Raw genomic sequence first — 123,415 nt, 5'->3', positions numbered from 1 at the left:
CCAAAGTGCGACGAACCTCTCTGCGTGTTTAATGTATAATAAGCGTGGCAACAGTGCGCGTAGGACAGAGGTGGGAAAAGTTGGAGGCAGGGATCGTTCGATTTTTTTTAACGAAGTTGACGAAGGGAGTGGGAGGAGGAGGATCATCCGTCGTAATTAGTTTGTAGTTCTAGCGGAATTTTTGTTTTATCAATTCAACGGGTTGAAGGATTGTTTCGTTCGTCGGAGGAAGAAGGGGTGTTGAAATTGCTTTTTATGGAAATTCGTTTGGTAATTTAATTTTGATTACGGTATGTGCACGCGTGTGTGCGAGAGAGAGTATTAAAATCACGTTTCAACTCTTTCCAAATCCTCGCCGCGATGGAGATCCGGGGGAGGGGGTAGATACAACACCGCTCGAAAGTTTCGGGACAGGCATTACGCTCGAGATCTCGAGGAAATTAGGTAACTGTACGATATTATTATACGTCGCGACTGGGGGAGATGCCAACCGGTATTTCGGCCAAACAGCCCCCGCGAAATTGCTCGAGTGGTGTACTCCGACTATTATATAGCGGGGATAATAATCGATCATCTTGCAAACGCTTGCCACGCACGATTGAACGACACCTTTCGAGCGTTTAATCAATTAGAGTAAAAGCGAGAATAAAATGTGAAAGCGGGGGAAGAGGTAGTTTTCTCGCGCTTGTCTCTCTCTCTCTCTCGCCACTTCTCCTTGACGCGTCTCCCCTCCTCTTCCACGCGACCGCGGCGTCGGTGGAGGCTCGTATCGACGTCTCGTGGTCTTCCTTGCGGAGGGTCGTCGAAGCTCGAGCTTTAATGGGGTGCTTCCCGCCTCTTGAGGGCCGAGCCAACGAGATCTGCCGCGGGCTCAAGTATAATTAGTCGTGGCATCGTACGGTCCATGGCATGGAGCGAGTGTACGGGCCGGATATATACCTATATATTGCCTCTGTAACGCCGGTTGACTTATTTTCTTTTCTTTTTTTTTTTTGGAACATTTATACCGCGTTTGGTCGTTACGTACGTAACGAAGAAGTTTGAAATGGAATTAAAAAATTTCGTTTTTACGTTTCCTATTATTCGAGATAATGCGAGATAAGAAATAACGTGGTTCTAGTTGCAGAAATAGTTCGATGGATTAATATTTCTAATAATGTTTTATCCTTATTAATTGCGAAATTATAGCATTGTTAGTTTTCGTTCAAGCTACCCTCGAATTTAAGCAAATTGAGAATAGTTTCAAATCGTTCCATCGATGTTGTTGGGTTTGAACAAAGTTCAACGGTTAATTAAATTTTTTAATACATATTTTTCAATCTATCTCGAGAAAAATTAAAACGACTAAAAAGATATGCAAGTTGTAGAACAAAATTGTTGCAATATCCAATTTATTTTTTCATTCAATATAATTTCCTAAGTAATTCATTAAAATCTTGTTCTCGAAAAATTTAATTTAAAATCTCCTAAATTAATTCCATCTTTTTTCTCATCTCGGCTAATCCAGTCTATCCGATACGTTACTGTTTGAATAAAAAAAAAAAAAACCACACGAATCCACATCGTTGAACAGCGTGAGATAAATCTCGAATAGGAAGCGCGATTGGGCGACAATCGGGGTGGAAGATGGCCGCGAGGATGATTCGGGGGCGTGACTGGCTCGATATCGATCATCTTTGTCCGTTTCCTCAACGAGTCATTCTCCTCAAGTTTTTGTCTCGAGTTTGTTTGCCAAACAGATATTGAGGGAGGGTGGCGCGAGTGTTTGTAGCGTTTCTTTATTTCCGCAGACGTGACGATTGTTCGGCGGTGCGACCAAAGGGATGGTCGCGTGGGGATGGTTATGAGATCTTGGCAGATGAATTTTAGCGTTTGGGGTTGCAAGTTTAATTGAAATATGGGAGGGGGATGGAGCATTGTGGCCTGGTAAAGTGAATTTCAGGTGAGGATAGATATTTGATAGTTTGGAGACCTGAAACGGATATTCGTGAAAATGTATAAATTGTGTCTATTTTTAAATACAAATCTCAACATATTTTTACGCGAAAGTATCCATAGAATAAATTATATATATTATTTTTCAGAAAGTTGATCAATAGGTTATTCGAGCTTGGATAGAAATGAACGAGTACATTTTCTATTTTTTCTCTTTTCTATTTTTCTTTCTTTCTTTTTTTTTTTTTCGTTTTTCGGCCTGATTTATTTCACGAGATGCACATTTACGAGGGAGGAAATAGATTCTAGGTTTAGAGGAGCTGACTGATGGCCTCATTTTTACTTTAATTAATCGTCGACGTTAAGTAGCGTTGCAAAATAAAAGACGAATAAACGGCTCGTACGTCGACTGTAAAGCGCTATCGATTAGAAGCACGTTTTTCATTATCGATGCACGAATAATTATTATCGACGAAAAAGTAGGAACGAACCGTCTAAAAATATGTAATATCGTGTCTCCATACACGAAGTACAGACGATATTCATCATTCTGCATCGTGAAATCCATTCGATTCGAAAGGAAATACGAATAAACGTTATCGAAATTTATGAAATTAATCAAGAATATAATTATTTAAATAGTCAAATTTTCCTCGTACAAGAAAATTATGCTTAAGATTATGACAGGAATATAAAATCGGGAAGAAACAATTAGTATCTCAAATTACAACTAAAATTTCCCGTAATAAAAATCACTCTGGGAACTCTGGTTAATTAACCGTTTATTATTATTAAACAATCATTTTACACATCATTAGAAATAAAAATCAATCGTGATAAGAACGACAGAGTTGGGGATAAATGGCTGAGACGAGCAAGTAACAATTGTCTGCAACGATCTGCAAGAATAGCTCAGATCCTTGGCAGAATTACGCCATATAAAATTCTTTGCATATCAGAATGATATACTGCATTCGATTGCAACGATGTTATAATGTTATATATCAAATTTCTACTTGTTTAAAATACCTCGATAAAAATCTATCGTCTCTTCTACTCGAAAAGAAGAATTGCTCTTCGAAATGAACGGGATTCGATGCGAAAAGGTTGATATCGTATAGGAAGGGTTTAAAAAGAGTTTCGATATATCTATAAGAATTAAAAAGTCCTTGGAAGAAGGCGATAGAGGCAGAGAGCAGCCCGTCTTTTGAAACGAGCGCACCAAGCGCACCGAGCTCGAAGCGTTTGGCGATCGTTCACGAGCAACATACTGGGCGTGTGGTGATAACGCCGTTGCTATGGATATATCACCTCTTTTTACGATAGCGTGAAAGCCATTTTTGAAATAAAATCCTCGCCGCTTTACTGCCGCTGAAGAGTGCATTGTGATTCTTACGTACGAAAACTTCGTTTCGCAGTTCTTTGAAACGGGATTTTTTTTTTTCTTCGTTTATACGATGATAAATAGAAACGAGTACACGGTGAAGTCGTGAAAAGCCGCGAGCCTTCAAATCTCCGCTCCTTGAAATGCTGGTGCACGTTTGTAAAATTAATTAATCATAATTAAACTGTATACGCATACGTGGTGTAACAATTTTTTAAAAAACGCCTGTTCGCTAGTATTCGTAGTGATCAGTGAGATGCATCGAATGGTTATTTCGAAGAGTCGAGTATGTATTTTTTTTTTCAATTTTTTCCTTTTTTCTTTTTTTTGCAAAGTGTACGATAAGACGAAAAACTGGAAAGCGGTAACATTCCAACATCGGGATCGCATAACTTCTCTTTATGATGATATAAAAAAAAAAAAAAAATAAAAAAAAGAAACACTTTTGACACGAATCTTTTACATGTCAAAAAACATAAGGTTTAATTCGAGGATAAATCGTAAAATCATTTTGCTTGTGAATGGATGGAAACTCGCGTCTCGATGTGTAAACGTTTTGCCCAAGTCTCGAAGGAAAGTTTGAAGGAAAGTTGAATGTCGATATTTGAATTGCGCGTGCAATTTGGCCAAACATGGCGGAACAAAATAAGAAAAAGAAAAAAGATCGCAGGAATGTACGTATATATACATCTATTCAATGTAACTCAAAACATAGGAATTTGTATTGTGCGCGTTTAATTCGTAAATTGTGGTACACCATCGGTCGATTTTGCGATTCGAGAGAGTTATGTTCGATTGTGCCGCTATCCATTAGTATTACAATTAGGGAATAATTGGTTAATACGCGTATACATATTACACCATATCAACGGATTCACGTTTTGCGGACAAAAGCCTCGTATCATTTGATTGATGCAATTTCTTTTCAGCCACCTTCTCAACCACGTTATCGTATAACACAATATTCATTCATTTAAAATTCACAAACGATCGTTATTCGAAGTTTGCTATTTGCTCACGCGAATCGATATTTCAAACCGTGGAATAACCGTGAAATTATTTGTTAACAAGGAAGAGAAGAAAATCTTCGTAAACATATTTCTCATCTTGTATCTCTTCGAAATAAATTCGTTTCGTTTTCGTTTCGACGAATTTCGCGAACGAATTCCTCTTGGCGGAGACGCGGATAATTAGATAATCGGCGTTCGCCGTTCATTGCCGGTGCTTGGCCGATTCGATAAAAGCCGAGGGTATAAACCACGCCCGTCGTTACACCTAACAAAGTAGATTAACGCGGTCCCGGTGGCGCTCTCGGCGCTCCATCTCGGAGCTCTCGCTTCATCCCCTATGAAGGAAGAGCTTCCTCGCCTCTCCTTCCTCCTTTCACGGGATAACCGAGCAAACTTGGCGAGAAAATTGTTTTCAGGCCAACCTTGTGCCTTGGAGAGGCTAATTGTTAAGTTAATACGCACAGCGAGAGAGATGCTTCTGGGTTGTTAGGGTTTTTTCTTTTTTGGCAAGTGGTTCCATCGAAATGACCGAGAAATTTGGAACGATTTGTTGGAAATCGTATGATTTCTTAGTGAGTTAATAATAAGGAAGTTGCTCGCAGTTCAAAATAATAATCGCAAATAATTGTATTGTGGTATCAATTACAAAAGTTACGAACAAACGTTGTTCAAAGATTTTAATAAGAAATTATACTTGAAGTAACTTATTCTAGAGATTTTTAGTTATTATTTTTGCAACAGGTTAATATCTAACTCCGATTATAGCTCGAGAGGGAATGTTTTTTTAAGGCAATTTTCTTCTCCTTTCCTTTTCGACCGAGAGCTTTGTATTGGAATCAAGGAAGAGTTAAAGAGTCAATGTATTTTGGGGAAGTTCGTTGCTTGTCAGAATACTTTTTTTCGAACAAATATAAATTCCTTTTTTCTTTTTTTCGACCGAGAACAGTTAACTCGGAAACATTTATCGCATAATTTTCGGATTCGATTCGAGGAGGAGTGAAAACGTAATACGTACACACCCAATCTCTCTTAAGAGGTTAAATGGTAATTGGAAAGCGATGAAGCGAGCCGTTTGATCGAATTTGTCACTCCCTTTCTTTTCTCCTTTTTTTCCCCTCCATCGATAACCGGCGAAACGATTGGCGGGAAGGGGAAACGGAGCGGGAAAGGAGGGAAAAAAGGAGAAATCGGGAAAGGGGAAAAAAAGAAACGATCGACGGATGGAATGACAGAAGCTCGATGAGGGTTGAAACGACATCGGTATTTTCCCTCGATTTATATCACGGAAAAATGAAAATTCTCTTTCGGTTATATTCTTTCACGGGCCGGCGAGCTGGATTCAACAAGGGCCATTTAAATCGTTCGACGAACCGTCGATTTTCACTCGATTCGGCCGTGTGTTTCGCGCGCGCGCACACGTACGAGAGAAGAAAATGAGTGATTACTGGGAATATATCAGGTGGGAACGCGTGTCCCCGGAATGGAACGTTTCATTCGTCAAACGGGGACAATATTGTTCCGAATCCGAAGGACTGGGTTGCTCCCTTTTCTTTCTTTTCTTTTCTTTTCTCTCTCCTTGCTTCTCCCACCTTGAACAATGGAATCTGAAATACGGGAACGGCGGGAAACTCTGTTGGCCTTCCCCCTTTTGTCATCGTTATTCTTTAGAAACGTCGATAAAATCGCGGTAGTTTGTTATTTCAACCAACTACTGTTGCTTAATTAATAGGGGAATGGAGAGGGATTGGTATTAATCGCTGGTTTGAATCGTTCTTTGGCTGGGAATTTGGAAGCAGAATTTAATGAACTAGAGTTTAATGAACGGTGTTCGAATTTTTCTTTCACTCTCGTTTCAGGTTTTATTTTTTAGAAACGGTGCGTCTTCTTAAATATTTGTTTGAATACATATCTTTTAAAATTCCTTTTTTTAAAAAAAATTGCAATATTGTCGATTAATTTTTGTTAATAACTTAGTTCTCGATCTATCTTTTTAACGTTATATTTTTCCATTTAATTCGGTGAACCTAGCGTTCATGAATTATTGAGTTATTTTCTTTTTGTGTAAAAGTTTATTTTTGCAAGAAGAGGCTTCATGAAAAGGTATAAAAAGAGTAGATACTATTGAAACTTTAGACATTACGGAATACTGTTAAACTAGAAAAAAAAATGTAGTCCATTCAATTTGATTCACAATAGAATTCTGCGAATCCTTTATTTTAACGTTCGATAGAAGCGAAGATAAAACGGAGCTTTCAGGTTAATGCAATTCTTGCATACGCGTATTTTCAACAATTGGAAAACTCTGTTCCTTTCTTTTCGTCCTATTTTTTTTTTTTTTTTTATAGACTTTAAAAATATCGATGTTTGTAATTTTAACGTGTCTCTGTTCATTTGATTAAAAAACGACTCGATCAGATTTAAAATGCGAAATGTGAAATGGACGATGGACGATATCTTTTGGGTAAAATTTTCAAAATTTATAAATCTTTTCTTCGGATAAAATTCGGATAAAATTCAAAAAGAAAGGAAAAAAAGTAAAAGTGACAAATTAAAAAAAAATTATAACATAGTTCTCTGCTCTTTTTCGATCATGATCATCTTGTTGAACTTAATTGTATCCTCAACCTAAGAACTAATCTCCTCTTTAAAAGAGAGTTTATTCTTCTTCTAGAACATTACTTTCTTAGAAGATGTTACAAGAAGATAGTTGGTTCTCCCAATCGATTTTGATTTACCGAAGAATTCACGAGTCATTCATCAGTGTCGATAAAACTGCTGACAACTTATTTCTTTTACGTGGAATAACCATGACCCTTTCTTCCTAATTTTTCTTCCATTTTTATAACTTACTTTTGATTATAATTCAGGCTTTATTTATCTACAAATAAAATTATAATTGTTTCAATTAATAATATTTCAGAATCATTTTGGTTAAAAACAATTTAAATCGCATCAAAGATTTTGATATAATGAATGCATTATTAAATGATGATATCATTAACAAAATTCTCCAATTATCCTACATAATGTATGGAGAGATTCAATTTATATTTGTATATACGATTAATTATAAATTCACTGAAAATTTGATACAGAATTCTTTTAAAATTTATCTCAATCAAGAGATGCCATAATGAAATTTTTAAATTTTGCATTATTTCATATAAACACAATATGGATACATCAATATAAATAAAAACGTTCGATCAGGGAAACAGATGCAACAATACGTACAAATTTAATCAGATTTTCTTATATAATCCCATATTAAATGTTGCTCTTCTTCCAATATTAATTATAATTAAATTTCAATCTATCCTTTTAGATATTATTAAATCTTCGTTATGAAATTCTTGCTATTATTATTCATATTATATCTATATAATTATTATTATTATTATTATTATTATTATTACATTATTTCATCTTCTCTTATTAAATCTTCTCTTTTTCATCCATATAAAATCATAATCTTCACAGAGTATTCCATAACGTAATTAAACAATCATTCATCATCGATCTTTATCTTAAATAAATAAATTCCATAAATTCCAATCGTAACAAGAAAAAAAAGAAAATGATCAACTCTCCTCCCTTTTTTTCCCGACCGAAATTCATCACTTCGTCTCTTCTCTTTCTTTTCTTTTCAACGATCGAATATCAGAGTTGTGCATCTTGTATTGAAATGACGGCACCTTGGAGGTATATCACGCGATGGAATTCCACGAGGAGTGCCGCGAATCTTATCGCCTCCTTCACCCTTGATGGCAGTGATGGTGGCGGTGGTGGTGGTGGTGCGATTTCCGGAAATTCGCGTAGAATGGCCCGCATCTTCACCGCGTTCCTGCACCTGTTGAATTGGGACATCGATCGGAGAGGTCTCCCCTCTCCCCTCTCCCTTTCTCTCTTTCTCTCTCTCTCTCTCTCTCAGCAGATGAATGCGCGAGCTAAGAAGGGAAGGATCGACTCGGAGCCCACTGAATACAGCCATAAATTCTACGGTATACGAAGTTCCCGACAGTTTTATCTGCTTCTTTCGTTGTTCCCCTGTGACATCGGAGTTAATAGCATAGAATCGTCGAAACCGCGCGAGTCGGTATTTGTTGGGGGTTTACAGAGTCAATTTCTGACTCTCTATATTTTTGAATATGATATTTTTCAATTTTAAGGAATTGGGCATTCTTTAATCCTCCATAAGAATCGATATATTTTAATTAACCGTGTAAATTTGTAAAAATTTCATAATTTTATAATTAAAAATTCGTAAAACGATATTTTCACATGTTTTCACGTGAGAATATTTTATAATTTAACGTTTTTCTTACACGTATTTAAGTGGTATCAATGATACGTATATTAGTACGTAAGTATATATTTTTATATTTCGCGCCATATTTTTCATGAAAACTAAACGTTCGAAACTTACCACGTGACCAGTTAAAAAAAAAGCACGAGAAACGTTCGATGTTGACAAAGGAAATTCCATAAGCAAACACATGTTTCGTATCGACTATTCGTATTCATGTCGAATATCGTTAGCGCGAAGAAATATTTCATTAGACAAAGGAATCGATAGACGCCATAGCTAAGGACGCGACACGGTGTAAACTCGGCGTGGCGGGGCGTCAGTGTAAATCGAGGCAGCATGTCGGTCGCGCGCGTTCCATCGTTCGTTGCTTCGATCACCGGTATTTCGCTTAATTTCTCGATTCGTACACGATCGAAATAATGCGTCACGTTTCCTGTGTTCGGATTTCGACCGTGCTTCTCAGTGAATTCATCGAAATCGTTGGAAATCGAGATATCTTGGACCCACTGTACGCATCTCGAAAAATCACACAGAAGAAAGGTTATGGTCTTCGTTTGGACGACCGAAGAGTGAGTACATGATATTATTTACATTCACTTCGTTCTTACGTTCGATGGTCAAAAGAAACTATGAAAATACGAAACATTTATTAGATTGGTTTAGAAATTGCATGTTCATTTCAATGGAACAACATGGCAGTTAATATGCTTAACTTTGTGTTCTTCCTATATTGTTACATATATATTATTACATTTTGTAAAATTTTTTAATAGTTTCTATTGTCCTCCATTAGAAAGGAAATTGCGGTCAAATATGCTTTTTTTAATTAGTGTTCAAATAGTTATAAATTTTCAAAATTGAAATTTCATTAATGATTACGTGGAATAGTTCAAATTTATCGTTGTCAGAGCTTTATCGTTGTCAGAGAAATTTATTTTTGTACGTGTAATGCAATAATCGACTGAGATAATTAATAGATTGTTAATAAAGAAACGTTTATTGTGTATCATTCGTTTTATATTTCGCGAGATAAATTTCAAATTCCAGTTGACTGCTGACATTGAAACTGCAAATAGATAGCGCGTCGATCGCAACGTAAAATTTTAACCGTTCTTTTCGAATGAAAAGACAGATGGCTGTTCAGGAATTCTTTAGCAATATTTATTACGTACTTTAAGTATTGACATACATAATAAGTTATGATTTTCCTTCCACTTACATATATACATGGTTTTCACATTCTTTAAATTATTTTTAATGATAAAACGAAAAGTAAAGACGAATGAATCGGAAAAGAGATATTTGACAAATTTTTCGATAGTAACGCGAGTTCGCGATAGATAGTCACGTATTTCGAAAAGAATCCTCCAAACCTGACGTGTATTTGTGACATGGTATATGTAGCAAATACTCAATCGTGTCACGTTTCGAGTTCTAGAAGTGATACTCCAAGTTTGTATTATATCGACTAGCATTTCGCTTCCAATAAATTTCCACTTGCTTTGAACCTTCTTGCCCTTCGATGTAATATGATATCTGTATATGGGGACGTATCATCATACAATTTATATTAATTTGTGCAATTTATTTTTTTTTTTTAATTCGAAGATCGAGAAATTCTTATTATTTTCGTTTATAAATTTATTAAAAAGGTTTATTTATTTTAAATATTTTATTTTTACTATTATTTACTAAATCTACGGATTTAAATACGTAGTAAATTTAATTTAGATAGACGAGAATACGTATATGTTTAGAAATATCGATCGGTTAAGAATTAAAAAAAAATATACAAGTACTGCACATGTTTATTCCCATCTGGTGCACATATCTACGCATCAGTTAGTGCGATTCTAGTTGTCTAATATCATTGCACACACGATAGAATATTAGAATCATAATACAATATCAAGAATAACAACAAAATATAGTAAATCTCAATATTAATTTAACACGAATTACAAGAGACATATATATCAATATATGATATATATTTCTTTTCATAAATTTAGTCCATTTCCAATCCAAACAGTCCAATCCAAGTTCCAAGAAACTTTTCCACATGATTTGTTACATCTTTGAAATCACTCTCACACAAAAAGTGTAATCAGGATATATAAGATACACGTGGAGTTCCATTCGAAGGATTATACGTCCATTTCTGTATCTTCCACGTCAAATCTCACCTACAATCTCTTGGTAGCGAATTCCTCGCTTCAGTGACCGCCACTTGACTTCCTATAATTTTGTTTACCCTTCACTCCCCATATCCCTGTATCGTCTCTATCTGCGATTGTAGACATGGTTTAGGTCATGGATTCTCAACCCGTGGGTTGGAAAACGATTTTCTTTTTTTCTCTTTTTGCGAAAAAATATTAAAGATTCGATACGATGATACGTGTATTAAATATTTTCGTTTATCGATCAATTTATTCTCTGGAAATCAAATTATTTTATCAAACCTATCGAAAATGAATAAAAAAAAAAAAGATTGAGAAACGATGTATTTTAGATCAAAACTGCGATTCTTTATTCACTCTTGGGAGAACGCGTATAAAGGAAAGAGAAAGAAGTGGATAAAGTGGACGATTCACGCGATATCGAGGCCACCATGGGATATTGCGGCTTGCGAAGGAGAAATCCGACGTTTAGAATCAGTTATTCGATCGAATAAATACCACGAACGACGTTGCGCGATTATATAGGCGTTCGATTTTTTCACGTTTAATTTTTAAATTAATTCCTCGAAAATTTTCGCTAGGATCCGTGCGGTCATGAACGATTCGTCGAATCCGGATACACTGATACCGATAATCGCCATCCATGGAATCGAATATTAAGCATTATTTACCGGTTGTGGATGGAGGACGATTTGAAACCGCGGGAATTGCGCGTGGTTTTGTTTGGTGACCGCGTTTGGAAAAAAATGGAACTGGATGAAATCGATGGCGAGAATGGGGACATTGTGGCGTGCAGTTGAATTGGAATCGGCTGAGTTTTTGGAGGATTGGCTTTGCTCGTGTACAGACAGAACGAAACTGTTTTAGATTTTTCAAAGTTGAATCGTTTGTGACACCGTGATCAACTATTTTTTTTTTTTTTTAGTTATGGAAATATTTTAGCTTTTTTTTTTGTTTAATGGATTATACAACGTCCATTATTATACGTTGCTCGTGTAGAATGTTTTGAAAAATTGCATCTTCTGATAAAAATATTTTAAAAGCTGGAAGTTGCATAGATGCGAAATTTTATTATGAAATGCTGTCGTCCAAAAATTTTCTTGCTACACACGTTTTGTTGAATAATAAATTTGTATTAAAATTGTATGGTTTTTTTTTTTTTTTACTTTTGGGTATGTAAAAATTATATTCCACAAGCCAGAGTGTGTTTGAAAAATAATTCGGTTCAAGTCGAAGTTAAAAGCTTTCCAAATAAAACTGTATTTTTACAATAATTCTCGAAAGTATATTTCGTAAGGCGTTAAATCATTATTAATTTTATCCCGAAAGTTTCCGATTAATTTCATTTCCTTACATCTTATTTTGAAGTTAGTTACAATTCATAAAGTTACGGTCGACGTTACTTTTTAAAGTTTTAAACTAGCGTGTCAAACACGAAGTTGGGAGGACAGCTTTCAAACAATTGCCTCCTCAACTTTACACAACTCCTCCTTGATAAGAGCAAGTTGTTGAAAGCATGTAGAATTCTGTAAATAAATTAGCGTCAGACCTAGCTAGCTTCATAAAATCAATATCGTGTCGGATATCAACGATCGTTGAAGGAAATTGCCCAAAAATTGTCATTTTCCAAAAGTTAGCATCGATTTCGAAATCAAATTTTCTTCTCCTTCTCGTTTCTCAAACCAATTAAATAACTACAAAAGATTCGTCAATTTCCAATATCTCGAAATTTACTTTTATTTCTTCGATAACAAAATTTCGAAACGATTTATATAATAGCTATTGAAAAGATTCGTTTCAATTTCAATTTTTCGTTACGAAAAATTTTCCACTATCCGTTACACTTCAGTAAGAAAATTGGGGAAAAAGCGATGGAAAGCTCTCGAAATAAAAAGTTCAATAATAATATTTAACATGGAATGATAAGAACGAGAGTAAAATGAAGGAGGATATGGTGAAATTAGATAGACGTTGGATTATTAGACGCTTGCCGCATGAATTATTCGAGGAAAACGTCCTCGCCTCTGTTTCGCGGAATCAAACGATGATACGACGTTAATCAACGCGGCGCGGTTAATAACGTATAATTCATAGACGGAAACGGCAACGTTTCGGCACAGTTGGTTCGCCAAAAGCTTCGCCCACGCTTCATTATTTCTGTTTTATGCCCGCGGATGTTCGACGATCACAATTTTCGCGCGGAACGAATTTCAACCCTCTAATTTGATCGAATATCCGCCAACGAGGATTTCATTAGCAACGATTAACGTTTACACAATGGGAAATGGAAACAGTTTTTCCCGATATGCATATATACGTATACATATGTGTATGCGTGATGGAATCTCTATATTCGTCGAGTTCGATATTCGTCGTGTCTTTTTTTTTTTTTCTTCTTCGATATTCGTTCAAAAGTCCATTATTCGTCACCAAAAAAATTTCACCCCTCACTTTTCGCCAGCACAGCTTTTCAATAAGTTCGATCCTCGATTAAAATTTTATTTATCCGACACCCGATTCCGGAACCAATTATTCCTTTCTTCGTTGATATTTTTCGTCGATTCTTCGTTGAAGAAAAATTGATATTCGATTATTGTATATATTTGTTCTTCCGTAATAACGAATATACGTGGAGGTTTCACTATATTTATTTCACAATTGATTCGAGGCTGAGAATCGATCATTTCTTTTAACGAAAAATTGATTTCACACAATTCGTTTAATTAACGATATTAACGACGAGTGTGAAGTAAAAAAAAAATGAAAATTCTTTCATGTTTCGATAATTTTTTCTCGGGTACGCGTTGTTATGGAAACGAGAGATATAATGTATTCAGAAGGGACAATGGCCACGCGTTAAATATTAAAATCGTAGTCGTAGATTTAAAAGGACGCGAATAATTCAGTTGCGATTCGACTCACTGACCTGTTAAAATCGATAATTGTTTGGCAGTTATGTAAACCGGAACGTTTTAGAATTCGATTTCATGGAATTTACGTGTTATCGGATTTCCTGTGTAAATCGAGCGGATGAAAGGGGAAGGGTTGAAAGGAGGAATCTTTATTTCAGTTCGACGAGTTTGTTCCAAAGAATTTAGAAATAGTTAAACGATTTAAATTTTAACCTTTAATTACAGTCATTACGATAAAAAAATATACTCCGAACACGATAAAGAAGCTCGTCTGATAATAAACTGTAGCATTTCTATACGAAAACTACGTTCTCGTGAGAATCATAAGAAGAAGTTCCATTAACAACTTTACAACACACAGAGTCAGATATTTCGTCTCGCGTCTCACAAAGTTGCAATATACAATTCCTATTTTATTAGTTAACCTTATTTTATCACCCAACAGCAAGTACCTTAACCTCGAGCAAATCCCATAATATTAACCGAAACATTTGACAACTCTGTTTAAATAAATTTCAGCGTTAATTCCATTTTCTTATCGCCGTAAACTTGTCGCGTAACTCGCGTTAAAAATAGTATATAATACGATGTTATTGGAAATGCGAAAGGCCGGAAGGAAATAGGCGAAAATTCGGACACGTATCGCCGGTTAAGCGATACAAGGGTTGTCGATATTGGCGGCGAGCAGGGGCGATGCAAATGGCTGGCGGTGGCGAATGTTGGCAGCCAGGAGGGTAGGTTGCCGTTTGTCAGCGTAATACCGGAGTGACGGTGCGCGAGCACTGGGACAGGCCGCGTGAAGGCCGAGTCTCGTTTCACTTGGGCACATCCGGGTTCTCGATATATAGGTCTATGGGTATTTGTGCCGTGCTAAGTTGCCAACCCGCATGCACGTATATTCCCGTCGCTCCGATCGAACCTCTGTCACTGAGTGGAGGGAAGGGTGGAAAAATATTCGATACGGGGTCGTGTTCTTCTTTTCATGAAAAATTAAATCTCTGCCGAATTTGCGATATTTTTTTCTAATCGTCCAATAGATGAAATTGCAGGGGTTAAGGAAATTTACATCTGGATTTTATTTTTTTTTAATTCTACAACGGATGAAATGGTGTAAGGAAGTAAAGGAAATTTAGATTTGGAAGATTAATTTCGGATTTTCAAGGATAAAATTGATAAAACAAGGGAATGCATTGCGTCGAAAATTAAAATTTTTGTCAATATTTTTTAATTGTGCAATAGATTAAATTGTATGTTGTGTAGAAGTAAAGGAAATTTGCGTCTCGAGAATTAATTTTGGATTTTGATGATAAAATTGGTATTGGAAACGTATCGTTTGAAAATTAAATGTGATAAGTGTACAAATTGTAACTAGATTCGAGTATTCGAGGCAGCGAGTGTATTTATCTCGTAGAGATATGTAAGTTCCACGCTGAAGGAAGATAAAGAATCGTATAAGGCATGAAAAATGAGTCTCCCCAAAGTATCATAGAGTACGTGGGGAAAAGTGACCACGAGTGTCTCTTTGGAGGGAAGAAATTGAATGCCATAGCGAGATTGGAAATCGTGTCTTTTTTCGTTGATATAATATCGAAGAAATTCAATATTTTTCTTCCACTATCCAACAATAATATATTAAATCCTCCACGTATTTTTCTTTTTTTTTCCACGTGAATGGAAATAATAACATCACGAAATCCTACGTATCTTATTACATATCTTATTTTATTAAAAAAAATTATAATCCTCGACGCAATCTTAATATTCCATACGATTTCTATTATCCTCGCGCGAGCGTACATCTTTCCTTCCCTTCGAAATTAAAATTTTCAACACCTTATCCGAGGATGAGAATAAACGGCATTCTACAAATTCCAAGATCTAGAACAATCTAAATTTCATCTTCGAAAATAATATTATTTTCATTACGTTTTCGTCGATCGACGATAGACGTGAAAAGTTACGATAAATCGGCGGACAAAATTCCGATATCACGGAGAGTTAACCCATCCCTCCTTCGCGCCTCTTAATTCGCCGGAATGGTAAATCGGGCGGCGTGAAAACAAATTGTCGGCAAAACAACGGCGGTGCTAATTGTACCGGCGAACAGTTACAACGGTTATCGTAGCCGTGGGATAATTAAGGGGAGGGAATTGTTGTTGTTCCTCGGCCGACGAATGCCGCGTTTTAAATAGGGATATTTAGCCTTAGACAAGGGTAGGCGAAACGACTCTTGATGAGATAAAAGACTGGCTGCCTCGATTTACGAATACGTTTGCTTTTCATTTTGTTTTTCATCGATCCTTTTTTTCGTCCTCGTCGTTTCTTTTGTTGGAGAAAATAATAGGACGCGTTCGATGCAAAATTTTTGTCTCTCTTTTTTTTTTTTTTTTTTTCTTTCTCGTCCTCATATGGAAGAAACGTTTTATCATGAATAGTTTCCAAAAGTTATTATTCCTTCCAAGACGTTCGAACCTTTTTTGTCGCGATTTTTAATTCGATTGGATGTAAAACAGTCTATTTTCAATCAAAAATGATTTATTTGAAAAAACGAAAGAAATGTCGCATAACTAAATGATAGTTTAAAGAATTAAAACAATTAAACCGTCATTGAGCTATGCTTCTTACTAATTATTCTTCGAAAACAATTCGACAAATTGAATCGTCGATTTTGACCAAACTGCTTGTTTACATTTTCTAAAACCTCCACGAAGGCACTCCTCGAACGACAAATCTTCTGAAAGAAGAAAAGAAGAAGGAATGAAGGGTGATTCTCGAGAATCAATCAACCGATCCTCGTAATCCGCAAGACTAAGACGAATTACTTTCATTAAACGTCAAAAACGAGATACAGATCCTCGGTTTCGGTTTCTCGTATAAGCAGGCCTCGTGGAAGCAGAGCATAAATTTCACTGGAATTTTTCCACCCTTCCTTATCCCAGCTTTGGCTCCCTCATAAACAGATCGTTTTAATTATGCTGGCCGCAGATGTTTCGCGAATTAATTTTCCCGCATTGTCCACGATTTCCGGGATAGAGAAACTTCCTTTCTCGTCTCCTTTCTCCTTTTTTTTCCTCCTCCTCTTTTTAAGGCGGATAGACGGAGTCTCTCGCGTATATCGTTAGGGAAATTCTGGAGGGATCGAGTCTCTGAAACAGTTCTTTCTCAGCGTTTTTTCCGTGGAGGGTTGGGTCGAAGTTTCCTTTTGTGCTCCCTCGTTTCCTTCGTTGTACACCGCCGTTTTACACGCGTAGAGAATTTCCGCGGAAGGACACGGAAATGCTGGAAATTTGTATTCCTCGAAGTTGGACACGGTTCGAGGGGGTGGGGGTATAATTTGCGGTGTAAGAGGTTCGAGGGTTTAATTAGCGGCGGAGAGAAGAAATTTTGGGAAATTTTTAAAAAAAGGAGAGAGAGAAGGTTGAATCGAGGATATCAAGAGGTGGATTAAAAATTTTAGATGATCGAAGAGGATGATCGAAGGAAGGGATTTTAAGAAACTTTATAAAAATTATTTTTTTTTAAAAGTTGAAAATTGGATATTTAAGATGAATTAAGATTCTAAATTCTAGATAGTGGATGGTTGGAAGGTTTTTAATGAAATTCAATCAAGCTGCGTATAAAAATTGAATTGGCCGAATGAAAGATTGGGGACAAATAAATTTGATCTCAAATGAATCTCACACATAAATTCGAGCCAATTTAAGCCGTTCGAATCTCCGCTCATCAATTTTGATTACCTTCTTGCTCTTACCTGACCACCACATTCTTAATTAATTAAATTCGTCAAAAATTTTCGAACTCGTCACACGCGTATCCACCATTTATACTTTTTTTTTTCTTGATTTATAAATTTTCGGCGTGGATGGAACATAGAGTAGTTCAAAAGTCTATTATTCGCAAAATCGTTGTTGAAATTTCATTATCAAATTTGCACACGTCGAAACGTGGATCGAAGACACGGGATTCACTCTAGGCAATTATAAAACTTGGAGGATCTTGCGGTGTAGGAAAAGTCGAATCTGTTCCGATCCCGATTGTATTAAATTCGCGATACCCGGCTTTGCGTGAAGCAAGCGCACGTATGATCGAAATGTTGTTTCACGGAATGGCTTGTATTTCTGGTATAACCGCATTTTGCTCGTGACAGGGTTGAAGGGGAAGGGTCATGGCGGTGTAACGGATAAAACGGGGAAATTGCTGTCTGGTTGAATAAACTGGAAGGGATTTCGAGCCCCCGTATATCCCAGGATATATATGTTTTATATTCCGAAAGGTATCGCGAAAAATATTTAAATGAGAATCTCTATTCCTCCGGCAAATCCTGTTCCACGACCTTTTCCCTTCGGCTTCTTTCCTTAAGCAAATATCTCGTTTAAATCGATGTATATATTTTTACTCGTGTTTAGCTATATCTTGATATTTAAATTCTAAGGAATCTTTTTAAATTGTTGGAGATAAACGAAACTTGATTGGGAAAAGAAAATTTACGATTAGTTTTGGAGTTTTATCAAGCGAGCAAAAAATATTAGAATTGAAATTTAAAATTGTATAAAATTCGTTCTTTACTTTTTAGAAAATGGAAATTAAATACATATCAACGCGAAGAAATTGCACGACTCGAGAATTAAATTTTAAACGAAATAAAATTAATTCCACATTTTTTCGCTTTTACCTTCACATTTAGAATGATCTTCTACAGATAAATTCGTTCCTATTCAACTTTGCTCGTAATCGGAAAATTGTAAAACTCGATTTTCTCAAAAATAAAACGAAGCTTTCAACAACACTATTTTATTCCATTTTTTCCTTTATTTTTTTCCTCCAAAAAAACGCTTCTACTATATCATTATATCGGTGTTTCGTCTGTATTTAGCAAATTTTCGAACTCGATTTCCTCGAAAAAGAAGAAAAAAAAAAAAAAGAACACGAAGCCTTGGACGAAAAAATTATTTCTTCTCTTCTTACTTTTTCACAAAGAATCGTACATGCGTGCGTGCAGATTATTCTAATACTCCGATAAAGAGAGATTCAAATTTATATTTGCAAGAGTAAAGAATTTTTCTTCCTCGACGCGCAATAATAATTAACTCCGCCATAACTGGTGGATTTAATTTAATTTCGTTCATTATCTCGTCCATTTATCTCGAGTTGAAGAAAAAAACCGGTGGAAACAGGATAAAAATCAGAAAAAAAGAGAGAGAAGAGGAAGAAAGAAAGAGGGGAAAGGAAGAGCAAATAGAGAATTCGGTTGAAATTAGGCCACACGAAGTGGTAAGCATAATCCGAAATTTAAATTACGAATGGAATAACAATCGGCGAGGGGCGAGTTTCGGAAGAAAGGATGATATACGCGCGAGCATTGGAATAATTACGCGGAGCTTGTTACGCGGGGAGAAGCGTGTTTTACAGTCGATTAAACGTGGTGTCTATGCGTGATGCGATTTTCATCACCTGTCGCCCACAATGAAATTTGTGGCAAATTTGCCGATAATTTGCTAGTTGATTCGATTTAAAATACCCAAGGAATTATTGTATATCGGAATATGTATTACTTTTGAATTTTGGTAATCAAGGAAGAGGACGTTACATGGCATTTTTTATGAACTTGGAAAGAGAGGGAGGATTCGATCGAACAATGGTAACCATTGGGGGGATGAACGAGAAAATAAATTTAGTAAAAATTTGTGGATCGTTTCAATTATGCTCAACCGTTCCAGATTTTCATCTCTCTTCGCGAGAGAGAAGTTGTTGGAAACTGTTTCTCGCATTCGGCGTTTAACGTAATAAATTTCAATTGAACCATGAATTTTGAAAAAGAAATTCTATCGCAAGCATCCTGTTTACAAATTTTACAAGATTAATCTTGAAAATGAGAAATTTTTTCAAACGTATACTTTTTGAATTTCAAAACGCGAATTTCGGTAAGAACTACACGAGAATTGCTATTCGAAAATATAATTAAATCTCTCATCGTTCTCCCGAATGGCTATAAATCTACCATTAAGAAGATAAAAATTACTCGCTATCCATCGTCATTCAATTTCCATTCAATTTTCCCCGGTTATACGTATCCCCGGTTGATTGTCGATCGAAACCTCGTCGCGGTTCAACGATCGATCACGCGAAATCGTGATTTTTTTCTTTTTTTTCGGCGCGAATTATTGATAGCGTATGTGAACGGTGCAGCTGCGGGTTCGAAAACATTTTATCAGGCATTGGGGAAAATCCAATACCGCAATCGTGGATTAAAACGCGGCCATATCGGTGCCTTGCTGTTTAACTCGTTCACGAATTCTCGCTTACAACAAAGTAATCGAAGCCCAATTTTTCCTTCTCTTTCGCGAATGTATTCGAAGCTCGCGGCGAAGAAGATGGTCGTTGAAGGGAAATAGGCTTCGTTCCTAGAGACTATCCTCGATTCGACCGGATTCTTTTTCAAACAAAATTTGTAATTAATCGAGAATTTTTCAGTATTCGTGAACAATTCCAAAATTTTTTTAAATCTATTATTCTATTATCGGCGTTTTTAATTAAATTCAGCAACGATCTGACTTTCGACAGATATACGTAACGCGAAGAAAAAGAGAGAGCAAGAGAAATATTATATTTATATTTCGTTCAGACTCACGATTCCACGATCGTGTGTATTTATGTATCGATCATTCGAAATTCCAAACACTAGGTCGCCTATAAAATTAGAGTTAAATTGAAACGGTCTTCAATCTTAGTTAGTTGGCCGATTAATCGCAAATTATGTGGAACACGGACGAAGTTTGGGCAAAGTGGTGTGCAGAGCTTTAACCCGGGGCAATTAGTGGTATTTCGATTTCAATTGACGATCATTGGATGCAATTATCGAGCCTCGATTTTAATAATTAACTACGATGAAAACAAACTACGTCGATTTCGCGAATTCATCTCGCAATTCAGACGAGTTGCGGAACGATGGAAACTTTGCCCCGCGTAGTTTCCGTTGTTCGTTGCATTCCAAAAAATACTAATAAATAATAAATGAATAATAAATAAAAAAAAAAATAATTGGAGGGTATGAAAAATCGGTGGTGTAACGAGCGGAAAATTCAATTTCGAGATGCATACCGATACATACTTTGAAGTGGTGTTGAGAGAAGTGGAAGGGAAAGTGCATGATGTTGAAACGTGATGTTAAAGCGTGACGTTCCATTTGACGTTTATTTCGGGACACGAATTATATGCATGAATGTAAATTTATAAAGATAGCCGAGGGCGAAATATTTATATCGGACGAAACAATTTTATTGCTCCATGTTCAAAAATAGAAATATTGAATCGATATTAAATTGCCAAATTGGAAGAGCAAAATTTTGGATATTCGTTTTTTTTTTTAATTCCTATTTTACTATCCTGTGTCGATATTATACATAAACAGTTTAACTTTTCGATTATTTAATTTCGATAAAGGATATTGGAATTGCGACGAATGAGAATTCGTCGTCGAAAGTCTCTCACTTTTTATTTGTTCGAGGCTGAAAATCGTTAATTTTTATTAAACGCACACTATTCCCTTCTCTTAATTATTACTTTATTAATTTTCGTGATAAATAGTCATCGATGTTCAAAGATACATTTTTTATTATAATATTTTTAAGAATAACATGGAGCAAATAGTACTTTCACCAACCCGTGCTCTCTGACAATTAACAACGTGGAATATAGCATTTCGTTCCATTGTAATTGCAATGTTGGAACAGCGTAAGCCCGTGTTAACGGTGGCGCGCTTCAAAACGTTAATAACGAACGTAAAAATTGCACCGTGAATGTCGCAATATTACAATATTACAACATTTGCGATTAAAAGCTGGGGGGAGGGAGGCGTTAAAAAATCGTTAGGCGTTTGTTGGTCGCGCGATGATTCGATGGGTGGAAAATATATCGGGCGAATAAATTGGAAGGATAAACGAAGTGGAGCCATTATCGTTGGCAAATACGCGCGTGGGATGGTGCGTCGATGCACATTGCGCGGGCATAGGCCGAATCCAATGATTTATCTCTCATCTATTTGAAGTTTATAATCGTGCCCCTTGTACAAACGTTGCGTGTTGCGTTTAAATTCGAAACGCGTTATCAGGTGCAACATCAGCGACGCGAATTCGATCCTCGATTCGATGTTTTTCCAACGTGTGTGCACCTCTCATGAATATAATATCGGAATCGGGTTCGAAGATGGCACCAGAGAAATATATAACTGTATACTTTTAATGCGATTGGATGCTTCTTTTCTTACGATTGCATTTACGATCCACATATTTTTCGACCTACATTTTCGAAAATTACATGGGTATTTTTTTAAAAAGTGAGGAGAATTGTAATATCACACGTTTGGGGGCGGTGTGCTTCCCTAGAAGAAATTTCGATCGATTGTTAATCGGATAAAGAAAATTCGTTCAAACGTTGTTATGAGAAATATCGATATAAAGGAGTATAATAAATCATCGAAAGGTTAAACATCCCAACTTCGGGAATGAAAATGCAAATGCGGGCCGTTAATTTTAATTTTCGGATAATCTCGCACCCGCCCTATATTGAGATTTACGCCACGACTAAGTTGCAACCGAATAATTACTCCTACGGGAAAAGTTTCCGAAATTTCGGCCAAATTCTTCCACGAAAAATCCCATCGATCTCGCACGCCACTTGTATGTACCATAATTGGATGTACAACGTGCGATTCTCCTTCCTTCCATTTTGTTTTTCGACAAATTGATTTATTTGTTTTTTTTCCCCCCCTCGAATGGAACGGAGAAATACACGGAGAAGAACACGTACACAGAGATTTGGCGCGATTCTCTCGACTCGGCTCGCAAGTAGCCTTCGTCAGTGTCAATTAGCCGTCATTATCAACTAATTCGCAGGAAGAAGAGAACTCGAGACGCAGAGAGGTGGGGGAAGGAAAGGGGGTAACAAACGTAATCGAGATCCTCCTCGCTCGTACCACTTCCCCCCTCTCTGTTTGCCATTGCAAGCAAATGTGTCGTACGTACGAAATGATAATTGCCCTTGGAACTTGCTAACGCGAAACACCATCGTTTTATGTTTTCGTTGGATCACGCTTTCGAGTTAACCAGCCACGTGGATGGATGGAGAAATAGTTAGGAAACGTTAGAAATCGAAGTGAACACGTGTCGCGTTTCTTTCTTTTTTAACGCGTTTAAACGAAGCGAAAAGAGGGAAAACGAGTGAATATTTCGCGTATAATTGGAACGATGCGTAATAAGCGAAGCGTGTGGAAATATTTCAATCAACGAGACGGAGAGGAGGTGATGGTGATACTGGAATCGAGCGAGATATTTCGTGGATGTTTATAATTTGAATTTCATTGAAACGTGGCTCGACGACGTTGCAACGTGCTTCGTGTCGTTCGATAAACACATTGCCCAGATACGACGCAACTGTTTCTTATTATTTTTCCTCGTGAATATTTATATCGATGAATATCTATTCGTATTTCAAACGAAGCGTAACCCAAGGATGAAATTTGACAACGGATTATTTATTTTTTTCGCCTTTATCAGCTCCAATTTTTCTCCAATTTCTCCTCGAGCATTTCTTCTTACAATTTTATATCTTTAACGCGGAAGAGAGGAAAGTAAAGTTCCTGTAAAATGGAAAAACGTAATAGGAAGTATTTATAATGTAATTGCAAAGCACGCTCCTTCGTTTTTGTAACTTGTATGTTCAAAGTAACTATTTCGTGAGCGAAATATGAGAGACGAAAAGAGAGAGAGAGAGAGAGAGAAAAGAAAAAATCGAGCGTTGTGTATTCACGAGTTTCTTGCATAATTTCTCGTTTAAGAGGTTAATAAACGAGTTTAATGAAGAATTCATTAATTGCATAGCTCGCTTTCACACTCTATAGGAGAAGAACGGGAATATATTCGTGAGAAAATTTATTACCAACCTCGCCTCTTTTCTTTATTTCCTTTCTTAAAAAAAAAAAAGAAATATTCCAGCTGTTTCGTTACTTAAGCAAGTCGAGTAATAAAAAGTCTTAACTTTTTAAACTATGTTTAAGTTCAACCTTTTTGTAAATCCACGCCTCTTATACTATTATTAGGGGTTGTTTACGTTTAAATTATCATCCTGTGATAAAACTTTACATTTTCTTTTTTTTATTTCGATATAACGTAAAAGAACGTTTAATTAATTTGTAATTCCATGTTCTTGATTGATTTATTATGTGGGAAACACGTATCCATCGAAATTTCGATGAAACTTTGCCAATGATAGAAAATCGTCGGATGAGAAAGTTAAAAAAAATCGTGATCTTTGATCTTCTCTTCCAAAAATCAATAACAATTTCTTAAAAAAAATTTTTACATTAATCAAACATTAAATTCTTTCTCGAAAAATTTGGTTCAATTAAAAAAATTATACTCCGTTTTAAGGAATACTTTTTCGTGAATACAGTGTCTCGAACGCATATTCTCAAAATTTTTTCGAAATTATAAAATTAGGTTTAAACGATTCTCCATCGATTTTTATCCGATATTTTTATATTTCATCTCTCATTTCCTCTAAGCAAATAAATAAGAATGGACTTTTTTTTTGCCATTCAGACCAGTTTGATTACCTTTCCACTTCAATTCCTGGATAGAAGGTGTACGATATTTTTTAATTGCCGCGGTTAAATTGAACGTTCCACCAATCTCTCTATCAGGGGATGAACGTTTTTGTCATTTTTCTATCGGCCGGCTTTAATCTCGTGGCGAACAATTTCCGAGTTGTTGTGTGTTACGTGTAACGTTTACGAAAGGAAGCAAAGAAGTTGGTAGAAAATATCGCGGAAAACATTAAAATTGCACGTGCACATTTTCGAAAATTCTTTACCCTTCGATATATCTCGTTTCAATGAATCGTGAACGAGAGAGAGAGAGAGAGAAAGAGAAAAAAAAAGAAAGCAGCAAACCGGCTTCCTATTTGAATGCGAGTCTTCTCGAATTGTTTCGCTGATTGAATTTACCGTGTTGATTGAAGTTACTGTCACGTATCTAAATTGGTGGCTCGAGATATTGGCTTGAAATTGTTTCATTCGTATCTTTGCCAATTGAACGATACCAATAATATTTTGGAGACGAATTTTATAATTCTGAATTCCTTTAATTTTTTCGAATAATTCTTTCTCGAGCTTTTTGATTCAATTTTTCTTTTTTTTTACGGAGTACTTTAGGTATAATTAATTTTGGCAAATATTTATTAACCAAAAGGATACATCTTCTCGATAATTTTGCAGCTCGTTGTCCAAGTTAAATAAGCTAAATAGCCTTGTGTTTTATCTGGACCATTTTGAGTGTTTATTAAAAGTTATCGATCTAAATTCAAGGTGGACCACGAATTAAATGAGTTTTAATTAAATGAATTTGAATATCGATTAATTTGTGTTAATTTTAAATTTAATCGTTAAGTCAATTTAAGCGGACCGATCCAATTATCGGCGAGCCTGATTGAAACTAATCTAATTGAACAGTCTCGAAGAAAATTTTTAATTAATAACGAATAATCGTCGGATAAAATTTTCGCAATTTCACTATTTCGGAACGATCACCTTGACGTGTCGAGAAATCATCAAGATCGGAGGAGTAACGAATAAGAGTAATAATTTTTCTCACAGGATAAACTTGGATAACATTGTTTGTTCGAAACATCCCTGACACGCGATTTCCATCCGCGTCACTGTTCTCACTAATTACTTGAAAAACGTTTTCGCTTCGCCTTGTGATCGCTCGTGACTTCGGTCAAAATTAGAAGATCAAATTTGTGCAATTTTCTAACACGATCTAACATATCCTCGTGACTGAAAATACGACTCTTGTGTTCCACTCGAAATCTCGAACAATCGCAAACAGAATCCTCGAAACGATATCTCCATCATGCCGGTTAGCATAATCATTGAATCGTTCCTAATTAACTGGTCAAACCGCGAGAATTTTCTAACTCGATCTCGGAAAGTATCGCGCGCACCACACGACGAGAACCGGTTCTCTCCGGTGATTCCTCGTTTAGAAGCACATTTTTACGTTTACATTTAAACGCGCGAGACCTGTATAATTATTCTGGAACAATGTTTGAACCGCATGTGACAGCTCGTGACTGCTCGTGATTTTATTCGCAAACGCAAATTCGAATCTATTTCGAGGAATCGTTAATCAACAATTTCCAACGTTTATTCCAATTTGCACGATTCTTTCATCGATCTGTGCTAATTCCCTTCGCAAATCTTCCAACTTCTCTCCTTTTCTCCTTTTCCCGCCAGGAATCTTGGGGGGGGAATAATATATTTTTCGCGCTCCTCGTGTTTCCAGCAGCTTTTAAAATTTTAGCGGCGCAGTAATTAATGCCTTTCCGAGTTTTCAGAAAACCGGATGATTTATCATTCGCACGGTTGATCAGTTTCCCCCGTTCATTTATTATTTACCCATCTATTCCAATCATCGGGATGTGTTCCAACTGTTCCACCTGATCGATAATTTCGCCGATTTGAAACTTCGAGATGGAAAACATTTCGAAGCGACAACAATTTTTATTTTACGCAACCTGATTTTTCGTCCCCCTGCGTCTTCCACCCAACTTTGTCGTCTCTTACAACCTCGCTTCGATACGAACTTTCACGCTTCGGGATCTCCTCTCCAACGCGAGGAAAAATTTCCATATCCGTGGAAGGAAATTATGTGGGTTTATCGTCGTGTTCGCGCGTCGAGCCGAAGAAAAGAATAATTGGCAGCAGTGGTTCAGAGGAAGTTTCGCGGCAGGATGGTCGAGCGAGAAGAGGAAGAATAATTCTCTTGGCGTGATTATTGGTGGTACACGCGCGTGTTCGCCATTCGTCTCGTTAAATCGCCGGCGAAAATGTCGAACGAGAGATTAATCGGGGATGATGTCGTCGCTTTATCTCTTTTTTCAACACCTTCTTTTTTGTATCTTCTTTTATTCGGTATTTAGTCGTTGGAGTCATCGATCCAGAGAGAATGAAAAGAGAAATAATTTCTTGGCGCGATCATCGCGTGAAATCGAGCCGAGATTAACCGGGATATCGTCGATTTATCTCTTTTTTTCGACACTTCTTTTTTGTATTTTCTTTTATTTAGTCGTTCGAATCATCGATGCAGAGAGAAAAAGAAAGAGAAATGATTTCTTGGCGATGTCAACATCTTTTTTTCTGTATTTTTTGTCCTTTTATTCTTTATTCTTTTATTCGGTATTTAGTCGTTCGAATCATCGATGCAGGGAGAAAGATAAAGGAAGAGAAATAATTTCTTGAAATCGAGCAAAGATTAACCGGGATTTTTTTTTTTTTATTTTGTGGTCTTTCATTCGAATCATGCAAATCGAAGCAGAGAGAAGGAGAAAGATCCGTGTTCACGATTCGTCGCGAAAATATCGAAAATACGGAGAGATTGACGAAGGATAATTCTTCCACTTTGTCTCTCTCTCTTTTTTATTTCTTTTCGTTCTATTGATTTGGAGGAACGAGAATGAAAGGTAGGGAAAATTTTGATCGAAAAATATTTTGAACGATCGTTGAGCGAGAAGGAAAAAGGAAGAGAGCGAGAGAGAAAATATTATACAACAAGTTTCCTATCATAGAAATAAATTTACGAGCTTCCATTTTCTTGGCGGAAACGGGCGGTTTTTACCCCCTTCCCCGTTTTAAGGAAACAAAAAAACCGAGGCTGCGACCATTCACTCGTAAATTCCTATCTTATTTGTCGTTATTTCGCAATTTCGCTACAATTTACCGTGGCCGATCGCTTCGTTTATCGGCCACGTTTGTTTATAAATAAACAACCCAATTTATAAATTACGCGGTTATTCTCGAGGGAAGAAACGTAGCAACGTGGAAATTTCGCCGCGCTGGATTGGGGTTAAAAGTTATGTAAGCGTTGGAGAAATTTTTGCCTACTCGATTACCTAATAATTTACTCGCGCGGGTAAAGTTATTTTCCAGATATCTTGGTGTCTTTTGATACTTTTGACGGAAGAGGGGAAGGGGAGGGATGGGAATTTTTGGAGAGGTCGTAAAGCAGTGGCGAAAACGATGCCACGGTTTGCTTTCGAGAAATTTCGTCGAAACGGAAACGATGGGAATAAAGAGAGATCGTAACGTTTTCTCCGCGGGGAGAGCGACAAGTTGCGTGCGACGAGATAAAAAAGGAAATAAAACTTGGCCGTTTGGGAAGGAGTCGTCGAAGCTTTGCTTTTGTGGGGGAAAACGGGAGGGAGAAACGCGTCAGATTCTGAATTTCCGAAAAGAAAGATAAGAAATATGTAGAAATGTTTTTGATTTCACTCTCCTCGTCGAACTGAAACTGTTCTTTCAAGACACGTTATTGTTATACAACCGGAAACGAAAGATCAAAGAAACGTGGCTACGAATTTAGAAAAAAGAAAAAAAGATAAATAAGATTCCTCGTCTCGGCATTAAGAAAATTGTTTCAATAAAATTATTGCAATTTCGATACTCGAAGGGAAACTCGAGCCCCATCTTATCTCGATCCGCCATTTCTCTTTCTACCGATCTTTCACCTTATCCTCCCGAATAATTAGAAAGCGCAACAGCTGCGACGGTGAAATATCTAATAGACTCTCCCTCTCCGTTGTAACTCGAGCTTATAATGCCGAAAACGTCGCTCGAAAGAATCAGCTCGAATGGCCGAACATGAATATCGCGAGACTAATTAACGCCAGTGGGCTAACAAATTGCGCAAAATAATTTTTGAACTGGAAAGCCAGTTGTTAACCCCCAGGCTCACAGAATCCTGGAAATAAATGTACCGGGTTCGGTTCGAAGGGAAGGGGAAGAAGGAGCGAAATTTTAAGAGGGAAATTTAATTAACACGACTGCGCGCACAAGATAGGCCGCTTAAAAACGTTCCGAGCCTCTTCTACCTCTTAAATTCCGTGAGAAACCACGAATCTTTTATTCAGAGATTCCTCTCTGACTGGTCCAATAAATTCGATCGTTGGAAAAAAGGTATCCGCGTTTTCTTTTTTCTACGACAATCACAGAGATTTTCCTATCGAAATTTCACGTCTCCCCCGTCATAAATACGAGTCTCTATGCAATTCGCAGTGAAAAGTAATTGCGAGAGAATCGCTTATACAATTGTCTGCAGTCGATAAAAGTGTCCTTCTCTCGAATTGTCAGACGCACGTGGGCAGAGCGCGCGCGGTTCCTTTGGACGTCTCCGCAATATTTCTCCCGCCTTGCGAGCGTAATGAGGATGGCAGCTGCAAGCTTGTCGCCGAAACCGCCATACTTTCCGTCGCCGTCTGCCCTCCCTTTATCTCGCCGTGATATACGAGATCTGGCCGCTGCGCTTTTCCCGCGGGCTTTTAAGCTAATTCGAGCCGCGCCACCTGCAACTGGACACTCGTCACACGGTGTTCCTTGGTTCTTCCCTCCGTGCTGGATCGCGTAATAGTCGGTCGTGAACAGCGAAGATTCTTTCTTGTTTCTTCCTCGATGCGAATCGCCTGATATTCTTTCCGGGGTATAAGCGGTCGATGAGGATGAATGCTTGAGGGATGTGATATCTTGGTATTCTTCATCGATGTGAACTACAAATAGCGTGTTATTTTGGAAGTATTAAGTATTTGGATACCTTTTTAGTTTGCGTTTTTTTATTCGAATATAATTCTTTCGTTCTTACATGTAGATCGAGTAATAGATGATGAATGTTTCGATAGTTTGCTCTTTTTTACTTAACCTGGGAATGTAGAATTGAACGTGGCAGTTTTTCTATTAACAAATAAACATCTTTTGTTCGACCTAGCATTTAGATCGTTAGATATAAATATCGTTCCAACTCGTGTGAATTTTCTCGCGATCGATTGCCTCGAAGCGAGTAAGGTACAGATTTTTGGAATGGGATTGATAAATTCTCTGTAAAATTTCTCCTTAGAAAAGTCATAAAAAATGAAAACCCGTGCAGAAATCTACGTAACAATGTAAATATTTTACTTTGGCTGTGCACGATGTGTTTCTTTTTCCTTCGACTTTTGCGGACTCGCTCCACCTTTCGTGTTTTACGTATCAATATAAATTTCGAATTATTATTATTATCGCTTAGCGAGGATGGATAACGTATTCAGTGTCGTTTTTTTTTTTTTATATTAGAGATTGTAATAATTTACAATTAATATAGAGACACGTTTTCGTGTACGTATTCGTGTTAATTCCATTATGTGTTCAATCTTTTATCGATACAACGATGCATTCATTAAGTAACGTGCGCACGAAAATATTGAAATTTTATTTCAATATGTATACGTTTGACATTAATAGACAAGAAGTAAAAAAAAAATAACATCGTGAGTCAGCGATATTTAAAAGGACGAAAATATACATTATCATACAAAACAAATTTCGACGGGTAGATTTTACAAAAGATATTAACATTTAATTAACAGGAAGTTGGGTTTGTGCAAAACAATTTTTCCAACACTTTTCAACGATCGCGTTGGAAAAATATCGACAAAGAGAAAAGAAGGTGACAAACAGAAAAATCTTCGATTAGCTTCTTCCCCGCCGCAATCTTACGGATGAATCGGCCGAGGTGTTCAGAACTTGTTAGCGACAAATGGGACGTCGAGATGTTGTCACCTCTCAACCAAATTACACACTTTAACGATCGTCCATTGTTCATTTTTATCCCTCTTCCATTTCCTTGGATCACGCTTTGCACGCTTAATACGTTCGTTCGAACGAATTTCAGTAATTTCTTCTTCGTCATTTAACCACGTTGAAATTTTTATCTCAGATTGATTCGTGTTGCGCGCATACAGGATTCGTTTAAAATCTGTCTAACGAGAGTATAAAATTTTCGATACTTGTCAAAATGATCTGCTTCCTGCTAGCAGATTCGAAAACTTCGACAATATCATACGAAATGCTTATTTTCGATCCTTGTTTGCACTCGATTCGCTTCATTTTGTTCGAGGAAAAAAATTCGATCGAAGGTGCGCTTCTCGTACTTCTTTTCGAAACAATCTGATTTCGAACGAATCATTTCCGAACGAATTTTCCTCGAATATCCTTTAAAGAAGAAGTTCGATATTTACCTCCCAACGATTCTATTTCCCATATACAAGCATATAAATAAATGATTGTACAGCTAATAACAGAAACAAAAGAAGCGGCAGCTGATATCGATATTCCAAATTCTTTCCACAATATTTCATTTCACCTCAATTTTATTATTTCTCTCATCGAGCAATTGCACGAATCGATGCCATCCAAATTTAACATTACCACGAAACTTTATTTTTTTAACGAAATTGCTGCGAATGCATCGATATCGCGGCGCGTGTAAGGGTGGAGAGGTCGAGGAAAGGATGGTCGTGGAAAGATGGATGGAACGGAGAGGAACGTGGGTGGAGGGATATTTGCAATTCCAATCCCATCTTCGACCTCGGCCCCCTCCGTCTCTTATTCGTCCGTTTGGTGGCCGCGATTCTCGCGTGACTGCGGAATGCCCGGCCAAGGACGGAAATTCGCGTGTTCCGCGAGCGTAACAAGGAAGATCACGGCCGTGTTCTCTCGGCTGCTGTTCGGGGGTGTCGCGAGAATTGGGAAGTTGGCCGATCACGTTTCCACGCCATGTTCGGGAAGCGTTCGGTTGGCTGGCGTGTTTCGGCGATATCGAGATTCGAAGGGAAGTTGGAGAGAATGCGTTTCCTCGGATTGTTGGAATTCCTTTTTCTCGCAATTCGCAATTTTGTTTGTGTTGGTCCGCTTCTTTCTCTTTATATATTTGACGATTCGTACGATTTGATTTTTGATCGCGAGTCTACGAGAGGAAGAAATTTGGGAAAAAGGAAGGTAGAAGTGGTGAAGGATAATGCTTGTGAGCGAGGAATATGCTTGGTAATTTTCTTGGTCGATGTTTGGAGTTTTATGTTGCGAGAATCCATGAGAATCAGGATGTTAGATTGCGATTCCCTCTGTAATTTGCGTAATTGATGTTCTGAAGGAGCACTCGATTTAATTAAATATGGAGAATCTACGAAAGTCAGGAATTGAATGAAAGTTGGGATAACAGATAACGATAAAATAAACATATAACATATGTAACGAATTTTATAAAGATAACAGGGAATCTAGGAATTAATAATAATATTATCGAACAAATTATAGAGTTGAAAGAATCGATCGAGTTATAAAAATCAATAGTGGATGGATGTGTGTACGTATAATAATCTTTTCCTCGTTTGATGAATAACGAGAATCTGCTTAATTCTCGTTAATATCGAAATCAAATCCGGTCAAGTGCTATTATTAACGTTATCCGCAGAAAAACGAAGCGTTTGAAACGTTCGATCGAGGCATGACACGCGTCGGTGATCGTTACATGCGTGTGTATATACGTGCGCGTGTCTGTTCACGGTTAATGAAGAATGAAAATTCGCGACTTCCGCGAGGCAGAGTCTCGTATGCGAAATCATGATTAGAACGACGATTCACGACGCGTGCGCTCGTTCCATCCGACAGTGATGGAGAAATATGCGTTTGGAAGAGGGACGTCGCTGTTTCCGCAAAATAAGGGCCAGCAGTTTGAAAAACGTTTGGAAAATCGAGAGAATTAGTTTCTGAATCAATTTTGAACGTTTGTTCGCGTTTGCAATTGTATTTCGTTGAATTCGTTGCTGCTGATTAATATTGTTGTTTCGAGAAGAGATTGGAATTAGTTTAAAAAACTAGATTAAAACACTGAGATCGTAAAGAAAATCGAGAGAATTATTTTTTGAATCAATTTTGAACGCTTGTCCGCTCGTGTTTACAATTGCAATTGTTGATTTTCCGTTCGATTCATTGATGCCGAATTAATACCGTTCTTTCGAGTGGAAGAAAAAAGAGAAACGGTTTGAAGAACGATCGGAAAATCGGCGAGAACCGTAAAGAGAACGAAGGGGATCAATTTTTGAATCGATCGTGAGTCAATTTGTTTGCCCCTGTTCACAGTTATGCTCGTGTTCCGTCTAGTCATAATTCTGTTGAATTCATTAATACCGATTATTAGCGCGATTACTACTGTCAACAATCGAAGCGATCAAAAGTGTAATTAAGATTTTCAAGTAGTAAATTCCAAATGTATCTCGAGAAGGTGTTTAAACCTGATAAATAAGTGATTATTGCGAGTCATATGATTCGATTTATCAGATTTCCGTATCGATACGTATCGACTGCAATAAAATTTTTCAAATCGGAATAGTAGAATAATCTCTTGATCCCCGATTGATAATAACACGAACGTTTTGCTAATTCCTCCCTTGTATTTTCTTCTCTACCTGTCGTAACACGTGTTGTAACACGTATAAATCGATACTTTAAGATTAAAAAATTTGTCGCGTATTTATCATTACATTTTTCTTCGTTATTATTATACCATTAATATTTTATATACGGACGTATAAAATATACGAAAGGGATTTATCGCGCAATCGTTAAATTATGAGGTGAAATATTTCACGTGACGTTTGATAGATGTAAATATACGAGCGAGCATGAAATTAATGACGTCTCTCGTTAAAATAATAAATAAGTAAATAAAATAATATACGGATACAAAATATATCCATTATGAAATACTTGCTCTTGCACCTTTCGAAAATATCGATTCCGCCGTTAATTTCGAATTTTACACTTATGAAAATTGATGAGTATCGATGAGCAGTCGCTTCTTTTTTTTCTTTCTTTTCTTAACAAAAAAAAAAAAACAAACATTATTACTTCGTAGCCACGTGATTCCGCATAATTGGCATAAATTAGGAGGAAGAAAAATATTCCAGCGAGTAATACACGTGTCGATCTAGATAAGAGAAGAAGAATATTTCCTATATAATGCAAGAATTTTTCAGCATTGAGAAGACTCGAAGAGAGGCTCATTTTGCAAATCTAGCGTTATCTTATCTTGCCAGGTAAGAGCAGCGCAAATATTTCAAGCAAAAACTATCGAAAATAAATAAAGCGTGAAAAACATGAATCAAGAAGTATTCGTTAATTAACATAAATCTTCATGCATAATTCACATGCGAAAATTTACATAAAAAGAAGAAGAAGAAGAAGAAGAAGAAGAAATAATAGTTTTGAAAAAAGACTCTGAAATTTCTTTGTTTCAGAATCTCGTCAGAAATTTGCATCGCGAGGAAGCAACTCGAATTAGTTTCCTTGAGCGGGAATACCGAGTTATTTCGCGATTACCTCATAGATCGTAAATGGAACACAGATTACCGATCTTTCGCGAAACGATGTTAGCTTCGTTTAAAAGAAGAAGAAGAAGAAAAAAGGAATCGCTACGTAACTGGAATTGAAGTCGCTCTTCCATTAAAACGAATACCGATACGTTACGACGATAAACCGATTCTCGCCGCAATAACAACGCGTATTCGTGCCATTGAAACCGCTTAAACAACGCCTTCTTTACGAAAAATACCAACCCCAATATACATATATATATATGTATACGATGATTGTTCTCGAAACGCAGCGACGCGTTTGACAACACGTTTCGAAAGCCACTTAAACACCGATAACGACGAATCTGCCCCACCTATAGTTTCAACTCTATTCACCGAAACTTTTCTCCGTCGAATCCATTGATTAACCCTTTCGTTACTACGAAATAGTAAGATATCGCATGTCGTACGTATGTATGGGTTACATCTTTCCCTGGAAATGCAGCATCGGTGTTTTTACGGTTATTTCTCACGAGATTCCTCGATAATAAAAATCGCCGTACGAAAGGGTTAAGTGGAATCGTTTCCTCTTCTTTCCACGAGGAGGCTCGTGATGGGGGAGGAAGGAGCGAGACACGATTAGGATTTAGGGAAGGATAGGATCGCTATACGATTATACGCTGTTCGAACGAACCGAGTTAACGTTTACGAAGCCTGGATCCTCGCCCGCCCATTTGAATAATCGCGATGATTTCTGGGTGTCGGGGCTTGGACGGTGAGAATTAATTACGAGGCGATCGAATCGAAGTAGTTTATCGCGGATTATCCGGCTGATGAATTCTGCAGAGTGGATGGATGAAATTAAATTTGCAGGATGAAATAAATGCAGGCAGAACGAACAATTTTCTCTCTCGTTAAATTCGAGACCTTGCGCAACCTTCGTTGCGACGTACGTCGAAGGAGAGGCTCGATTAAATTCGTTTCTTTCTACGCGGCAGGGAAAAAGTGGTGGACGATCAATTACGTCGTTTCGATCGAAATAACCAATTGATGGAATCGAAGCTGAGATGACTCGGTGTAATTCGGCCAGGGAGGAAGTTTCTTATTCCGTTTCCGGAATACTATTTTTCAGATATCGACGTGCATAGTAATTTCTCAATTAATTTTGATTCTAATCTTAATATCGAATTCGGTGATGCGATAATAACGTTTCTTTGCGTTTTCGCGATAGAACGCGGAAGATAGTTCGCTTGAAACGAAAGGAGGGAAGTAAAATTGTAAGAAAATAATTGTTGCAAATTAAATGGCCGTCGCCGAACGGTGTAGAAGAAGAGAAATTTTGTAATAATAAGACGATCGATTCGAGGTTAGTCGGAATCTGAAAAGTGTTATCGTTGTGTTGTACCACGATCTGATAATGATTGTTTACACTCGAAGGAAATATAATTTTTGTCACTGAACTCTATCTCATCCTCCCTGATAATGAGAAGCGCATGACTGTCCGTCAACTCGTGCGATTGGAAACAACTCCGTACTTCGGCCTTATTTCGAACGCGAAAAAATCGGAGATAAAAAAAGGAAAAGTAGTAATAATTCGAGTTGAAACTCGATAACTTGTTACAATCTTCGATACATTTCCATTTCTCAGATGCGAAATATAGTATTCTCTCGCCGCGAGAGAACGAAATCGAAACGAATCGAAAAGTTAAATTCTCGAAAGAATAAAAGAAGAAGAAAAAAGAATTCTTTTTTCTGTCCGTTGTCAAGTAATAAAACGGGACATTTAACGAGGTCTTGTGACTCGAGGCCACTCGAAGAAACAAACTATTCCGTTTATCGCCGTTTATCGCGTAAACGCTCCTTCGATATTTTCGCGATTAGGCTTAGTATCGATTCTAACCGATTCGATAGTTGGGAAGCGCATGACGAGCGGTTGCTTGCTCGAGCATCGCTGACTGATTCACGCGCGATAGCACGCGTAACATTTCGCTGCTTAATAATTATCCCCCGATAATCGACGCAATTAATCTAAACGCGGTGCGAGAGATGCTTCTCTCCAGGGAGACGGAGATAGGTTATCGCCGGTTTATTAACGAAATCGATACCGTCGAAAAACCGCCGTTCAATCGACGCGAAAGCGCTTTTCCACCTCGATCCAGTTCGATGCTTTTGCTTTTTTTTTTTATCGGCCAGGCTCGAGAACAAAGGGTTCGAGGATCGGAGAGAGAGAGAGAGAGAAAGAGCAGAGGATTCGAAAGGGGAACGTCTCTTAAGTGGTGATCCATCGATGGATTGGTTCTTAGGGGGTTTAACTGTGTTTGATTTCGTAAGGCGATAGGTTTTTTCTTTACAATTTCCAGTATATCCAAAAACAGAAATATTTTTAACATTTTGAACGATTTAATTTTTTCTCTAATCTTAATAAGAAAATTTGCACGTTTCAAGAAGATTTGATTTTTAGCGAAAATTTTCCTCGCGTATGCGGAACAAATTGAACGTAATTTATTTTCTCGACGAAGAATCTCGATTCTCGAATTTTTCCTGCTTCGACTGGAAATTATTTTTTTATAAAATAAAATAATCCGTTACGTGGTCTACGTGTGAAATTATTTTCGTGTTTTTGATAACGCAACTTATTATTGCTCGAATTCGCATTTTCGACGAACATCGTATACGGTATCGCGTTTCATTCTCTTAGAAACCTGGACCAATACCTTTCCAACGAGCACACGTTCCTCCCCAACGACTCGATTCGAGCATCGAGTAAAATTATCAATGTCGACCGAGTAAAATTGTCGACGTACGCTCGACAGAAACAATTCGAATACGATACAACCATAATTCACCTTGGTGGATGAATCGGTATGTAAATAAACGCAATAACCTTTCGAACGAAATTCACGACACATTCGAGTCGTCCCTTGCCAGTATCCGGGAAGATACGCCACGGTGAAGATCGAGTGGAACGTTTGGCGTGCCAATTATATCATGAGTGTGAAAAAGTGTTTTTCCTTTCGCCTCGACCGAGAAATTTCTATTATTGTATTCGCGTTGTCTCTTATATCGATCAATCAATTTTTATTTCGAAATTGCGCCTTCTTTCGAAAATTACGATCGTAAATGCGACGAGGGGAATAATTTCAACTCATAATCGAGTATCATAATTTCCCAATTAAAATTTAAAAGCGATGTGATAGGAATGGATGAAAATTTCTCGATATTTTTATTTTCTAACACATTTTGCAAGAAATCTAAGAGAGAGAGGGAAAGAGAGAGAGAGAGGAAAGGTGAAACGGTAGATTTTGAAAGATTCGAGGTGAGATTATTTCGACGTTTCCATCAGGGATTTCGGATCGAAGCATGATTTTAGCGTGCGTTAAACTAGAAGAGGAGGTTTTGTAAGTCGCCGATTTCAAACATCTGTTCTCAAAAACAGGGAAGAGAATTTTGATTTTGATTATTAATTATGAACGTTTATTATACGTAATTAAAAAATCGGATCGAAACGGATCATTTCTAAAAAGAGGAAATTTCTTTTGGTGGAAATATACTCGCGTCGTCGGAAAATATGATAGCTTATCGACACTCGAGAAAGTAGCACATTGTTTGACGATCAGTTATCTAATTACATCGTATTACGTTGTGATTTATATCTAGTTGAGAAGTTGAATTAAAAAAAAGGAGCGAGTTCAAAGAAGCGAAAAGAGATGATAAGAAAAAATAAAGAAGAAAAAAAAAAAAAGAAAGAAAATAGAGACGATCAAATCGAATTATACATTAATGCGTGTTTACATCGGTGCGAAAGATAGAAAAATACGTTCGTCGTTAATTAACTTATTGCACACACGACGAGACGTTCGTATTAAAAATTAGATCGAAAGAACGATATTTGTCACGATACTCGACGCGCAAGGAATAAAGCGTGTATATAACAGAGATTGTAAATATTGATGATACTCTTCCGTATCTTTCTATCATTTTCATGTAATAAAAAAAACTCGTTGCTTCCAAACTTTTTTACCTTCGAATAAAAATATTATTCGCTGTTAGAAAGAATTAAATTTTGACATATTTTACGAAAAAGTAATTATTCCCAAAAATCGAAATATAATCCTCTCAATGATTTTAATCTCTACTTCATTTTCGATTACAATCTCTCTCTCTCTCCCTCTCTCTCTCGACAAATTTAATTCCTATTCGTCCATTTTCGATTGCAATTTTTCCCTCTGAAAATATTTCGGTTCTTAATCGCCCGATATTTCAAATATTTCGACAATACCGTTCCCTTCGAAATGGGGGATCAAAGGGAAAAAGAAAAGGAAAAGAAGAGGGTCGAGATAGCGCAACTCCTCCTGTTCAGACGCTCGTTCTTCAATTTATGATCCGTCCGCTCTGGTATTCTCGCGGATCTTGGTTAAACGATCGCGGTTCGTGGTCACGATCCGCAAGGGGCACAGGTCGGTCGGGTTAGGCCCGAATAGGCCGTGAATGAGGTGTCCAGCTGTGCCCATCCTGTGCAAACGCGGTACAACAATTGTCGTAGACACAGGCGGTACGAATGTGTGCGCGTGTGTCCCTCCTTGGTGCGTTACACCACTTTTTACCAGCCCCACCATTCGCATAAACACACCGCCGTAAAGCGGCGAACACTTTGCAGCGTTTAGTCGCTAGTTAACCGTGCTCGTTTCGCGGTATTCGTTTCCGTGCGCCGTTCCGTGGTCGACGCCGCTCTCATATTCTCGGGTTCACGGCAGAGTTCGGAGGTGAGGATTTTAAGAAAGAGGAGAAGAAGCGTGGGAAAAGTGCGGAAGAAAATGGATGACGGATCTGTGCGGTGCGATTCGACGCCGATGAACGAGAAGGTATAGGAGGGGGGAGAGAGAGAGTAACGAGGATACTTGTTTCGTTTCGTTTTCTTCTTCTTTTTCTTTCTCTCGCGCGCGGGAATAAACCTTAGAGCAAATACAGACAGTTGGCGATTGGTGAGAAAACGTACGATAACGCGCGAACGATGACGTTTACGATGTCGCGGAGGTCGTAGAATTTTTTACTTCTTTTCTTTTCTCTTTTCAAACGAAGGGAAAAAGTCGGTGTTCGGTGACGCGCGATACGTAATAAATATAGTACAAATAAATACGTGATATAAAGGAGCAAATCGGTCGATCCCACTTGGAATTGTATTCCATCGCATCACCAAATTTTCAATGAAAATCGTCTCTCCATTTCTCTGCCGCACCGCGATCGATCGAAAAAGATAGAGTGGAGGAAGAAGTTGGAATCCGAACGAAGGAAGCTCCGGGCGCGTCGGTGGATGATCGACGCGGCTGGTAAAAGCGGGTCAAGGTGGGATCGCGAAGGAGGAAGATCCGGCCGAGGTGTAGGCGCGCTGATCCCCCCCTCCACGCTCCCCACTCCCCACTCACCGGCTGGGAAAACAAATCGTCACGCGACGATCTCGACCATCATCGGGCCGCTATCGGGCCGCGTGATCGACCGATCATCGGCGGGGGATCATCGGAGTTTCCACTTTCTCGGAGTCATCGTCACGGGATCGCTCACGGCGCGCTGTCAACGATCGAAACGGGAGATCGAACCGCGATCGCCAGTCAATCGTGGAAACCTGATCCCGCGCGACTAGCCTCCTCTTCTCGCTCTTTCTTTCTTTCGCGGTTCCCGTCCGTGCGTTCGTCGAGTTGTCTGGTGATCGTTCTTTCTTTCTTTCTTTTTTCCTCGAAAGAGAAGAGACATTTCCAACTCCGACTTGCACGTGGTGCGTGTACATGGATTCGAGCTGGCTCGAGAACACGTCGAATCGCACCACCTGCCTACCGCCACCATCCCTTGGAGCGGCGAAATCCGGGGCTTTTCGCGAAACGTCGTGACCCGTATCGACCGATGCCGCGTGATCGTCGTTTCGAGCATCGATCTTCCGTCTCCATCTTCGGCTAGACGCGACTCGATCCAGTGGTTGGTATCGAGTTTCGATAAAATCGATTCTTCTCTCTCCCTCTGTGGAAACGAAGAGGCGCACGGACGTCGAATCGGCGCGTAAACACGCGATCTTGGCTAGGTCGTATCCAACCTCCGCCCCGGTTATCTGGAGGAAGGAAGGGCGGCGAGATATGGACACGGACATGAGCGGAAGGACGAACAGGTCGAGCGAGGAATTGGCCAAGAGGCGCGTCTCCATTAGCGATCAGATACTCGGCATGGATAATCCGACGTTCGATCATCATCGGCGCATAAGCGCGAGCTCGGAGCATAACTCGGATCAGGGACGTGGCAAATCGATATTGCAGCACGGAGGGAGCAACTACGGCAGCTCGGAGAATATACCGCAGCACAAGTTCGATCTCGAGAACGGGAGGATCAACGGGAGCAGGAAGAAGTCCGCGTACAGCTTGACCAGCTCCATCAGGGACAAGATCGAGTACTCGGAGGAGCTGGAACGGTGAGAATTTTCTCCATTCTATTTCGATTTCAAATGAAATTTCTCTCTCTACGAGATATCCGTGAGAGACAGACCCTCCCTTCTCTCTCTTCTTTCTCGAGAAATCGAGAAAAAGAGTTCGAGTACAATTCACGACGATAGCCTAGGAACGATACGTGCGCGATTATTCTTCTCTCTTCATTTTACATCCCCAAATTCGTGAACATTTCTCTCTCCCTCTCTTTTTTCTTTTTCGTGCGAGAAATTAATTCGAGAATTAATTTACCACGAATTTGCGATCGGGACGATACTCGATTATTTTTCTCTCTCGAGTTTTCATTTCGCTTCGATTTGCGAAATCTTTTCTTTCTTTCTTTTTTTTTTTCGTACGAGGGAATTTTTGAGAATGATTTATGAGACGATGGTAGTTAAAATAATAGAGAGATATTTATGAAATTTTTTCCAGGAGGAGGTTGCAATTCGAAACAATCTCTTTATATCTTTAGATCTTTAGAATAATTTATAAGAATGGTGATTCGAGTGATACGCGGCGATAATTATTTTTACTCTCGACACTTTTTTTAAAGAAATCGGTAGAAATTAAGAAATTGTATCTTATTAAGCGCGATAAAGCTTTTAAAGAATTTTCTACATTTAAAATACTATTTTTCCTGGATAAGAGTAATCTTATTAGAACAAACATATCGATAGTGCAAACACGCGAGAATTTAGTAAATTTGATCGCATTAAGCTTTTACGAGTGTTTGATTAAGCGAAGTTCACGGTGGAATAATGGAATGTTTTAATCGATGTTTTATCTTCGATAAATCTAACCGCGTAGAAACGATTTTTCTCAAAAAAAAAAAAAAAAAGAAGAAAGTTACATTTCCGAACGATCAATTTCCTCCGAAAAGAACGGAAAATTTTTAGTACAAATAGTTACGAATAGTTGGTGAAATATCGACGCGCAACCGCGAGATAAATTAAAACAACGCATAGACGTTTCCCGAATTGATATACGCGGCCCATAAACGTTTAACATTAAACGAGCGAATAATTTTCACGCAACAAATATTCGACTAATCAATTCCGTAACAACATATTTTCGTTAAATCATCCTGCGCGTCCTTCCATTAAAATCGATACTTTGCGAATCTCTGCTATTACGATAATAAAAAAAAAAATAAATAAATAAAAAAAAACAATATCGATATACGCGCAATATCACAATAACATTACAAAAACGCGAAAAATAAAACGATAAATCTCGACACACCGACGAAGGTATTCATCGAGCATAAATTTCTAAAATGAAAAAAGAATAATAAAAAAAAAAATAAATAAAATAAAATAAATATCGATAAAACGCATCGATCAATCACGCGTTGCGTTGCTTGCAATTATACGCATCGTCGCCATTTTTCTGCTAATTCTTTCTTCCTTTTTTTCTTTCCTTTCCTTTTCTCTTTCATTCTTCCCGATATCTGCCCACGATGTACGAACGAACACGAAAAGTATTCGAGGCAGGTAAATCCCTAATCGAGGGAATTGTAACGGATCTAGGAAGCGTAGAATGGTGATGTAACCGGTCGGTTACAAAGCCTGTCATTTCCAATCGCCTTGATAAGATCATAAAGTCTAATGAGATTGAATCAAGCGCTGCTCTAAGTTTCCTATAACGTCTGCTCGCGTGCACTCAAGGTATGCTCTCCGGCTCTCCGTTAAATCCTCTCTGGAATAAGCGACCAGCTTTTTTGCTCGGCTTTTAATTTTAAAAGATTTTAGATCGTCGTAGCCCGATATCTCGATCGGTATCGGTGCGAATCGCGTACACGGGGATAAGGAGTGAAAACGCGGAGCGGAATGGAAAACAAGTTTGTGGGAAAACCGAAGGTCGAGTCGTTGAGTTTCTTGTGGTGAGTGGATGTGTCGTTATTTTGCGAAATGATGACATTTTCTTCTTCTTTTTCTTTTTCCTTCCTTTTCAGCTGTAATGGAAATTGATGGATCGGTAATGGATCGTGCGTCTTCTTTTTGAAAATTAATTTTTCTTTTTTTTTGTGTGTGTGTGTGTGGTACAATGATTCGCTAGTTTGCGTAATTCAGTGAATCGGTAAATCGAACGATTTGAAATGGTGTAGAAGAACTTTGTTTTTGACCGTGATGGAAATTGGATATGATGACTTTTTAAAAATTAATTGATTAAATTTTTTTTTTGTAATAAATTCTTGGGAGACTGAGTGGCAATTTGATGGATTGTAAAAATTTGTTTATCCGAGAGAATGGATTAAAGCACAGGTATACTTTTTTTTTAGAAAACGGGCAGAGGAAGTTTGGTTTTTTTTTTAATTCTCAATGTATGTAATCTCTTAAAGAAACATGGAGTTTCGCGATGCTAAAATTTTTTTCTTTTCTTTTCTTTTCTTTTCTTTTCTTTTTTTTTTTTTGCAAAACATTAACGTTGATGTTAACAGTCTAGATACAAACTTTTCGTCTTATCTCGTGATATATATACCGACTTTTTCACTTTCCACCCTTGTTTCTCTTTCTGTCTGCCCCGCAACCAGTTTTTACTTTGTACAGCATAAATCTGTCTTCATTTCACCTTCTTTTTATCCGACTCTCTCTTTCTCTCTCTCTATGTTCTCTGATGTTTCTACTACGTAATGAGGATGATATAATTAATTACAAAAGTTTTTCTTCTTTTTTTTTTTGTATAAAAAATTATGAGAAAAGTTTAGACCGAATTTTCAATGGATTTCTATCATGTGTATATATATATATACGTTTTATACGCATAGTGAATTTTCCTGTTCGATTTTTGATATCACGGATATTACGGTTTTAGCTTTCCGCCGTATGGAATGGAGGGATTTTTATAAATTGAAATTTTGTGATGAATATGTTATTCTACAGTTATGTGTATATCTTGTAACCAGAACCGAGAAAATTCTTTGTTGTTGCTCGTTCTTTGAGTTGGAAAAAACATTCGTACATACACTCTGTGAAATGAAATATCATTGAAAATATTATTTTACGAAATATCCTGGAAAATCTTGGAAACAAACATTATTCCAGAGAGATAGACTACTTTCTCTATCAATAAATCTTTATCGTACTTGAAGACGCGTATTCCAAATATCAGATACTATACAATATTTCATCAATATTTTATCAAAAAGAGAAAAATACGCGTAGAATTGTGCATACAATTTTTCGTATTTTCGAGCGTAATTTCCATCGTGATCGTTTGTGGAAAACTGTCCAAGAAAATAAAAAAAAAAAAGGAAACACGAAAAAACACACGGTTGTTCCGGCACGAAATATTATACTCCATAAAATATATATTTTAGAAAATTTCATTAATATATTACTCCGTTTCAAAGCGTTTCGAATATTTCAAGAAAGATAAAAAGCGCGCACGATTCTATCCTCTTCTATCGTTAAAATCATCCCACAAAATTTACAAAAACTATTCCTTTCTGCCTCTCAACCAAATAAGATAGAAATAGGATAGAAATAGTCCCTTTAGAAAAATCGTCTCACAAAAACTATTCCTCTCTGCTATATAGTCTCAACCAAATAAGCCAAAATAGAATGGAAATAATCCCTTTCTATCGTTAAAATCATCCCACATAAACTATTCCTCTCTGTCACATAACATTTCAACCAAATAAGCTAAAATAGGATGAAAATAATCCATTTCTATCGTTAAAATCACCCCACAAAAGCTATTCCTCTCTGCCACATAACATTTCAAATAAGTCAAAATGTAATAGTCCCTTTAGAAACATCCCTTTCTATCATTAAAATCATCCCACAAAAACTATTCCTCTCTGCCACATAGCGTCTCAATCATATAAGCCAAAATAAGATGAAAATAATCCCTTTCTATCGTTAAAATCACCCCACAAAAGCTATTCCTCTCTGTCACATAACATTTCAACCAAATAAGTCAAAATGTAATAGTCCCTTTAGAAACATCCCTTTCTATCGTTAAAATCATCCCACAAAAACTATTCCTCTCCGAACCAGATAAGGCAAAATAGGATAGAAAAGGAAATACTTTAGTACTCGAGCCGATTCTAACAACCTTTCTTCTCTGTTCACAGGTCGTGGTTGTACCTGTTTTGCACGCGATGCCACGGTCGCGACGACACTCCATCATGGGAGCCACCCGGTTGGAGGAAAGCCTGTCCCCAACCGTTTTGCCCGAGCTACAGAAAATTCGCCCGGCTGTTGTGCCTGTTCCTGTTAGGCCTGTTGCTGTGGGGCATCGTGTACACGATACTCGGGGAGGACGCCGCCCCGGGCGGCCAGCTTTTCGGCCTCGCCGTCCTCTGCCTCGCGGCTCACTTCGGGGGATGGCTCTTCTCCTTGACCACCCTTCCCGCCCTGATCGGTATGCTCATCACGGGGATCGTGATGCAGAACATCGGCATGGTGAGCATCGACAGAAACTACAACATCGTCATCTCCAATTTGCGGTGAGTCTCTCCTGATTTTTATTTATTTATTCTTTTCCCTCGTGTGATCGATACCACCCGCGTTTTCACGACGTATCGCATCTTATTATTTTTACATGTTTCTTCTTTCGCAATGCCTCGCGTTTCGTTAATCTAACGGAATGGAATTTTTCCCTTACTCGAGTGTTGTCGTTTTGAAATAATAATAGACGCGTCGCGCTCGATTCGCGCATTGTATTTACGCTCTGACTCACGAAATAATACCATTGTAAAACCACGGTTAAGTCGTGTTTCAACGATCAATTGATGTCTATTCCTAGACCGATGCCGAGACATCGTGTCGTATTAAAAGAGAAAAAAAGTTTCACCGACTTTTATTTTTCTTCGTCGTTGGAGAAACGATTTTTCTTTTCGAAAATGGTACGATTGTTAAAATTTATTATCTTTAATTTTTTTGACGGTATACAAGAGGAGGAGAGTCTCTATCCGAGCGTATAAATTATCATTGGAATTGGATTTCTCATATTTTTATACTCTGTTCGATCCGATCGAGACGAGTGGAAATGATTTACACGTCTAATTCAAAAAAAGAAGGAAAGAACGAAGTTACAGTTGCATTTTCTACCCGCAAAAATTAAAAGAAAGAAAAAGATGAAATGTCGGATCGATAATGAAATCGAAATGACAAGGGAATTCGATGGAAACGGAACGAATGGAATTTACAAGTGGCAGAGACGGAATGTTTGTACTTGGTTGAACGATCGTTGACCCAACCGAGCTAAGGGGTTAATTATTACGCTGTTGCGCGTGACTACAGTTAGACTTAACTGGGCACGTGATTAAAATCATGTGCTGTTACGCACACATTACTTCTTGGGCTGAATTTGTAAATGGAACTTCATCATTTCGTAATTGAAATTTATTCCGCCGCCGTCATGTGATAATATTTACGCTCCCTACGCTCGTGTGCGTGTGTTCGTTTCACCGGGGATCGATTATCGACACGATCCACCGTGTTGGAAGTGTCATATCGCGTTGGGCTAATAAAAAAGCATTATCGCTCGTTGTAACGTACGGTTTCTCGCGGAACTTTCGCTCTGAAATTACGCCCAAATTCTCCAATTTTCGAATCTCCCGCGCTTTGACCTTTTCTCTCGTTCGCAACACTGAAAATTCTCCAATTTTACAAATCTCTTGGAAGATTCATCCGCCTCCATTTCCAAGTTCCTCCCAACAACTTGATCTGCCTTCCAATCGAGACTCCCTCCCCATAAAGATAAGGTTTTTCTGTAAGATAAAATTTCCACTCGCGAATCCTTCAAAAATTTATGTCCAAAGCGTTGGAAGCTGCACCCGATGCGATAACGTCCCCGCAATATTGACCGGAACTCGTTACTTCTCTTTCCTCTGATTTTTATTGCTATTTACAGCGGGGAGGGGAGGAGCTCGTCTCGCGATTCAACGAGGTTGCGTTTTACGGGACACGCGATAAGAAATTTCATAGCGTTTCACAGCGATGTATCGCGATGGTCGAACCGATTGATCGACGACCGGGCGAAAAAACAAGCAAGACGATTCCCGGTGAAATTCCGTCCCACGCATTTCGAGATCATAGATATAACAGAGGGAGATTTTTCCTCTCGTCAGCTGTTTCGCGTGCGATTGATAGATCACCCCGGAATCGAAGTTTTAAATCAAATACACTTACTCTCGAGAGAGAAAGGGAGAGAGAGAAATTTGTTATTTTCTTCTTTCTCTCTGTCTCTCTTTTTTACCCTTTCTTTCTCGCTCGACGAAACCGATGAATGGCCAACCGTCGAGAATTTTCGTGCGATTTTTTTTTCTTTTTCTCTTTTCTCTCTCTCTCGTTTGTTGTATAAACGGTGAGGTTGTACAGATTTTGAGGTTGAAACGTTTGGTTTCGAACCGGAGAGAGAAATCCACGATCGAAAATCGAAGCTAACGACACCTCTAGGGGATATGTGTATATATAATAATATACGATACGAAAATATTTGTGGATGTCTCTTTTCTTTACTCTTAAAATACTCTTAAAATTTGGAACAGTTCGAGAGCAAGAAACTTTGTTAACAAATTTTTGCACACTGGATTCACTAGCTATTTCAGCTTCGTTCATCCTCGTTCGTACATCATCCCCTTTTAGGTTCGAGATAAAGGGTTTACGCAAAGTGTTCCCGTGGGGAATATTGAAGCGCACGTAGGCCAGAGCATTAGGCTAAAATGGTTCTAACGTTCTACCATCACGGCCGCCCATTGTTGCTAAAGACCCGTTATCGATCTCATCGAGCGCTGTCGAATTATTAATCTTGGAATTTTCATTCGCCCCAAGATCAGAAGGCATCCTCTCCTCCTCTCCTCTCGTCGAGAAATATATAATAAATACACCCCCTCCTCGAGATCGATCGAGCAACACGGATTATGACATTTCCTTGGCGCGGTTGCGCCAACAATCGTTATGCGTCTCGATTGGGGCGCGTGCACGGCACGCGAAACGAGGAGGTCGAAGTAGAAAGTGGCTCGAACGACGTCCACTCGCTGGCCCCCTTTTTTTAATGTCGAGGAAGGCCAATGCCGATTCGTTCTGATCGCACGCACTCGCGTCGCATACCAAATTCGATCGCTTTTAATTTTCTCCTTTGTCTTGCAATCGGCCGCCGTTTCTTCCTGCCTCGCTCCAACATATGTTCTCGCGAAAATTCTGTGAAGTTCTTGAACAGAAAGAAAGAAGGAAAAGAAACTCGCAGAAATTTCAATGCCTCGTCGATGGAAGATTCTCGTACTCCGGTAACTGAGTTAGAGAATTTTGAAATTGTCGTCGAACGGATGAGAGAACGGTGAATTTCGATATTTATATATCTATTTTGAAGAAGACGAGGTGATATTTCTTCCGTGATGAGACGGGAATCATCTTCAATTCCAAGATATTTTTAAGAAAATATCGAAATTTTCTCTTTTATCGGCCGCCATTTCTTCCTCCAACTGACGAATATTCACACGCGACATATTCTGTGAAATTCTTGAAGAGGAAGAAAAAAGAAAAAGAAACTCGTGGGCTTTGGAAATTTCAATACCTCGTCAAAGATTCTTATTCTGAGTTAGCTGGAGATTGAGAATTTCGAAATTGTTGTCAAGAGAATAGTGAATTTCGATATTTATATATCTATTTTGAAGAAGACGAAGTGATATTTCTTCCGTGACGAGACGGGAATCATCTTCAATTCCAAGATATTTTTAAGAAAATATCGAAATTTTCTCTTTTATCGGCCGCCATTTCTTCCTCCAACTCGCGAATATTCACACGCGACATATTCTCGCGAATTCTGTGAAATTCTTGAAGAGGAAGAAAGAAGAAAAAGAAACTCGTGGACTTTGGAAATTTCAATACCTCGTCAAAGATTCTTATTCTGAGTTAGCTGAAGATTGAGAATTTCGAAATTGTTGTCAAGAGAATAATGAATTTCGATATTTATATATCTATTTTGAAGAAGATGAGAAGATAATATTTTTTCCACGACGAATCATCTTCAATTGCAAGGTATTATATTTTTGAGAAAGACAAGTCAATCCTCTTTCCAACTAGTTGGCGAAACGATATTTCATTTAGACGGACTGTATATACGTGAAATTTTCCAACGTGAGAGATCAAGTTCGTCCGAGGTAGGAAATTTGAAAGGAAAATGAAGCCTTGCTCGGTTGGGAGGGAATTTGCCCCATGACACCGGTTAGAACCATCCTCGGGGAACGGGGGACGGGCCTAAAGGACACCCATACAACGAAAAGCGGAGCAATTATTACATAAACTCGACAGGCTGTTCAAGTACCTCCATTATCCGCTATTGTGAAAAATTTTCCACTGGACGTGAAACGCGACAACAATTCGCGCCAACTCGCCTCTGTTCCAGTTTCCACGCGACACGTCACTGCGACCAAACTGTCGCCCCGGCCCGCCGACAATTCGCTTCAACACTCGCGTGTCAGCCTCGGTATAATAACACGGTGCGGTCGCTGCTCGGTGTCATTAAGCCTCGTCCAATAACGCGGGATACCTGGCCCAACCGTGCGCTCTATTACGCGGGATGAAATTGTTGCGAAATTTATACGAACGACGGACGCTAGATGGCGCCCCGAATCGAAGAAGAAAGGTCCAAACGAATTCGAATCGGATTCCTACTTATTTTTGTATACCATAGAGTTACTTGTAGTTGCAATGGAACGAGTTGAAGAGGGGAACGATGAATAAGTATGTAAAATGCGCGTAATTATAGGAACTGATAGTACAATAGATATACCGTGATAGAATGATATAGTGTAACGCTATGCAATTAATAGTTTTCTGAAATGTTACGATAGAAGAGATAATGGATATAGTTTAATAGAATGATACGGTGTAATGCTTTGCGATTGATAATTTTCTGAAATATCCTGATAGAGCAGATAATGAAGATGCATAATAGAATAGTATGGTGTAATATTATGCAAATAATAATTTTCTAAAAAATTCTGATAGAGTGGATAGTAGTTCAATGGAATGGTACGGTGTGATGCTTTGCAATTAATAGTTTTCTGAAAAATTCTGATAGAGCAGATAGTGGAAATGATATAATAGAATGGTATAGTGTAATGTTATGGAATTAATAGTTTTCTGAAAAATTGTGCGGAACGTGTTATATAATTTGAAAAGAAAATGGTAATCAGAGTTGAGCGTATTAACGGATGGCACAGCTTGCGAAACGTTTCGTCGGACGGATTGATAGGGATTTGAGAAAATAAGGATCGGAAATCTCGGTTAAGGTTGCTAAGATATATGTACATACCTTTGGGCTTGATCTCCATTGAGAAATGCGGTGTTGCATGCGATCCTAGATGTCACGTCATCGATCGATGCCGCTACTCGAGGCTTTAATTTAGAACCTCGCTCTATCGCGAGTGAGCCTCGTGTCGATAGATCCGTTGCAAGAAACTCTCCTTTTTCTATAATCACAAAATTAGCGTATCGTTCCGTTGAATTAGAAAACAACTTTGTCGTCTCAAAATAACTTATTTAAGGATAAATAGTTTGGAATGGATTTCCAGAGTTTCTTTAATTCGATCTCGCCACGCGTAATTTTCTCTTGTTATCGTCCAACTTTGCGAAATACTGCAAATGGTTGCATGGAGAAAGAAGAGGATTCGGAGATGGAGAATGTTGTTTAAATATTCTGGTCAGGATGTTTATGGATTTAGCAAGCTTTATTGGGTATAAAATATAGAAGTATCGTGTGGCTCGTAAAGTTTGGCGCAAAGTTGGAGGGAAATTCATAGGCGATATCTTTACATAGAATTATCCTTCTATCGGATAATGTATGCGTCGTTTGTTTCCACCAATTCTCCCTCCTCCCAACTTTTAATCCTTCCTCGCCCCCCAGTCCTTCGCGATTTATTCAATTTTCTTTCCCTCCGTGACAAAAATTTTTCATCGGAATACGCACAGCAATCGAAGATCTATCGTTTCCATCGATTTTTTTGTCGATATTTCAATTTTTCCCCCCTCGATCGTGATTATTTAGCAAAAAAAAAAAAAAAAAAAAAAGAAGAAAAATAGGAAAATTATTTAGACATTGAAAATTGAATAACGCGGTAATAGTTTGTAAAATACGAACGAGATAAATTCGACATTGTACGCGCAAGGTCTAGTCGCTCGAATGAGGTTGATAATTATCCGTTGCGCAATTTACTACCGACAAATTCTCGAATATAGAATAACATAGGTATTGAACGTGATATAAATTACACGTGCGAATCTTATATATCTTAAAAATCTTATATAAATATTATTAATTAATTCGTGCTATAAAATTATATTGCAACGAGCATATATATAATCTCGTATATTCGTATATTCGAAATTGATATATAGAATAATTGATCAAATTTCGCATAAATTTCTCGATTCGTAACCTTGCTTCTCGGCTTAATTTATATTTTTACTTCGTTATATTGCTCGTGTCGTTAAGATTCATTTGCAAGACGTGAATGCGTAATAAGACGTAGTTGCGCAAAGATTTGTTACGTCTTGTATTTAAATGTCTCTTAAATTTGGTCTATTTCGAAGGTCGTATCGAAATTTCGTGTCTTTTTTTTTTTCTTTTTTTTTTTTACGTAGCATTTTCAAAATGTTACGCAAGAAATGCGTCGATACATTTTTCACTTTTTCGCCGATGTTAACAATTTTTTTTTTTTTTTTTTCAACGCAGGCAGAATTATTGGAATTTTCTAAAATACGATGCGCGACAAAGGAGGATTTATATCTTCCTCCACGTGATTTTCGTTATCATAAATCATCGTTTACGCGCTTTCATATATCGAATTATGCATTGTACGTGTGTATGTACAGCTGCGATCCGTCTGACCGTCATAATCGAGATACAGAATACATAATTGATAAATGCGATAGCGAGTAAAATCGTTCGATGGTTTTATATACATGCGTATACATTTTTATTAAAATTTTGATCCTAGCCAAACCTGTCTTAAATGAGATTTTAAATTAATCTTAAATTTAATCCCTCAACCGAAAACGCAACGTGAGTGGATATACGAGGCGAGATGAAACGATCCCTGTGCCTAAAACAACAAACCTCTAAGCCCCTTGCAGATTAAGTTCCAATTCGAAACTGTACTCGGTGCACCCAACTGCACCATAGCGAACGAAATTAATTTCTAACCAACAACAAATTTTCTTCGCGACGCGGCAAAATTAATACCACTGGAGCAAGCCGCATGATATAATTCTTCCCTCGATATCAATTCTCACGTTTCAACGCTTTCTCGAAATATTCCTTTCCTCCTTCTTTCTTTCTCATTTCTCCGCGTTTTCCCTCTCTGCGTTCGTTAGCGAAAGGAAGAAGGTGGCTCGACAACAGGGCTGGGATCCGCGATTCCGTGAAATATTAGCCGTCGAAAAACTGTGGAAATTTATATCTTTGACGCGTGCTATTTCACTTGGTGCCATTGGTGTATCGCGCCGGAAGTTGAACGAGTGTGGAAACGAGTTGCATTACGCGCTTCCACCACACGTATCGCGACTAACCTATATCCGAGAGATCCCCTCCCCCTCGATGATACTCGCGTCGATACCCAAACTTACGACCGTGTTTCGAAACGCAACAAGAAACCCGGAGGGCTTATAATATCGAGTGGGCGTGGCCCCTATACGGAACGGCGAGGGGGAAAAATTGAAACTCGGGTCCCTCGGTGTTATCGAGGGATATCGCGGGAGTGAAAAATCGCGATTCGAGCGTGGAGATATAGAGAATGGAGGGCTGTTGACGAGGACTCGAGCGTGTGGATAATCGATCGAGTTGAGGGAAATATTCGTGAACGCGATCGAAACGGCAACTAAGACGAATTAATTGGCGGATGGAAAAATAGGCCGTGTTTTCGTACGATGCAAGTTATTGGCGAAGAGAATAGGGAGGATAATCGAGTTAAGGGAATATTGGAACGGTGCGTCGTGTGGATGGAAGAGATTCGCGAAAAGTTTGGGTTAACGCGAGAGGTGAATCATTGTAAGACGAATTAATCGAGGCATGGAAAAATAGAGTCTTGGGATTAATGAGGATACGCTAGGATGGTAGAAGAGATCGATGTAAAAATATTTATAAAGAAGATAGATCTGGAAGGGAATGAAAAAGAGCGGAAACGAATTAAAATTCTCGAGAGATAATTTGAAATCGAAACGAGGACTCGAGGACTGGTAAATTAACAAATTGTCGGAAAGTAGAAAATGGAATGGGAAAATTGGTAGAAATAATCATTGGATAAAACGTTATCGATATCGATCGGCATAGTGAATGTTTTTGACACGCGAGGAGTCGTATTGCAATATTCTCGCGACGCGGAATGGAATAGACAGAAGTAGGAAATTCAACGTTTTCCCCAAAGAAATATATTCCGAAATATATATCCGTAACGCGATATTCCAGATTCGCGACGCATTCCACTTCTTACCGGTTAACGGTTATACAGGAGAGACCTGCCCGTTCTTACCGTTGGATCGGAGAATCCTCCCGCATTTGCATAGAAAACTATCCCTCCCTTCCTTTTAATAATAATGCCGTTCCATCCGTTTCGTTTAATAATAAATTAAAGGGATTTGAAATTGCGCGGGGACGTGGCAGTCGTTTAATCACCTTTTCCACCCCCACCCCCCTCTTTTTCTTTCACCCTCGTCTCCTACCATTCTCCTTAAGATTCGATAAATCGTTCCAAGATTGTAATTCGCGTCTCGCACTTTCGACATCTTCTCCCAATGGTCGAGTTAATAACTCCTCTCTTCTCTCTTCTTTTCCCCCCTCTTAAACCCGTGATTAATACATAAGAGAGGGGGATAAAAATAAAAACACGGTCTTATCGTTACGTTTTACGACAAACAATCGCGATACCGATTAACCTATATCTCCACGTTTAAAGTGACCGTTTAACGTTTGCTTTATTATAACACCTATATTTACCGACACTATTTATTATTTGTCCACACACACACAAGTTTCCCCGCCACATTATCGTCTACTTTTACCTCGAGCAGCGAGAAAAATAAGCTGCTCGTTCGAACAGCAACGCTTCGAGAAGAAAGAAAGAAAAAAAGAACTTTCGTGGATCAAAACCAAAAACCAGAAAAAAAGAAAGAAGAAGAAAAAATCCGTCAAAAAGGGGGCCGAATGGGAAGATATCAAACGGATACAAATGGCGGGAAAAATTAATAACACGCGGCAGGTTGAACGCATTAATCCAAGCCGTAAAGAATGGCGGACAGTCGAAGCGTTTTCATGAGGTGCAATCTCGGTGAACGATACGGCGTCGTGTCCCGTTTGCACAAGTTATGAGGGAATTCCCACAGAGGATACCGCCATTCTCTTCTTCGTAAAACGTGGCCACGCGTTGACAACAATGGGGCTTCCGTTTACCACCGGTTTTTCCAAAACTTTTCTCCTCCTCTTAATTTCCGCGAATATCAAAATTTACGAGCGCGCTCGTTTAAAACGCGCCAATCCGCCGGGCGAAGGAGGGAAATATTCCTCTTTTAAAATGGAGAACTCGTTCCAATTTAATTTGTAATATTTTGTCAAATATATACGTAGGTTTTCGAAACCGCGATACGAACGAGAATAGGTCGTGATTTGATTAAAATAAGGAACATATAGTAAGGAAGAATGTTATGTTTAATAAAGGAAATGGGAACAAATTATGCGATGTGGGTCATTACGAAGTAAACATACATAAATTCGTACGATATTTATACAAAGATAATTCGAAGAATAATGTCGTTTAAGGCTTAGTTTTATAAATTAATTTCGAACGATCCAGCATCCAATTAGAAATCGACCAATTTCATCACTCGCATCACGAGAATTTTTCATTATTCTTCCTAAAAGTTCTATTAATTTTTTAAAATAACCAGATATACCCACTCGCATAAATATAGTCTTACAGATATGTTTACACAAAGATTCAAAAAATTATATAAAGCTTCGAGTAAATAAAATTTCGAACAATGCGATATCTAATCGGAAATCGGCCGATTTCATCGTCATGTGCCAATCTCTCATATTCTGTTTTCCCTGAAAATTCCATTAATTTTCTTTCTTCGATACGCTGCACGATTTCGGATCAATATTAAACGTTTTCCAAAACGAATATCTGAAATGGAAAAAAAAGGAAAAAAGAAGAAGCACGAACCGCCCGATTCGAAAAACGATATTCTTCCAATCCAATTTTTACACCCATAATCCGATTCGAAAACCCCTTTTATTCGATCTTGACCGTAACAAGGTGTATCTCTCGCTGTTCAGTGTGATATTAATTCCTGTTCTCGGGCGGATTCTTCCTGCGGAAGTCGTCCCTATTTTTGCCAGGGAGACGTAGCTCGGCTCGAGAGGAGGGAAGAAGCCGTACCGCGCGCATCCTTCCCTTCCTTCCTCCTGGAAAACTGTCGGGACCCACGGGAATTTCCTTATAGAACATCCCAGAAGGATACGACGTGAATTTAAAATATCGTTCTCAGATTGCTTTGGGATGATACAATGCCTCTCCTCCTCCTCTCCCCCGAGCTATACGTCTTTTCGCACCCGGGGACGGTTCGAATACACCGGCATGTCTTTTAGGCAGATAATGTCGAGTGGAGAGATTTTTTTCTCAATGGGAGATAATAAATTTTGAAAATCGTAATGTAATATCTAAATTAAGAGGATTAAATTTGGTTGAGCACGGTTGGATGAGCGAGGAGAAAAGGAGGAGTGGATAATTTCTCTTTCGAGACAGAGAATAAAATTGTACGAAATTCGAGGGAAGATAAGTCGAAGAAGATGGACAAAGAATTTTGTTAGTAAATTGTATTCACAGCCCCGTGATAACTTCCCTTTCGGTCCACGAGTCCGGGGAAACTGAACGAAGAATAAAATTGTACGAAATTCGAATTGAATGTAGATGAAGAGAAGGAAAAGAAAGATTAAATCGGGGGATAAGTAAATAAAAATAAAAGATTTCTTTTTCTTTCACCGAGTTAACAAGGTATACACGTAGAACGAGGAATGGAATTTTAGAAGAGAATTGAATATCGAATATTCGTAGAGGAGGAGGGCCAAGTCTCTTGGGATAAATGTTATGATCCATCGAGCTCGACAAATTTTATTTTATTAATTGTCGCTTGAGAGTGCAATGTCTCGATGCGGTTTCACCGTGAATCTTGCGTGACTTGTCAGAGAGGTGGGTAACAGAGGGGATAGAATGCGACATCCGGGAGCAGTCTATAAAATTCCTCGAGGAGCACGCCCATCCGTTCCGTTCCATTCTCTTTTTACAGGGACGAGGTAGGTCTGCGACGACAAGACCTGCAAGCGGACGAGGAAGACGTGGGAGCCGTCGACCTACGGCTTCCGATCTGGCTTTTCGCGATTTTATTCCCCTGTACCCTAACCAGCCACGTGTTATTGAAACATTTACACGGTGTCGTAGAGCCGTGCGATCTTATAGTCTCTCTTCATCCTATTTTTTTTTTTTTATTATAGTAAACGAAAACGACACACAGTTTTCTACGGAATAATTCTCTTCTAGAATTAGAATTATAAGCGAGATCTCTTGGATGTTTAACGAATTTAAAAATCTCGCTATCGATTTCGAAATTAATCGAAATATATATGTTAAAAATATATTTAAAAATCAAAGTATACTTTTCTGTAAATAATTGCGATATTATCGTAGAATCTTCTTGTATTTTTAACAAAAAAAGGAATCCGTTAAACGTGAACGATCGTGTTAAAAAAGAAACGTTGAAGGTACGGATTGTGTTGGAAAATTTACGCGTGCGTTCTTCTAAAACGTGGTTCCAGCAAGCCAATCATCGAGAAGCGAGCGTTTATCGATTCGCACACTGGGCGCTAATTGCTGTCAGATACAGGGAGGCTGGTACTGCTACGTGTTTGTAATGATTTTCGCAAGTCCCCGCGGAGAATTTCACTTCGTCGCTCCTTTTTCGAGGAAGAAGAAGAAGAAGAAGAGCGTTCCTACGTGGACAGCCTTTTAGAGAAACCGAGCAGAAGATTTATACGTATATGCGAGATAATCTTTCTCGAAGAGGCGCCTTTGCTAGAAAAAAAACTTCTGGTTGAAAGAAAAACAGCGTACATAATTTACTTGGAAAAAAGGATCGTCGATCTTTGGGAACCGGAAAACTTTGGACATCTCCTTTTCCCTCAATTTTCGTAATCCTATAATCTAGCAAAATCCGTCTAAAACCTGTTACCAATACCTCATCGCGATAGAATCGAAATTTCCAAACGCAAAACCCGTCCATCACCCTCCCCCGATTTCAAGCCCCGCGTCCGTGGTGAAGAGAATCGACAAGACAATCCAGCTGATTAGCTCGCGACACGAAGCGTCCACATTCCCACGTCGAGTCTCCACACGCGCACACGTACACTGTATATACCCAGAGTATCGGTGAAAAGTTGAACGTTCGAGTCAATAAGCGTTCGAGCGATCCGGCGGATCCATCTATGGATGTTTACACGGGACACAGAGCGTACAGGCATCCACGTCGGTCCATCAACATCGACGGTCGAATCGCATCGAATCGGTGTCGATCGTGTTTGGCCGTCTATCCGGCGTAAACATCCGGTTTAAGGGTCGCCATTGCGGTTAAAAGAGGGAGGAAGAAGAGGTTGGGAACGATCTTGGAGGTGGCGGCCTACTTTTCTCTTCACCTCTTCTTCTTCCAGCCCGATTCATGCGGATTGAACAATGGTGGTCCTTGTCCAAGGAGACTCCTTCCTTCTCCTCCTCTTGGACGAGCTCCAACCCGATCGACGAGCCGCTGACACGGCCGCTTGTCCGCTCATCGATGCTGATTGACGTTTAGCTGGCTCGGTGTCGAGGACCGATTAGCTCTCTAAGCCTTCTGCTCGTGGACCTGATCGAGAGTAGTATTGTTTTGGAGACCAAAAAGGAGCGCTTGCTTCGGTAAAATTTTGGTAATTTTGGTCATTCTTCCGTCGTTTTCGTTTCGAGAAAAGTATCTCGTGACGCGGAGGAGAGTTCGAAGGGGCTCGAAGGCCGTTGTTCTTGAAGAAAAGTCAGGATCCTTGGATCTTTGAGGAATCTCTTTCAAAGTCGGTGGAATGCGTCGTTGATGCACAAGAGAAGAACCGAAAGGGTCAACATCTTTATATTTATTTCTGCGAGCGTGCATCGAAACGAGAAGAGAGAGGGAAGAGATGGATGGCAATAAAAGTTGGACTCCAAGTTGGATCAATTAGATCGAGTTCTCGGTTCGAACGCGTGCTATAAATTTTCTTGATCAACTCTCGAACTTCTCGGAAACTCTCGTTAAAAAACTTTCTTTCTTCCCCGCTTTCACCCCGAAGTGAAATCTTTGCCTCGGCAAAGTTCTCCATGGTTGCTCGCCCTTAAAAGGGCTCACCTTTTGCACGCGTACGTGCAGCCAGGTATTCACGGGTGAATTACTCGATCTTCAAAGCAACGAATACGTACTTCCCTTAAAAATCTCCACTTCGCAGAGACGTGGCTCACTTTTGCCTCATTTAAGATGCTCTTCCGCTTTCCGCGTCTGCGAAAAGAACCACTCGAAAGAGAAAGAGAGACTATCGTTAATTTCGTTGGACAATTGCTCTATTCGTTCGGAATAGTCCTTGTTTTCGTTCAAAAAAAATCAATTCTTTATTTAATTTAATCACCGAAGAGACGAAGAACGCGCAGATCGCATTTCCCAAACTTGATTGATAATTATTTATCAAGTCGTTGCGTACATATCTTTTTGAAAGACTTCGCTGCTCGAAAACGATTTTAATCCGAAATTTTCTTGAACGGGACTTGAGCGAAGTGATCGATCCGTCGAGTAAAGTGTATGGAGGGAATGCTCCGTTTTACAAATGGGCGACATTGAAACGATAAAAGAGTTTCGTACAAGAAGAGCTTCGAGCAAGAAGATTTCGAGAAACGTTTGTTTGAGCAATGGGGATACCGGTGGAACAAATGTGTACACTCGGAGGGTGGCCGGTTTCGAGAGGAGCACCATCGATTTCGAGAAGGAACGACGAATTTTACCGCGATCTTCTTCTCCTCGAGTTTTTTCTTTTTCGAAAACGGTGTTTCGAAAATTGTTATTATCAAATGGACGAAACGACGATATCGTTTCCTCGGTCGAATCCATCCATGGAAATTCAATTTATCGAGAGAAGGGAATCAATGACACGAAATTTAAACAAACAAGAAGGTGATGTGTTTTTATTCGTATGGAAATTTGATCGATATTATCGCGGGAGGAGCGAAATGATAATATTGTTCCATCGATCGTATTCGGCCAAGTAAATAACCCCTTATCGACGATAGAACATTGAATGACCGGGCCAAATATTCCCAGGTTAACAACATATTTTGTAGGATAGCAATTTTCCGATCGCTCAATGTTGTCCATACATTTGCCGATTTGTTTTTAAATCCGTGCAATTTATCGGGGATAATGCGCGAAATATACGGCGAACCGAAACGAAACAAAATGCTCGATCGTTTCCACCGGTTTATTATTGATTAATATAATGTCCTTTCTTTCGGGGAAATTTGGATATTTATTCGCACAGAATTCAAAAATTTTCAAATCCGTGCGAACGAAGCGTGTTTTGCAACTTTGTAATCGTCGTAATTGTATATTTTTTTATTCTCTATCGTTCGCAACGTTGTTCTCGCGAAATTTCAAATATTCGTTTTTCAAAAATTTTACGCGTAAAAGAATCGTACGATCCATTCCGTTCCCGCCTGAACCGAGTCCAAAGCTTGTCCAAACCTTCTAAATTCAAATTTTTTTCTATAACACCGAATCTTGGAATATTTTTTTTATTGTCTCGATGAAAAGGGTCGAGAAAAGTGAGGATTGGTGTATTTGAATATCCAATCCATTTTAAAACTGAATCCGTGCGTGGCTCAACGTGTATATACACACACCCTTAGCGCTCGAGAGTCTCTTCTCTTCTCTTCTCTTCTTTTTTTACCAAAAGCTTTTGGGCGTAACACGTTTGTAACGAAAGGGGGCGAATTACAAAGTAGGGGAGTTTAAGGGATCACGAGGGGGGTTAGGCGCGTTAATTGATGACGATGGATTTAACTCGCGACGTGTAATGTAAGTAGTTGGACGTGATGGAATTAAATGGTGGACGTTAATTAAGTTGGATTGTTAGGGGTGAATAAGGGATGCAAGTCGAGGGATTGGTTTAAACACCGTTTAATCTAGCATAATCTTTCTTCCTTTTAATTTGAATGTAATCATTATCTAAATTTAGGTGTATTTGGTGAATTATTTTACAAGTGAAAGACTCTCTCGTCTTTTATATTTTTATTTATCGAATCGAATAAGGGGGGGAAAAAAGAAATATTTGTCACCCTTTATTATACGCGGAAGGGATCTCTCATCGATCCGATTCTTTTCATCTTTATGCGAAAAAATTACCCTGTGAAACTCGCAACCTTTATTATACTTGGTTATATTACATAACACCTCGTTATTCATCCTCTGCAAATTCCCCTTAATTAACAACTTTCCAGTTGCTTCGCTAGACGATATCTTCCAAAGACCTAGTTCGCTTGGATAAATGGACAGGTGAAAAGATTGTATTTATTTTTCGATGATCCTCCATATGATAAAATTGGAAAATCGTTTGTTTAAGTAAATCTCACTCGAACGGAGGAGATAAGTAAAAAGAAAAAGTAAGGAACGTTAAATGGGAGTAATAATTATTCTCAATCTCGGAATAGAAGAGATTATTACGATAACCGTTGCAATATCGGAGGAGAGAGAAGTAGAAGCGAGTAGTAAAAAGTCAAATCTCAGATTGATTCATCGTTGAAACGAAGAGGAAACTTTCGTGGACATCGAAATATCGCGCAATTTTCCATTTTTTGTTGCATCGTTGTTCGTTAATATCGCGTGGTTCGAACGACAAACGAAACCCGTCTTTTTTTCGAGCAGAATTTTACCAAAATAACGCGATACCCGATGGATTGAATAACAGATTTAATTTCTTCGGGATCGGAATGGGTGGAGCGGAGTGAATAATTAAATACGGCCGATATAAAATCGGATTTTAAAATTAATGGAACACTCGATATCGAATTCAACTATACACACACACATATATATATATATATAATAAATCGATCGTAATTTCTATCAATTAGCATAGTGGAAAAAAGGGTTTAAGTAGTTTAAGTATTTAAGTATTGAGTAATACGGTCGAAGAAGAAAAATAAAGAGGATGGAGGAAAAAGAAGGAGAGGAGAGAGGAAGGAGTGACCCAATAAACGGAGGGATGATCGTCGTTGAATAATAATAATAATAATAATAATCGACGACACGAAAACGCGCGAAGAAAAGGATCGTGGATGGGGAACGATCTCTATCGAAGCAATTAGAGAAATGAAGTCGAATGAAACGGGGCCGATATCATATTGTTATTCCCGTTTCCATGCGATTTCGTTAAAAGGCTAAGCTGGAGAGTCCGTCAAAGCTCTCGAAACCAATGAAACGGCGACGGATCAAACTTTTATACCCGTAAGTGTAAAGGATATTGATAAAAAGAAAGGGATACGATATACAGCACCTATTATTTTCCATTCTTTTTTCCTTTTTTTCTTGTTTCGCTGTATTTGCTACATAGGTTTTTTACCTATGTAATTTTTCGAGGTGAAAATAATGTTTTAATAATAAAGTTTTCGGTATTAAATTATAAGTAATGCAATAACGATCACGGTTTTTAAAATTTATAATCAGAATGGAACAACGAATGAATTTATCGCAACGAAGGATGATAAATATTTGTCGACTTATCATTTTTGTTTTGTCGTAAATTTTTCCTAAATCTTTTTCAATCCGCATTAAATTTCGTAACATTAAACTATATACTCACAGTATATTTAATTTAACACTAATTTTCAATATATTGATAATTTTCCTAAAATAAATTCACATTCACGATTCTAAAAATAATTCTCGATAAAGAAAACAATCCAATTATGATTCAATTTTATCAAACATTTTCCTCCATATATATATATATATACATATATTTATATTTTCAGATTCAACTTTGAAACTTTATGATACAATCGCATGCACTCGTACAATACCTATTAATTTTCGAGCGGTGAGGATCGATCCCTGAAATAAGTTCGTTCGAGCCACATCCAGAAAAGTAAGTCTCGATTAACAGCCCAATTATCCACTCGAAACTAGTTACCACCCGACGTATTAATTAACGAACTAAACACCGCCGAATACTCGAAACGGTGGAAGCTCGCTTACCTTTTCCCGCAGACAATTAATTTACTACACCTCTAAGCTGAAAGCAGCCACGTATCGTCGATTATAGTTTCAAATAATCCGCCGTTGAATTAACATTCCCTCCACCTTCTCGGAAACCGAAACCTTGCACGCACCTCTCCCAAGAGAATTCGATCGACCTGTCACTCTTTGCTCCACGCAAATGGCCAATGACCGAAATTGTCACGGCTTAACCGATAAAATTCCCAAAACCCCCGAATTTCGGTTTTTTGGAAAGATATCTTTTTTTTTTTGCAATTAATCTTTGTGATAGAATTTCAATTCGCTTTCCTATTCCTTCTAGTTTCGTTCGATTCGTTGAATTTCGATTTTCTTTGTAACTTTGTATATACATGTGTGTGTGTTTGTGTGTGGTTTGGTCGCAGTCAAGTCGAATAATTTGATCTGAGAATAGAATCGTGGTATTCTAATTTTGGAATACAGATTTTTGGATTTGGATGCGTTTTTGATTCTAAATGGTGGTAATATTCAAATTCAAAAGAGATCTGGAAAATTAACGATTTCGAAACACGAGAAAAAGAAAGAAAGGAAAAGAGAATTTCACTCGTTGGACGAAGTGGGAGTGGATGGTTTTAAAATAGCCCCACGAGGGATATTAATAAAAAGGGTTTAAAAAAAACACATGTTGCGACACTGTCGAAGAGCGGCCTCGGCGCGAAAAGATGGGTGGTGGTGGTGGAAAAACAAATTGAAACGGTCGAATAAAACATCGGTGTGTACCAAGTTTCCGTTGTTGATTCATGAAGAGAAAGAGAGAGCGAGCTTGCTCGCTATCCCGAATCGTTGTTGTTGTTTGCGAAGCTTTTTTCTTCTGTTGTGTCGCATGGATGTTTACGCGCAGTCACAGAGTCACGGATAGTTGACGGCGGTTAGAGTTATCGCCCCGTTTTACTCTTCCCTGTATCGAAAATCTCGCCGATTCGTCGAGGACGTTCAACCGTCACAATTCGCGATTCTCCTCGATCTTTCTCTTCTTCTTCTTCTTTTCCTTTCTTCCTTTTTTTTATAGGCGTAGATCGAACAGTCGATTCTGGATCAGTAGCGGAACAATGGAATAAACGTGTGGATTAGAGTGAAGATTTTTCGCGCGAGAAAACGATAAGACAAAGATTCTTTCTGGAAGAAACGTATTTGAATTGGTTGGAATAATTTTGCAGAAATAATTGACGCAGGAGAGAAGGAAGAGAATCGACATTCAGAATTTTAGAAATATCTCCGAGACGGGAAAACCATTTCCAACGTGGATACGCATCCACGTCGCATTAAACAAGGAACAAGACGTGTATCAGCCTTGATCTCTGCTTCGCAAACGTTCTTTGAAACGATCGCGATATTCAACGCGTTGGAGATGGAAAAATCCTGTTGAAAATTTCCACGGGCACGCGACGTTTGCGGTGTCACACGGCGCGTCTTTGAGTGGCTGTCGTGCCGAGCATCTTTTTCATCTCTGCTCTCGCAAAAACTTTCAATGTTTATGATCGTTTCGCTCAATTTTCTTCTCGTATTTTTTTCCTTTTCTTCTTTTTCATTCTTAGAAATAATTAGTTTTAATTGCTTTCCAGGTTTTTCACTCACTCGAAAAAAAGAAAAGAAAAGGAATATGTATGTATAAGAAACGTTTGCGAACCGCATTAACTCTTCGGCTTTCTCGTTTCGTTATTTTTACCCTTGGTGGAAAGTTTATCACGAACCTGTCTTTCGATGCGCAAGTTCTACAACACGTACAATGTCGTACACTGTTTATTTTATTAACTCGTTTAAAATCTTTTGCAGAGAAGCTTTGAAATTCGTATCGATTATACGATCAATTTTGTTTGATTTTTAGATTAAACACATTCGCGTTCCATTCCTTCCCTTCCGTATCAAAAATATATGCCACTCTTCTTCGCTAAACAGTTCTTCACTCGAATTTAAAAGAAGAAGAAAGAAGAAATGTCCGTAAAATCGAAACATATTTTCATCATATAAATACATCGAAGATGACAGATAGCGAAAAATATTTTCGCTCGGAGCGGAGAAGATGGAAAGATCACGTCACAAAAGTATCAATCTCCCTTAACGTTTATTTTATTCGAAATTTTTATCGTTGTTAGAGAAACTCCCCTTTCTTCCAGGCTTCGGATCTCCCTCGATCCTTCCCTGTCGCACACACACACGCGATGAAACATTCTCGCATCGAGAAGATCGCGTGCATCTTGTGCTGGCATTTAAATGCAAAACCGGAAGGCGCGACGAGAAGAATGGGGTTCTCGAGTGGTGGTCGAGTTTCGAGTAGGATCCTCGCCACGTGAAAAATGGCCACGAATGCACGCTCGACCCATTTGACAAGCCTGCTCTCTTTGACCCTTTGCGCTCCCTTCGACTTTTTCCAAGAGCTGTAGGCCGCTCGAAATAATTTTCCAATGTGAAATGTTTTATTATCATGATAATTATCGTTAATTGGGGATTCAACGAATTCTAGCACATCGGTTCGAAAAAGATTTAGATTTTTAGAAAGCTTTAACGTGTTAGAAGACGTTTCTAACGTGTGATTTATATACGCAGAAATTAATTATTTTTTTTATATTAAACTTGAAAATGAATTTTCTCCAAATGAATTTTGATACGTTGCTCGAACCACCGTGACTCGAGAACTCTCCTCTCGAGCGCAAAGGATTAATATTTGCGTTCGTGCGAAAGAGGAGATGAACTTTCTGTGTATTTTTGCGTGGTTGTTCGCAAGTTGCTTGCACGAAACTTTCTTTTGTTCGCCGTATAAAAAAATATCAGACGTCAAATAAGTTTAAAGCTCCAATTAGCTTGGCTCCTATTTTTCAATTTTACTTTCAGCATCTAATCTCGATGAAGAGTTCAAAAGAAACGTCAGATTCTTTTGTTCCCACTATCGAGAATATTTCTGATTGATATTTTTGAAATATCCTTTAATTTCCCTTCTAAATTTCCTCGAATTTCCAAGAGGCGGAAGAATTTCGCTCGCAAGGGAAAGGAAACGAGAGCGAGTTGGAAGAAGAAGAATTACGCGAAATCCTAGAACACGTCCTTAGGCGAGATTCCTTTGATCCTGGGAGACCTATCGACGCATCGAAAACGCTCGTTAAAACGGGTACCTCTTGCACGATAGCCGATTCCAAAGGGATCGTAAATCAGTGGGTATCGGTGCCGCTTGTCGCCTGGAAGGCGAAGAGGGGCTGAGAGGATCGTGAAAAGGAACTCGTGGATTGAAAATTTCGTTTATCGTAAGATCCGCTCGTGGAGCGTAATTTGAAAGGGGGAAGAGGAAAGTTTAGTTTCGCTCTTGTTGTCGATGGAATGTACGACGAGTGGGGAATTTGAATTTTAAAGTTATTCCACCCGAGGAGGAAGAATGATCGTGTCTCGCGTTCAATAAACTTTCAACTAACTCGACTCCATAATCTGAATTTTTCCTTGATCTACTTTTTATATTTATTATCCTAAATCCTTCGAAGCTAGCATTTCACGTACTTCACGCTCTAAAGAGAAACCATTAAACTGTCTAACTAAGCATGTAAGCAAAGATTATGCGGAAGATGATAGAAATAAGAATTTATAAAGATTCAATAAAGGGATTCAAGTGAGTCCATAATAATAACAGCCATTCGACTTTTCCAATATCTTTTTCGAAGGTAAAAGCGTCGGTAAGGAGAAATTATTTTACATTTGGAACTCCACGTTTTTTTTTTTTCATTTCCAATTAAACAAGATTATTCCCCCAAAAAAATACGATATTAGAATTCGCACGTTTATTCGCGCCAACATTGCCATTTCGAATAACCGAGTCGAGGACTTTTATTCCGTAAATCTGTCCACCGCGTGTCGGTCGAGTAACGCGATCGGAGAATAATCCACAGCGCGTGGATGCGCGGATCGAAATCATGGAGAAACGCGGTGGCACGCCAGCGGTTCTCGTGTTTCTAGGTTAGACGCGTTGAGGCCGGTTCATAGGGATGCACAAGGAGTAGTGCGCGACCCCATCGTTTCGATCGATAACGCCTGCCGCCTTATTCACCAATTTCGCAGTTGATCGTGGCCAAACTCTTCCATTATTCGACCATCGATTACTCGCTCGGATTAACCGAACAGTGTTTTCGGAAACGCTGGGGAGGGAGAGGTGTCGGTCCATGATTCGGATCGACACGGTCGTTTTAATCGGTGAGCTTGATTTATCCTTTGATATGATAGGACAGTTTTTCAAAGTTTCCAGTTTTTTCGGAAAATAAATTGTTTGGAGGGGGCACGTTGACCGGATGTATGTATGCATTTAATTTTGGAAATGATTTGATATACGTGTTTCTTTGCTAATAAGAATTATTTTTGAACTTTCATTGGAAGAATAATTCTTAATTAATTTCTAAATTTTGAATATAGAGGGGAGAAACTCGTTAATTCGGCCGAAATAACTATTTGAATCACAGTTGTTGCTTTTATATATTTTATAATATAATATACCAAATATTCAACAGCTTCCTCTAAAACTTTCCCCTAAACTCTAACCGTTCTCTCGTTCTCCCTATCGTCGACTCCATCAACTCGCTCCTCTTCCACAATCATTTATCTTCGTATCTTCGCGCGATGTTTATTATTAACACGTCTCAATTCCTGGCGCATTAAACTCGAAAGAAAAATTCGTTCCGTTCAAACTTTTCCTTAAATATCCGTTTAATATCCGGCTTCATTAATATCCCGAGCTGATCAAAATTAAATCCACTTTCACGCTTTCTTCGAACTTGCGACTTTCACGATTCGAGATAACAGATCGGAAATAAGAAGAAATCGGCCCAGCTCCTGTTACACGAATCGCTTGTTCCCCAACAGGTTCGAATAAATGGAGTTGTTCCACCCAGCGCGATTCATTCGCGCATCTATCTCTCTGACCCAAATACCCCCCTCTTCCACACCGATTCATTCGTCAAAAAAAAAATACACCTCCTCGAAATGAACCTCTCCCTCGCCTCTTACCGCGTGTTCCGCGTTTCATTGCGAAGTTGAAAAAAGAAGAAGAATAAGAGGAAGAAACGTTAGATTGGCGAAATTTTTCGACCGTGTCCACCGAGAATCACTCGAATTATTCGACTATAACGTATTCGACGAGCAATGGAAAAAAAAGAAAAGAGGGAAAAGGGGAGATTTTCCTGTTATGCGTTGGGTCGGGCTCGATCGAAGGTCGAACGATCGATCGGCGTGCGAAGTTTCGTCGGTTGTTTTCCGTGCGCATTACGGCGAACCATTAATTCGAATTAGAGCACATTTCACCGGCTCGAACAGCGTGTGCATATGTAGGTCAACCGTTCTCCTCCCGCGACACGTTTCGAGGAACAACCGACTGGCCAACCAACGAATCCTCGCCGAATGATAATAATTTTCTCCGCGCGCTGTCCTCCTCCTCCTTCTCCCCGGAGACGGCCAACTCTTTCCCTCTTCCGCTTTGCTTTTGTATCTTTGGCGAGGCGAGAGGGAGAAGGAGGGAGGGATTTTCATTAAGCTACCATTGAACTGGCTTCTTCGGGCTTGTGTTAACCCTCGTAAGTAAGGGTTAAACATACCGTGACCGGGTCAAAAGAGAAGAAGTATTCGTGCTAAATACTCGCGGATCTAAATCTTTATACCTGATTTATACGTGCATTAATTATCGATCGATGTTATATCAGCGACGATTTGAGAGAACGTTTGAATTTCTTTTTCGTGGCGAAGATGGAAGGAAAGATCGGAAGGAAATTGTCTTCTTTTTCGCAACAGAATCGAAGACCGATAAAAATAAATGAAAATGTCTCGCGCTGCGGCATTCCCTCGCATCCTAGGACAAGAAGAGGAATGGAATTGTAAATTCTGCTAATATTTCTTGTTCGCTCTCTCGTGTCCGAGGCCCCGACCCTTGAGAACCTTCTGCTGGGGAGAGAGGGGAAACTTGAAATATTTAAATAATCGCGTGGCTGAAGATTGGAACGGACATTTTCCAGCGGGGCGGTTTTTAAATAACTTATTTTCGACCGTGCATCGCCGATACGCGTTCTGCATTTACACCGTCCGTGGCTCGTCCATCCCGAGGGATGGGTCGATTGGTGGGATAAATCAGCCTAGCATGTTTATGTCGTTGCATCGTGCTTGCGTATTCTCCTTCCCTTTTTTCTTTCTTTCTCTCCCTTTTTTTCCCCTGGATTTTTAACGACGCGATAAAGATCCATAGATACACATACACGAGAGCAAGGAGAGTTCGTTAGAGAGGAAATTACGAATCTCTCTCTCTCGTTGGTTATACGCAACGATACGATAGATTCTCGAAATATTTATTGTCCGTTGTTGAATCGAGTTTGATTTAATGATGATTTTAATGGGGTGTTTATATCGGTGATTTATATCCGCGGAGATTTTTCATCGAGGTGTTCGCCAATCCTGTACACGAATTATGAAATCATTCGTATTTCCGGGAAATATAAATAACTCGGGAAGTTGATTCGTTAATTGTTTATGATGGTATGACGGAGGATGATGAAAGAGGCGGAAGATAAAAAAGTGTGAAATATATTTTGAATGCACGTTAAAACGACTACTACTGCTTGTTATATCGAAACTTTGCGGATGTGATTTATTACGCTCGAAATAAAAAAAGCGAAACATGCTTCTCCTTTTTATCCCCTTTCTTTTCGTTTCGATAAAATGTCCGCGATCTTTTTTCTCCTTTTTTCCTTGTGCGTTTTGAAAAGCGAACTAAGAAAAGGGTGGGTGTGTAAAGGTATTTCAAGTTTTAAATTAGAATTTTAAATTTTTCAAAAAAAATTTCTTTTCTTCCTCTCGGAATTAATTATCGAGGTATCGTGGAAAGGGTTGAAAACCGTTTTGCGATACGCGGAAAAATAAAAGCGGAAAGTTTGGAGAAAATTTGAAAGTTTATTCGAATAAAGAGGACGAATAGGTCGCGAATTCTTGTAATCCATTTCTGTTCCTTGCTCATTTCCGCTCAGATCCGTGCCATTTCATTTTCAACCATGTTTCTCTCCTCCCTACCCATAAATTTCCGCTCCGGATTTCGTTTTCCGAATTATAGTAACTTTGTTTGCGGATAAACTTTAACCTTCCGATGAAACGAATTACTGATATCCCGTGGAAAAATCGTATTTTCTTCCGAGAAATGCTCGATCGTCATCTAACGAGCGTACGAATTTTTCTTTTTTCGTTGAAGATTAAAAAAAAAAAAGAAAAAGAAAGAAAGCGTATCAATTATAAAATTTCATCTCTAACCGATGATAATGGATATTTTCTATTTCTCGTGGCGAAATGAAATATTGATCCAGCTCGTAATTGATTTACATTACATTGTATGTTTTATTAATTTAACATGGCGTTATCTCGACGTTAATAACACGTATGAAATCACGTATGAATATTTCTTTCCGAATCGCGAAAGATTCGCCTATATTCCATTAAATTCCATTAAATTAATTTAATATTTCAACATTTTGACGTGAACAATACGAATAAATCTACGTGTAAATTTTTCTCTCATCTCTCTCTTTCTCCTCTTCGTAACGAAGAGTTTAAGATAAACCAATTTCGCGTCATCCAAGAAAAATCGAAACGAATTCTTCGAGTTCGGACGGATTTCACAGGGATTTATTATTAATCTTCAAAGACTTTTCCTTATTTATAAATACGCGAAATATAGAAAATCGTTATTTTCTCGTCTCTAACGCGTTGTTTGGATTAAATTTGATTCAGCTTATCGGAGATAATTACTTGGCTAATATCGGTTAAATCTAACGGATAAATCTTATCTATCGTTGCATCATGTGATCGGCTACTCGATCATTCCTTTCAATCTGCCCGATCGAAACAATCGGGCGTATCATATCTATCGAACGAAATCGTGGAGCGAATCGACGAAAACGATGGAAACGACTTCAGAGAATATTTAAGAACGTAAGATAATCGATATTTATTTATCGATGGAACGATAAAAGGAATCACAAGACAATGGTTGCATCATCTTTGATCGCTAGTTACGATCGCGAATGACTTGCACTCTGTTAAACAGTAATAAATATATATTTTTTTTTTTTCATGGCTGAAAAGAGTAAATATTTTTCCGCCTGCGAGCACATGTTATTCAACGGTTGACAAGGAGTCAAGATTGTTTTTTTCAAAATTAAAATGATTTTTATACCGTAAGAAAATCACCGTGATAAGGAATACGTGTTAACCGATCAATAATTTTTGATGAATATTGTAAATGGAAATGGAACCGAATATACGATTATCGAAAAGTGAATCGATGAGAAATTCAATAATAACGCGCGTGTGTGAATACGAAAATATGAAATCTGTGAAAAATCGTACGAACAATTTCTTTTTTATCCCAAGTGTTATCCAAAATGTTTACCTTGGTCGTTAACGGGAGAAAATTCCTTCTTAAAACAAGAAGGAACACGCTCGAACGAGGTGGAAATATATTTAAAGAATTTATTTATAACTGGAAAGACTTTGTGAAGTGACGCGCATATTTTTTTTTTTGTACCCACAAACAAGTAACGTTACGCAAGCAAAGCTAAAACTATTATTCCACGAGTGCAACAACCTATTCGATTCGTCAACCGTTCAACATCCGCGGGTGTGTCGAACAAACAGTTTCTATTTCTATTTTTATTCCTTTTATCATTGAAACGTTAAAACGTCGAAGAAAATTTCGCATCGAAAATTGGGAAAAATAATGGAAATAATACAAATAATCGCGGGGAGAGTGTTTTCATTTAACGCGCGATTGAGAAAAACGTTTTTAAAATCTGTCCTTTTCTTCGTTCCTTTTAAACCTTCGTTCGTTGAAAACGAATATTATTCTTCGATCAGGGGAGTCGGGAATGGATCCAAATTTCCGTCCAAAAATTCCCGCTGGCTTGTAAGGAGGAGAGAGAGAGAGAAAAAAGGGCGCAAGAACCTCGTTGAATTTCAATTGGATCCGATCGAACGTCAAGACGAAAACTTTTTCTCCGGACGAGGATTGGAAAATATTGGGGGAGTCATTAGCGCTTTCTTCCAGGCGAAAACTCGAATTAAACGTTAAAAGTACACCTCTCCTTTATTGAGTTTGGCCAATAGACGTATTTTTCAACTAGTGCTCAGAAACAGAAAGGGAAGAGATTTCGACTCGATCGTTGTTTATTTAAAACACAAGCGATTCCCCTCGATTGAAAATTTTAATATTTCGGTGCAATTTTTACCGTGGAGTTTTCTTTCAAGGATGAATGAGAACTCACTAATTCTTCTTTTTAATGAAATCATTTAATTTCATTTCGTGTTTTTAACGTATCGTAACGTATATTTGCGATACGAAACATTGGACGAAAACATAATAAAGAAAGAATCGTGTTAGATAGAGATTTTGAATTGCAAAACAGGCGATGAATTGATTAAGCTTTCTACAACGTCCAAGTTTTTAATTTATGCATTAGATTTTTTCCTCCTCGTCCTCAAAGAAAAAGAAACTGAGAAGCGAAGATGTCTCATCCGAAAGATATTATTTCATCATAATCATCGTACAATTAACATTTTGTATCATTTGGAAGTAGAGTGGTCCTATTCGAATTTCCAAGCAAATTGTTTTCAATACGTATTTTTTCTACGCGCAGAACAAGCTTAAAACGAAACTAAATCTAAATTCCGAACGAATCCTTTGACAGCATCAACTTTGAGCCAGATATTAATGAAAAATGATACAATTTTCATCGTCTCGAGTAATCCTCTGAAGCAAATATCAATTACTCTTCCTCTTGATTAAATGTTGTAAGAATTTATTCGAGGAATTTACTTTCCTCGTCACATTTTTTCATAAAACTTTTTTCGCATTAATAAAAATATCCCTCTACGATATTTCTCCTCCCCAGAAACAAATCCCATTAGCAAAGGGGGGAGACTCGCTTGAAAACGGAACAGTTTACAAATAACGATCGATAACTTATTTTCCAAAAAACCGGCTATCGAGAATCTTGCGTTGCCTAGTTGCAAACGTAAAATAAACCCTCCTCCCCCTCGAGTTTCCATTCGAGATGGACAAATCGTTCCCTTTCGGTCGGAACGAACGAGTCTCCCATCCGAGGTTGCTCGATTTGCAGAAAATCCGTGGGAACGATGAAAGCTCGAAATCGATGGTTAAAGACGGCATCGACCCGAAACTTTGCCAGGCCGGTTCCAAACTTATCCTATTACGAGTTTTCCAACAGAAGGGGAGGGAAAGATGGTCTCTTCGAAGGGAAGGCATCGACAATCTCGAGGAAACGCATCGAATTTACACCGTGTGGATGGCGGAAGTCTCTCTAGTAACAATGTATCGAGAGATAATTCGGTGGGGTTCCTTTTTCAAAGGGTGTTTCGAATGTGAGGAAAGCGGAAGTTGAAGTATTATTTGATACAAAAGTCATAAGAGATTGTAAATTGTTGCGCGGACGGTTTGATTCGATTTTAATTTAATTGTAATCTCATTGCCACGGTGAATATAATAATAGTGGTTTAGTTAAAGAAAATAGAAGATACGCGAAATTAGGCGAAGTTAATCGTAGAATGGTTTCATTTTACAGTAGCGTTTTATATTAAATTACTTTGCAATCAAATTTAATCAACGTTTAATCAATATGCATGTTTTCAATCGTTCGACATATTGTGTAATAATTTTAATTAGCAACATCGATTTCAATTAATCTTTCGCGATTGTAGCCCCACGAGGGCTCAATGTCTCTAATCTCTCTCTCTCTGTTTCGCATCAAATATCAATTAACGAGCAGAAACGATTTGATTCGATGCACGGATTCTTCGAAACAATTTTTTTTATCAATTTACCAATAAGAACCAATCTCTGATCTCTTCACGATTACTCGATGAATTTTTCAAACGCGAAATATTGATGTTACATTTCACATGTAATATAATATAGTATAGTGACAAAAAATATTGATGTTTTACAGGAAAATCGCTCTAGTCATTATCCTCACGAGAGCCGGTTTGGATCTGGATCCGAACGCCTTGAAAAGATTGAAGATCACGGTCCCGAAACTCGGCCTAATACCGTGGCTGATCGAGGCGTTTGTCATAGCCATACTCACCAAGTATCTTCTTGATTTGCCCTGGATATGGGGTTTTTTCCTCGGAAGTGTGATAGCCGCCGTTTCGCCGGCGGTTGTGGTGCCTTGCCTCTTCAGGTTACGTTCCAAGGGCTACGGCGTTGCCAAGGTAAGAAAACCGTACGTCGCCTATATCTGTCCAATCAAATTCAATATTCAAACGCAATATTATAGGTCGATGTAGGATCAATATAAACGCTTAGGAAAGAAATTTTCGAGATTGAGTCTGTTGGAAAAACGAGTCGATCTCGTTTAACTCTTCGACACTTTCGAATTTACAAAAATATCCTTACCTTTCGATAGGATGCTAAATTTGTAACGAGGAATCTTTCTCTACAAATTATTTCACGAAGCAGGTACAACATACCTTAAAATAAACTTTATCTAAGTAAGAAAGAAAAAGCCAAACTCATAAAAATTGTCCGATAAATATCAATTACTGTCAGTTTCTAAATTAATTCTAATTTCCGACATTTCCAAATCAATCAAAAACTCGTCTTTCTACTCGAATCTTTCTCTAAAAATAGCTCGGTTCAAGCAAAGATTCACCAAGAAGAATTCCAATTCACTCGATAAAATGCATATCTCTAAACTTCGAATTCTACTCCAACTCTACTCTATCCTTCTTAAAAATAATTCAAATCGAAATCGTTTTCTCATCTAGCCACTTTAATCGACTCGTTCGAATCTGAAAATTTTACGTTCGCGCGAAAGTTGCATCTGTGTGGCTCGTTGCATTACATGCGGGAAAAATTCGTAGAGGGAAACAAGACTCCCTTCTTTCCACCCTCCTTCTGAGCTTGTCGCGAGCTCCTTTTCCCACCCATGGACGACCAACTTTCTTTCGAAACACGTTTAGAACGAGTTGCTTTTTCCCTTTTCCGTTTCCTTTTCCTTCCTCGCCCAATTGCGAAAGGGACGAAATTTCGTAAGCCCGGAGTTGCACGAATAAAATTACGGAGAAAAAATGAGTACGGAGAGGATTTTCATTTATTCATTTTTCAACTAATTATTTACCCCTTATTCTTTTACAATACATCTCTTTCTACGTATTGTATTATTATCGAGTGCAACGTATTTTTCTTCCTAAGAAAGTTTCGACAAAATAAAGATTTCCTTTTTTGGATAATCTTTCTCAGAATTCTTTTTTTTTTTTTTTCATGTAACGTGCAAATTCTAAAGTAGTTGGTTTCGTGCTCCTCTCGGCTTTACACGGTTTTTAATTGGTTAAACCGGGAGAATCGTTTGAAACGTTTTTGAAACGTTTCCAAGGATCGAGGCGTTTTCCGCCTCTGGGGATCGGAAAACCGGTGACGATAAATTCGACGAAGAACACCATTGAGCATGGACATGGATTAAACAGCATTCTGTAACCGCGGTAACTCACGGATCTCTGCGTTTCGGGGACATGAGATCTCGGCGGACATGGTCGCTTGAGAGGGGAAGGGGAGGAGGACAGAGGGGTGGAATTGGAGAAGAGCGGTGCGCAACTGATTAAAAAGGATCGCCAAGTTTCGACAAGTTTAACTTTGAATCAACGTTTAAGCTTGGATCAAACTGGGTGGTTTTTTTCTCGAGATCGATCTAGAATTTATTTTCTTTTTTTTTTTTTTCTTCGAATCTGGAACTTGGAGAAAGGAGGGGGCAAAGGGATGAACTCGGTGGGTACTGGAGAATATTTTATTTTCAATTAGTTGGAGAAGAGAATGCAATTTTATCTTTTTTTCAACAGAACTCGGTCTCGAATTCAAAGGATTTCTGTTTACCTCGCATTAGACGGGATTACAGGTTGAACAACGTTTCGTAATTAGATCAGAGTATCACGGGATGGTGAATTTAACCGGTCATTCCAAGTTTATACTATTAGCTACGGATATTGATCGTTAAAAATTACAGTTTACAGAAGGAACTCACCATTTGTAAATTCCTTTATACTTTCTGCATCTTCGTTGCAGAGATACAAATGCAAACAAAAATTTCTCGCCCGTATTCCCTATATTACTCTTATATTTTATATTTATCCTATAAATAAATCCACGAAACGATTCCCAGTTTCTCTTTCTTAACTTTTTTTTTTTGCAATTCACAGCGAATTTTGAATGGATCCAATTTTTGTATCTTTACCTTATCTTTTTTTTGTTAATCCTCAACGCGTCAACAACAACTCACCAAGAGTGTAACAACTTATCCCCTATTATCGAACTTGGTTCTTTTTCCCCGTTCGTTCGTTCACCCCTTCGTCGTTCGAATATAAAATCATGAAAGGGAACACGGTCGGATAATCGCTAAAGACAATCTCTGAAACACACCTTTGAGACTCGAACCCGTTTTATATTATAAAGGCTGTCGAAAATATGGTTCGTCGATGACCGGGGCGGAGGTAATCGATATTCAGACAGGGGTGGCGAGGCCTTTATTCGCGGGACCTTTATCCTTGCCTTCTTGGAATGGGCTGTCAGTAACAGTTCTTATTGACAAATCGACGTATTCATCAAATCTCGGGACGCGAGAGAATTTCAATGAATGGCTAATTGAATACCGCAGGCGTCTGACCATAACGATCCACCGACTACTTACCCCGCGTTCCAACTCCGATTCGACGAAATTTCGACGAACGATAACGGTTCATCGTGCGGGATAATCGAGTCGATGATTGTAATCGGAGAGAATATTATAAAATCGAATTTATTTGCGTTGAATATAAAGAGATAACGTATCAGAAATAAGGGGTATAATGTTAAGATCGTATTTTTATCGCGATGAGTAAGTTGGAAAGTTGTGCAATTTTCGTCTTATATTTTTAAGAGTGATTCTGCTATTTTTAATAGCTTTTAGCGTACGATTGAAATGTGGAGGAAATAAATTGGATTGTTGTCGCGCGGATATTGAGAATACTTTTAATATATATATATATATATGGGCGAGAACAAGGAGCAATTAACGTAATGAAAGTAAGTACAATAAATTCGCGTGGAAAAGTGAAAATATTTAAAAAAAGGGGGCGTTAAAGTTTCACAACGATAATAATCCTTTTCTTCTTTCTACGCGAGAAAAATAACGTCACGTGGTGTGTATATCGAGCGTTAATTAATTGTTTAGCAGGGTGAATGCGAGGAAGTGAACGAAACTGGTTCCATTTAACAAGAAAATGAAAGAATTATTATCGACGAATTGAAATTAACGATATTCCTTTTTCCACAAAGCATTTCCAAGCAGATTAATTTTTATTATCCCGTAATTAGTTTGATGTATCTCAATAATTTGCAGAAAACCGTGTAATTTTCGAGCATACGGCCTTCGTTAAGCTATTAATTAATTAGCACAAGATTTACACGAGTCGTTGGATCGAGAAATAACAAAGTAATTGTCGAAGAAAACGCATTTCAGAGTGTCCTACTTTTCTTGAAAAATAAGTCGATCGATAAATTTATACGTTTCGAATAATAACATTTGAAATAATAATAATAATAATTGGAGAAACTCAAAAATCTTCCTTCCGAAAGATCATCGATTTCTAAACTTTAGAAAATTTCTTAATAAAAATAATTAAGGTTTGATGATCGCATACATCGAGGATTAATCTAACAAAAAATACCCATCGATATTCGAATCTGTACACCGTTTACCGTACAATTTCCCCAATTTGCCAAAACGATTTTCGAAACAATTAGATTAAGTAATTAACGGTCAAAGTTAACGGACAAAACCGCACTCTGAGGCCACTTCTAGTCTCGACGGACAACCGAGCTGCAGTGCAAGTGTGTATCCTCGAAGACGCAATCCTATTTAAAATGATAATGTCGGAAAATAGTAGCGAGAACGGGCGGAGTGGAAGGTTGGTGGGCAAAAGAGGAAGAGAGGATAGAGGAAGCAGTGGGTGGGCTTAAATAATTCAGTTTAGAAAATGGAGTGGAAGCTGTTTGAAGAGTGCAAAGGCCATTCCTGGGAATGTGATATTCATGAGCTGAAAGATCTAGACGGAGGGAGGGGGAGGTTTTTTGTTTATTTCACGGGGTTGCGGTGGAAGAGAAGAAATTGAACGCTTTGTCAAGAATGTGCCGCGTAATTCGCATTACCCCGCCAAAGATCAAAGAGGAGCCCTCTTTACGTACCGTTGTTTCCTACGACGAATCAAGATGAAACGTTTTCAAGGGAAAGTGGTAGCTCGATACGGAAATCGTCGAACTTTCCTCCTTCCTTCACTCTTTGCCTCTCAATTCGCTCGTCGTATTTCTAAATAGCCGTGTTTCCGCAGAAACTTTCTCTCTAGGTTCGGAACAGGCTTTTTGTTACAATTGTGGAGAGACAGGGTATAAGAAACCTCGTTAATCGTTATTCGCTTCTTTTTAGAGCATTTTTAATTTATTACTCAAACAGAAGAAATTTAAACCTCGTCCTTCGAATATTTTATTACTTTTCACATCTTATAGAATCGGCGCTCCGAAATAATTCCAAATAAGAAATAAGAGACGCATCCGTAAATCGTAAACGGCACCCTTTTCCACTCCACAATTCCATAATTTAACAAAATTTCCATTGATTAATTTTGCATTAAACAACAACAATTTCGCAAATTGTCGACTCGATCCTTTATACAAAATTCTTCTGCTGAAGCGACAGAGTGGAGAACGCGACACAAAATTATAAGTAAGCGGAATTTTAGCGATTCTCCGATGCGAGAAGAAAGAAAGAAAGAGAAAAAGACAATGAAGAAAGGAAGGAAGCGAAACAAAGCGAATCGCTGACCAGTCGAAAACGTTTGTCGATGGAACCGCGATTTCGATCGAGGAGAAGGCAGGCGAACTCCCGTACCAGCCATCGTGGCTTCGGATCGCTTTTCCAAAAGAATCCACCCTCTTCTCTCGTTTAATCCCTCTTCCCGTCATCTTCCACCCCCTCCCCCTTTTCATCCATCAAGCCGGATTATTTTCACTGACCTCGCCTCCAACTTCCTTAATGGTTTTTTCAAGTTAGGGGATCTGATTGCAACCGATAATGAGGTTGCCGAATCGCGAATGTTGGGAAAATAAGGGATCGATGAAAGATACGTCGATTCCTCGAGAGGATGGTTAATAATTCTTTTCCTCCTTTCTTTCCCCGCTTGGCTTATCTTTTGTTTGAACAATCTCTTTGAAAAAATCTCCTCCAACGGTTTGAAGAATCTTTTATTGGGAGGGAAAGGTTTTATTCGAACGTGATCTTCGTGCGCGATTATCGTAACGATGTTTTGTTTGAAGGTCCTTTGTAACGCCGTTATATCGAATCGAAATCGCAAATATAAAAGGAATGAGAAGAATAAGTTAATAAAAACATTGGCTGTGCGCACAGAATATGACATAATAACATAATAACCTATAGTTAAAAATTTCGAATAAAGTTAATTCGAGTAATTACTTATTAAAATGTGCGTTGCCAATTGCTTCGACGAATTATCACAACTGCGAAAGAAATATCGAAGTATCGCCCGGTCGAAACTCTATGCAAATAATAAGAAAATTGCATTTTTCTTTCTTTCGATGATCGTTTCGAATTACTCGCTCACTCGATCAATTCCTTTTCCCAGGGCATCCCAACTCTGATCATCGCCGTGTCTGGAATCGATGACGCAGCATCAGTGGCGATCCACGGAATTATACAGAGCATTATGTTCTTCCCGAACGCGATACTCTGGTATCAAATCCTGCAGGGACCTATCGCCATCGTTGGAGGTCTCGGATTCGGCGTCCTATGGGGTTGGTTGGCCAAGTACGTTCCGGAAAAAGGAGACGTGAGTAATCTGGTTCACCTTCTTTTAATCCCCTCCCCCTTTTTTTAATCGATTCTATTTTTTTTCTTTTTTTTTTTTTCTTTTCTTTTATCGACGAGCATAAGAATAAGAAAACCTTTGAGGATATCCTCGAGAGTGTTCTTCACGTTCGCACCTTCTTTTAATCCCCTCCTTTCCTTTTTTTAATCGTCGTCGATTAATCGATTCTATTTTTTTTTCTTTTTTACTTTCTTTTATCGACGAGCATAACAATAAGAAAGCCTTTGAGGAGATCTTGGAGGGTGTTTTCCACGAGAGTGAAAATTAATAAAATAATAATTAAACTCGGTGGAGGGGAGAAGGCTTATCCTCGACGCGCGCGCTTTATTAGATTTATTAATGTTACGGGAAGAGGCAATGAACGTATCCAAACTACCAATAATTCTCTGTTTATAAATTCCTCTCTAAAAAATCTTTAGTCGAATTTCGCCAAGTCAGAACTATTACGTGTGCAAATAATTTCCTCTTTTTTTCTTTTCCAAATTCAAGATTTTATTACAAGATTGATCAATCGAATAGATGCTGCTTGTCAATTCTTTTTGCATTTGGATCGGATTTTCGTCGAACTTTCTCGATACTCGTCCTCCAAATTAAAATTTTGAATCTTTGCTACCACTTTTTCCACGTTCCACGTAAGATACAGCGTGTTCTCCCAGCACAAACCATTTCGATAGCTTCGATTTCCTAAGCTGGAACGAAAAAATAAGCGAACGATATTGAAATTGTTTCGTAGGAAACTGTTAGAGCGACTCTTAAAAACGAAAGAACGCGCCACGAAATAATTCGAATTAAATAAGAATAAATAAGTCACGATCGTAGAGAAAAAGGAAGAAAGGAAGTTATTTGTGCACCTAATAAATCGAGCTTTGTCGAATCGTGGCTCCCTCGGCTTGCGATTATCGTAAGAAGATTCGTTGCCAAATCGTGGAAAATATATGCGTAGCATTTAATAGGTTTCTTAAATGTCGTTGGCGTTGTTCGCTAGCCGTGTTTCGACCGTGATTCTCCTCGATTTATCGCCGCAACGATGGAGAGAAAGGATATCCATTGGCGAATTTTCTGCTCGATACGCAATTTGCCTCGCGAAATTATGGGATTGATTCGATGAAACGAGAAAGCATTTTCTATTTGCCACTTTCTCTTACTCTTCAACGCGCAACATTCGATCGAAGATGGAGAATTTTCGCTCGATGCAAATTTCGTTTCGCGCGAATTCTTGGGAGAAATTGCCGAGGAAATGGATAATTTGGATAACTTTCTTTTTTTCAGTATCATCTCTGGTGAAAGAATACTTATTTGTTACGTAAATAAATTTATCGAATATTTTTTCCCGAGATATATAATTGGGTATACATGTGCACTGATGAATTAGTCCAAGTTGAAAGATTGAAATTTGCTCGTGTGCGGAAGTCGTCTTGGATATTAAAAATAAATTCTCTTATACGAATTTCTATGAATCTATTATCATATTATTGGTCAATTTTGCCTTTAACTTTTCAAGATTTAATAAATAACGAGGAGACTTCAATGGACAAAATTTTAGCCGTTGAAGTTAAGAATAAACTTGGATAAGTTGGCCGAATAGTTTATTATTCAAAACTTGGATTAATTGAAACGATCCAAATATAGGAAGAACGGTCAATTATAGCGGCTGATGAATAAACGTTACTCGAGCATTTTAAATAAAATTATTGCTCAAAGTAATTTTTCAATCGAATTCTGCTCATGAAATTCCTCCGTTATAAAAAAATTTACAAATTTGCTTACATTTTTATTTTCAATACGTACAAAGTATTCGTAATTTGACATTGTTGTTTCACAATACCTGGAGAACTTACAAGTAGCAATAGTCGCTGCATAACTAACCAGCTTACCGCAATACTCTCACCAATAAACCTCGATCTTAAGCATTCTCGGTTCAAGGAAACTGTAACTCAGTCACAAAGACAGAATCCTCGAGAAAAAATAATTTTATCGTGTTCGCTTCGAGCGAAAATAATTGCTTACCTCGCAAAGAATAAATTCTCCAGAAAAAAATATATATTCTCGTCAATTCGAATATCTCTATCATCGTTCCTTCAAGAAAATTGCTACTTGTTGTAAAAATTAAATCTTTCGGAAAGAAGTACTTTCAATTCGAGCAAAATTATTATTCTCAACGATAAATTTCGACCATTCTCACTCGAAGAGAAATTACTCCCAAAGATTAAAGGAAAAAATACTTTCGATTCGTTTCGAGCAAAATCATTAATTTTCAAAACCAGTAAATTCTCTAGAAAAAAAAAAAATAATAATTTCAATCGAGTTGGAGCAAAATTGCCATTAGATTAAATCCTCCTTCAGAAAAATAAGGAAGGAGCTCGATCATTTTTCCGCCCGTAAAAGAATACGAGCGGTCCTTTAAAAAATTTCGTAGATTGTCGATAATTCTTGAAGCCAGTTTCGTTCTTACGACTACACCTCGATTCGAGCTGCGCGCTTTAAAATGATATTGCAGGCGTCGTAACGTTGTTTTCCCCACTCGTCACTCCTCTATTCGCGATGATTCACGATATCGTAACCACTTGACCCGATCCACGTGCAATAAAAAATAACGCTTTGGCACGCGGCCGCCTCGATTCCGCTCTTTAACGCCAAACCGACGCTCGAAACAAGCCGAGTGAAACCATCTCGATACGATACGACTGCCAATAGAGCCGTTGCAAGCTTGGTTACGCTTCGAAACGGGATCAACGAGCCACCTATCTTTTTTTTTTTATTTTTTCCTTTTTTTTTTTCAAACGAAAGAGTCTCGAGAAGCTCGAGAAAAATTGGATCGATTTTTTTTTATTATTATTATTATTATTCCTCTTTGATCTTGTGCGCATTGTTTCTATAATCCTTAAAATGGTAGTTTTTTTTTTCTTCTTTAACGCTTCTTCCATCGATTTTGTTGGTTTTCGATCATCGATCGATTGTGAGGAATTATCGATCAATTGTGAATATTAATTATCATATATAATTTTATATTTTTTCTTTATATCTCCCTTACACTTTCCCTTACAAACTTAATATACTTAAATATTGATTTTCGTTATTGATTTTTTCTTCTCCCTCATCTTCCCTTCAGAGTACGATAAAAGTTTCTCGCGAAAGATATTTTATATTCTTGGGGGATGTCAGGGGAGAAATTCAAATGGTTGAGGATCAACATTTTAAAAAACGATACTGTTTTAAGTAAGAACCCATTCTTATTCCAAGCGAAATATAGTCGCGAGCCTCTGAACTTTCATTCCCTCACGTGTCTTAAAGTTTTCTCTCTCTCTCTCTCTCTCTCTCTCTTTCATCCCACGCACGTTTATTCTTTACGATTCTCGAGATACTTCGCAAGACCATTCTGTAGATACTTTAACGCTTCCTTAAGAGATTTCTCCAAATCGATATCTCGCGCGAAGAAACTTCGTTATTGATAAATATTATTAAGCTTTAACTATCTACCGGCCAGAGTTTGGTCGGAGTAAAGTCTAATTCATCAAAGGATAGACAGAATATAACTATAGAATATATGTGCTGCGGAATATAACGTAGTCTCTCATTTTTCATTTTTAAGTTCTAATAATCCTTAATCATAATCTACCTTCTACTTCGAGAGGTAGTAAAAAAAAAAAGAATACTCGTAGTAAAAATAGTCTATTCACGACGAGAGCGATAATAATAAATGTCACCATTATTGCCCCAATGATTAGACTTTTCATGGCTTCATCCTAGTCATCGCATTAAGGAGTACTAAAAAAGGAAGAAAATTAATACTCCTTCCTTCATTTTTCCAATAATCAAACTTTCTATAAAATGTCACGATCGATTAAAGAAGAAGAAGAAGAAGAAGAAGAAGATAATGAAAATGAATATTCGATGGCAGCCCTTTTATCGCCGCAGAAATCGAACTGCACTAAAAAAATATATATATATAAGCAAAACACATCGAGCAAAATCTTCCGAATCTTCAATGAACCGAAGAGAAATCCATCGAGAGATCATCAAGACGACTCTGACTCTCGTGGTTGTGATACCATTTTTCATCATGGCGAAGGAGCTTTGCAGAATTTATTATTACTCGCCTCGTGTTTTCCACGCAATTTACGCCCTCAGACCTCCACGCAAATTGTACGTTATCCATCATGGCGCTGTTCAATTATCAATTCCGCGCCGTCGACTTATTGCGCTCCTCGCGGCCGATAATTATCGACTCGCATCGTTAGCGGATGTTGTTTCCTTCCTTTCGTTGCGAACGGAAGTATATCCTACCTTGGACGAGATACCTCCAAGCCGATGTTATATCCTTTATGTAACGCTGTGAAATATATATATATATGTATACGATTGCTTCACACGAGATATTCCAAGTACAATTTCTTTTTTAATTCCGTCACTGGATTTTCAAATTTTTTTTTTCAAGGGGACGAAATAAAAAGGCTCGATTTTTTCGTTCTATAGTTTCATTGATCTGTAAAAAGGAATCGGTGAAATTGTATCGAAAATTGAAGAATTTGTGCAATCGATTAGTAGTAACCTGAATTATTCGTCGAATTAAGAGTAGAATTGATTTCCAATCTCCGCCCTAATAAATTCGAATTATTACATATTTGTAGAATTGAGTTAACAATTAAATTAAAATGTATTTTACGCGGGGAAAAAAAGCGAACGCAGAAATATTCATCAAAAATATATTCTCGATGTGTCGAGATATAAAATAAAAAAATTTGAAAAATACGATATCAATCATATATATATGTATATATACGCACACACACATTGGATTTAAAGTACAGTGGACTTTTTTCTACTCCAATCCAGAACTCGAGTAATCAACGGAAGTAAGAAACTGGAATCCGTTCATCAACGGTATCGATCAAAGTCTGCGGCGACAATCAACTCGGTCTTCCTAAAAATTCCTCGGAGCTGAGAGCGAGGGGGGGAAGAAAGAAAGAAACACGGATCTAGCCCGACACGATTTCCCGGCTAGCGATTAACCGAAGCTTAACACACAGAGTTTCAGAATAAACCGAATGACGGGGCGATATCTTTCGAAAGGCGATGGACAAAAGGCGGCGAGCCGAAAACCGTCGTCGCCGCTGAATCGAAAGCGTGGGGAGAGGAGGAGGGATCGGGAATTCTCCTCCGGCGATCGTTGAAATTTGCTTCTTCCAGCCGCGCTCTGCACGAGTCTCTGTCCAGAGAGTTGTGGCTCTGCCAACGGGGAGAAAGGGTTTGGAAAAAGAAGAGAGAGAGAAAAGCGGGGCAGTGGGTCGATCGACGAGATAGCAAGGATTTCCACCCTTTTTCCTTTCCCCTCTTTCAATTCCTGCCCTAGCCTCCAAATGCTCGTCTCCCGTGCACACGCCGGAAAAGGATTTTTCCCCCTTTTTTTCCTTCTTTCTTTCTCTCTCTCTCTCTCTCTCTCTCTCTCGCTTTTCTTTTGCGCTTGATCGTGGAGGGGGTTGCATTGAAATTTTTCGTTCGCACGGTTCGTTAAGGGTGAAGAGAGAGAGCAAGGAGCAATCTTTTTCCTCGTGTTTGGATATTTTGTTCGGGAAGGTGGACAGGGTTGGATTCTGGACCAGTTGCTTCTGACCTGGTTTTTCTTTTTTTCCCCTTTTTTTGCGGGAGGGAGAATGGCGTCGTTTTCGGGGGTCGTGGAAATTTGGCCGGGAGCTCGGCTTGGTTGGAAGAAACTTCGTTAAGGGCGCTCGAAGATTTTTCCTTTTTCTTTTTTTCTTTCTTTTTTTTTTTTTCTGTTTTCTAGAGATAGATAGAGTTTGTCGCTTGATTTTGGTTTTGGCGGAGCGTTGTTTTAAAAATTCCTAGGTCTTTCTCGAAGGTCTTTTTCGATTCATCGTATTCCAGATTTATATCGGCGAATTATTGTTGCGTTAAAACGGTTGTAATTTTGTTTCCTTTTTTTTTTTATTAACGCGGTTACGTTTTATCATTCGTTAAATTGTTGCTGCGCAAAATGTTTGTTAACAAAGTTGTTAATTAAACGGCAATCAATTACTCGACTGCAGGCTGATGCAGATGGAATTTCTTGTTATTTTTTTTTCTTTTTTTTTTTTTTTTTTTTTAACAAAGTTTATATCGAAAACTCCCCCCCTTTCGCGTGATTAATTACTCCTGAATAATTCCCTTTCGTTACATTCGGTAAATTTTCAAAATATTCTCATTCTTCCCTCTCGTAAATTAAAATTTATATTATTAAAAGGGAATTAATTTTATTTGCTCGAAATATAAATTTAATTGATCCGAAAAATATTTCATCCGTTGTTTAATTGATTGTTTGTTCGAAAAACTTTCTCATCTTTTTTTTTTATTGCGCTGATTAAAGCAACAAATAGTTATAGAGAGAGATGGCTACTGCCAACTTCATTCAGGGAACAGTGAATGGCAATTAACGTATCGTAAACCCGAATGGATGTTAAACACCGACAAGCATACCCAAAGATTTATGGGTCAGTTTCTCAGGATTAAGAGATCTGTGCATCAACATCCTCGGTGCATAACATCGTTGCATATCACGTTTGCAACATTTTGCAATGGTATATCAAGTTTGATCGTCTTAAACATTTTTGCTGTCATAATTTAATTTTTTTATAAAATTGTATTATTGTACGTATCTTTTTTTTTCGAATCGTTGTTAAAAATCGATGCATTAATTAGAAGCGAAAATATTGAGTCTAAGAATGAGTTATAGTATTATTAACTAAAATATAAATTTTTGGTTCGGAATTTGAAATTTCCTTTTTTTCTTTTTTTTGTAAGTCTGTGAAATTTTATTCATCCAACGTTTGTAACGTTTGGTGTATTAATCGTGCTGTTCAAACGTGATAAAATATTTGATAAAATATTAAAGAAAACAGGATGAAAATTGAATGAAAGTTTCTGTTATTTTTGTGGAATATTGTTTTTAACGTTATTCGTTGGGAAAAACCTGTCAATAGATGGTTTTCCTATATAGAGGGTGGAAACAATCAAAAACTCTTTTTTGCACTTTTTTTGCGTCCCCTAGGTAGTGTAGAATCATTGTGGCTACGCTACAATGTAGCCATGAAAAGATCTCTTGAAACTCGAAACATTTACAACTTTTCAAATGAATATTTCGGAAAAATAATGAAAAAGAAATTTTTTTTCGAATTTTATTCACACGTATCACTCGTTCTCGTATCTTTAACATTTATATATTTTTGAAAAATATATAGAGTTATCCCTCTTACATCTGTACTCGTCTGAATTTGCCTTCAATTTACCTTCAAATCTCTGTTTCTCTGTTTCTCTCTCAGGAAAACAGTTTCTCGTTGTAAAAGAGATGGTCTTTTAAATTCTGAAACAGATATCGCGTAACGTTGTGTTGTTACAAGAATAAATTTCTTTTCCCTAATCTCATAATCTCAAAAATCTCGTGTATATATTTACAATATTCGCGAGATATTCTCGAGTTTTGTATACGAAATATATCTAGATAAAAAAAAAACGTTGTTTATTTTCCAAATAAATAATACTTTCCAAACAATAACTCGTCTCGTTGTGAATTTGTATCGGCAAGAAATGTTTGTATAAAATGTATTTTTTATTGGAAAAAAAAAAGTACAAATTATCCAACGATATATTTCGATAAATAGTCATTATCAATTGTCAATAATTAATTACAATGCTCGTTAAATCTTGTTTAATTCAAAATTGATGTTTGAAATTGTTGGCCGATTAAACAATTCCAATTAATATATCGCCCAAAATTGAACGAGATTCGCAAACGTTTGCAACGCAGATTTCATTTCGCGTTGTAACCCAAAGTCAGGTGTCGTGGCGGCGATCCATTTAAAATAATCAAATGGCTCGTGCGAAATTCGAGAAATTCGTCCTGTTTCGATAATAAAGATAAAGATAAAGATAAAGATAAAAATAAAAAAATATAGGAATTTCGCTCTATTCGCATTAGAACGGCACTCGAATCCAGGGAAATGTTTCGATAAATCACGGGAGACAGCACGCGTTACATTTTCTGCATCGGGGATGGAAAAAAATTCGCTACCTTGGCCGCATAGTAAATCACCGAGTCGCTGAGACAACGAAAAAAAATTCCACCCGATTTTTCTTTCTTTTTTTTCTTTTTCTTTCTTTTTTTTCTTTTTTTTATTATTTCCCTCATCTTTCGCGAATCATCGCATTGGAAAACAAAAGTTCGTTCGAGTAATTAACTACTCGTGTGGCGAGGTAAACTCGGCTTGCAAAAATCGTGTAAATCGAGATAAAACGTTGGAACGAACGAACGAACGAACGACGAGAAAGCAAACGATAATTTTTACGATATTTCAAACTCGATTTTGAACGTGTCGCGTTGTTTCGACACTTTTTTAAACTTCTTCCTTTTTGTCGAAACATTTCTATTTTTTTACATTATTATTATTTATTTATTTATTTATTTATCCCTTTCATATTTCATATACTCGTAACTTCCAATTTACCGAAACTCATACTATCAAAATCACGTTTCGATTTCGAAAAAAAAAAAGAAAGAAAGGAAAAACAAATTTTTATTCTTCATTATTGCTAATATCATTCGATATTAACTTTCGCGTATCGAATTCACTGGATCGGTATAAACGAAATATCACTTCCTCGATTTATCGTTTCGATTCAATTTTATTGTTCCTCCGCTTACGAATTCTTCACTCGCCGTCACTCCAAGTCCTTCTCGTGGAAGGAGAAACAAAAAGCAATAAGATAATCCACGATCGTTTCGCAATCCAATTTCACACTCGTCGCACCCCTGCGTATAACACCTCTCCCTCCCTTATCCTCTTTTATAACGCGGCGTCATAATTCTGAGGGAAGGGTCGAGGAACCGCGGAAGAGCAAAACAATAAATACAAACGGGGGATTCAAATAGATTCGAGGTTGGCTATAAATTTGGTCCCGGTAAGACGGTACGAATCGTCTGGCAAGAAACGCGATTTCCATCGGTGTGTTTCGGAGCCAAACCCGGAGAGGAGAAAAAGGAATAAAAGAGGGCAGTGGGTCGAGAGAAAGAAGGAGAGAGAATTCCATCTCTCTATTTGAATGCGTTGCGAGAATAGTGGCGTAATGATATTGCTGTAATTTTTCCCGGAAAAAAATCGAAATTTCGAAGATGCTTCTCATCTTTCGAAATGATAAATCGAGGAAATTTTTTTCTCTGAATGTATTTTGGATTACAGTAGCGGTTGAATGTCCGTAGATTTTTCAACGTGTTCTTTCTTCTTTAATTCCGTCCTATTTCGTACAGCTCGATTATTTCGAAGGCGCATCGTTAAAAGTGTAAACGCGATGTGTGTACACGGAATTTGTTGGATATCGATTGAAAAACTGGGGCATCACACGCACAGACTCGAATTAGAAATTCTATTATCAATTATGATAATTATCTATTGTTCGATAAATTAATTTGCTGCTCGATAACGAAGAGATTATATTTCCAATTACGTTTATATGCATTATCGGTTTGCGATCAATTACCTATTCGTTTAGATCGATTCATTCGAGTAAAAAATATTTATTAACCCGTATATACGAACAGAAATTAGAATTTATGCGTGCGTTCACGATTATCCGAGATCTGAGACGAATTGAATGCGGAAAAATATGAAAATTGTTCGTGAAGCAATTGTTTTCAAGAAACGTTTCTCGAGAAAAAGAAAAGAATTTTCACGGATTCGAAGGGATACATCTCGGGACAAAGACACGAGAAACGTTCCGCCATACTCGCATAGATCTTGGAAAACATTTTCTGGCTCGGTCTCTACTCTCGGTTTCCTGGCAACATTCCGCGCAACTATAGATCAACCGCAGCGAAACAAGAAAAGCTGCTCGATGGCAATCATGCTTACAGATCATCTCTTAATCACGCGTATCCCGCTGTTCAGACGTATGACCGGTGCATCATCTGTTCGGCACAAAAAACTTTCTAATCTAGACTTAAATCGCGAGATATTAAAAGTGAATCACGAGTTTATATAATTTTATGTCGCTGGTTGAGGAATATGTCCGTCGTTCCACGATATTTTACACTATTCTCCTTTTTTCTTTGTCGTGCGCGAAGATTTTCCAAGATTCTTAAAAACGATTCGTTTCGAGGAATTAAAGAAACGATCGTAAAATGTATATTCTATTCTAAAATTGGTAATCTCAAAAATTTCGGGATTCAAGGAATCAAAGAACAACGATCTCCACTCGCTGAAGCTTTACGTCCCGAACTTGGTAAATTGAAAAATCAAACAATTCTCATAAATGTTCGTTCGAGGGAGTGGAAGAACAACGATCTTCACTCCACAGCTGAAACTTTGTAAATTCAAAAATCTCGCGACTCTCTTAAACACAATTCAGGGAATCGAAGAACGACGATCAGCGCTGAAACTTTGCGTTCCAAAGTTGGTAAATTCAAAAATCTCACAATTCAGGGAGTCGAAGAACGAAGAAACTCAAAGTTCCCTGTCGAATTAACGCCTCATAAAAATCGCACGGCGTCTCTTATTTTCCCTCGATCATTTCCACGAGATCTGCAGCTTCCTTCGCACCACCCCACAAAGATTTACACGCCTCTGCTCGAGATTCGAGCGTGAACAACAGCGTGCATACGTACACAGAACACGTATCGAGGAATCTTGCCGCGCCACGAGATAGCTGTTCCAAATTCCACCCCCGCCACGTGGAGCGTATCGTCACGATGGATCCTTTCAGTTTTGTTTTGGCCGCGAATTAAAACGAGATGAGTTTTCGTTTAATTTTGTGGGATATATATTTTTTTGAAAAAGCGAACTTTGAAATTTTTCCTCTTATTCCATGATGATTATTTTGACGAAGATAAAGGGTTCCGATGGAGATATTTTTCTACAGAGTTCTCTTAGAACCCGTTTGAGAGAACTTTTGTCTCTCTATTACGTGGAATTCGTATTTTCGAATTAATTCCCAAAAACGTGCAGATAAAGATTTTATTCGAGAGTTTTGCCGCGTTCGAATCCTGTTTGTTTCGAAATTTTTATCCGGAATTTGGTTTTCGATAGTCCCGAAAAACGTGAGAGTCTGTCGAAAATATGTTTTATAATCGTTAAGTGTTTGAATTTTTTTTTATTCGCGATTTGTGTGTTGGGACGTACGATAGATTTTTTTCCTTTCGAAAATTTCGCGAGCACAATTGAAGAAAAAAAGGAAGCAGAAATTTTATTATATTCTTAGATAGAATGCAGTAAACGTTTCAAATTAAACGATATAAAACGTAGTTATCCTTGATATTACATTACGATCTAATAAGCGTGATTTCGCGCTAAAGCTAGTTTCCATACGGTTAACTTAACTGGATTCGGACCATTATAGTTATAAACCAAGCATTTTCACTACACAATTCACAAATGAGGTAACTCGTTAGATTGTTTAACTTGTTAAAACAATGCTTCGAGTTCTCCACGTATCATTATTTCAATGCTTCTAATTTGATATTATGCACATTTACCAATGTAATTAGAAGAACGTAATTTAAAGAACGTATCAGATTAAATTAATATAATCCCCTTTCAATTTTTATCTAATAATACGCATCGCAATTTCACTCGTACAAATACAAATTTAGCAAAGAAGAGAAATTTATCATTATCATACGTAATAACATTAACTATTCGCAAGCTTCGCGATTAATTATTAATTCCACGAATTCATAATTAATTATCGTTGTACCATATTATTATTATTATTATTATATCCTCCCTTATATTAACCACATATTCCGTTTTTAATCTTATTTATACAACGATACCATCGAATTAATTCTTTGCATTTATCAATCGTCTCGGCGAAAACGAATCCTCCGATCAACGAGAAATTCTTCTCTCGTGTTTTTTTCCAACGCGAAAAATATAAGAAAGAAAGGGAAAGAAAGTCGAGCAAAGTTTCGAGCAAGACGGGAATTTTGATGATGAAAATCGACGTGGAACGAGGGAAATATTTATCGGTCCGAGATATCGTTAAGATAACGTCCTCTGTCGTCGAATCTGGTGTCAATAATGTCGGTGACAAAGTTTATGAAAAGCAGCGTTGCCGCCACCTGTCACCGACAGGATACGAGATCGCAATCTGCCGGAGCGAATTCCGGGCCCCTTCAAAAGAAATTAAGCACCGATACGACAGCAAGATGAATGAAATTTTAATGGGCCAAGATCATTTTCACCGACTCTCGCGGGCAGGAAACTCTCCCAAAATTGAAAGTTGATCGTGAATAGCAATTGGACTTTGATTCCTCTTCGTGTCGTGGTTTTATAAAAGTCGATGTAATCTTTTGTGGTATTGATCCTGTAACTCTTCCTCGAGGAACAGAACGATGCACGTCGGTAGATTGCATTGGAGATGTTTTTTAAATTAAATTAAACGAGAGTTTATAGTAAATAATAAAACACGAAACTTGATTGTGAATAACATTTTGAGTTTGCTACGTATTAATCCTATAATTCTTTCTTTAAGGAACGGAACGATGCACAAAACGTGTCGGTGGATTGAAAATGTTTTTTTAAATTGATAAATGATCGTTGATGTAATAAATAGAGATGATATTTAAATGTAATTTGATTGTGAATAACATTGAATTTTGAATTTTCTACGCGGTATATCGTAAAATTTGATCTTCGATAATGTTGCTATTAATTCTTTCTCGTATAACGAAATGATAGCAATAGATCGATCTTTAATAAATTAACGAGAGATTCTAAATATTCCTCAGATTATCCTTTCGTTGTCTCGATATTCAAAATATCGAAAAATCGGAAGGAACGTGGAATAAACGTAACGAAAGTCAATAAACCAGATCCCTCCAATTGTTTGGTTAAAAGATAGATGGTTAATTCGTCTGGACACCTTGACAGCCGGCAAATCCTTTGTCAATATCGAGAAACGAAGTTGGTCGAGTTCCTCTGCTCAGACCTTTGTCCGTTTACACGGTTAATAACTTTGGACCGGATAGCGATTAAAAGTTGTTCAACTTGGATATCTTCTTAGCTTCCGGCCAATTTGCCGATCGATTTGACGGAGCCTCCTCGAAATCGTTCGCTTATTATCCAAAAATTACTCGGTGAATCACGGAGAAGCTGAAAGCATCAGAGTAAATAATTATGGACCAACATTTGTAGATCGAGAGTGCGTGTCGTGATTGAATTAAAATTAACGAAGTGGCGTATTCGTTACTGATAATTGAAATCAAGCACGACGAATTATTTGAATCAATTATGCCGAATTATTCAGAGAAAGAGGTAGGTAGGGGTTATTAATCAGGAACGAATTAATTGAATATTGACATAACTAGCAAGTATTATATATCGATATATTCAGAATCGTTATTACATCGTTATACAATTTATGGAAATTGATCCTATGTTAATATAATTACATTTCGAAATTAACTATTATACCTCGAATCGTAATCGTATTAAAACAATTTTTCAAAATCGCCATTGTATCACATATAAATCTCCAACAAACGAATCGATCGTTAGCACACGCATTTTTTTTCTCTCTTTTTTTTTTTTTTTGGCGATTACAAACGATTACAATTGCGAAGCTCGACGAGTACAAAAGCACATCCACGTTCCCTATCTTCCTTCTCGATGACCATAACGAATTCCAATTCCTTTTGCAAAGAAACGGAGGAAACGTCGAACAGGATGTTCATCTCTAGAGATCGCTTCCTCCGCTCGAAGAGAAAAATCTCACAATGTCCGATTCACGTGGCAAGTGGATGCTTTGATCCGGCCAACCGGTAAGGCAGAATCGTGATAGAAAAGTATTATTGTCCCCGTCCGTTCCTTTTATGGCCGCGTACGCGCAACCCATGTCAACCATGTCTTATTCATTCTCCCCGTGTAAGTCATCCTCGCTTTCCCTCTATTTAACTGTCGAATTGTCTCGAACAGGCTGAATGATCATCCATGCCGCGCCGTTTGTAGATCTATCTACGAGGCCAGCAGTTTCGCTCATTGTTTCCACTTATCCTTTGTATATTTGTCTCCCTTCTTTCTCCGTTCCTCTACGTTTATCTCTTTTTCTTCGAGAGTCGTCTCTGTTTCGACGATCGATTTGAAATGAATTCCTATTCGTTAGATATTTTTTTTTTCCTCGTTATACGTGAAAAGTGTGGATATGAAGTCTTGTTCTAAGGGATTTTTTTCGCAAAAAGAAAAATCAATAGGAGAAAAAATTAAAGATTTTGCTATGAGAATTTGGACTTGAGAGAAGAATAGGAGAAACGATGCCATTGAAGTCACTTTTCGATTCATCCCGATTCATCTCGATCGATTGCCGAAACTTTTTAAAGTGTCCATTAAAGGCGGTGCAGATGTTATGAATGGGCTCGCCGACCCACTGACCTACATTCTTTCCTACGCGTACTACGTATTTTCAGGAATCGCTTGTCTCCAGTTTTAGATAGGTCAGTGAGACGAGCGAATAAGGAGAATGAAAATTACTCTCTTCTTTATACGATGATATCTCGAAAACCGAAAAGCGTATAAAGATAATTCGAAAAGCGTTTCAAAGTACAAAGTTTTACGCTTCTAATGATTCTTTACTCGTTGACCGGAAGTCAATATCTTCGGAGTTGTAGCGGTTCAAAGTTTTCTTAATTTTAATAGGATTCGGTCGAGTTTAAGATACGCGATTGAAAATTACTCTTTTCTTCACGCGATCATATCTCAAGAATTCAAAGACGTATAGAGATAATTCGAAAAGCGTTTCAAAGTGCAAGGTTCAACGCTTCTAATGATTCTTTACTCGTTGACCGGAAGTCAATATCTTCGGAGTTGTAGCGGTTCAAAGTTTTCTTAATTTTAATAAGATTCGAGTTTAAGATACGCGATTGAAAATTACTCTTTTCTTCACGCGATCATATCTCAAGAATTCAAAGACGTATAGAGATAATTCGAAAAGCGTTTCAAAGTGCAAGGTTCAACGCTTCTAATGATTCTTTACTCGTTGACCGGAAGTCAATATCTTCGGAGTTGTAGCGGTTCAAAGTTTTCTTAATTTTTTAATAGGATTTAATGGATTTTTAATTACTCGATGGATATATTCGTTTGTAGATAAATATCTCTTTATTATAAGATCTTATTAATAACATGTACGATGACTCGTACAGCTCACATGTTCTTCCATGTGTTCCGCGATGGAACAAACATCCTCGCGTTTCAAGTTTCATTAATACCTAGAATTTCCTGCTCAATGATCTATTAATATACTTGACGTAAAATCCATGTATCGTACGATATTACGTCGAGAATACGAAGCGCCACGTCTATGAAAGCGGAACCAATCTCTGCTTCATTTTCCAGAGCTCGCCTCCCTCGAATCGTGTCACTTCTGCTCGTATGAATGGGAAAACTGTTTACGTAAGCGGTTAGTTATGCAATTCATACTTTATACACGAGTTACAGTTTAGATCCTTAAGAGGCTATTTTCCCCGCAAAGCTCTAGTCTACGGACGATCCTCTGGAATCGTGCTTAAACCTAAGCAAACTTTGATCCTTGATTAAATTTGTACGTATTCCACGGCCGAACGGTTACTAGACTTAACTAAACATTTGCCATGGATGCGTAATTATATTTACTCCCTCGACCAATACGATCATTAACGTTTCATATTAACACGAAGGGAAGAAAAGAAGATTTACAACTTAGTTTTCTTCCCTCTTCGATAATTGTATGTAATTATCTTCCATTTCAACGTGTTTTCATTATTCAAATTTCCTTGCCGAGAGATTTAATTCGATCCAAACGAATAATTCGTTTTCTTTCTTCTCTGATGATGGAACCAGTCAAAGTTGGCAATGATTCGATCGAATGTAATATAATAACGGGAAATTTATCTCGAGATTTATACCTGTACTCTTGTTTGACCAATCAATCAGCTGATTAGTCCCCGATGAGCAATTGTTGTCGAGGGGGGAGAGGGCACGGTTGCTTCGTTAATTATTCAAAATTCGCACGGATGATTCGTTGGGGATACAATAAGCGAAATTGATCGATATCGAAATGTATCGAATTTTTTATTTTTCATTCGAATTTACGTGCAACAACTCTCGCAAAATAACTTCGTCTACTGAATTAACCTTAACCTCGTAAGATTGACTAATTAATACCTTATTCTCATTTTCCTTTAACTTCGCAGCTAATAAAACGCTCAAACACTCGGCTAACAAACCCTCTATAAACTATTCAAAATAATCTCGATCCAACTTTTCTGTAATTTGACAAATCTGTCTCCCTCCCCCTGTCTCTCCTTTCCACAATCGTAGACAACACCGATCGTCTGCGATATTTAATTTGCACGAGTGACAACAGCAACAACACTCGGCTGTCGGCGAGATATCGATCGCAAAAGATTTGAAATTCAATCGAAAACCGCCTATCGATTCGGATTAAATGTTTGTGTACGGATTCGGTCGGGAGAGCTAGCCACCGCTCCCTCGCTCGTTCGCTTGCCGCATTGCCACCTCTGCATTGCCTCTTCGTCCACCCCTCTCAACCCTTTTTTCGCGCTATTCGCTGCTTCGAGAGAATTCGTGTCGAGAGCGAATCGAGGATTCGAGCGATGGGGGAAGGGGTGAGGAACGTTTTCGACCAGGAACGAAAGATCCGTTGTGAAAGGCGCAAAGCGAAAGGGAAGACTTGGAACGGAAGACTTTGGTTGGTTGGTTGGAAAGGAAGGATAATACCGTCGAAGGGAACGCTTTTGGATCGTGTTTCGAGGCTTTTAGATCCGTGACGTGCCAACGAGGATTTGCGCCGATATGCTCCCGGTTATATTTTAGGTTACGTGGCCACGAATGTTTTGTTTGCCGGGGGATTACGGGTGAAACGGTTCGATGTTTCGAGACCCTTCGTTTTACTACTAGTTTGGAAGCTTGGATAAGGAAAATTTGTTGTTGCCACCGTGAATCCTGTCGGTAGATTCGACAAATTTCAAAACGGATTTGTAGATTTTTGACTTGTGACAAATTTGAGACTATTTATATAGTTAGATTAGATCCAGATCTTCTTTTAACTTGTGATATTGCTAAAAATCTGTGGACCTGTCTAGATTCAGCAAATTTCAAAAGGGATTTGTAGAGTTTTCACTTGTGACAAACTTGAGAGTTTGTTACGGATAAATAATGTTAGATTAGATCCAGATCTTCTTTTAACTTGTGATGTATGTTATATTGCTATGAATCTGTGAACCTGTCCCTAGATTCAACAAATTTCAAAAGGAATTTATAGAATTTTCACTTGTGACAAACTTGAGAAGTTATGGATAAATAGTGTTAGGTTAGGTTAAGATCTTCTTTTAACTTGTGATGTATGTTATATTGTCTGTCGCTAGATTCAACAAATTTCAAAAGGAATTTATAGATTTTTGGTTAGGTCTCCATTTTCCTTTGATTTGTATATGTTATATTGCCTGTCGCTAGATTCAACAAATTTCAAAACGGATTTGTAGATTTTTAACATGTGACAAATTTGAGGCTATATAAATAGTTAGGTTAGATCCAAATCTTCCTTTAACTTCTGATATTGCTAAGAATCTGTAGACCTGTCGCTAGATTCAACAAATTTCAAAAGGGATTTGTAGATTTTTGATTTGTGACAAACTTGAGACTAGTTAGGTTAGATTAGATCCAGATCTTCCTTTAACTTGTGATGTATTGCTAAGAATCTGCAGACCTGTCGCTGGATTCGACAAATTTCAAAAGGGATTTGTAGAATTATAGGAATTTGTACACTTGTAACAAACTTGAGAGTTTGTCACAGATAGATAGTGTTAGGTTAGGTTAAGATCTTCCTTTGACTTGTAGTGTATGTTATGTTATATTGCTGTTAACCTGTCCCTAAATTCAACAAATTTCAAAAGAGATTTGTAGATTTTTGACTTGTGACAAACTTGAGACTATATGGATAGTTAGGTTAGATTATATTGCTAAGAATCTGCAGACCTGTCGCTATATTCAACAAATTTCAAAAGAGATTTGTTGAATTTTGACTCATAACTTGTAACTTGAGGCTGTGTCTTGAATGGAACGGGTAGATAGCATTAGGTTAAATTAGGTCCATCTTCCTTTGGCTTGTTTCTGTGGTGTACACGTTTGTACACATTTGGCAATAAGCGTGAAAGCAAAATTTTCCAATCCGAATGCAAGATCGTAAATGCACATCGCAGGTGGTTGCATGCCATTGGTAATTAAAGCGAGTATAAGATTTCCCTTGTTAGATAATTTTGTAAGCTCGCCACGTTATTACACTCGAAACTCGTACCCATTAAAACAAATATTATCCTTGTTCACAATAAGCGCTTATCAAAGATTCGCAAACGTTGCCGGCAAATACTGCCAATATTATTACTCTGCTATACAAATAGCAAACAGAATATTTGCCCTACCGTCGGCTCGATACTTGGACGGTTTATAGAGCAGATTAACTGTTCATCTTATAAAATGAAATGTGTTGTTCCTGAAAAGAGAGTTAACGTAAGAAGTATACTCAGTGTTGCGATCGCTCGTTTCCATCCATTAAATTTTTCCAACATGGAAAATTAAAATTTATAGAAAAATGTATCGTTTGGAACGAATTAAAAAATATCCAAAATATAAATTTACATTACGAAAAAATTTCTAAGTCGCCCGTATTTCTTCTCAAAATTTTATTTTTATTTCTTTCTTCCACGAAAAGAGATAAATATCAAACTCTTGTCGAAAATTATTTTTATATGTATATCAATAGAATTATACGTAAACTTGGTCGAACGTGATGCTATTGAAAAAAACTCGAACTCGCAAACGAAATTTAATCGTATTTTCGAGGACGTTTATCATATTCGTTCGAGGATACGCGTCTCGAACGATTTCCTCCTTTCCTCTGTCCACAGTTTCTATCTATTCTCGGTTTCTGTCCGTCTCCGTAGAGTATCGAAATCTTTCTCTCGATAGATTCGAGAGGAGAAATAAAGCGAATCGATTCTCCTCCTCTGTGTCTCTCGAATGGCTGAGGCACCGAGCGAGGAAACGAAATATCGTTTTCGTTCACGATTTCGAACGAATCCTTATTTTGTTTATATGCGAGGAAGAATTTCGAAATTATTAAACAATATCGGGAATGGATAATTGTATCGGATGGCTTCGAGTTGTATTGATCCTTAATTTTATCGTGAGAATTTTTTTTTTATTAAAATTAAATTAATTCAATTTTTAGTTTAGAAAGTAAAAGAAAATAGAAAAAGAAAGTAGAAAGAAGAAACACTCGATATTTTTCGAGTTTTTAATAATACAGTATTCGATAATAAATTTTACCAATTACTATTTTGATTAATTGCTAGTATATATTAATAATTTGTGAACGGGCAGAGTTGGCTGATCGATAGGAATAATAAGATATCATGTTTCGTGATATATAAATTATTATCATATGTATTGCAATTAATTTCGTTCGGGATTTTAAATTTTGTCAAAAATATTGAAAAATGAATATGAATGATCCTAATTTTTTCAGGCCAGGATTAACTTCAACACGAGTAATAAAAAGAAAGGATTTAATTATATAAAAGTGTGGAAGAAGTTATACACAATATATCTTTGTATATGACGATAACACGAGAGCAATCTACATTAATTGTTTCGTAAATAGCACTTGAAACAGCTAGATTGATCCCAAATATATGCATTCCGTTGATAATATCCAAAAAATTGAAGATGAACAGAAATATTTTATATACATAAATTAAACGAAGAGAAATAAAAACGTTTGATTTGATTAATCTTTTGTAAATTAACATATTTCAAAATAATTTTTACGAGAATTGTATTATCCGCGCCAAAAGATTCGAAAAATCTTTTCATGGGCAAAAATGGTAAGAAATATAACCCCAAACCACCTCTATCCATTATCTCAATTCTGTTAATAAAACACGAACGTGATCGTAGAAATTTCCCTATTTCTGCCAATTCCCCAAAGATGAATCTATGGAATCTTTTAAATTCGTTTCATCTCGATTAAAAACGGCGAAAATCCCGCCATCTCTTCTTCGTATCGATTTCTTTCCTCCGCCTCGAAAAATCTGTTTTCCTTGCATCGAGCGCGAAGAAAACGACGGAGGAGGAAACTCTTTGTGCCAAGGAATTTGAACTCGTTTAAAAAGTCGAAATTATCGATCATCCGATCGATCGATCACCCACAATAATATCGAAAATTAGGATGATTTCGAAATCTGGAAATTTAGTCCACCGCTAAACGAGCGGAATAAACTCCTAAATTAGAACGATTACGAAGTTTTACAACTCATAGTCGATCATAAATAACGTTTTAAGAGGGGACACGTTAAGATTTCTAGATTGCGATTTCTATTTGACTATTTAAGGGGGAATTAAATTTTCACGCGTAAAAATTCGAATGTAAAAAAATTCATACGAATATTCAATTCGAGTATCTTCGATTTATAAAGAATTATTCTACTTTCCGTTTCAAAAAAAGAAGAAAAATATCCTTTAACTTTCCACCTTTCGATGCGTACACTCTCAAGTGTATCCGTGTATCGATCAAGAAACGGATATCCGTACGTGTGTAAGGAAATACATGGCGGCATTTCCCTGTTTCCTTCCCTCCTTCCTTTCGAGCGTCCAATCGCTTTGTAATTCGGTAATTGATTATCCGAGATTGGCTCTGGAATCGAGAATTTCTCGAAATCCCCCTCGACATCGGGATCGACGATCAAGATTGATATTGTTGTTGGAATTTTTTGCCCGAATTCAACAGTTAATGAATCGTTTCTTTAAGTTTCTCGAGTGTAGCAATTTTCCAGGGAGGAAAGATATAACGTTTTTCGTTTTTAAAAATCGGCAGCCTTTTTCACAGGTTTAATCACGGTGAAAATAAATCGTAGACGCGTGTACGAATGGATTATGATCGAACGAGCGAGGGTCTGTTTAGTTTGAGATATTAGATTTAGATTGATGATTCTGAGAACTGAGAGGCGAGGAAGAAGGTGATGCACGGCGAGAGATTTGGATGAATCTTTCAAAAAGTTGTTCGAAAAGTACATATTGTATATTCTAATAAATTTCGTCGCGTAACCGATCTACAAAATGTCGATCGATAGTTCGAAATTGCGAAATGAAAAATTAAAAGTGAAGAAAGATTTTCAATCATTCCGATCGAGCTTCGTTTTCGCTGTGTAAAATATTCAAAATGCCGATCGATTACGAAATAATCTTCGTCAAGAAAGAGAGAAATCAATAGATCGAATATTAAAAACGAATCGCAGCGTCTGTCTGAATAAAATTGAATATTTTAATGCATCCGTGATAGCGAACGTGCAATTGAACGAGGAAAAAAGAAAGAGAAGAAGAAAAAGATAGAAACACGATACGTATACGTGCAGCGTAATCCTCGTATTTCTCTAGAAAAATAACTTTTTACATATATATATAATAAATATCAATCTTTAATCCCTCTCTTCCTCTGGAGAACCAATAAATTCTTTCTCGTGCTCGCGAAACGAGGTTGGCCCGAACAAATATAAAAAAAAAGAGGATCGTATGCATGGAGAATAAAAGGAGGAGAAAAAGACGATAGTTCGATAGATATCGGAATCGAATGCTTCTCACTCTGCGTTTCTTGTCGAAGATCGATCGAACGGGGTGGAAAAGAAAGAAGGAAAGAAGGAAGGAAAGAAAGGAAAAGAAAAGAAGAAAAAAAGAAAGATAGCATCCAGTATCGTAAAACTCGTTCACGTGGTAGCGATCGCGGGATTGGGACGACTCTGTTGGTTTCGTCGTTCGAATTTCAAGACTCGAGGGGAAGCTTGTGAAAAATTTTCGATTGCCTTTGAAAGTTCGCCCCGTTTTCCTAAATATTCTTAGAGTTTGAGGCGAGTGGGAAAAAGTTTTGGTTTGGATTTTTTTTTTTTTTTGCGGTTTATTTAAGCCGAAGAAAAATCACGAGTTTATAATTGAGGGATGTTTAACTTTCTATTTTCTAGGAGCCGGGGGAGAAATTTATTCGGAAAGTTGAGAAGAGTAATTTCGTTGCTCTGCAGAAAGTAATTAATTTCTTTCGATCCGACATTCAATGTTTTACTTTATCCATCGAAAATTGTACGTTTGTATTTTCAGCTCGATAAATTTCGAAATCGAACATTTCGATATGGGCAAAATTGAAATGGACGGAATATACCGTTTAAGATATTTGTAATAATAGACGAAGAAAAATCACTAGTTTGTAATCGACTTTCCATTCGAATGAGGAAAATTTTAATCTGTCGTTAAAAGTAATAAATGAGCATTCGTTTCTTCCGATCCAATATTCAACGTTTCAACATTATTATTTATCAGTGGCCGCATCCATTCGATAAATCTCGAATCGAGGCAATATTTCGTGGATGAGAGGGAGAGACGTTTGGACGAGAGGGAGACACGCGTCCATTGAAAATCTGCTGGGGGACGCGTTTACTTATTCACACGCGTGCACACGTATCCCAATCGGAACGCAATATTCAGGGACTTATGGCAATATCGCGACGCGTATAGGAGGGAGCCGCAGCAGAACCACGTGTAACCGAATGAACACGTGCGCGTTACGTGCGCATCGAAACTTGAACAAACTTGAATATCGTTGGAAGTCGAGGACGCTCGATTTGTGATCCTGTCGTTCGAAACTGTATATATAAGGGTGTGTAGCAAGAATAAATTATCACCATTATTCATAGAAATCTTCGTTGCCATTGTGGAAAAGATTTTTCCTTGTAATTGTGTTCGTAAGAAATTAATTAAGTAATAAATCTTGGTGCAATGTAGAAAAGATTGCAAGTGTATAGGAAAATAAGAATTTAATTTATATACATAAAAGTGCGAAACTCGTATATTTATGTGAGTTGGGTGTCATTCGATTCTTTGTTTTGCTTCTTTCCCCCTCTTTGAACCGCCGTACGACGCGACATAGCGAGCTCAGTTTAGTAAAGGCATCCGCACGATTCGCGTCTCTATAACGTAATAAATATAATTTATTTCTATCTCCTTTATTAAATATATTCTTTATTTTCTTTATTTTCTTTATTTAATCGAATCATTTTACGCGTTCCCTAATAAGAATGTGCACCAAATAAATCTTGGTGCAACGTAGAAAAAATGTAAAGAAAAATAAGAATTGTTGAATTTATATATATAAAGATGCGACTCGTATCTTATTATTCCTTAATAAGAATAATCACAAATTAATAATAAATTTTGGTGCAACGTAGAAAAGATTGCAAGTATATAGAAAAATAAGAATCGTTGAATTTATATACGTAAAAGTACGAAACTCGTATTGTCGAGTGTCATTGGACGCGATCGCTGCTTCGGTTTGTTTTGTTTCTTTCCCCCTCTTCGAACCGCCGTACGACTCGACATAGCGAGCACAATTTAGTAAAGCAAAGGCATCGGCACGATCCACATCTATGTGATGTAATTTATTTTCTATTTTCTTTATTAAATATATCTTTCATTTTAATCGAATTATTTCATTATACATTCCCTAAAAATTATTCGTCTTACTCCTCTTGATCGAATATTTTTTTGAAAATACTAACGTCGAAGAAAAAACAAAATTTATCATATGAGAGAACGAATTTTTCGAATTTTGAGAAAGAGAAATAAAATAAAGAAGAAAAAAAATCTTCGATTGTAGCGGAAAATTACAAAATTACCCAAACTCAAAAAGTTTCAAGATAATATAGAAAATAAAATTAATTTCAATCCTTGAAAGGAAGAAAGAGCGTGCTCTTTTATCGAGCAACACTCCAGTTGGACGCGATCAAAGTTTACAACGACGGGAACGAGAAGGAGACAAATCCTCGGCATTATTGAATTAAATTTCGAAACGTAAGTGGATCTTCGATCCGATGGAGGGTTGGTAGGAAAAAGGTAGAACAAATGCGGGTCGGGATGCCGTCTTATTCCGTGCAGTTTCACAAAGTGTGGCTTACCTTTAACGGCTCGCTCGTTAAAAGCGGGCGGATTTACCATTGCCGCTGAAATTGGCCGGAGATGAAGCGGGAGCAAAAAAATTCCAGAGGAGGGAAAAAGGGCCATTTTGGGCGAGGTCAAGGTGAACGATCTTAATTATCGACACATTGGACGTGGCTCGATTTATTTATTTTATTTTCTTTTTCTTTATTTTCTTTTTCTTTTCTTCTCTTTTTACGAGAAAAGAAATTCGTTTCGCTTTCCGCGAATGGGATCGGGATCTTTTTACGTTTTTGAAAAAACGAATAGATTATAGTTTATAGACGATAATATCCCTTTTTCCATGCTCTATCTTATTATTTTGATTTCTTTTTTTGTACTGTGCATTTTTGATGTCGATCGATACGTAGTTTCTTACTCGATTACCAAAGTGGAAAATTACGATCGATGATCGTTTATATTTATTTTCAATGAATGGATTCAATGAAAAGGAGACAATACCGAGAAGGCAATTTAGAAAGGCAATTTATTTTTATATATATATGCGTTTGTTCGTTCGATAATTATAATATAATAAATTTCTTCCGAGAATTATCGACGAAATAATAAAATTCTCGCTACGTGGTAAATTTATTCCCCCAAGTTTGTCGAGAATTTATTTTCAAAGATTTTTCTCCTCGTTCTCGCCACATACTTTCAATTCTCTGTACAGTTCGCGCCTATAAGAACACGATAAAAAATCAAATTTTTTGGTAGGAATATCGGTTTGCGGTTATTTCTTGATGGATTGTCGACGTTTATATCGAGCGAAACGAGATATCGATGGACCGTTCAAAAGATAGGAAATCGTGGAAGGGTTTTCAAAGAAAGCATTTAAACCCTATCACGTTTCGAAGGAAATAAAGTGTGGCTCCGAGTGTGGAAGAATTTTTAACAGAATCCCTTGATACGAATGAAAAGGTGATATTTTGTCGACGAGAGGCGTTTAAAAGCTGGATTAAATGGATCGAAATGGTGATTGTAGAAAAGGAACGAACGTTACAAAGAGCGTCGAACGCGCGTCGAATTATTTATTTGCAATTACGAATCGAATACGTTCTCACGCTTATACATTTTTCTCCTAATTTCTTCCCGGATCGAAGAAAATTCTCTTTCTTGAAAAATACAACAAATGCTTGGACGATCAAATGATATATAAGCAAAAAAAAAAAAAAGATAGAAGGAAAGAGAAACGTAATCTTTTTTAAAATGAAAGGAAATATGATGGTTCAGCGATAAAGATGAGAGGAATAATGAATGTAAGAAAATATAAAGGAGCGAGGAAATTTTCGAATATATTAAAAACAGGAGGAAACGAGAATCGTGCAAACATAATGTTCTTCCTTCCCCCTGTCCCTCCTCCCCCTCGAAAACTCGAAGTATACGAGAATTTCAATAATAATGAGGAGAAGGAAGAGGAGAAAAATCGAGGATATCCATTCCCTTCTTCTTTATTCATATTTCCCGTTTGGCCGTGGGTAAAAGACCCCGATGATTCCTCTTTCCTTGCCTGTATACACAACACGTACACGGTGAAGAAGTTTCTCCTCGTCGCCGATCGAGGAACACTCGGTGTACTTCGGAGCCCGCCATTCGTTTCCTCGGTACGGCGAGAACCGGAAGCGAACCAGTCCATTCCGTGGCGATTTATTTTCGACCTCGTCCCGAATATCCCGTTTCGAGACCGAGGATCTTTGAGATTTTCCACGGAATTTTTCCGTGAAAAGAAAAGTAAGTATTTCTCAGACGGGAACGAAGCGAAACGAAATTTAATGAATCGTTAACGAAACTTTGGAATTTTTTCGTATCTTCGATTGGAAATTGTCGTGAATTTTTATCTATGAAACGTGCAATTAAGGGATTTAGTCGGAGAATTCGAAAAGATTTAATTATAATTTCGAACGTTCGAGGTTTGGAAATTATACGATTTTAATTCTTTCTCAATCGTTTCTTGAATTTGATTTTTAAATTATAAAATGATTCATATCGATTAATCGTAGGAATATTCGGAATCTTACATATTATTTTTCGATCAGGAATATTGGAATTATCGATAGGTTTAATTATTCGAATGGAATTAAGATCGCCAAGATCGTGAATTAATGATGATCAAATTTGTAATGCTATCGTAACTAGACGTGCATTTTTAATAATTTTTTTTATAGTTATTCTTGGATGGATCGATTACCAAATAATATTAGGATATCCAAATATAGTATTCCTGTGAATAATATTAAATTTTAATATTATTAATATTGTTGCTATTAAGAATTTATTTTATGCAAGGCCAGATGAACAGGATGAACTGTTTATCCTGCATTAGCTTCTTATCTATATTCATATTCATCTCCTTCAGTTGATTTTGTTATTTTTTTCTTCGTACATAATTATTATAAGGATAAAAAGTTTTTCGCGATAACGCGATAAACGACACGAAGATTTCTTATTCTATGGTTCACACGGTATGAATGTATAAATCTTCAAAAAATGTGAAAAATGAACAATTTTCCTTTTGCGCCAGAATATAAACGCCATGGTTAATTTCAGATTTTCTTATTCATTTTTCGCAATCAATTGAAAATCCCTTCGATTTTTAATGCCAAATATTTTAACAAAATTTAAAAAAAAATTTTTAGAAAATGGAAGAGATGAAGCGATTAAAAAATTGGTTTACTACGCGTCTATTTTAATTGTATAAATTCGTTTCGTGTTTCAGCCCTTTATGGTGCCCATGAGAGTGTTGATGTTGTTAGGGGGTGGATTGTTGGCAGTGTTTGGAAGCGAGGCGATTGAGCTAGGAGGTGCCGGACCTTTGGCAGTGGTTGCAGCCGCCTTTATTAGCTGCTATTTCTGGCAGAAACAAGGCTGGGAAGTCGACGACGTAAGTATATATATATACATATATATATAATTTATAAAAAAAAAAAAACAAAAAATTATTTTCACTTTCGAAATTTTTTACTATAAATTTATCGCGTATTTCAACGTCTTCGAAATAAGTTTTACTGTTTACGCTTGTTATTTAAGCTAAGGTCGAATCGTAACGAAACTAGTAGTAAACTCGAAGCGTTCCGCTCGCTTCATTAATTTTATAGACCTCCCCCCTCTCTCTCTCTCTCTCTCTTTCCTTCTTCTTTAAATGAAAATGAACCATCGGACGGAAGTGCCTTCGTCGTAGTCTTCGTTAAATTAATTACCTTTAACTCAATAAAAAATAATGCCTCTCCATCCTTCCAAGGAATACGATCTCGCGTCATCTTCGAATATTTTCGTACGTAAACACACTTTTCAAGATTTCTTTTCTATATATATTCTATGTAGGTATATAGAAGTATTAGCAGAAAGTACTTAGAAACTACGATTAATTTACTCGCTACGTCCTAACATCCTTCTCAACCGCTCTTCCAATGAAACAAATCTACACCAATCCAATTTAAACTCGTATCAAAGAGATCGAAACCACTACTATCCGCTCCGGGCAAACATTAACCAACCTACATCTCATACTTGGAAAAAGATCGAAACTCGTATCTTATCTCTAGCAAAGAGCGTTGTTGACACTTGAAAATTCTATGAACAGCCTCGAGAAAGAATATAAAAATTATAATTGTGGAAAAAGTATCTCTTTCAGTGTAACGATTTCGATGCAAGTTACCTTCAAAGTGCGTATATTTTTTGAAAATGATTTGATTTTCGCTTTACGATAATTAACGAATAATTATTTATTTCGAAAAAAACGAAGAGTTTTAGATCACGGAAATAATAAAATTAATTGAAATGTATCCAAGTACATTACATCGTGTTATTTGCGCGTTAGTTACCAAAAACTTCATTGTCAATTTCAATTAACGAAAAAACTCGAAAAGTCTTATCCTATCTCACCGAAAAGGAGCTCGCGTTTTGAAAAGGGATTTTTTTAAAAATCGCGGAACGATTGGAAAAACTGACGTTCGTTGCAATAATTTCTCGAGGTTGGTGAAATATTCAAGGCGACTCGTTGGAGTGTTGGAGCTCCAGGACACGTAGCCGTCGGTATGTCGGTGTCGACGAGCCGACACGTACCCTTCGTGACGCGACTGTGGCCAGATATTATGCGGTACATCATGGCCGTAATACGTTTCGAACGATTACGATGTGGACGCTCGTATGGATGGCATCGCGTCGAAAATAATCATCGACTGCCTTCGATACGATCGATCGATTCGATGAGGAAGATCGATATGGGCGAGTCGAGTTGAATGATATTTTAAAATTTGTGCGTATCGAAATTTATTTTATTTTCCTTGCAAAAATTTCCCATATATTTTGAAATATCGTACGTATCGAAAGAAGCGCTGTTTATTTTACAGCTAAGTTTATACAGAATATCCATCAATTATGATTTTTTTAATTATTAATTTAATTATCTTAGAAGAAACGAAGAATTTTAGTTTATAGAGATAATAAAATTAATTGAAATGTGTGCAAGTCTATTTAAAATATCGAATTTTCAAATTTTGCACGTCGTGTTGTTTGCCCATTAATTACCAACGGTTCGTTATATTTAGTTCGATTGACGAAAAGCTTTTGTTTCGTCCATCGGTTATTAACATCGTATTGTCCCGATATTAGTCAATTTCTATGCTTTATCCGTATTTCACGCAATTGCCGATCGAACAAAAGGTATCCTATCGTACAGGTTGTCGATTAATTGTTAAAATCATTTTCCTCCTCCATAAGTAGAACAATGGTGTTTCGTACTTTCGTGATAGCCATTCTTTCTTTTTTTCTTTTTTAAGACAAATAAAATGAATCATTTCCGAAAGTGTATAGTGCGATTGTATTTAAAAAAATATAGAAATCGAATTTTCGCGTATATATATTATACACAGTTTAGATATCGAAGAGAAAAAATTGAATATGAAATTTTTATTTACTATAAACGTAATATGATAAACTCTGGTGGGAAAAGTTTTTATTTCGAAGCAAAGGATGCACCTATAATCGACTTGCAATCTCATAGAATACAATTTTTCTGAATAATGTAATATCCAGAGGTGACACTGATTTATGAACGTGAAATGTCTCTGGTCACATTTTTCAATTTATAACGATCTCTCTGCAGGTAAATTTATATAATAAACGTAAATATCGACCACGATATTATTGACTCAGTGAGAAGAAAAAAAAATTATAAAGAATTGACGAAACGATCGAGGCAAATATTAATTCGGATCTCGATAAGCAATTCGCGAGAGGCGCAAACCGATTAATTTAAGGATAACTCGTAAGGTTGAATTGCAGTCTAAGTCAGCATTGTGCGTTCCAATTTTGGCTTGGAAGTTGAACACAAGGAGAGCAAAGCGGCTCGAGAACTGCCCTTTGTCTTTCTCGCCTATTGTATCGTGTTGTTTCCGTTTAACGCACGATAAGGAAATATTTTTCTAATTAAAAAAATGGCATATCATTTTCTGTATTTACTTTCTATATTTTTATTATATTTTTCCTAGTCGTGTTTACGATGAATTAACATTTCCGTCTATTCTGATTAATTAAATCATTTTATGGAATACTATTCTCTCTCTGCTTTTATTATTTCGATGAATCGATTAATCAAAATGGTTATCTCCTGTTCGATTCGATTGTTGCATGTCGAGGAGGGAGATTTGTCGAAGGATTCTATAATACTATTTCCAATGATTAATTTTAGAGGTTTAATTTCGAATTAACGAAGGAAAGAGAGAACGGTGATCGATCGTTCATTAATTAAGCTCGATAAATTCATTCGCAAAGATTTGACTTTAATTGGTACTCAAGTAATTGCGGAAAATTGGATAAATCTAGATTTTGGATAGATTTTCTTCGTTATCGATATAACGTTGAATTTGATTCAGTCTTTTTCATCTGTGCCCCGTCTGTTTAAAATCAATTTCTTTCTACTTCGGTTCTGATAACAATTCAATATCGATGTATCAATTAATATGAACAAAGTATATATCGAAACGTTCCCTCTTGTTTCCATCGATAATTTATGGAAACAATACTCTATTGGATCGTAAACCAGACTTTGTAGCTTATGATAGAGCTTAGATTTCAAGATAAATAATGTCGAAACATATCCTAACTGATACACGTTTTTCATAAATGGCTGCGATTTCCTTCTTCCTCGATGTAATTAATTACTATAAATTCAATGGGATTCGATGGAATTATTCCAAGTATTAAGTTCATCTCCTTCACCATTTCACGTGAAATCAAAAGTACGTTAAAAGTTTACAATTGCGCTGTAGTTTCTATGTACACGTAATACGTAATTTCGAGACTTTTCTATATACAATTTTTATAAATTTTATTTCCGATATATCAATCCATTGTACCATAATTCAAAAGGCGTTGAAAGCATACATCTAATCTCCACCAATAATTTTTCTCCTCGCTTTGTTTATCGACTCGAACAATTTTCATAAATTTTATTTTATTACCAAACTCGCTGCGTCGCGTTTGAACACGTACACGTCCAATTAATCTAACCGTCCTAATAATTTTCCCCGAATAATTTTCATAAATCTTAATTTCACTATCCAACGATATTCCCCTTCTCGCCAACAATTCCTTTTGTTCCTCGAGAAACTGTCGATCTCGCCTCTCACAAATTCCAATTTCCGCGAGTTTTTCAATAATACCTCGTGATGTAAGGCCGGGGGTGAAAGGCCGCTTATCGTCAACTCGAAGGAAAAATCCGCCATTGGTCAACCCGACCAACTCCCCCAATAACGGCGAACGTGTTAATATTTCCCGCGATTCGCCCATAAATCCTTCGAGTCGAAGGCTCGGCACGTAGCACGTGGAAATACGATTTTCATTTATGCACGAGTCGCTTGCTACCCCGACCCTGTCAATCTCGATCCTTTGGTCGCGAAATTGATCGCGACCGGAACGATAGGGTTGCCGTATCGATTCGACGTTAAGAAATATACACCGTCGATCCGTCGTTAGCTTGTTTTTTTTTTTCGAAACGAAGGGGATTCGCTCCACGAATCGTACGCAACGTTTTATGGCGTGTCGGATTGCCCAGGGAAAATATATTGACCGACCGTTATTTTATTCGACTCATCATTCGCGCGAAATTTGATTATTCCAGATCTTTGTTCCTCCGATATTCAACCTCGTTTATTATAATTATAATAAATTATAACATAAATTAGAAATCCCCAAGAAATATTCCCATAAATTTTTAAATTACGAAAAGCAACTGATAATTCGCATAATTCTTCCAATATTCTCGATGATTTTTGAAAATGACTGCTCGATATTTTTCGACTATGATTAAATTACGATTCTAATATTCTCGATGATTTTTAAAATTCTCTATGGCACAAGTAATATTGAAAATTATATTTTTCGACCATGACAACTCAACCTCGTTTCGATAAACTAGAAATCCGCGGTAAGAAATATTCCTCCTAAATTCTCGTTCGTTAAATTACGAAAAGCAACTGTAATTCGCACATTCTTCTCGATGATTTTTAAATTTCTTTGTTGGCACAAGTAATATTGAAAATGATATTTTTCGACTATGATTTGACGATACAACTCGTTTCGATAAACTACAAATCCGCAGTAAGAAATATTCCCAAATTCTCGTTCGTTAATTACGAAAAGCAAAATTCTTTTAATATTCTCGATGATTTTTAAATTTCTCTATGGCACAATATTGAAAATGATATTTTTCGACTACGACAACTCAACTTCGTTTCGATAAACTAGAAATCCGCGGTAAGAAATATTCCCAAATTCTCGTTCGTTAAATTACGAAAAGCAAAATTCTTTTAAAATTCTCTATGACACAAGTAATATCGAAAATTATATTTTTCGACTATGACAACTCAACCTCGTTTCGATAAACTACAAATCCGCGGTAAGAAATATTCCTCCTAAATTCTCGTTCGTTAAATTACGAAAAGCAACTGTAATTCGCACATTCTTCTCGATGATTTTTAAATTTCTCTATTAGCACAAATAATATTGAAAATGACTGCTCGATATTTTTCGACTATGATTAAATTACGATTCTAATATTCTCGATGATTTTTAAATTTCTGTTAGCACAAATAATATTGGAGGTGTACCGTGATTCTTGGATATTTTTGTATAATTGGACGATACAACTTCGTTTCGATAAATCCGCGGTAAGAAATATTCCTCCCAAATTCTCGTTCGTTAAATTACGAAAAGCGAAATTCGCACATTCTTTTAATATTCTCGGTGATTTTTAAATTCCTCTACTGTTGGGACAAGTAATATTGTAGATGTGTTCTCGATTCGATGGATCGAAATCGATAAGAAACATTAGCCAAACGTTGGAGCACATTTTCCATCGCTTATCGATATCGGTGGCCGGGCAGGGATCGCGCGAACGCCTTCAACGATGGGAAATATAGGCGCAATATAGGCGGGATTACCGGTGACGTGGTATAAAGGATCACGTAGCTCATAATAAAGGGGGAGGGCGGGTTGCGCGGAATTAAATTAAATAAATCAACATGCGGCGGGGTTACATAATCTGGATTGCAGATAAAGGGGTGGTGAATATAAGGGTTGATCGCGCGAATTCCATTGCATCTGTTGCGTTTGGGAATAAAAATTTTCCAATTTTCACGAGCAAAGTTTTTTTTAACTTCTTCGACGAACAGTTGTCGGTACTTCTTCAGATTGGCATATTTTTTTTTTTCGAAACCAGTCGTGCGATTTGCTTCACTTCGATTCTCGTGATCAATTTCCTCTAACATTTCTTCAAGTCCAATTTTGATGAATTTATCGACCCGCCTGTCCGTTTTGCTCAATTCCAATCTGTTCGTGGAGCTGATATACAATAACAAAATTGATTTATTACAAAGTTGTTAACAAAGTTTTGCTTTGAAAGAGCAAGGTTCATATGCCAATGAAAGTTTATGTATCGTTTGAACGAGTTTACGAAGTTTTCTACGAATTCTCTTGATTCGAAGTTCGAAAAGATTGATGACCTTTAATCCGGACTATTCAATTTAATTCGCATAATTCAATACTTGAAAGGTTCGAGAATCATTCTGAATTTTAAAGAAAAAGAATACGCTGTAGAATCCTCGTCGAAAGATTGTCAGACATTCTTCAGAAAAAATCATAGAATTAGACTACGCCGCCCACGGACTTGGCTGTTTCCAGGAAAACTGATCCGTATGATAAATTTTCTCGAGTGTAGGACGACGCTGATTGCCGTCGAGATTGGCATGGCTGGAATAACGTCGTCTCAGCGCTTCACATTTCAGCCACGCCCAAGTGTTTTTAAAAAAATATAAAATTCCAAAAATCCAAATAAATACTTCTCTCTCTACTCTTCCTCCCCAACAATGCACCCCTCGTGCGAAATTAAATCCGAATTATCATCCGATTTTAATAAATTGCAGCCAAGTATCATCCACGTTCTTTCATATTCCGATATAAATTTCGAATCGAAAGGGAGGAAGGGATCGTGGTGGATAACCACGACAATGGAATCCGCGAGTGAACGTTTCGAACTTGGATGCTTTCAATTTCCACTTGTATAACGTCGTAAAAACCGCGTCCCTATAAAAACGGGAACGGATCTCAGCCGATAAAGTGGCTTGCGGCGGCTAACGGGTTCACGATTTTCGCGGGGATGTCGTAAACAAGCGTGGCGCATCGCGGCCGAACGAGCGAATTTGTTTTATCGTGATGCATCGAGGGATATTTCGACGAGGTAGAGGAGATGTTCCGTAGCTTTCGTTCGTGGCCAATTGGAAAATTGTGCTTTACTCCTCGTCTCGTTAGACGAGCTCAATTTGCGTTTTACGACGCGGGGTATTCGTAATCATCAGTATATATATATATATTCTCTTGGGGAGCTTGTTTACCATTTCAAGCAATTTTAACGTCATTGATGCTGGCAAGCGTCTATCTTTTATTATATTTTTCATTTTTCCTTTCGGACAAGTGCGCTAGAATTTTGTCCACTGTTTAAAACAATTTTGAAAATTTTAGTGTCTTCTTTCTTTTCATATAGATTTCGAATTTTTGGTCTTGGAAAACTATGCACAGATGCTCTTGTCTACTATTTAAAGACAATTTTTGAAATTTTAATCAACGTCGTCAAATGTTTTCATGTTTTTTGCGTATATGTAAATCATTGCTCCGATGACACGAATAAACTTGACATTTTACGATTGATTATTGATTCGAAGGAAAGATTGATTAATTACATTTATACAGTGTTAATATTATATTTATTCTTTCGAAAAAGTGCGCCTAATCATTTCCCTCGCGAACGAATTACCAATTTATTAAATTACTCGTAGATATTTCTCACGAAAATGTGAAAACACGGTATAAAAGCACAGAAAATGTCTCTCTCTCTCTCTCTCTCTCTCTAATGATAATTAATAACGTTTCACGAGACGCAAGCCAGGATGGAAGATCGAGGTTAAAATTAATCAACAGGATGCGACGCGGGATTCGATCACAGCGTGATTAGCTAGAAGCGGTTTCACCGATGCGCGATGTCACTCGAAGCTATCAGAACTGAGAATAGCGCGGAGCGTGGATGTTTACCGGGCGCATGGAATAAGCAAATCCCCGTCATTTCACGGGGACTCAATTTTCCGCTCGATATCGCGGTCCAAGTTTAATCCACGTCGACAGAAGTCGAACCATTTACGGAAATATTCCCAACCCAACTAATCGCGTATTTATTAATCGAAAATCATTGAAAAAGAGATTGAAAAAGATATAAATATAATATTAACGTCTCCAATCTTTGCACTGTATTTTATTTTATCTCAATTTCCTTTTTTTTTTATTCAATTTTTGTCCTACGGATATAAAATAATTAATGATACGAATTTTATGGTAGTTTGTATCTTCTAATGAAAATTCGTGGAACTCGTTATTTGTGACTCTTTCTGTTCGCATTAATTCATAGAAATAAACACAAGAGTTGATGTAATAAAATATCGATCGAGGTTCTCTTTTTTCTATTTCTATCAACGCGATTGTTGTGCAATTTGATAAACCAACGTCTTTATCATCGACGTCTTCCCAAATTCCTGAATACGAATGAATTTAAATTCATGAATTTTCCCCTGATCCCGATCCTCTTTTTTTTGAATTTATTCGTCTGGACGAGAACATCCCTTAACACGCGTCCACTACGAAACTATGTCCAGTGCGCAGGAGCTGGAAATTCTCTGCTGGCCAAGCGAGTTCCGTGCTAAAAAGCTCGAGTTATAAAAGATATCAAAAAAAATTCTCCATCCATATATTTTTTTTTTGTTTTCACTTCAGTTTTAATATTTTCGCGCGTTAATCGGGCCAGAAGTCCAGGGAAAAACGCGACGAGAATCGGAGGAGCCAGCAGGATTTAATTAGAGGTCGGATCAAAGGAGTTAGAATTTCGAACGGGATGCTTTTCATCCTGTCGAATCCTGATGAGAGGGCAAGATGGCTTCGACTTTGTCGTGGCTGTGGAAACAGTGAAAGAGGAGAGGAGGAAAAGTTAGGAGGATGAAAGGTGATCTTGTCTCGACCGAAAGTCGAGTCGCGCAGACTTTAAAAAATGCAAGACGAAAACTTCGTTTTTGGAATTTTCGAGGTGAGAGGTTTGGAAAGCTGGAGAGGAAAATAGTCGTGCGGCTACACGATTTTTGGAATTTTTAAATCTTTTTTCTTTTTTTAACTCTCTAGTCCGATTTGATCGTACCTAAAGGATCAGGAAAATGTCCTGCATGTTTAAAATTTTAATTTTAATTTCGATTCTCCCGTATCTACGGTGTAGTAAAATTCGCGATGAATATAATTTCACGTTTCACATTTTGAACAAGGGAAGAGCACCAAACAGAAAATTTAATTTTTAATACTAAAAATAAAACAAAGATCATTTCATCTTCTCCGTTAATACCCACATTTGTATTCATAAATCAGCGTAGATTGCGAGAAATTCGATCGAATAAATCGGATTCGTGGCAAAGATGTGGACGAAACCTTTTTAAAATTTTTTATCGCTGCAAAACTTCGTTCGAACTTCATTCATAAAAATATCCCGAGGGACGTGGCTTATCAAATTCTTCCAAATGAATTTTTTCCTTTCTTGGATGATATCGACGATAAGAGTTGCTCTTTCGAACCTTCAACTCCAACCCCAAGGAATAATCTCGAAACAAGGACTCGCAAAGGAAAACATCGGCATTTATAGAACAAGCCGTCTATTTGCCTGGTAAAAATATCGTGGCCATGCATCTGGGCCGAAAACTGGGCGAAGAATAGCAAAGAAATCGTTTCACTTAGCTCAGACATCCTCTCCTTTCCTTAGTTTAAATTCACAGACGGTGCAACAAGGTTTGCTTTCGTTTAGGAAGAAGTAAAGGGAAGAGGGTTGTAGAGATCTGTCGGGGCTCCTTCTTGGTTGAGCAGAGGAAATGGTGGGTGAGTAGCTGCTAGTTCGAGGGTAGTTAGCAGCAAACGGGGGGATGGTTTGGCTTTCGAGTTTGAGCAAGCTTTTGGATTCACGATAGATAAGTCTGCGAAGCGTGTGTCAAGGTTGAGTGTGGTGATTCGTTCGAGATAGGATCCCTTCTAAATTGGTCAAAATATGGTCGTATTCTTTGTAACGAAACGCATTATATTCGATATTTTTGCGGATTAAATCGTGATTTCCCGTTTAAATATCGGGACAACGAGTTTATATCAGTTTTTATAGGTTAATTATTTAAAACTTAATCATTTAAAATTCTACCTTCGACAGATTTCAGAGAATTGCATGGAAGAGTTTCTTTTTTTCTTTTTCCTGTTATGAAAAATTTTCCGTTTTATTATTAAAAATTAAAAATTGGACGATTAATCGTGAGCGTCACGGTAAAAGGTTGACCCGATTGTTCTCGGATATCGAAATCGATGTTCATTTTAATTCGAGGCGAAATATAGTTTTTAATCACGAATAACAGGGAATGAGAAAAATCTTTGCGCTAATAAAATTCTTATTGGCTCGCTACTACCATCATTACCATCCACACCAATATTATCCATTATATCGAAAGAAAGAAAGAAGGAAGGAAGGAAAACCGATAAACTAATAATAAGTCCGATATCCGGAAACTTGGAAAATAATACCACCAAATAAAATATGAGAAAAATTAGCTTTTAATGAAACTCGATATCAGGAAACTCGATATTAAAAAATAAATAGAAGAAGATAATGCAACGAAATGACAGAATTACGTGAATATCGGATTTAATAATAAAATTCATTAAAAAACCTTAGTTTCCGACAAGAAACATTTGTCGAAGCGTACACACTGACATACACGCAATTTTACAATCGAGGGACGGAAAGATCCTTCTTCCGATCGATTTTTTCCCCTACGAGGGGAGGCACGATCTCGCGCCAATTCTAAACGGAAGAAAGGAGGGACGAGAAACGGCGCAAAGCGATCGACAAAACGAGAGGGGTCGGTAATTAACCAGTGGAGGTTATATAACGAAGTTCGCCTTCCTCCGACGACGATCGATTTCATTAATTATGCGAAATGCCGAGGGTTGCTCTGGTTACAGGCTCGCGTTGAAAGCCTCTCGTCCAAGTGGTGGAAGCTGGTAAGACGGAGGAGGAGTGAGAGAGCGAGTAAAGAGGTGAAAGTAAAGGGAAGGGGAAGCAGGTGAGAAAGGAAGGTGTGGAAAATAAAGAAACTCGGCCGATTCGGGGCGGGGGGAATGAAAAGAACTGGCAACCCCTAATTAACTTATTCGATCAGACCGCGTTAATTAATGCATGCCCGGTGTACGACCGATGCAATTCAATTACGTGAAATCAACCGATGGGAGGAATTGTGCGCTGAATTATGGACGTGCGACAGAAACCCTCCTTGCTTCATTTCGATCATCTTGAGTTTAATATTGGCTGTGTACGGAGTTGATGGTGGGTGACTGGGAAATTATTCGCGAAAAGAAATTGGGATGAAGTAAAACAAGGGAGAAAGGAAGGGAAAGACAAAGAATTAATATTAGCAATAAAGTGGTAGATGATTCTTTTTTTGAGTATATTTTTTAATAGGTCACCAGATCTCGAGTTGTGCTTGTTCTGGTTTCATATTGGATTTGAAGTTAGCTTAATAATTTTTGATCACCAAATTTTGACAATTTGTTAAAGAATCGTGAAAAGATATTCTTTGAATATTTTGTACAAAATTTGTCACAATTATCGGTTTACTTGAGAATGTCATATTTGAGATCATCTTCGAGAAACGAAGATGTTTTACGTATCTATACATGTATACGATCTTCAAAACAATTTTGGAAATGGTTTGGAAATTGTAGAACTGTTTTCAGAGGTGGCGTCGTGTTACTTTTGCCGAAGTAAGTTCTGACACGATTCCCTTTTTTTTTTTCTTAATATTCTCGAAAGGAAACCGCTTTCGATGGATTCGTCGAATCAAAATTTTCTCGAATCCGGTTACATTGTTCGAACGAATATCAAATCGATAATTGCACAGTGACTCTTTCGCGATGGAATGCTTATTGTTTGTTATTTTATGCAAATTCGAATATTGAAATATCGAATTGCATCGACGAGCTGTTTCCTTGAGAATTTTCCGATGGCCGTGTAATAATTTCTGAATTACATTGATTTCGTAGGCTGAGAATATATCGGAGGGGTCAAGGTTGAACGCTTGTTAATAGAAATTGGATGTATTTCGTGTGACACCTTTATTCTTAATTCGAACGAAATTTATACGCGAGAGGGAAAGCGTTATTGAAATAATTTAAAAAAAAATAAGTAATTTCGTGTTCGATCTAATATTTTGATTGTCCTTGCACGATAAACTTCTACCGTATTATCTTGTCGTTGATAATTCGAGAATAATTTATCTACTCTGTTCCTTCAATTAAGAAAGTAAACGAAGATAGAATTCTTTATCACGGTCTCGGGGATCGGTAACGAGAATCTTAAAATTCTCTGGGCACAAAATTAAAGGGACACAAGGATGTATCGTGGGTAAGCCGAGACCGTCGATAATCAAAGCTTCGTGTTACATTTTCTTGGAAGCCTCGGTGGGAATCTTGGACTGGTGCGTGGCTTCGAAATCCATCCATCGTGAATCCCTCTCCACGACGTTGGAAAAATACGATTAGCTCGTTCGTAGGCAACGTTATTCTTATTATTCATCGTCTGTCGCGAAAGATCGTCAATATCGTTAATATTTCGCGTCGGATATTGCGCCACTTAATAACCTCGACTTAACGATCCCTCCGCTCTTCCGCCGTTGTAAATCAACAACATTAATACCGGCAACCAACGCGGTGCTGTCGCCTTTAAAGTCTCGTCGAGAATCGTTAGAACGATTATAAATAATTCCTCTGCATTAAATATCTTTCCGGTGGAAAACGATGACGTGAATCGCTCGTTGGAAATTTCCGGATTATTAACGTATTTCAGACAAATATTTTCTGATTTTTCATAAGAAAAATGCAACAAAATCAAAAATGGTTGTATTTATTATAAAATTGAAAGAATAGTATGCAGATGTGCATCGATCGTTGGAAATTTTCGGGTTATTAACGTATTTCAGACAAATATCGAGTTTCTGATTTTCTGATTTTCCATAAGAAAAATGCAACAAAATCAAAAATGGTTGTATCTATTTATAAAGTTGGAAAAATAGTATGCAGTATATCGATCGTTGGAAATTTTCGGGTTATTAACGTATTTCAGACAAATATCGAGTTTCTGATTTTCTGATTTTCCATAAGAAAAATGCAACAAAATCAAAAATGGTTGTATCCACTTATAAAGTTGGAAAAATAGTATGCAGTACATCGATCGTTGCAAATTTTCGTTATTAACGTATTTCAGACAAATATCGAGTTCCTGATTTTCTGATTTTCCATAAGAAAAATGCAACAAAATCAAAAATGGCTGTATCTACTTTTAAAATTGAAAGAATAGTATGCAGACGTGCATCGATCGTTGGAAATTTTGTTTCTATAGAATATTTGAAACAACATTCAAACAAATATCGAATTTCTGATTTTCCAAAAGTATTAATCGAAAATGATTGCGCTTGAAAAATTGAAAAAATATACAGACAAAAATCGAATTTTTGATTTTCGTAAGCAGAAAATGCAACGAAATGGAAAGTGGCTACTTGTGTTGAAGTCGAAAAGTTAATATGTGGAAGATGTACAAAGCATGTGAAAAAATTGTTTGAAAAAGTTCATGACGCGTCAACTGCTGTAGGATAGAAATCTGCATGACGCATATGTTGCGTTACCGGTTTTGCGTTAACATATTCGTAAAATATGTTTTGGAAAGAACCCAAGATTCCAAAGTTGGTGTAGAAAAATATCGATTTTATCAAGTCATAAAAAATCTGCTTTAAGAAAAGGAGCGACATGTCTCTACGCTTCTATTATCTCGCATCTTCGTTTAAACGTAAATAATTCATAACTTAATAATTGAATCGATGTTTTTGTAAATCAAATTTTGTTTCGATCTCTGATGAAATACGTCAATATTTCTCACAAAATATAAATTATCAACCGGTCATAATTGTCGATGAAACGAGATTATTTCCCGAGAACGTATATCGAGTGGAGAAGGATTATTGGAAAATTTGGATATTCCTTTAGAAAAACGGATACTCCGCACGAAATTTTGTCTCTCTCCCTATTTTTCACGATATGCTGGTGGAAAACCGCTTAGACCGTGTCATCCTTACGTAGCAATACTATCGCGTAAGAGGATTAGTCCCTGTTCGCGTAGCTTGTATTTGCTTGGAAACAGATGGCATCGTCGACGATCGAACGACGAGAACTCGCGCTTGTTTGATCGCGAGTTTTCGAAATTCCCTCATATCTCCGGATACGATCCGGATTAAAACATGGTCCGAAAAACGGGAGGCTTCCCCTCTGATCCGAGCGGCGCACTTTCACAATTGCCCGAGTCGAGATTAGAGGTGGCGTGGAATCCAATGATGGTTGAAGAGGAAGGATTAAAATTAACCAAATCTTTCTCCATTTTCCAGAACCCGGTGGCGACAGCGTTCGAGATCTTCTGGATGATCTTCGAGCCGATCCTGTTCGGCGTTACGGGCGCCCAAATCAAGATCGACGAATTGGAGGGGAAGACGGTTTACCTGGGCGTAAGCTGCCTACTTGCCGGCATAGTGATCCGCGTGGTGGCCACCGTCCTGGTCGGCGTAGGCTCCAACTTGAACCTGAAGGAGAAAATATTCATCGCCTTGTCCTGGATGGCGAAGGCCACGGTCCAGGCCGCCCTCGGGCCCACGGCTCTCGACAAGGTCGACTCGAACGACCCTTTGCAGGTCTACTACGCCGAGACCGTGATGACCATATGCGTTCTATCCATCTTGCTCACGGCCCCCGCCGGTGCCATCATAATCACTCTCTCCGGCCCGAAACTTCTCACCAAGACCACGGCGCCCGTCGCGCCGCCCGAGGGCTGGAAGGCGCGCAGACCCTCGATTCGAGACATTTCCATCATCAACGAGGACCCGGACCTCGAGGAGACCGCAAACGAGAGGAAGCCTTGAGGCGTTTCCGTGTCCCGCCTCGTTGGCTCGCCCCCTCTCACCTCCTCCGCGTGGGGATACGAATCGAAGTAACGAACGAGAATTTCGACCGAGAGGATTTGCGTTTTATCCGACTTCTGTATCTCGTATACCCGAATATACGTCCCTCGATTTATGGATGCTCTCGCAGCAGGGGTGGATGTGCACTCCTTGAGGAGATGAAGCGATGCGTTGCTTGGGAGGATCGAAACAAACGTGCGAATTGGTGGAGACTCGAGTCGAGCGAGAGGAATTTCTTCGAGGAGATGCGAGGTCGAATTCTGATTCGTTGCTTGGTAACTTCGTAGAGGTGAAGTTCGTAGGGTAGTTATAGTTTTTTGTGTGCGCGCGTGTGTCTAGGAACGAACGAGAATCGACAAAAGTTACTTCGTTGCATGCTTCGTGGAATAGAAATGCGCGAGCCATTTTATTTCGAAATTCTTCTCATTCCGTGGCAATGATTAATTGTTATCGATCATTTTTCGATCGAAGAGAACCCTTTTTTCCAAACGAACGTTTTGCGTAATTCTCGTAATCGTGGTTAATTTCTTGTTTTATTTTTATTTGAATTACATCATACGTTCGCCGGCTGATGTCTTGATGACGTTCCACAGTGGTGAGTTATGCGTGGAGTACCTCGACGAGTAATTGAACAATTTATCGGTACGCTTCGTTTTCGAGATGAGAAACGTTGCCCCGGCCGAGGAGGGATGGCTCGTTCACTCTGGCTCTTGCAAACGATTCGAAATGATTCGGATGAAATATATCTTACGTCGTTTCTCGACCGATTCGAAGAAGATTAGATCTGGTTAAAAGTTAAAAAAGTTATTTTTTTCCTTTTTTTTTAAACACAACGATCAAGTCATTTCTGACATGAGAAAATTGTATCTTGCATCGCGTAATTTTGACGAGATGATTTATCTTCTTAATATATGTAATATACGAATGTCGAAATTATATATATATATATATATAGATATGTGTGTGTATATAAAGGAGTATGTAAGAGAATTAAACAAAGACTGTCATGATTTGATAAGTTCGATCATCGATGAAGTTTCTCGACGTTCAAGAATTTTGTTGTTCGATTATGGGGAAAAGAAAGATCGAATGTTCGTGAGAATTATTTTGTAGGATAATTGTTATTAGTCCCAATTGTTGCTAAGGTACGACTTACAACAAAAATTTACATTCGTGAAGTACATAGAAGTTGATAGAATTCTTTTTTTTTTCTTTCTGAATTTTAAGATTGTGAAATGAATTGTGCCTTCTCTTGCGAGACGATAGTAACGATACGTGTAAAATTTTACGAGATATTAAAATTCTTGGGAAGAAGAAACTAATCATTCGAGAAGATCTAAATTGAAACTCAATCGAAACGAAATTTATAATGCCATGTAAATAGAAGTGGTGATTCGGAGGATCAATGTAAAAGAGAGAGAGAGAGGAAAAAAAACAACGTATACAACATACGTTACGATACATACGTTTTGTAAAATTATTCTAATTGTATCGTTCATTTGTAAATTTACAGACGCGTTTGAGCAGTTGTTGTGTGGGTTGAACACGTGTGACGTGTCTGCACGTATATTTGTATATACGTATACCGTGTCCGTACAATTAACCTTGAATACGAGAGCGAGTGCAGTAGAGTCGGCAAATTGATTAATCGATCGGTTGAAACTTGAAGTAAACTGTATTTGCGCGTAAATTAATCGATTAATTAATTAGCTCGAGAACACTTCGGGATTAATTTGCTTCAGAGCGGAAGTGGATGACTGCGAGAGTTAAAATTTTAATGTTACTAGAATTCTATCGTTATATTGGTAATTAAAGACAATCACTGTAGCTGCCAATCTTTCCGTTTCTATTTTTTTGAAAAGCTTCGACTCGTACTCCCTTTCGAATTATTTTTTCCTAAATTTCTTGGTCACCATCATCTTTTCTCAATTTTGAGTAGGTACATTTCACTCATTTATTTCCAACTCTTTTTCACAATTTCCTTTTTTTTTCCTTTTTCCAGAAAAGAAATGATGATATTAAAAATATAAGGATATGGAAACTTTTTCCTTCGTTTCACTCTCGTACGAATATTTGATGAATATAGATGGGAACACGGCGTGTGCATCGATTCGGCGGTGAGAAGAGGAAGCCGCAAAGAGGCAGGAAAATTAGTGAGGGGAAAATCGACTTTTCGGATCCTCGAGCGGCGGAAATCGTCGGTCGTGAGAAAGAACGAAGGTAATAAAGTAGAACGATCAAACTACCGAATAAAAATCCAAAATTTTCAATTGGAAAAAATATCGGTACCAATTATTCTTATACCGATAATATTCGAAACCGAGTTTACCGAGTTTCACGAATTCAAACGAAGTGAAATTTTCCATTGCTGCAGGAATTATTAGGGAAAAAATTTGGAAAAAAATTCAAACGGACCTTGCTTACTTTGCGAGCAACAATTACCCCCTTTATTTATGATGAATTTTTACCCGAAACGGCATTTCATTATCTTAATTACGCGCGAGAGTGGAATCGAGTTGAAAAACGATTAATCGAGAGGAATTTATCGGGAATGGAAGCGCGGCGATCGATATCTGAATGGCCATTCACCAAGGATTTATCAATGGCAAACTGAACAGGTACGAAGAACAGTGGCGATTTCCGATTTTAGTCCTCGGATCGAGAGACCGTCAATATTTGGTTAAAGAAAGATCTGTAATAATGCATTAAATCTTGGCTAATGTTTATTAATTCCTCTTGAAGAAAGCGTCCCCAATATCGATTCTCCAATATCAATATTTATTTTCGCTTGCCAATTAAGCTGCGATAACAGTTGTGCCCACAATTTTCATTATTAAGATTTCAAGGATAAACGTGTAATACGTTTTTAAATTATTTTTTAAAAATAATTTCTACGCTTAAAATCTTCTTTTTTTTAATTTTCACTTGACAGATATTTAATTTGATTCGTCACAATTGAAACGATAAAGAGATCTTCATCGACTTCTTCGGGATGATTGGGACGATGTTGTACTAATTTTGAGTAATTAAAACTTTTCATTTTTTTTAGCTTGTATCGATAATGAGAAATATAACAATGAAGATAGG

General features: G+C 37.6%; 1 protein-coding gene across 3 annotated transcripts; it reads left to right on the top strand.

Moving 5' to 3' along the window:
- The first annotated feature begins 8,949 nt into the window (after positions 1-8,949).
- LOC108002079 (sodium/hydrogen exchanger 9B2) lies at positions 8,950-122,163 on the top strand. Of its 3 annotated transcripts, XM_062086994.1 has the most exons (7): positions 33,619-33,683; positions 33,885-40,392; positions 44,484-44,858; positions 72,708-72,972; positions 78,427-78,630; positions 105,433-105,597; positions 119,762-122,163. In XM_062086994.1, exons 2-7 carry the CDS (start codon positions 40,064-40,066, stop codon positions 120,287-120,289), a joined length of 1,866 nt encoding a protein of 621 aa, XP_061942978.1. In that variant the 5' UTR covers positions 33,619-33,683; positions 33,885-40,063; the 3' UTR covers positions 120,290-122,163. The 3 variants fall into 3 exon arrangements, with proteins under 3 accessions (XP_061942980.1, XP_061942978.1, XP_061942979.1); XM_062086996.1 differs by lacking the exons at positions 33,619-33,683; positions 33,885-40,392 and adding an exon at positions 8,950-9,207; XM_062086995.1 differs by lacking the exons at positions 33,619-33,683; positions 33,885-40,392 and adding an exon at positions 42,043-42,287.
- The last annotated feature ends 1,252 nt before the right edge of the window (positions 122,164-123,415 follow it).

The sequence above is a fragment of the Apis cerana genome, linkage group LG1, assembly GCF_029169275.1.
Source record: "Apis cerana isolate GH-2021 linkage group LG1, AcerK_1.0, whole genome shotgun sequence".
In the NCBI taxonomy this organism is placed as follows: Eukaryota; Metazoa; Arthropoda; class Insecta; order Hymenoptera; family Apidae; genus Apis; species Apis cerana.
The sequence above is the reverse complement of the archived record's forward strand: the minus strand, read 5'-3'. Positions and strand labels throughout refer to the sequence as shown.

Excerpts from the sequence above, each read along its gene's own strand:
- LOC108002079 (XM_062086994.1), top strand. The coding sequence starts at position 40,064 with ATGGACACGGACATGAGCGGAAGGACGAACAGGTCGAGCGAGGAATTG. Across the intron at positions 72,973-78,426 it reads AGGGCTACGGCGTTGCCAAG|GGCATCCCAACTCTGATCAT; the intron begins GTAAGAAAACCG and ends TCCTTTTCCCAG. Across the intron at positions 78,631-105,432 it reads ACGTTCCGGAAAAAGGAGAC|CCCTTTATGGTGCCCATGAG; the intron begins GTGAGTAATCTG and ends TTCGTGTTTCAG.